This window comes from Meles meles, chromosome 5 (assembly GCF_922984935.1).
Source record: "Meles meles chromosome 5, mMelMel3.1 paternal haplotype, whole genome shotgun sequence".
In the NCBI taxonomy this organism is placed as follows: domain Eukaryota; kingdom Metazoa; phylum Chordata; class Mammalia; order Carnivora; family Mustelidae; genus Meles; species Meles meles.
The window spans coordinates 34040529-34184707 of record NC_060070.1 but is presented as its reverse complement, the minus strand read 5'-3'; positions in this window follow the sequence as shown (position 1 = coordinate 34184707).

Below are 144179 nucleotides of genomic sequence, written 5' to 3'. Positions count from 1 at the left end.
AATGGTGAAAATGGGCATCATCATCTTGTCAACCTTAAGGGGAAAATTTTAGGTCTTTCATTATTGAGTATAATTTTGGCCGTGAGTTGTTCATAAATGCCCTTTGTAATGTTTATTTACCATGAAATTTTCTTCTCAATTTGTTGAATGTATTTATCATGAAAGGGTATTAGATTTCATAAAATCATTTTCCTGCATCAATTGAGATGATCATTTTTTCTGTTATTACACTCCTTCAAAAATATTTTTATTTGAAATTAGTTGACATTCAATGTTACATTAGTTTCAGGTGTACAACTTTACTGATTTGACAAGTTTATGCATTACACTATGTTCACCACAAGTATAGCTAACATATAACTGATTAAATTGCTATTACAATATTGACTGTATTCCTCATACTCTGCTTTTTATTCCATTGACTTAGTTATTCTGTAACTGGAGACCTGTATCTTCCATTACCCTTCACATATTTTGCCCAATGCCATATCCCCCTTCCCTCTGATAGCATCAATTTGTTCTTTCTCTTTATAGTTCTGATTATGCTTTTTGTTTATTTTTTTTTAAGATTCCATTTATGAGTGGGATTATATGGTTTTGTCTTTCTCGGTCTGACCTATAACATAGCATAAGACTCTCTAGACCCATCCATGTTGCCTCAAATTTCACAATCTCATCCTGTTTTCTGGCTATATAATCTTCTGTGTGTGTATACCAATATATACCATATTTTCCTTATTATATTGACTTATGTGTAAGTTTTTGTGTCAGTACCATACTGTTTTGGTTACTATAGCTTTGTGTAGTATATCTTGATACCAGATTGTGATATCTTCAGCTTTATTCTTTCTCAAGATTGTTTTGGCTACTTGGGGTCCTTTGTGATACCATAAAATTTTAGTATTGTTCTAGGTTTATGAAAAATGCTATTGGTATTTTGATAGGGATTGCACTGAATCTGTAGATTGCTGTGGGTAATATGGACATAGTGACAACATTAATTTTTCCAATCAATGAGCATAGAATATCTTTCCACTTATTTGTGTCGTCTTCGATTTCTTTCACTAATGTTTTAGAGTTTTCAGAGTATAGGTCTTAAGTTTATTCCTAGATATTTTATTATTTTAGGGGCACTTTTAAGTGGATTGCTTCCTTAATGTGTCTTTCTGTAACTTTGTTGTTACTAAATAGAAACACTACTGATTTATGGGTATTATTTTTGTGTCCTTCCACTTTATTGAATTGTTTATTACTTCTGGTAGCTTTTTGGTGGACTCTTTAGGATTTTCTGTGTGTAGTATCATGTCATCTGCAAATAGTGAGAGTTTCTTTTTCTTGCCTGATTACGTGGTTAGGACATCTAGTATTATGTTGACTAAAAGTGGTAAGAATGGACATCCTTATCTTCCTGACCTTAGTTTTTCATCACTGAGGATGATTCACTGTGGGTTTTTCAAGTTTGAGGTGAGTCAGCATATATATGGGTCTTAGTTCTTTTTCTCCATTTTTCTACTCTGTGTCTTTTAGATTGGAGCATTTAGGCCACTTACATTTAATGTTATTATAGATAAGTATGTACATATTGCTATTTTAAAGATTTGTTTTCTGATTATTTTTGTAGATCTTTTCTGTTTCTTTCTTTTGCTTTCTTTCTTTGTGATCAAGGAGTGTCTATATTGTTTTGTTTGGATTTCTTTCTCTTTATTTTTGTGTATCCATTATTGGTTTTGGGTTTGTGGTTACCAAGATTTATATATAACATCATAAATAAATAGCAGTTCACACTAATTTGACAGTCCTTTAAGTTCAAACACATTCTAAAAACAACAAACAAACAAAAACAAGAAACAACAAGGAAAAGAAACCACAAATAAAATTAAGAGTTTTTTTCTTTTCCTCCTTCTCTTTTTTTTATACCCACTTCTCTACATTTTTATGTGTATGTTCTCATAGTTTATATCTTTTTATTCATATTTTTCTTGTGTCTAATTATAACCCCTTTTTCCCCACTTGAGATCCCTTTAACATTTCTTATAATTCTGGTTTAGTGGTGATAAAATCCCTCATCTTTTGTTTGTTTGGGAAACTTTATATCTCCTTCAAATCTGAATGACAACCTTGCTTGGTAGAGTATTCTTGGTTACAGTTTTTTTCCTTTCATCACATTGAATATATTATGCTTCTCCCTTTAGAGTTTTAAGAGTGTAGGTCTTAAGTTTATTCCTAGATACTTTATTATTTTAGATGCATTTATAAGTGGATTATTTCCTAAATGTCTCTTCAGCTTTGTTGTTATTATATAGAAACACTACTGTTATTATATAGAAACACCCTAGGTTAGGAAGTTTTCAGATATTATTTCTTCAAATAAGTTTTCTATACCCTCTATCTCTCTTCTTCTTCTGGGACTCCTTTAGTGCAAATGTGTGTTTACCTAATGTTCAAAAGCTCTCTTAATCAATCCTCATTTTTAAAAATTCTTTTTTCTTTGCTGTTCAGCTTGTGTACTTTCTATTACCTAATCTTCCAGATCATGTTCTCCTGCATCCTGTATTCTACTGTTGATTCTGTCTAGTGTGTTTTTTATTTCAGTTATTGTATTCTTCAACTCTGATTGGTTCTAGTGTTTTCTATCTCTTTATTGAAGGTCCCAATAAGTTCTTCCATTCTTTTCTTCAGTGAGTATCTTTACAATCATTACTTTAATTTCTTTATCAGACATATTGCTTATCTTTGTTTCATTTAGTTCTTTTTCTGAGTTTTTCCCTTGTTCCTTCATTTGGAGCATATTCCTTGGTTTTTCCATTTTGCTTGACTTTCTGCGCTTGTTTCTACGGTTAGGCAAAATGGCTACTTCTAGAATTGGAGAAGGGGTCTTGTGTATAGTGTCACCTATGCAGACTGTGTACTTGGTGACTTTTGTGGGCTATATATGCTGTGGCTATATATGCTAGTTACTCTTTTCAACCACAGCTTTTTACAGAAAAAGTAATGAAAAAATAATAATAAAATAGTAAATTAAGAGAAAAAAATTTAAAAAGAAAAAGGAGAAGAAAAAAGTGAAGAAGAAACAACAAAAAGAACAGGAAAAGGATAAAACCAAAGAGAAAAACAAAACCACACAAGACAAATTTTAAAAAGTAAAAAACAAACAAACAAAACAAAATAACCCCCCACATACCCCCATAAAATTGTAGCTTGTTTTCTGTGTCCCAGACCATAGGCAGCTGGTACATGCTTATGGACCCTAAGCTCTCTGAAGTGGCAAACTCACTGAGAGGACTGGACTGCCTCCCACAATATTCAGACCCCATTCTTGTAAAGGCTTTTAAAGTAAGGTGGGAATACAAACTCATTGCTTTCCATTTCCTCTGATCTGGAGAGCTTTCTTGCAGCTCTTGGTGAAGTTGTATGTTCTCTCTTAAATGCTAATTTCTCTTTTAAGCAGTGGCTTTTTTTCTGTGCCCAAAGATAAAAGCTCTGTTTCTGGTCCCTTAGTACTATCCTTCCCCACTGCAGTTGGCAGCCTAGGGATGGGGGTTCCCTTTGTTACAGTGTCTCAGTCTCTTGCCATTTTGCTATACTTTCAATCTTTGGTTGTTTAGTAGCTGTTCAGTCAGCCCTCAGTTCTTCTTTAGAAGGAATTATTATATTAATTGTAATTTGGTGTGTTCTGTGAAGGGGTGAGTTCAGAGTCTTCCTATGTCACCGTGTTAAACCAGAACAGGTTTTTCCCCCTTAACCCTATTAATGTGATTTATTACACTGATTTTAGTATGGTCAACTCTAATACATTATTTTAAATTCTCAGTACTTATTTTAACTGTGGCTCTTGACATTAGTTGCACTCAATCTTTGTTTTATTTCATGTAGATACAAACTAATAATGCCTCACTCACAAGTGGTATGAGGAAACTGTTTGGCAATCATACATGAGCAACTTGGAATTACAACGTAGGTGGCAATATCCAGAGTGCCCTTTGGGACTCTGTGGAATGGGAACCTATGGTTTAATGGTTCTCCTTTTCTTCCTTTGGGGACATGATCCTAAAGTCAGTTTCATAAGGCTTCTTAGAAGGTCTTGCTAGGTTAAGCAACCAGTGGCTTAAATTGTCACTGACTTGATTATATATCCTTGTATTTATTTGTTCTTCTTCTGGTTTTACTTCCCTTATCCCTTGATAATATTTTCTGGGATTGCATTCAAATAAATTACTCATTTATAAGCATTTTCTTTGATTCTGATTTTGGAGAAACCGAAGACAATACAGAGCTGAGGAGTCTGTTCTACCTGTCCAGTGACACTGTATGAGATAGAGGGAACTGCCAGGACATAGTGTGGCTACTAGCACTTGATCTTGCTTATACTAGATGTTACAAGTGCTATATTGTTTGGTTTTTATTTGTAAGGACTCTGCTACTGATTTTTGATTTTGAGTTTTGAGGTATTCCCTAAACTCATTGAAGACTCTTTGTTTTTCCATTAAATCTTTCTTCTTTTCTCCTTTTGACTATGGGACAATATTCTTCACTAATTGCCTTCATTAATTAAAAAGGGATACACCTGCAAAGGGAATATGAAGGGTGGTTATTAAGTATATGTGCATTTTGAGTGATTGGGGATTAGTAATTAAAATAAGAAATCTTGGGGCACCTGGGTGGCTCAGTGGGTTAAGCCGCTGCCTTCGGCTCAGGTCATGATCTCAGGGTCCTGGGATCGAGTCCCGCATCGGGCTCTCTGCTCAGCGGAGAGCCTGCTTCCCTTCCTCTCTCTCTGCCTGCCTCTCTGTGATTTCTCTCTGTCAAATAAATAAAATCTTTAAAAAAAAATAAAAAAATAAAATAAAATAAAATAAGAAATCTTATGTTTTTAAAATCATATGTCAGATACTATGTCAAGTTTAATCTCTGCATCTTCATCATGAAGTGGGTGCTAGTATTTCATTTTTATATGTAAGAAACTTTACTCCAGCTGATACCCAGCTCCTCAAATCTTGCTTCTTAACCACACTACTAGATATTTTAAGATGTTCTTTCTGTGAATGAGTTAAAGTTTTAATTATAATATTCAATAAATGTTTGTATAAATCTTTATGAAAAGCCAATATCCTATGTGCAATTCTATCCCTCTTGAAATGAAAACTGAGGAGTAAGTTTTTGACATAGAAAATATAGTTTCAGAGTATGATGCTATTTTTAATGAAATCTTGAGACATAACAGAGCATAACAGGAAAATGGACTTGATTTTCTTGATGGTACACTCAGAGTTTAAAAATCTCAGATTTGGGGGCGCCTGGGTGGCTCAGTGTGTTAAAGCCTCTGCCTTTTGCTCAGGTCATGATGCCAGGATTCTGGGATCGAGCCCCGCATCGGGCTCTCTGCTTGGCAGGGAGCCTGCTTCCTCCTCTCTCTCTCTCTGCCTGCCTCTCTCCCTACTTGAGATCTCTATCTGTCAAATAAATAAATAAAATCTTAAAAAAAAAAAATCTCAGATTTGTTCTTGTGTCTATACAGACAGAAACTGGAGATTTTAATTTTTTGTCATTTGTCTTCTAGATGTCCTTGGCATATACACCCCTGTGGAATCCAGTTCATCTCCAATCTGTCAGCAAGCATCAGAGGTAGTTTTGACTCCTTATGTCCTGAGCCTGTGCACAAAATACGTGAGTACACCGAGATAATGAAGCCAATTTTACTGTTCTCAAGGGTCTTCTAAAATGATTTTGTAATGGTTCTTGTATTGGAATTAATTTACCCTATACTTTCAGGCTGAGGAGGAAAGGACAATGTTTGGTTAAGATTAGAATATATCTTTCTTGGAATTGTCTTATGTGTACAGGCTCATTTTTTGCCCCAGAAAGGCTTTGATGGGCATGACCCTGAGTTAAATCCAGAGGTTTACCTCAGTGAGAAACAAACAAAATTCACTATGTTTTCAAGTAGTTTAAATATTAACAAATGATAGACCATAAAATATATGAATGTATATATAGGCAACTTTCCCATTGCATACAAGCATCTCTTTCATCCAGCTTTTAAGAAGGTAACATATTAGGAATTCTTTCTTTCTGCTCTTGAGGCAGGGTAGTATCCTCTCAAAAGAAACCCAGAACTTTGAAATGTTTTCTAGTTAAGCTAGTGATTGCATCAACAATTTAGAACTTTTGATGCTTTTAATTTTGGAATTGTTGTATATATCTGTACCATGTGAACTTTGTGCAAATGGTTATTTTTTGCTTTGGGATAGGTTACTTTGGGTATATAAAATGATTATTCCTGCTGAGGAGAAGATTAGATTTTATGTTTTTATAGGGATTCAGACACTGATTTCAGACATAGGTTTGTGAATTTTGAGCCAATTGTTGAGTTTTCATTATGTTGAAATGTGCATTTGCTTAATTTGCTGGAAACTGGAAAGGGGCAAAATAATAACCTAGTTAAATTTATTTAATTTTGGAAAATAGCATAATTTTACTAATTCTATGTAAACTTAAAGAGATTGATTTTGGAAATAAGGGGTTGATAGTTGTGTTTACTAAATAAATCTATTTTACTTTTTAGCTGGATACTGAACCATTCCTGGCCCACAATGTAACTTTCTTTCTCCTTTTGATTTACCCAAAGCAGGCCAATTTCCCATAACAGGCTTCCTTGATGAAGTATAAATTTATGAGCTAGTAGGTTTGAAGAACTTTAGGAAGATTTGAGTTGAAACTACACTGAGGTGAAGAAAAAAGTGTTTCTTTTTATCCTTGCAGAGTCTTCCTGTAGGAATAAAAATGTAATCAAAGGCTTTTAATTAATGAACAATCACTAAGTAGCTAAATAGGGAGGTTTCTTATGAAATCTTGTCCTATTTATGTTGCTTATGTTTTATGGCACATACCCAATTAGGGATTATTTATTACAGGGAAGAGGTAGCCACTCAAACTATCCCAAGTTGAAGTTTTATTGTTAGACTTTTGAGAGACTCAGGGAACCTAGCAGTTATAGCTAGAATTTTAATTTCTAGTCAGTTTTTATTTTAGGAGGAACGTTAAATGTAACAGCTCCTTCTCTTATTTTGCTTCACAATTTCAAAGACATCTATGACATTTATTTCAGTAATGAGAATCAGATACAAATGACACCTCCAATAAGCAACAATCCTTTCTACATAATCTAGCTGTCATTGAAGAAGTATGCCAATGTATTTCAAGAGCTTTTCAAATAAATCAATTAGCAAAGCTTTGTCAATAAAATTGATTTTAAATATTCCCTTTCAGAGTTTCTTGCAACCATGCTTTAAACATTAAAAAATGATGGATTTTTTTCCTTTTAGATCAGTGGATGAACACACTGAATCACTTATTTGAATTTCCATGTATTCTCCCTTTAATAATCTCTGTGTTTATTCCTTAACTATTACCCCTTTCCATCAGATATACCAAAAATGTGAAAACTTTCCTTAATTATCTTTTAGCTTTCATATTTCTGTACAGAAACATTATCCCATTCAGATTCCAGAATCTATGTTTTTGTTTTTTCTCTTTTGTGCTAGAAGATTTCTCCATGTTTGGTGATCCTTGGCTACCTTTCTATATTTAAGAGTAAAGGCCTCATACTTATTTGGAAAGCCTATTTAGAATAGAAATATATTAACTAGTAAGTTTTATTACCATGTGATAAGGTAGTAACATAGTTTTCTAATTGAGAGACCCTAAATCTAATATTTTACATGTTCTCTCTGAGCCTTCCAGTTTTTCTAGAGAGGACTCCTCTAATTTCATGCTTGGAGGGTAAAAACCTAATGGTCCATGTTCTGGAAACTGAGACAGGAAATGACCCACAGTTTTCACCACTCAGTACAGCATTTTGTACTTCATCCCCTGTTACTCAGTAGAACATCTCACCCTGTCATTCCTATACAAACCCCTACAGTATAAACCTCTGATCTTCTGTTGGGGTAAGAGAAGGGATCTGGTGTCTATTTCTTAGGTAAACATCCAAGTAATCCTCTTGTTTTATTCATTCACCATTTCCCCACTATATTAATATCTCACCTTCAGCTATACCTGGTGTTTCCATATCCTGAGAGTTTCTGGGCTTTTGGTAGAATTGCCAGTTTCCTATTGACTTCCTTCAGTTTAGGATGAGGTTTCAGCTTTATTTGGTTTGCTAAGCAGTCACAATTTATCCATCTATTTTCCAATATTTCAGAAATGGTTTTGATTTTGCTTATCTGCTATCTTTTCCTCTCCTATTTTTTCCATCTTTATGGGTTTATGACTTTTAAAATTCTTTCACATCCAGTTTAGTGTGGTTTTTTAAGGATGATGAATAAATAAATGCATGCATCCACTGTGATGCTTAATCAGAAGTTCATAAGATATCTTAAAGCAGTATATGCAGAAGATAGTGATACCTCCATAGTGTGACATTAATACTATTTAGAATATCAATTTATCACAATAATATCTGCAAATTAAAGAGGCCATAATATTTATGGAAGCAAAAAGGCCTGCTTTTTCCCACATTTCATGCTGTTTTTTCAGTAGAAGAACTAATTCACCTGAAACCTTTACAGAGCCTCCTGCCTGGGTTCTCCAGTTCTACTTTGTAGATCTTTCTGTTGTAATACTTACTACATTTTCCTCAATCTGTTTATGTACTTTTTTCTCACTAAGCTCTCACCACTTGAAGGGAAATATCAAATCTTATTCATCTTTGTACTCCCTGGGCTTAGCACAGTGCTTGCTTTGCATGCAGTTGGTTCTTCATACATGTTCACTGAAAAATGTTGAGTGAATGTGTGAATAATATGGCCACATTTTCAAGGAACTCTTAATATGTCATATCTAAAGTAATTACTCTTCAGGCTTTTCCCCTTCTCCCCTTCTGACATCTCTGACTCCCAGTAAGCAAGATATACTTTTACTCATCACTTGAACTAAGTAAATATAGATATATTTCAATATATTTTATTGTCTACTTAATTTTTGCAATTTAACTGAAGCTGTTTAATCATTTGAGGTGTTTACTTATCAAAACAATTTTCTCCAGAATGAGGCAACAGTTTTTTATAGGTTGACCATTTATTGGCATTTTTGCCTGTTAGGATAAAGATAGTATAAGGTAGTAGCCAAGCTTAGACACAATTGTTAATTTAATCTGAGAGTTGTTTACTGCTTTTTTATGACTGAGTAATATTTTATATAGATATAGATATAGATATATATACCACAACTTCTTTATACATTCAACAGTCGATGGACATTTGGGACCTTTCCATAATTTGGCTATTGTTGATAATGCTGCTAAAAACATTAGGGTGCATGTGTCCCTTCAAATCAGTATTTTGTATCCTTTAGGTAAATACCATTAGTGCAATGCTGACAAAGGGCTGGGTTAGATGGTGGTGGGTATTAAGGAGGGCACTTGTTATAATGAGCACTTGGCATTGTATGTAAATGGTGAATCACTAAATTCGACTCCTGATATTAATAGTGCACTTTATGTTAACTAACTAGAATTTAAATAAAAATTTGAGGGGCGCCTGGGTGGCTCAGTGGATTAAGCCGCTGCCTTCGGCTCAGGTCATGATTTCAGGGTCCTGGGATCCAGCCCCGCATCGGGCTCTCTGCTCCGCAGGGAGCCTGCTTCCTCCTCTCTCTCTGCCTGCCTCTCTGCCTACTTGTGATCTCTCTCTCTGGCAAATAAATAAATAAAATCTTTAAAAAAAATTTGAAAGACAAAGAGTTATTTACTGCTCATGTGTTATTTTCAGGACAGTGTAACTAGCACTGTTTAAAAATCAAAATGAAAAAAAATCAAAATGAGAAAGAAAAAATCCTGTCATTAAGATGTTTACCCTATAATAAGTGAAAAAATTAGGATAGTACCCTATAAAAAAGTAAAAAATAATGCTATAGAATTCAGAAAAGGTAGAGCACACAAATATATGGAATTGTGAAGGGTGTTTGGGGAAAGTAACATTTCAAATTATACTTTGATAAATAGTGGAAAGGAGAGAGAATCCAATGGAGGAGATGAGAAAGTAGAGTAAGAGGCAGGGGAAAAAAAAATGTGCTTGGTAATAGAAATTAACTAGTTCATTTAGCTGGAGAGTAGAATAAAGGATATATAAGGATATATGGAAGAAAGAGCTAGAAAACATAGACTGAGCCATTTTGTAGAGAACTTTGAATGTCAGGCTAAGGTATTTTTGTTCAGTGAAAGAGTCAACAGGGAGATGCTGAGGGTCTGAAGCTTGAAATATTTGAATTATAAGAATACCAGTGAGGTATATGCATCAAAAGAGGAGAAATAGGAGGAAAGACCCACTACAAAGCTACTTTTGTAGCCTGAGAAGAAAAACTGATTTTTTGAAAAGAATAAAGACAGAATAAAATATAACTTTTTATATCACTATTAACATCTTTTAAAAGTCCTATTGAATTTTTACTTACCCATTGGTTGTCCTCTCCCACTAGAATGTAATCTCCTTGAGAGCAAAGGTTTTGTCTCTCCTCTTCAGTTCTGATCTATAATGCCAGAAATAATGCAAGCAATATTGTAGTAGCTCAGGAAATGCTTCTGGAAGGAATTAAGGAGATAGAGAAATAAAAAAAGAAAGAGAAGGAAAATCAAGTATGTCAGTCTTTAGGTGTATGAATTAAGTGTAATAAATTCAAATAGGTCAGTAATCCCAATTAATGAAAACAGAGTGAACTCTGCAATTAAAAGACAGAAATGGTCAGGCTGGATTTTTAAAATCCCAGTTGTATGCTATCTAAAGACTCATAATTTAAACATAAAGACACAGCAAAGATGAATTTACTTTAAATTAAATTTAATTTAATTTTGGATGGAAAAATTATCCCAAATAAATGCTAATCAGAAGAAAGTTGTAATGGTGCCATTATTTTATATATAATAGATTTTAAATATGAAGTTAGGTGGAACATATAAATATATATGTTTATATATTTTAAAATTACATATACCTTATAATATTAAAAATATATAAAGCATAGTGATGTCCAGGTGGCTCAGTTGGTCAAGCGTCTGACTCTTGGTTTTGGCTTAGGTTATGGTCTCAGGGTTCTGAGTTTGAGCCCTGTGTCAAAAATCCATGTTATATATATATATGAAGATTGTGTCAGTTATAAATGGATAGAACTATATGGAAGATCAATAAGCCACAATCTAAAGAGATTTTAACACACTTGTCTCAGTAACTGACACAATCTTCATCTGATAGGTCTATATAGAGTTTACATTTAGTTTCTTGTCAAACACTGAACAAATATTTAGGCTGAGTGGAAAAAAGAATGGCATTGCAGGCTGGAAGTAAAGCACAAGCTAGAGAATGATAAGCAAAGATAAAGAAGAAAATGGTTGACATAGAAGGCATGGGGAATGAGTGAGTAGGCATTGATTGAGGATGGGAGCGGGGAGAGACAGGCATACAGGGTCCTGGTTGAAGAGCATCTGACATGAGATTAAAGGTTCAAGTTGGGGAGTAGCATAATGAGATTGTTTAGGAAGGTTATTTAATGAGAATATCGAGGAGTAGAGAGTGGAATATGGAATGAGGATTGAATAGGAGAGCTGGGATCAAGGATAGTAGTTGGGAGTTAAGGCATGAGCCAACGAGGCCCTGAATTAAGGTAGTAGGAGCAGAGATTGAGGGAAGATTCAGCTTTGGTCAGCATTATGGAAATAGAATTATTAGCATAAGTGACGTATTGAAGGGGAAAATATCGGTAGGCTCTCAAATTTCTGGCATGGATTGATGGTAGTGCCATTCACGAAGACAGGATCTGTAACAGAAGGGCTGGTTTCAGGGAATATACCTGTGACACTTTTGATTTAGAGTAAGTTTTTATTTAAAATTAATTTTGTAATTTAAAAATGCCTGTGATAGTAAAACAATAGAAAATATCATACTCTCTTTTTGAGTTGTTTAATCCTCTCGTGTAACCAGGTAATACTACGTCTCTGAATTATAAGTATAAATATCACCAGAGAGACCTTTACCTCCAATTGGCAGAGCTGAGCTTAAGTCCCAACTCTATCATTGCTCTGTAAACTTCTTTATATCTTATGTGCTAGTGCATGTGATCATGTCTTTTTCTTAAATAACAATCTAGATAACTTCCTGGATGTAGATTTCACAATTCATGCCTTAATATCACCATCTCTAAAAACCATTCCAATTAATTTCCCTCAAATATACATGATCTGAACCAGTGAGTGTATGTTAACTCTACTGGGTTCAATGCAATTCCAGCAGCATTACATGACATATTTCAAAATCACTTACTTCATATTTCATGTTCTTTTCCTACTTTAAGAACTAAACTTTAAAAAGCAAAACCAAACCAAAACCAAAACAAAAACACTTGACAGTAATCATAGTGATGATGATGATGATGATGATGATGATGATAAAATTAGAGAGCTTCTTATGGCTCAATTTAAACATTTGAAACGTTATTCTTACAATGACACCCCATTTGTTATTAGCCCTATTTTATATTTGAGGAATTGAGACTCTGAGAAGTTAATGCGACTTTCTAAAGGTTGCATCCAGCAAGCAAAGGGTAAGGCTGGAATATAATTTCAGCTCTGATTCCAATATTTGCATCTGTAATAATTGTACAAAATGCTATGTGAAATCGGACTTGGATTTGATGAGTCAAAAAATGTTATTTATACAGTACCTTTCTGTCTTGAAAGCATGTCTGCTGCCTTGGGTTTCTCAGACAACATGGTATATTTCTTACAAATCAGGCAATATTCTTGCAGCTTATGCAGAGAAAAGAGTTGTATCTGTTGTGGGAGATAAAAATGGTCAGCTCACATGTGTTTGTAATATTTATCCCCTTTCATAAATATAAATTTTCTTTTTCTTTTCATCAGTATAATCACTTAAAAAGATTTAGTAATTATGTTGGTAATTAGAAAATTAGTAATTTTGTTTTAAAGTGGTAAACTGGCACTATAGCATGCCTTGAAAGTTTCTCACTAAGAGATAAATTAAATTGTGTGCTAATTCTCAGAACTGAATCAAATTGACTTTAGTGATGTCTGTTTTAAAGTGTTCAATCAGGGGGCATCTGGGTGGCTCAGTGTTAAGCATCTGCCTTCAGTTTAGGTCATAATCCCAGGGTCCTGGAATGGAGTCCTGCGTAGGGTTCCCTGTTCTACTTTCTTCTCCCTCTCCCACTCTCTCTGCTTGTGCTCCCTCTTTCGCTGTCTCTCTCTCTCCCCCTGTCAAAACAAACAAACAAACAAACAAAAGTGTTCAATCATGCATTGTCCTTAGAAAAAAGGCAACAATGACTATACATTTTTCTAAGGTGCTTGAAGAATTTGATATAATTATCACTAAATGTAAGGTTTTTCTAATGATGATCTTAGTGGATATCATAGCTGTGTTGGGGTCTGTGCCAAATGATGGTCAGCTTCTAAGAGTCCAATAGCACATTTATTTCATTTTGTGAAATTAAAAATCATCTACCAATTGTCCTTAGCCCTTGCCATGTTCTGGGAAAGGCTCCAAAACTTCTGTCAGATCATATGGTATATCTTTGGTATCAGTATTAGTAGCAATAATAATGAGTTTGCACTAGCTATGTACCACGTGCCAGGAATTGTGCTAAGTAGTTTCCATGTTCTCCTTACCTTATCTAGCATTTGGTGCGAGATAGTTATTATCCCTGTTTTAGAAATGAAGACCACAAGACTCAGAGAAGTTAAATAACTTGCCCAAGGTCACACAGATGGTATGTACGAGAATGTGGATTTGATCACATATTCTGCTAAAATGTGTTCAAAGTGTCTGTAAATGGAATTTGCAGTTTTTGAAAACAGTGGAGCAAACAGAATGCCTGTTTGTTTCTGTGGCCTGACACCTGGGTCATCATTCATGACAGCTTGACGCATACTTACTGATTCCGAGTGTCAGTTGAGAATGGCTGATGCAATGGCCCCACAGCTCTCATATTTGTTGGAAAATTCCGTGTTGATCTTTATGAAAAAAAAGTTGCCTGAGCTTCCAAGGTTGGCTTTTTCGGTCACAGTGCATAATCTGAGTGTTGGGGAGTCGGCATGCCTGAGGTGTGAAGATGATGATATACTTCCTGTAGGCACGAAGTCACTCAGAAATAAAGCATAGCCATCAAACTGTCATTTGTTGTTCTTCCTATTCATGCTTTTAAAAAAGAAACTAAGGTCAATTAACTGGGAAGCTTAACCTCTCTTAGCTTGTCTTTCTTTGCATAGGCTTTTGCCTTTTAAATAAATCATTTTTCTCTTCTCTCCCTCCCCACCCCCTATCCATTTTGAACACGTTCTTGGATTTCTCATGCTGGGTCTAAGGAGCAGACTGCTTATATTCAAGAATGATTTGGAGGGGATAAAGTGTGCAAGATTTTGAATTCTTGCCATAAGTCCCTGGCAGACAGCCAGGCAGCCTCAGAGGAATAAGGCTAATGAAGGGAGGGTAAAGAAGATCCGGGAGTGCGGCTGGTAATGCAGTATTCATTTAATTGGGAGCAGGTACCGGTGCAAACTTCTCCATTTTAATTGGAAAAAGGGAAGGGGATTGTTAAGGAAGAAGGAAAAAAGAATGCATAAAGTTTTCAAGCCGAGGAGCCAAAGGCAGCCCTGTCTATGCCAGAGAAAGAACTCAATTTAGGGCAATTTGCTCTGCAAGCTGGGCTGCAGCCTCCCCTGGGAATAGGGATGAGGAAGAAAATGAAACCAAAAGAGAACTTGATAAAATCACCTAGCACAGACAATCTCAGTAGAATAGGTTTTACTGAGTTAAATCTGCCCCAATCAATATGATTCTTTTCATATAAGTTACAAATAAAAAGCCACAAGATTACAATAAAAATCGAGACTCCAGCGATTCTGATGTTGCACCTGGGAGTCTTAAGAACTTGTTATGGAATATATGTTTTTGCAACTATAATGTTTGTTTTTCTTTTCACCCTGGTCACGCGAATTGACTCTTTGCTTTCCCTCCCCATCTGTCCAGTTTTCTATATTATTTTAAAAACCATCAGAGGCAACTCTTTCTGCTTAGTTTCTCTTGCACTGGAGGTTGGAGATCTTTGGTTTCTTTTTGTCTTGAAATGTGTCGAATTGAGCATGGGGCTGATTTCTCATGCTAATGATAAACAAAAAGACTTTTTCCTATTGCACATTTTATGACGTATTTATAACATTAATGTATTAGTAAAACAATAAAAGAGGGAGGGTTTCATACAAGAAGAGAAAACAATGCTTTTTGTTGCACGAGAGACTATTTAAATAAAATGCAAATCCTGTAGTTTCATGTTTCGTAACCATCAGTTCTTAATAATCTTTGACTGTCATATAAATGGGAGTTTTATGCAGCTGATGGTTTTAATGTGATAATTATAATTTTGATTCTTTGTGAATAAGGAGGTGAAGACCAAGAAAAACATTTTGGTCTTTCTGCCAGTGCAGTTGAGTTGACTAATCAACGAACTTGGAGAGAGGAGTCTTTATTTTAGTATGTAAAAGTACAGTTTAAAGATAAATATAAAGAGCTTATTTAGAGCTTAAGTTTCCTAGCAATTCTGTGTTATTAAATCTCTTTAAAATTATTCATAATAATTTTAGTAAAGAGTGGTAGTAAAGAGATGCCGCTGCTGCTTTATTTAGATAGATTCTACCTTACATATATTACACACATTCAGTGTTAGTAAACCTGATGAATAAGGAGTGATCATGAGCATTTTTCTTTATAAACAAAATAATTTTGTTTGTGGATTGGGAAATTTTTGCTGTTAAATGCTAGTGGACTGTGGCCTGCTTATTTGACTTTACCTCAATGAGTAGAGACATAAGATTACAAATGAAGAGATTTTCTGAACAGAATAGAGTAACATCTCAAAATGTGGTACAGCTGTCACTCTAGATATTCCTTTTGTTTTTTTCTCAATGCCATGCTGGATAAACGAATTAATCTATGCACCAAAAATATTTATGGAGGCCTTCTCTATGCTAAGCACTGTGGAAGATGCAAGGATGAAAGCAACACAGACCCTGTCAACAGGAAACTTACTTTCTAAATGAGAAATCCAGACTAAAATAAAGTACAAAGACCATATATAAAATAAGCAACAGAAGAAAAGATGTTTCCAAGCAATATATAGACCATGAAGTCTCAAACATTTTTTTTTTTCAGTTTGCAGTGCATAGTAACTGAATATGGACAATGATGCCATAGGTATGGAGAAGCAGTAGATCCACTGCTCGATTTGTTGAAGGTGTGAAGGGTTTTTGGAACTGACGACACTTGACCTGGTTTCTATTTAGAAGGGAAGGAGAGGAAGTGGGAGGGCATATACCAAGTTCAGGAAATGAAATCCTTTAATCAAAGGTAAGAAAATGGGAAGAAAGAGCGTAGCAAACATATTTGGGGAACACTGATTATAGTAGAGTCTTATAGAAAATTAACGGGAATTAGTTGAGACCACATTTTGGAAGGCTGTGATTAGAATGTTTTCTTTATCTTATAGTGCAGAAAAAAACAAAAAACTAAAACTAAAACAAAACAAAACAACAACATCTTTTTTTTTTTTTAAAGCATGAAGGAGGTCTTTGAGGAAGACTGACCCAATGACAGCATGTGGCGTAGATTAATGGAATAGAAGCTCACATGTGCTCACAATACCATGTTTTCTCACATGACTGAATCTTCCTCTCCTGTGGTGTTCTCCATTCTGGTGTCTCCACCCACAGAACTGCTTCAGAGTTACACCTCCTCCCTAGGCTGTCAGTTGCCCTCCAATCTTCCTCATTTGTGGCTGCCCACAAAGCTGCCAGCCCTGATGGAGTGAAACACCAGAAGGAGTCTTTTTCCCAACTCAGAGGTTTACTTATGCCAAGAGTTACACAAAGACTCTCATGAAGACATTCCAGCAGCCTCTGTCTTGTAAGCCTTCTAAGAATCTCTGTAAATCTCTCATAATACAGTTCTATCACCTTCTGATTGTCCCTCTGGGACCTCTAAAATCAGGTACTTACACTTGGATGGTTCAGGCAGGAAATTGATGCTATCCCCTCCATTATTATTGTCTTCCCCAAGATAGTAGTTCTGAGCCCCATATAAATGTTTCTCTTTTATACGTTTCTCAATTATAAAACAGTATGTCTGCACAAATCAGTGATTAGACACAGAGACTGGTGTGTATTTAATATGAGTAGGTAGATGGGAGAAGGGGTCTCCCATCTCAGTCACTCTCATGGGAGTGGGAGTCCCATATCCCAGCTCAGTCACTGGAGGTGCTCTGTAGTTTACTATTTATGTAACATGGTTTACCCTCTGGAAAAATAGTGCATTATCTACAGGTAAGACATGTGTGGTCTGAATAACCTAGATGGTGACTCCATGTCTATTGAGTAATAGAAATGAGACTTGAAGCCAGGGCTCCCTGATGCTAAGGTGGAAGGTAGCGATTTTGCAAGTAGCCCAACTTCTCTTTATTCCAAAATCTACAGTACACATATACAGTTAATTGAAGGCTGAACATTCTTGTGAATTACTCCGTGCATTTGGTGGATGATGACAATGTATGAGAAAATTGTATTTCTACTTCTGATAAGAATCTCTCTTTATCTAGAGATAGTGACATGCTAACCAAATGGCACATTTCCTTTTTTATTGTTCTTGTTTAGGTGCTAACAGACTGTTAAATAACCTGCATGTAATTATTTAATGTTGCCTTAGATAGTCTTGTGCAGCTTAAAGTAATTTCTAAACTCAAGTTAATTTTTTTTAGTTTATTAATGTTAAATGCTTCAAAAATTGCTCCAAGTTTTTATTTTCAAAACAAAGTAAACTTATGGATAAACTACAAAAAGTAATGTTATGCACACTTATATGCTCTTTGTCTAGATTCTCTAGTTGTCAACCAATTTATTGCATTTGTAATCTCTCGCTCATATATATAGTTACATATTTGCTGAAACATTTGAAAATCGGTTACAGATGTCATAGTTCAATCCTAAATGCTTTAACATATATCTCTTCACAAGAATGTTCTTCTTCATTACCTTAATGCTGTTTTCACACCCAAAATAGAGAGCATTAATGCAAGAATATTACCTGATAACAGCCCATATTAAAAATTTCCCAATTATCCACTTAATATCTCTCATAGGTATTTTTGATAAGCTCATAATTCAAATTTTCAATTTCATTTTCTATATTTTGATAAAACTTATGATTCCATCAGGGATTATTCAGTACACTTAGTTGTATTAATTTCTTTTAATTTACAACAGTTCCCCTCTTACTTTTCATTACTCAGAGACTTTTTTTTTTTAAAGCCCAGTCCCATTTTGTGTAATTTCCTACTATTCCTATATTACTGGCATCAAGCTAAACATTATTGTCAAGAACACTACACAGATGCTCTTGTGTCCTTCTCAGTGTATTAAATCAGGAGACATAAAATACTGACTTTTTCCATTAATGGTGATACTAACTTTAATTACTTGATTAAAGTGGTATCTGAGATTCTTCCATTATGAAAGTATCCTTCTATCTTGCAATTGATAGATAACTCCTTAAAATTATGTAAATATCCTGTACTAAAATTTCACCCGATATTTTTAACATTCATGCTGATCTTGTTGAATCAGTTTCTACATTAGTGCTTGCAAAAGGATGATTTTCTATTTATATCATTCATTTTATGTTTATTAATAGAGACCTCCTTTAAGAAAGAATGTTCTCCTCTTCCCCACCTCTTTTGTTTTACTTCCTTACTTTCTGATTCAGCAGGATATTACAAGTTCACCTTATATTTTCCATGCCCAGGATCTGGAAGCAACCATTTCTCCAAAGATCCTTAGTTCCTCTTAGTAGGGAATTGAATTTAGAAACTAGCATCTGGGTTCATGGTATGCATGTATATAATGTTTCTACACACTTCCAGGATATAGACCTGAAAAAAAAATGGGTGTATATATGTGTATATGTATATGGAAATACATACCTATTTTTTATTCTGATAGCTACATTGCAGGATTCTTCACAGTTTCCTCAGTCCATGTTTGAACATTATTTTTCCTACTCCCAAGAAATCAATATACGTATTTAATGTATCCTACAGTATCCACAAAATATTTTTGGAGTTACTACACTAACACCACTCACTATACCAACAGCAAACTTGCTAATCAACATTCACATTAAAAAAAAATTATTTTGTCTTTAAAACATATCCCACTAAGGGTTTATAGTCATAATATAGGTCTAAAAGTTAGATTTGTGTGTGTGTGCATGCACATGTATTTGTGTTATAAATATGATATATAGTCAAATTTATTTATTTCTATTTGTATTCATTTGCAATGTTTTTATTTTCTTGGCTTAATTTTTTGATTATACAAAACATTTATATGGCCCATGCATTAAATAATATATAGACTGTATTATATATAGTATATTAAATATTTTATATATATTATTTAAGTACTATGCATAGATTTTTTACATATTTATTAAAATATACACATTTAGAACACATTATTAATGTATCATTTATATATTTAATAAATATATTCATATAAACTTATTATTTAATATGAACTATAATATATACTATATATTTTATACAATATATCAAATATTACACATAATGTTGCAAGTTTTATTCTTTTATTATGTTATGTTAGTCACCGTACAGCACATCATTAGTTTTTGATGTTGCATTCCAAGATTCATTGTTTGCAAGTTTTATTATTTTTCTTTTCTCTTTTACCTTGTTTCCACTTTTTATATTTATTATTTTATTTTTTTTACTCTTTAGATAACCATTTTCATTTCTGTTTTATTTTTCGTGTCAATTTTACAAAAATAAACAACAAAATACATTCACAGAGAAACTTACTGAATGTGTATCTTCTTATTCTTAACTTTTCTACCCAACACATGGCAAGATTTCTTTTTTCATTTAACAGTATATCCTAGAAGTCACTCCATATAAGTTTACAAATATCTCAGTCTTTTTGTATAGCTACATGGTACTCTATCATTTGAATATACAGTAGTTTACAAAAATCTATCGCCTACTATTGCAGGGCATCCAACTTGTTTTCAATATTTTGCTATTATTATTATTTTTATTATTAATGGCCCAATAAATATTACATGTGTTTTTTTTATAGTATGCAGAATAGGTCCTCACAGTAAATCCCCAGAAGTAGAATTGCTGAGTCAAAGAAAATATTTGGTTTTGCTAGATATTGCCAAATTCTCCTTAATCAGGGTAGCCTAATGTTATGTTCTCACCAACTATGTATGAGAATATGTTTCTTCACAACCTCACTAGCATGCTGTATTATCAGGCTTTGGATTTCTGTCAATCTGGTAAGTGAGAAATGGTCAATAAGTAGAGTTATCATCTAAATGATCTTGAACATCTTAAGGATCAATGATTCATGTATTTTTTTTCCTACAAAGCATATATTGTCTTGTAGCTCATATTTAAGGGGATTTTTATATTTTTGGAATATACTTCATCTGCAATATATGCTGCAAATAATTTCTTGTATTTTATAATTTTTAAAAACTTTACTAATGGTGTTTTTTCCCCAGGTAAAGGTTATTTTAAAATATTTTATGTAGTTCAACTCATTTCTTATTGTATTTGGAGCTCAGTCAAAATTAGAAAGGCTCTCCCCATTCTAAGGGTACAAGAGAGTTTTATCCATGTTCTGTACTAGTACGTATGGTTTCACTTTTTATATTTAGATAATTGATCTATTATTTATTCTGGTATATTTGTGATATAGATGTGATATTTTCTAATTGTATCTAATTTCTAATTGTATCTATCCATTGTATTATTATCTTTTATTTAAAAGTACGTATTTTCCTCAATGATTTGAAATGCCAGCTTATTATATATTAAATTTACATATGTACTTAGGTCTCTATACGTTCTATGTTGTTTCATTCATATTCTCATAATTCCCTGTCTCAATTATTTATGTCTTAATATTTGGCTGGGCTAGGGGCCCTCTATTTCTCCTAAACAATTTTTTCTCTAGCTTTTTCACCATAATTAGTTTTCTATAGAATTTTGAAATCTATTTATCTGGCTACTAGGTTTTTTTTTTCTTTCTTTTTTTTTTGGCTGTTAATATTTTTATGCAGGTATGTTAAGTTTATAATTAACATGATGAAAATTGACATCTTCATAATGTTGACTCAAACTATCCAAGAATAGGGATATTTTTTCCATTTGTTCAAATCTACTTTTCCGTTTTTCAGAGTATTTTAAGATATTTTTGAATATGGTTTTCAAATATATTATTATATTTGTTCCTAAGAACTTAATTTATTATGGTGGCCACCATAAATAATATTTTCTTTCATACTACCTTTCAAAAATGTGTGTATATGGGGGAATGCCAATTGTGTGTATTATTCGTCTTTCTTTCCACCATACTCAATTCTCTATTTTTGGTCTTAGTTTAATCATTGAATTCTTCTGAAGGTTTATGTGTATACTATTGTGTCGTCTTCAAATAGGCTGTTTTAAATTTTCTCATGTTCCTAATTGTTTATTCTTACTGATTTAATTGATTAATATAAGATTATAATTGGAGATAGTAAACTTCTATTGTCTTGTTCCTGACCATAGAGGGAATGTCTTCAGCGTTTCTTATTAATTCAACTTTAGATACTGGCTTTAGGATGTCTGTCTGTCTATGATCTCTCTCTCTCTCTCTCTCTCTCTGTCATCTATCTATCTATCTATCTATCTGGTACTTATCAATTTGGTAAATTGTATTTTCCTAGAGAATTATCTATTTCATCTAGATTTTCAAGTGTATTTGCATAGAGTCGTATGAAGTAGTAGCTTACAATTTTGTAGTTTATTTCAATGGTTATTTTTTTCTCTGTAGTTTATTATTTTGTATATCTGTGCTTCCTTCAGTGATTAGATTAGCCAGTGATTTCTCTATTTTATTTTTATTAAAAATACAAACACTTCTACTATTTTTATGTTTTCTAACTTTAATATCTGCTTTTATTTTATTATTTTGTTCCCTTTATTTGGTTGCCTTTTTGATAATAGCCATTCTAACAGGTGTAAGGTGGTTTTTGTTTACATTTTCCTGATGAATGGTATTGAACATCTTCATGTGCCTGTTGGCCATCTGTATGTTTTCTTTCAGTAAGTATTTATTCAGATCCTCTGCCCATTTTTTGTTTGTTTTTATTTGTTAGTTTTCCTGCCCATTTTTAAATTGGATTGTTTGCTTTTTGCTATTGAGTTCTCAGAGTTCTTTATATGTTTTGGACATTAACCCCTTATTGAATATGTGACTTGCAAATATTTTCTCCTATTCATTAAGTTGCCTTTTCATTTTGTTGATGGACTGCCTTGCTGTGCAGAAACTTTTTGGTTTCATACAGTCCCACTTGTTTATTATTGCTTTTGTTGCCTTTGTTTTTGGTCAGATCCAAAAAATTATTGCAAAGGCCAATGTCAGGGAGCTTGTCACCTATATTCCTCCAGGCGTTCTATGGTTTCAGGTATTAAATTCAAGTCTTTAATCCAATTGAATTAATTTTTTGTGTATGATGAACAGAGTAGTGCTGTTCCATTCTTTTGGATGTGGCTATTCAGTTTTTCCAGCACCCTTTATTAAAGACACTGTCCTTTCCCCTTTGTATATTCTTGACTTTTTTGTTATAAATTAATTGACCATATATGTATGGGCTTATTTCTGGGTTCTCTATTCTGTCCCAAGGATCTATTTGTCTGTTTTTATGCCAATATCATACTGTTTTGATTACTCTGTTCTATAGTATAGTTTGTAATAGGGGAGCATGATGCCTTCAGCTTTCCTTTCTTAAGATTGCTATGGCTATATGGAGTCTTTTGTGGTTTCATATAAGTTTTAGGATTTTTTTTTCTGTATCTGTGAGAAGTGCCATTGGAATTGTGATAGGGAGTGCATTGAATCTGCAGATTGCTTTGGGTAATATAGACATTTTATAATATTAATTATTCCTTTTCATGAGCACAGAATACCTTTCCATTTATTTGTGTCTTATTCATTTTCTTGCATTAGTGTCTTACAGTTTTCAGAGTATAGGTCTTTTACCTCCTTGGTTAAATATAATCCTGGGTATTATACTTTCTTATGTAATTTTAAATGGGGTTGTGTTCTTAATTTTTTTCCCGATAGTTCATTATTAGTGTATAGAAATGTAACAGATTCCTGTGTATTGCTTTTGTGCCCTGCAACTTTACTGAATCCATTTATTAGTTCTAACAGTGTTTGGTGGAGTCTTTAGAATTTTCTATAGATAGTATGTAATCTGCAAATAGTGAAAGTTTTATATCCTTCTTTCCAGTATGGATGTCTTTTTCTTTTCTTTTATTTAATTGCTCTGGCTAGAACTTTTAATACTATGTGGGTTAGACGTGGCAAGCATGAGAATGCTTTTCTTATTTCTGATCTTAGAAGAAAAGCTTTCATCTTTTCACCATGAGGTGATAATAGTTTTGGGATTATCATACATTGTCTTTATTATGTTGAGGTACATTTCCTCTGTACCCATATTGTTGAAATTTTTTATAATAAATAGATGTTGAATTTTGTCAGTTATATTGCATTAATTGAGGTAGGATTTTAATGATGTGGTGTGTCACATTTATTGGTTTGCAGATCTTGAGCCATCCTTGCATTCTTGGAAAATCTCATTTGTTCATGGTGTATGATCCTTTTAGTATAATTGAATTCAGTTTGCTAATATTTTATTGAGGATTTTTGCATCTATGTTCATCAAGGATATTAGAATATAGGTTTTTTGTTTTTGTTTTTCTTGTGGTGTCTTTATCTGGTTAATACTGGCCTCATAAATGAGTTTGGAAGTGTTCCCTCCTCTTCAATTTTATAGAAAACTTTGAGAATAGGCATTAAATATTTGAATGTTTGGTAGAGTCACCAGTGAAGTTGTTTGGTCTTGGATATTTGTTTTCTGGGAGTGACTGGGTACTGATTCAGTCTCCTTACTGTAATCAGTTTATTTAGATTTTCTGTTTCTTCATTAGTCAGTCTAGGAGTTTATCCATTTCTTCTGGTTTTTCCAGTGTGTTGGTATATAACTGTTTAAGGTAGTCTCATCATTCTTTATATTTCTATGATATCAATTGTAACTTCTTTATTTCTGATTTTATTTGAATTCTCTCTTTAATTCTTAGTGAGTCTAACTACAGAATGTCAATTTTGTTTATCTTTTCAAAGAACCAACTCTTAGATTCATTGGGCTTTTCTCTTGTCTTTTTAGTTTCTATTTAATTTATTTCCACTCTGATCATTACTATTCCCCTCCTTCTAATTCTGGGCTTTATTTGTTATTCTTTTTATAGTTCCTTTAGGATAAAGTTAGATTGTTTATTTGAGATTTTTTTTTTTTTTACTGTATAGCTACGAACTTTCCTCTTAGAACTTCTTTTGCTATATCACATAGATTTTGGTATGTTAGATTTCCATTTGTCTCAAGTTATATTTTTAAATTTCTTCTTTAATTTCTTTATTGACCCATTGGTTGTTCACTAAATAAATGTTAAATTTCTACCATCAGTTATTCTGTGACATTTCTGTAGATATCTCCATGTTCATTAAAGTACCTCCTTTAGTACATTCCTGAAGATGTGCTTCTGGAAAAAGTATTCCTTAAGATTTTACATTCTTAAAACTGTTTTTAAACACATAAATTTTTGGAGGATAATTTCATTTGAGTAGACATCTATAGCTTACACTTCGGTTCCCTAAAGTTCTTGAAAATATGGCTTTGCTGTTGTCTTGCTTTGTATTTTGCTGTAAGAATTTTTTTTTTTTTGAGTTCCAGTATAGTTAACATACAGTGTTATTTTAGTTTTAGGTATACAATAGAGTATTCAACAGTTCTGTACATTACTGAGTGCTCATCATGATAAGTGATTAATTCCCTTCATTCCCATCACCCATCCTCCAACTCACCTCCCCTCTGGTAACCATCAGTTTGTTCTCTATAGTTAAGAGTCTGTTTTTTGGTTTTCCTCTCTCTCTCTCTTTCTTTTATTTTTATTCATTTATTTCTTAAATTCCACCTATAAGTTAAATCACATGGTATTTTTTTTTCTCTGACTTATTTCACTTAGCATTATACTCTTTAAATCCATCCATGTTGTTGCAAATGACAAGATTCCATTCTTTCTTATGCTTTATAATATTCCATTGGCTGTGTGTATACACACACACACACATACACCCCACATCTTCTTCACCTAGTTATTTATTTGGTGGACACTTGGGCTGCTTCCATAATTTGGCTAGTGTAAGTAATGCTGCAATAAGCATAAGGATGCATGTATATTTTCAAATTAGTGTTTTCTTTTTTTTTTTTTTTAAAGATTTTATTTATTTATTTGACAGATAGAGATCACAAGTAGGGAGAGAGGCAGGCAGAGAGAGAGAGAGGAGGAGGAAGCAGGCTCCCTGCCAAGCAGAGAGCCCGATGCGGGGCTCGATCCCAGGACCCTGGGATCATGACCTGAGCCGAAGGCAGAGGCTTTAACCCACTGAGCCACCCAGGCGCCCCTCAAATTAGTGTTTTCTAACATTTGAGTAAATACCCAGCAGTGGAATTACTGTATCATATGGTACTTCTCTTTTTAATTTTAGAGGAACCTCCATAGTGTTTTCCACAGTGGCTGTACCAGGTTACATTCCCACCAACAGTGCACAAGCTTTTTCTCCATGTCCTCACCTACACTTGTTGTTCATTGTGTTTTTGAATTTAGCCATTCCGATGGGTGTGAGGTGATATCTCATTGTGGTTTTGGTTTGTATTTCCTTGATGATGGGTGATGTTGGGCATCTTTTCATGTGTCTGTTGGTCACTGTATATCTTCTTTGGAGAAATGTCTGTTCGGGTCTTCTGTCCATTTTTTAAATTGGATAATTTGTTTTTTCGGTGTTGTATGAATTCTTAATATATTTTTGATAGTACTTTTATTGGATATATCATTTGCAAATATCTTCTCCCATTCTTTTAGGTTGTCTTCTAGTGTTTTTTTTTTTTTTAATTGTTTTCTTTGCTGTGCAGAAGGTTTTTATTTTGGTGTAGTTCCAATAGTTTATTTTTGCTTTTGTTTTCCTTGCCTCAGAGACATATCTAGAAAAGTGTTGCTATGGTTGATATTGGAGAAATTACTGCATGTGGTCTCTTCTCGGATTTTTATGGTTTCAAGTCTCATATTTGGGTCCTTAACCTATTTTGAATTTATTTTTGTGTATGGTATAGGAAAGCAGTTCAGTTTCATTCTTTTTTATATAGCTATCCAGTTTTCCCAACCCCATTTGTTGAAAAGATTGTCCTTTTCCCATTGTATATTATATCCTGCTTTTCAAAAATTAGTTGATAATATAATTTGGGGGTCATCTCTGGGCTCTCTGTTCTGTTCTAATGACCTATGTATCTAAATTTTAATGTTAGTGCCACACTGTTTTGATTACTAAGCTTTGTAGTATATCTTGAATCCAGATTATAATACCTCCAGTTCTGTTCTTTTTCAAAATTGCTTTGGTTATTCAGAATCTTTTGCCATTTAATGCAAATTTTAGGATTGTTTGTTTTATGTTATTTTTACTTTAATGGGGGTTGTATTAAATCTGTAGATTGTTTTGGGTAGTATGGACATTTTAACAGTATTTGTTCTTAAAATCCGTGAGCATGGATTCTCATTCCATTTGTGTCATCTTCAATTTCTTTCATCTGTTTTATAGTTTTCAGAATACATGTCTTTCACCTCTGTGGTTAAGTTAAATATTTTACTGTTTTTGGTGCAATTGTAAATGTGTTTGTTTTTTTAATTTCTCTTTCTACTACTTCACTATTACTGTATAGAAATGCAGTGCATTTCTCTTTGATTTTGTATCCTTTTGCCTTACTGAATTCATTTATTAGTTCTAGTAGTTTTTTGGTAGATTTTTCAAGGTTTCCTGATATAGTATGATGTCATCTGGAAATGGTGAAAGTTTTACATCTTCCTTACCAATCTGGAATTTTTTTTTTTTTTTTTGTCTGATTGCTAAGGCTAGGACTTCCAGTTCTAATTTGAGCAAAAGTGGTGAGACTGAACATCTTTGTTTCATTCCTGATCTTAGTGGGAAGGCTCTCATGTTTTCACCATTGAGTATGATGTTAGCTGTGAGTTTGTCATAGGTGGTCTATATGATATCAAGATATATTTTCCTTACACCTACTTTGTTGAAGGTTTTTTATCATGAATGGATGTTGTACTTTGTCAAATGCTTTTTCTGCATCTACTGGAATGATTATATATATTTTTTATCCTTTCTCTTGATATGATGTAGCATCTTGATTGATTTGTGAATATTGAAGCACACTTGCACCCCACTGTTAAATCCCACTTTATCATGGTGAATGATTTTTTTTTAATGTATTGTTGGATTCAGTTTGCTAATATTTTGTAGAGGATTTTTGCATCTATGTTTGTTGGAAATACTTTTCTGTAGTTCTCTTTTTTGGTAGTGTCTTTGTCTTGCTTTGGTATCATGGCAATGCTGGCCTCATAGAATGAATTTGGAAGCTTTTCTCCTCCTCCTCCTCCTCCTTCTTTTGAAAAGTTTGAGGAGAATAGATATTAGCTCTTTCTTTCAATGCTTGGTAGAACTTATCTTTGAAGCTGTCTGGTCCTGGACTTTTGGTTGTTGGGAGTTTTTTTGATTACTGATTCAATTTCATTACTGGTAATCTGTTCAAATCTATTTCTTCCTGATTCACTTTTATGAGGTTATATATGTCTAGGAACTTACTCATTTCTTCTAGATTCTCGAATTTGTTGGTGTATCATTTTTCATATGTTCTCATAATCCTTTGTATTTTTGTGGTATTCATCGTTATTTCTCTTTTTTCATTTATGATTTTGTTTATTTGAGTTCTCTCTCTCTCTCTGTATTTTTTTTTAAGTCTGGCTAAAGGTTTATCTATTTGTTGATCTTTACAAAGAACTAGCTCCTTTCATTGAAATGTTCTGTTGTGGTTTTGGTTTATATTGTTTATTTCTGCTCTAACATTTATTATATCCTTCCTTCTACCGGTTTTGGGTTTTGTTTCTTCTTTTTCTGTCTCTGTTAGATGTAGGTTGGGATGTTTATTTGAGGTTTTTCTTGCTTCTTGAAGTAGGTCTGTATTGATATAAACTTCCCTCTTAGAACAGCTTTTGCTGCATCCTAAAGATTTTAGACCATTGTGTTTCATTTCTATTTGTCTCCATATATATTTATATACATATATATTTTTATATTCTCTTTGATTTCTTTGTTTATTATTCACTTTTAGCTAGCATGTTATTTAACATTCATATAATTGTGTTCTCTCCAGATTTTTTTCTTGTGGTTGATTTCTAATTTCATAGCATTGTGGTTGGAAAAGGGGCATGGTATGAATTTAATCTTTTAAAATTTGTTGAGACTTGTTTTGTGGCCTAACATGTGATCTATTCTGGAGCATGTTCCATGTGCACTTGGAAAGAATGTGTACTCTGCTGTTTTAGGATGGAATGTTCTGAATATATCTGTTAGATCCATCTGGTCCCATGTGCCATTCAAAGCCATTCTTTCCTTGTTGATTGTCTGTTTGGATGATATATCCATTGATGTAAGTGGGGTGGTAAAGCCCCCTAGTATTATTTTACTATCAGTTACTTCTTTATATTTATTATTTGCTGCTCTTAGTATTTGGATACCCCATTTTGGTTGCATAAATATTTACAATTTTTATATTTTCTTGTTGCTCTGTTCCTCTTACGTGTATATAATGTAGTTTTCTGTGTCTTTTTAGTCTTTGTTTTAAAATCTATTTTCTCTGATATAAATATTGCTAATCTGGCTTTCTTTTGACATGCATTTGCATGATAAATGATTTTCCATCCCTTCACTTTCAATCTGCATATGTCTTTAGGTCTGAAATGAGTTTCTTATGGCAGCATATCGATAGGTCTTGCTTTTTTATCTATTCTGTCATGTTATGTCTTTTGATTGGAGTGTTTAGTTCATTTACATTCAAAGTAGTTATTGATAGGTGTGTCCTTATTTTCATATTTTTACTTGTTTTATGGTTATTTTTGTAATTCTTCTCTGTTCCTTTCTCCTCTTACTCTACTCTCTCCATTTGCTTTCTTACTGATATACTTTGATTCCTTTCTCTCTCTCTTTTTTTTTTATCTATTACTGTTTTTTGATTTGTGGTTACCATTAGTTTGTATGTAACATCTTATGCATATAGTAGTCTATATTAAGTTGATGGTCTCTTAAGTTTGAACCCATTCTTTACTCTTCTCCCCACCATGTGGTAGATATATTATGTCATACTTTATATCCTTTTATTCTGTGAATCTCTTGACTGAATTTTATAGATAATTTTGCTGCTGTTGTACTTCCTACTTTTCTTACTTCTTCTTATGGTTTCTCTTTTGCACTTCCCTTTAACATTTCTTGTAGGGCTATGTTAGTGTGATGAATTCCTATAGCTTTTGTTTGTCTGAGGAGCTCTGTCTCTCCTTCTACTCTGAATAATAGCCTTGCTGGATATAGTATTATTGCCTGCAGGATTTTCTTTTTTGTTTTTGTTTTTGTTTCAGCACTTTGAGCATATCATGCTATTCTATTCCCTCTGGCCTGCGAAGTTTCTGCTGAAAAATCAGCTGATAGTCTTATGGGGTTTTCCTTAAATATAACTGTTTCCTTTGCTGCTTTTAAAATGCTGTCTTTATTACTACTTTTTGCCATTTTAATTGCTGTCTTAGTCTAAGTGTCTAAGTGTCTTAGTATGGACCTCTTCAAGTTTATTTGGTTAGAGGATCTCTTTGCTTGTGGATCTGGATGTCTGTTTATCTCCTCAGATTAGGGAAGTTATCAACTATTATTTCTTCAAATAAATTATCTGCCTCTTTTCTCTCTCTTTTCCTACTGAGATCCCTGTAATGTCGATGTTATTATATTTCATGGAATTGCTAAGTCCCCTAAGTCTATTTTCATTTTTTTATTATTAAATTTTCTCTCTCCTATTCATCTGGACTGCTTTCCATAACTCTGTCCTCCAGGTCACTGATCCATTCCCCAGCTTCCTCTAGTCTGCCATTTATTCCCTCTAGTGTATTTTTAATTTCAGGTATTGGGTTTCTTCAACTCCTAATTGGTTCTTTTTTATGTTTTATATCTCTTTGTTGAGGCTCTCACTTAGATCTTCCACTCTTTTCTCAAATCCAGTGAGTATCTTTAAGACCATTACTTTATATTCTCTATAAGGTATATTACTTATCTCCGTTTTGTTTGTATCTCTTGCTATAATTTTGCCTCTTCTTTCATTTGGGAAATATTCCTTTGTTTCATCATTTTGTCTCAGTCTTTATGTCTGTTTCTATGTGTTAGAAATGTGAGCTATGTCTCTTTCTCTTGAAAGTGATGAACTGATGAAGAAATTGTCAGGTAGTACTCTGAGGGGCACTGTCCCTACTCACCAGAATGTGGTGCCTTAGGGCTATCTCCTGTGTATATTTGTGTGCCCCACTGTTGTGGCTAAGCTATTTTGCCTTCAATCAAGTCATTGGCAGTGGTTCTCTTTTCTTGTCGTAGGCAGGGTTTGGTCCCTGTTTTGTTAGTAGGCCAGTGTATGGCCACCTCGGGCCAGAATTGAATCAGAGCAGGCGTTTGCAAAATGTAGTAGTATTGATCCGCAGGGTACATTTCCTGTTTTGTCCCTTTAAAAGTTTTAGTTGGTGGTGGGACCTGCAGTCAGACCAGATGTCTGCCTTCAACCCCCTGCTGGGGCTACAGTTGGACAGGGGTGTGTGGTTATCTTCCCTTCTCCCTGGGGAAGGAGTCACTTTGGAGTAGTGATTGCCTCTGTCTTGGCTGCTTGCAGACTTTCAGGCTTGAGGCACTGCATTGGTTGGGCTCTATCCACAGATATATTTAAGGGGACTGGTCGGCAGGGAAATGTGGTATTGGGGTGTATATCATTAGCAAAGTTTAGGTAGGTCTGGTATGGGAGGAGACCTAGAATATCTTTAGAAAACTCCTGTCACAGGGCTGGAGACAGTGATTCAGGTGGAGAGTATGGGGGCATTGGGTGTGATGCCAATAAGTTCTGTCCCTGTCCACTGCAGGAAGGGATCTGCAGCTACCAGGGACTGAGGGTGACTGGTTTGGAGGAGCTGGGTTCTTGAAAGAGTGCCTGGGTGGGTCACACTGTGTTAGGAAGGTTTGCTCCTGTCTGCTATGGGAGGAGACCTGGAGCTAAAGCATCCCTACCAGAGAAGGAGGTGGTTAGAATACAGTTGGCAAGTTAGGTGGAGAATGTTGGTGCTATGCTAGTTCTTCAGGTGTCAGTATGTCTAGGCTGGGGGGTAGAGGGAAATGACACCTGTCATCTCCTTTGTTCCTGTAGAAGGTGCTCTGCCAGCATATGTTCTGAAATTAGTTAATAAATCTCCTTCCAATATACCCCAGGCATTTTTCAAACTTCTGCTCCCTTGCTGTATCTCCATGAGAATGTTTATTGTGCTGTCTCTTTTAGGACAGAGACTCAGTTTCCAGGGTTCTCCCAGAGCCCATCTCATTGAATTTTTTAAAGTTCAAGGTATTAAGTCTTGCTGATTATAAGAACTTGCTAAATTAGACCCCTCTGTTTTTAGAGACAATTATTATGGGTACTTACCTTCCCTGTTCATGTTCCCCATGCCTGGGGTACTTGGTGTTAGGATCTGTTTTTTTCCCCTTTTTGCCTGTGGTGTTCCTCCCTCCTGTGGACAGTCGCACAGTTCATTTAGCTCTAGACCATGTCTGTGCCCTTTCCACCCTCTTTGATGTAGTCTCTTCTCTACAGTTAGCTGAGAAGAGTCTGTATTGCCAGTCTTTGAGTAATTCCCTGGGTTATTTATTCTTACATGGGTGTTATCTAGTCGTATCTGTGGGTTGAGGTGAGCTTAGGATCTTCGTATTCCACCCTCTTGCTGGGAAGTCACATTTGCTGTGAGAATTCTTTTTATTCTTTCCTTTGTAGATTACTTAGACTTTTTTCAGGAGATACTGAAGAATTGATTTATATTTAAAATATTTTGGTTTTCTTAGTATATGTGTAGGTAGATCATTTGGTCAACTTTTTAAAATACTATGTAGGCCATTTCAATATACAGATTCATGTCTTCTTTTTTTCTGGAATGTTTTCTTGAATTATAGTTTTAAATATTAGTCTTATTATGTTGATTGTTTTTTTCTCATGGACTCCAAGTTTATGTGTACTGGGTATTTTCTTTCTATTTTCTATCTATCTCACTTTTAGGTCTTTTACCTCTTCATTTCTTTTCTATTTTCTTTGTTACTTTTACTCCTTTCCTAAATGTCCCTTATTAATTTTCAGTCAAATAAATTTTATGTCAGTCATGTTTTAATTTAAAGTTTATTTTTGAGATGACTTTATCTTTTTCTTCTCTTCTTTCCTGAGTTTGCTTATTTCATATTTCACATCTTCATCTTCTTTTTCATATTTCTAAGTCTTAATATTTCTAATTTTATGAAGGTCATTTTTTAATATCTGAAAATACATTTAACGGCATTTTTTCTGATTAAGGCTTTGGGTTATTGCTTTTCTCTGCTTCATAATTGTTTTGGGGAAAAATTTGACCAACTAAAAACAAATTTAATTATCATTTCTTTTTATTTTCTTAGAATAGTTCAGTGGATGTTTCTGCATTAACTATTGATTTTTTTGATTTTTTGCTTCACTTTTTCCAGTAATAGTATATATATTTAATCATGGGTGGTGAACATGTGTAGCTTACCAGATGTTATTATCTGGGTTTCTTTTTCAACATTCCTCTGGCTATTCAGAGTCTTTTCTGGCTCCATATAAATTTTAAGATTATTTGTTCCATTTCTTTGAAAAAGGTTGATGGTATTTTGATAGGGATTGCATTAAATGTGTAGATTCTTCTAGGTAGCATAGATATTTTCAGATATTTGTTCTTCCAATCTAAGAGATGAAACATTGTTCCACTTTTTGGTGTATTCCTCAGTTTCTTTCATGAGTACTTTATAGTTTTCTGAGTACAGATTCTTTGCCTCTTGGTTAGATTTATTCCTAGGTATCTTATGGCTTTGGGTACAATTGTAAATGGAATTGAATTCTTAATTTCTCTTTATTTTGTCTTGTTGTTGGTGTATAGAAATGCAGCTGATTTCTGTGCATTGATTTTATATCCTGCCACTTTATTGAACTCCTGTATGAGTTCCATCAGTTTTGGGGTGGGGTCCTTTGGGTTTTCCACATAAAATATGAAGAGTGAGAGTTGACTTCTTCTTTGCTGATTCAGATGTCTTTTATTTCTTTTTGTTGTCTGATTGATGGTTAGGATTTCTAGAACTATATTGAATAGCAGTGGTGATACTAGACATCCCTGTGTATTTGTGATCTTAGGGGAAAACTTTCATTTTTCCCCACTGAGAATGATATTTGCTATGGGTTTTTCATAGATGGCTTTTATGATATTGAGGCATGTACCCTCTGTTCCTACACTATGAAGAGTTTTAATCAAGAAAGGATGCTGGGGGTGACTGGGTGGTTCAGTCATTAAGCATCTGTCTTTGGCTCAGGTCATGATCTTACAGTCCTGGGATTGAGCCCTGCATTGTGCTCCCTGCTCAGCTGCAGCCTGCTTCTCCCTCTCCTATGCCCTGTGCTTGTGTTTCTCTCTTGCTATGTGTCTCTGTGTCAAATAAATAAATAAATAAATAAATAAAATCTTTTTAAAAAATACAGGATGCTATACTTTGTCAAATGCTTTTTCTGGATCTCGTGAGAGTATCACATGGTTCTTATTCTTTCTTTTATTAGTGTACTGTATCACATTGATTGATTTGTGGATGTTGAACCAATCTGGCAGCCCAGGAATAAATCCCACTTGTTGTGGTGAATAATCCTTTTAATGTACTGTTGGATCCCATTGGCTAGTATTTTGGTGAGAATTTTTGCATTCATGTTCATCAGGGATATTGGTCTGTAACTCTCCTTTTTGATGGAGTCTTTGGTTTTGTGATCAGGGTAATGCTGGCCTCATAAAATGAGTTTGGAAGTTTTCCTTCCATCTCTATTTTTTTGAACAATTTCAGGAGAATAGGTATTAATTCTTCTTTAAATGTTTGGTAGAATTCCCCCTGAATGCCATCTGGCCCTGGGCTCCTGTTTGTTGGGAGATTTTTGATGACTGCTTCAATCTCCTTACTGGTTCTGGGTTTGCTCAAGTTTTCTATTTATTCCTGGTTCAGTCTTGGTAGTTTATATGTTTCTAGGAATGCATCCATTACTTTCAGGTTGTCTAATTTGCTGGTGTATAGTTGCTCATAGTGCTCATTGTTTTTATTTCTTTGGTGTTAGTTGTGATCTATCCTCTTTCATTCATGATTTTATTTATTTGGGTCCTTTCTCTTTTTTAGTAAGTCTGGCCAGGGGTTTATCAATCTTACTAATTCTTTCAAAGACCCAGCTCCTAGTTTCATTGATTTGTTCTACTATTCTTTTGGTTTCTATTTCATTGATTTCTACTCTTTATTACTTCTCTTCTCCTGCTGGGTTTAGGCTTTATTTGATGTTCTTTCTCCAGCTCCTTTAGGTGTAGGCTTAGGTTGTGTACTTGTGACCTGTCTTGTTTCTTGAAAAAGGCTTGTATACATTCCTCTTAAGACTGCTTTTGTTGCATTCCAAAGATTTTGAACACTTGTGTTTTCATTTTCATTCATTTGCATGAAGTTTTTAAATTCTTCAATTTCCTGGTTGACCCATTCATTCTTTAGTAGGATGCTCTTTAGTCTCCATTTATTTGAGTTCTTTCCAACTTTCCTTTTGTGATTGAGCTCTAGTTTCAAAGCATTGTGTTCCGAAAATTTGCAGGGGATGACCCCAATCTTTTGGTACCAGTTGAGACCTGATTTGTGACCCAGGATGTGATCAATTCTGAAAAAAGTTCCATGTGCACTCGAGAAGAATATGTATTCTGTTGCTTTGGGATGGAATATTCTGAATATATCTGTGATGTCCATCTGATCCAGTGTGTTATTTAAAGCCTTTATTTACTTGTTATCTTTCGCTTATATGACCTGTCCTTTTCAGTGATGGGGGGGTGGTAAAGTCCTTTACTATTATTGTATTATTATTGTCAGTGTGTTTCTTTGGTTTTGTTATTAATTGGCTTATATAATTGGCTGCTCCCTTGTTAGGGGCATAAATATTTATAATTGTTCAATCTTCTTTTTGGATAGACCCTGTAAGTATGATATAGTGTCCTTCCTCATCTCTTATTATAGTCTTTGGTTTAATATCTAATTTATCTGATATAAGGATTGCCATTCCAGCTTTCTTTTGATGTCCGTTAGCATGCTAAATTGTTTTCCACCCCCTCACTTTAAATTTGGAGGTGTCTTTGTGTCTACAATGAGTCTCTTGCAGATAGCAAATTGATGGGTCTTATTTTTTTATCCAGTCTGATACTTTGCCTTTTGATTGGAACATTTAGCCCATTTACTTTCAGGGTAACTATTGGAAGATATGAATTTGGTGCTGTTGTATTAAGTGTAAGGTGACTGTTGCTGTATATTGTTCTGTTCCTTTCTGGTCTATGTTACTTTTAGGTTATCTTTTTGCTTAGAGGACCCCTTTCAACATTTCTTGTAGGGCTGGTTTGGTGATCACAAATTGTTTTAGTTTTTGTCCTGGAAGCTTTTCATCTCTCCCCCTATTTTCAATGACAGCCCAGCTGGATATAGTATTCTTGGCTGCATTTTTTTTTTTTTCTCATTTAGTGCCCTGAATATATCATGCCTGTCTTTTCTGGCCTGCCAGGTCTCTGTGGATATGTCTGCTGCCAATCTACTATTTCTACTGTTATAGGTTACAGACCTCTTGTCTGGAGCTGCTTTCAGGATTTTCTCTTGGTCTCTGAGATTTGTAAGTTTCACTATTAGATATCAGGATGTCAGGACCTATTTTTATTGATTTTGGGGGGCATTATTCATGTCTTCTGGATTTTGATGCCTGTTTCCTTCCCCAAATTAGGGACATTATCCACTATAATTTTATCCAACATACTTTCTGCCTCTCTCTTCTTCTTCTGGAATCTCAATTATTCTAATATTGTTTCATCTTATACTATAACTTTATCTCTCAAACTCTCCCCTAAGGAATCAGTAGTTGTTTATCTCTCTTTCTCAGCTTCTTTAGTCTCTGTCATTTGGTCTTCTATATCACTAATTCTCCCTTCTGTCCCATTTATCCTAGCAGTTAGAACGTCCATTTTTTATTGCACCTCATTAATAGCATTTTTTATCTCAATTTGGTTAGATTTTATTTCTCCAGAAAGGTTTCTCTAGTACCTTCTGTGCTTTTTTCAACCTCAGTAGTATCTTTATAGTCACATTCTGAACTCCAGTTCTGACATCTTAATAATGTCCATATTGATTAGGTCCCTGGTAGTCAGTATTGCCTCTTGTTCTTTTTTTTTTTTTTTTTTTGAGGTAAGTTTTTCCATTTTATCATTTTGTCCAGAGAAGAATAGATGAATGAGAGAATGAAATGCTAAAAGGGTAACAGTGACCCCAGGAAAATATACATTAAACAAACCAGAAGAGACCTGAATCCAGGGCAAAAAGAAAATTAAAGAATATGATCAGGCTGGTGAATAGAACAGAGTCACACACTTGATTTTGGGTGTATTTTAACCTGTTAGAAGAAACTGCCTCCCAAATTTTAAAGAAAAAAAAAACTTGTATATATACAAAAATGAGGGTAGGATGGAGGGATGGAATATGTCTGTAAAAATGAAAATTAAAAAGGATTTTTAAAAAGGGATTGATAAGAAGTTGGTTGAAAAAGGAAAGAAGAAAAATTTTTTAAAAAGGAAATAGAAAAGAAAGGAAGAAAGATCATTAAAAAAAAAAAAAAACTTTGAGAAACTAAATCATGGGAAAAGAGCCATCAATTCTATGTTCTGTATTCCCTTAGCATTGGAGTTTTGCAGTTCTCATTGATTGATAAACTTGGTCCTGGCTGGTTGTTCTTGCAGATCTTCTGGGAGAGAAGCCTGTTTCAGTGATTCTCAAATGTCTTTGCCACAGGTGGAATTGCACCACTCTTGTCAGGGCCAGTCTAAGTAATCTGCTCATGTTTGCTCTCTGTAGCTTTTGTTCCCTGAAAGTTATCCATACAGCTTTAGAGGATGAGAATGAAATGGCATGTTCCCAATCTCTGGCCCCAGGAGAGCCGAGAGCTTGAGGCCCCACTCCTCAGTGCACTTCAGAGAAAAGCAATCACTCCTTTCTCCATGGTCTCCCTGGCTGCACTCTGTGTTCAACCGGCCTGTGACTGAGCATTTCTATCTCTGGCACACAGCCCCATTTGGAGTCTCCAAACCCAGCAGATTCCTTTCGTTTGTTCCCATGCCATTCCTCCAAGGGGAGGAAGAGGCGTCTCCCCAGATATGCCACTTGTTGGGTCCCTGCTGGAAGAAAGTGGCCCAACTGTGCTAAGGATCATGGTTTATGACAACCCTAAGCTCAGAGCCCACTTTCAGCTCAAGTCTTTGCAGCCAGCTTTCCTGCTCCAACACCAGAGTGCTTTGCCACACTGAGGCACCCCCCATCTTTCTGTGACTCCAAAGGCCCTGAGACCGCACTGTCCCACTGAGGGTTTCACCCCCACCTCCTGCTTAGCCATCAGAGTGATGTCCCTTAGCAGAGCAGACTTCTAGAAATTCTGATTTTGTGCTCCACTGCTCTATCACTTGCTGGGAGCTGGCTGACCGAAACTCCCTTCCCACTGACCCCCCCTCCCCCAGTCTATCTTCCCAAATATCACCTCAGATTCACTTCTCTGCAGGTCCTACCTTCCAGAAAGTGATTGCTTTTCTGTTCATAGAGTTGCTGCTATTCCTTTCTTCCATCTCCTGTTGAGTTTGAGGTGTTCAGAATGGTTTGGTAACTAGATGAATTCCTGCAACCAGATGAAATTTAGGTCTCCTACTCCTCTGCCATCTTGCCTCCAGTCTCTAGAATTATTTTTTACTAACAAAATATTTCATCACAAATCTTGGAAAAACAAAAATAAAAAGCAATTTAAGTAGTTTTGAAGAGTATATTATCTGTGATATATAAAGATGTTACAAGAGTTACTCTTCTGAAATTATTGGCACAGAACTTGTGAATTCTTTTACAGTTCTGATTCTTTCAGTCACAATTCTTATTAAACATGCAGCTTTGGTAGCTTTGAGTGTAATATACATATTTATTTATCTTTCTTTTCAATTTTACTAACATTCTTCAACATATAAGTATTTTCACTTTTAAATTAGGTATATATTTCTTTTCATATCATCATCAATGTAAATAACTAGACAAGCCTTCACAACTTGGGAGAGCTTGGTTAGGTGTTTCCCTGTGATTTGCTAACAACTTCAAATAGTAGATTACTCTAAATTCAGTAGCTTTCTGGTGGTATGATCATGTGAACACAACTTTTCATTGAAATTGAATATTTAAAATTTGAATCCGAATAAAGGGAATCTCAGTCTTTTAAATCATGGTTTATTACTGTGGATACTGTTGATGCTCCTGCTAGATCTGCTCTAATGCCTTTTACCAGGTCTGTTTGCATTTGCTTCTATGAGGGTCAAAGGGCCTAACCAACCTAGATATGTTTAATTGATTCTTTTATCCTGACCATTTACTAACCATGGGATAGTATGAATTTAAATTGTAGACCCTATGTGAGCAGGCTCAAAACTACCCATTCCAAGGAAGATTATTTTCTACTCTAAAATTCTGGTTCCTTTTATCAGTTTTGCCTTAAACTGTATTATTTGAGCTTAAGTTCACCCTCCTATAATTTAAATTTACTCTACATTTTTTCTAGTACCTATGGATTTTCTCCAATTATTTGTGACCTTATTAATGCATCACAGAGTATATTTGTTGTAATATATCTAGTATGTGGGTATTTTGTAGTAATAGAGTTTTACAGAATATTATTAAAGTATTATTGTGACTTAGAGATTTTTCATTGTAGTTGTTCATTTTCTGGTCTTTTGGAGTATATCTTCAAAAATTTTTATTTTTATTTTTATTTTATTATTAGTAGTAATTAGACATGAATTCTTTTCCTATTCTGAGAGTAGTTATCAGATGCTTTGACACATAACTTACAATTTGGTGTAAGACTGAAATACTGTATCATCACATTTTCAGCTTAAAAATCAGCTATTGCTCCCATTTCCTTGTGGCATTAATGGTATAAAGGAAAAGTTTGAAGCCAACCTTATCATTTGTTTCTTTCTAGTTAGTTTTTCTTGTTTTTGCCTAATGACTTACAAGGTTTTTTAACATTGTTTTTCTTGTAAATTAAAGTTATAATGACAATGTGCTTTGGTTATCGTGCTTCTAAACTCTTATTCTAGGAAACATATTTTTCCATGTCTTATTGGGGCATCATGAGAAATAAAAAAGTGTTCTCTTGTTTATTTAGTTCATTGGAAAATTCTTTCATTTCCAAAGGTGTGTACTTTGGGAGCATAACGACTTTCTCAGTTTTCTCATTGTTTAGTGCCTGGGTCACTGAATCAGGAGAGGCACCAAAGGGAAAAAAATAAAGACTTTCACGTTTTTTTTCCCCCCACTTAGTACTGGTTCATGAGGTGTAGCTTTGGTATTTAGTATTTGGTATTTAGATGTGTCCTTAGTGTTGGCTTTAATCTCAGTTTGGTTTTAGTTTTTATGTTTTCTATATCCACAAGTGTATACTAATTATACTTCATGAGAGGCTGCCTTATGAGCTGCTGGCCAGAAAAATTTTAAGTACTAGTCCATTTTCATTTTAATTATAATTGATTTGTTATTAAGATGAAATTTAAATTATCACTTCTTTATGACTGCTTCATGTATATACACTATAGAATCACTTTAAATATTTTAAGTTTATGTATCCTTATCCCAACTGGCCGCTAGCTTCATTACTGACTTCTTCCAAATTATTCATTTTGTCATTTTTAATTGAAAAATATGACATTCCTTCAGAATCCTAATTAAATTAAAATACTTTTATATTATAAAAATTATCTGGAATGTAGTAAGAATAAGGATTAAAATTCTAATTTTAAAGTTTCAGCAGTTTTTTTGGAGTTATATTCCTATTTTTGATGGCATAATTGATAGATACGTGTCTTTTTGTAATTGGTAACTGAAGTATGCCACACTGAAATTTAATATGATAGCTAGGAAAGACTTAATTTTTTTCCTCCCTTAAAAGTAGATAATAATAATTTATCAACTTAATTATGTATTAGGACATTAATCAAACACCCACCTCCCCTTACACAATAAGATTTCATTTCAAGAAGTACCAACAAAATATTTTTCAATGAAGTAATATTAATTTGGGCTGGATTACATAAACATTTAGGTGAAAATTAACAATTGAAAATTCTATTACCATCTATACTCTTAGAGTTGTCAAATTACCAGGTTTATCTTTAATGTGTTGTTCTAAATAGTACAGTGCTCTCCCTAGTAACCATGTAATTGTGGATGTCTGGCTGTGATTGCCTAATACAATGTATTAAAAGAAAACAACCAGAAAATGAAATGTGTTATTTCTCTCCATTCCTTTGCAAGTCCATTTGGTTTCCTATAATTGGGATCAAATTTTCCATCTGCCTTGGTCTTCCACAAATGATTTCAGAGCACTTAGAGCTAAAGCCATCATAGTTCCCTGCTTTGAGTTTCTGCTACTATAACCCTTGATTAAATGTCAGGTTTTTGTTTTCATTGTTTTACCTTTTTTTTTTGCCTATTTACATTTTTGACAGCCTTCCCTCTCAGTTGAATACTGTTATCACTTTATTTTAATCCTCTCCTAACCTGCCTATATTATCACCCCTGTGTGTCAGAACTCAGATTCCTACCCTTTATCCACTAATTGGCTTTTTACCCTAGCTTTCCTTGCCTCCATTTTGTACATCTTACCCTTCTTTCTCCATACAACCTGTGCTCACACTTATGGCCCTGTCAGATCTTCTTACCTTGAGTCCAGGGAACTTTATTGATATTTTTCCTTCCATGCTCCCAAAAGTTTTGGTTAATATGACATTCATTACATTATTTTTCTAAAATAAATAACATATTTTCTTATTTTCAAACAATTTTTTTGAAGATATTTGTTTTGTAAAGTGAGCATCTTTTAAGTATATGCATTGGTTTCAACAGCTGAGAAAATATATGTAATTCACAAACATTTATTTCATTTTATTCATTTCCTTTTATATTTTCCCGTTTGGTAAGGAAAGAATATATGCTTATTATTTTTTCAATGAGTGCTTTTCTGTTTAAATATGAATGTAGTCAAAATATTGTTGTAGGGCATTAAAATTCATACTTTACTTTTTAGTGAGTTGGAGCATGTGGCAAAATCAAAATTCAGGAAAATGAGCCAAGACAATATTCCTTGTAAAGCTTATATAGATAGAATGAGTAATGAGTTAGTTATTTTATTTATAATGTCTTTTTAATATACTCTATGTAATGGGAGTATGTCTACGAATATATGTCAAGTTATAGAAGAATATGTTAATATTATATACATGACTATTAAATTCAACTACCACTAAAAAAATAAAATAAAATAAAAAAAATAAAAACCTCAAATCAAAAAGTTTGAAATCTATATTCTTATCTATGTAACCTTTAAAGTATATTGTCTTTTTCTTCACCATGATCTTGTTTTTTCCTTACTTGCACAGATTGAAATAGGCCTGGAGTTCTATTACAAACTTACAGTTCAGACAGTCTAATTTTATTAATTATCAATAATTTTCAAATATTTGACTTGGTAGAAAACATGTTACCAAGCAATTTACCAGAAAAAGATTATCATAAGGATTCAAAACTAACAAGGATTTTGAAGGATTATGAACTCTATGTATGTAATAGTAAAATTATGGCTAAGGAGAATAAAAGCCTGGAGTATATTATCAAAGAGGAAGGAGAAAATCTTAGGATGAAGACTAATTATCATACAATAGGTCAGGGAGTCTATAGATAAATCAACATACAAACAGATAAAACCAGGCCCCATCATGTGCATTTCATGTGTTTCTAGTCTATAAGTTGGGTTTTTAGGGTGACTGCATCAATCCAAAGTGGAGAAGTCAAATTAGTACTGATTTATAAGAAGGAGCCAAAAAGGAACTTTCTATGAAACACCGACCGAAATCATTAGAATCACCTAAATGAAAATAAAATTTACTAAGATATTTAAGGAAAAATAAATAAAAAGAAATAGACCAGAGTGCTGTCACTGTTACAAACAGTGCTTCTCTGCTAATAATACTTAAAAGTTCGAGTATGATTAAAACCTATATAGATCAGTAACACCTACATAAATGACATGTAATTTTTCTATAATTTCAATCAATGTAAATTCCCTAAAGTAAGGTATTTTTAAATTATACCGTAAGCATTACCTTGTGAACTTGATCTTCAAATGTATTTATGATGACTTTTAATTCATAATTGGGACATTTTTTCTCTTGTTTTTGCTAAATTTTTGGATTGGAAACTCTGCAAGGGCAGGGAAAATTTTTTGTCTCACACAGATCTGTTCAGAGTTCAGTGTCCTATGCTGTCTTTGAGAACTCTCATCATACATAGAAATAGAATTTTAAATGGTTTATCAATAAATTAAGAGAGGTGAGCCTAGAAATTACTGCTGGGTCCTTGAATCTCTGTTCCCCATTGTGTCCAGTTACTTCTATCCAATATGATAGCCACATGTCACTACTGAGAACTGAAATACGATTTGTCCAAAGTGAGATGTGCTAAAAATTAAAATATACACTGAATTTTGAAAACATACTATAAAAAGAATGAAAAGTACCTCATGAATCAATTTATTTATGAATTACTTATATTAATAATATCTTGAAATAATGTTTGAGATATAGTGGATTAAAATATATGATTAAAATTAATATCACCTGTTTTCTTTTTCATGTGTTTTTATGTGGCTGCTAGAGAATTTAAAATTAAGTATGTGGCTTGCATTATGTATCTATTAGAAAATATGGTTCCAAATGGTGCCAGATTTTCAAAATATCATTTAAGTTCAATATATTCTGATTATCTCCCACTGATCAAGTATTAATTTAAGCTTTTTTTGATTATTTTCATCTATATTTTGGCATAGGTTCTGATTCACGTGTCTCTAAATTTTCTCTCTAATAAATATTTCCTTAGATTTTAAAAAAGAACGCAGAAAAAGATCTAAATGAAAGCTATTTAGCATTATGGTCACGAAAGTATTAGTACTCTGAAGTTCATTTTAGTCATTCTTTTTAAGCCATTTACACCATCAGTTCTTTCCGGATCTGTGAACAGAGAAATAACATTCTTATAATCTGCTTCCCTTATTCTTACTTCTGAAGGTGAATGGCAAATGCAGTGGTCAAAGGGATTTGGCTAAAGGGAAGATAGGAGGAGATCATCCAGAGGGGCATTTAGTAGATTTGCAGCTGTGGATCATGAGGCCAGCATGCTTGGGTAATATAAGGAAAATTCTTAAAATGGTCGTTTGGAATAGAGGTAACTTCTCAAAGTCCACAGAAGAGGAATCAAAGTTCCATTGCCTCTCTCCTCTGAAATATTCCTCTGCTCAAGTTTCTTATTGAAAAGATACATTTGGCGTTCATGTTTTTGTTATGAACCATCCTTCTCTTCATTGCTTTCTAGATAATTTGTTCTTCCCCTTTGATTTCCTTTTTTGATCCCAGGATTAGTGAGAACTGGACTTTTAAATTCTAAGTCTGTAAGATATTTTTTGGTCTCTAGCATATATCTGGGTTTTGCTTTTAAACTTGATCAGATGTTTTTGTTGTTTAATGAGAAAATTTAAACTGGCATTTGGTGAAATGACTGATATACTTTATACTTATTATTTATTCTCAACTTTTTCCCTATTTGTGATGCAGTTTTAAGTTAGATATTTATTCTGCTTTGATCCCTTGCTGATTCCTAAGAATTTTCATAATTTATTATTTCTGCTATCACAATAAAACCTGTATTTCTCTTCACTACTGTTTGAAAAATAAGATTCCAAATAATTCCCTTCCCCACCAAAATGTATTACTTCCTTCTTTGGTGTGCATTTCAAATGATGATTTTATCATGGATATTAACAAAAAAGTAGAGTCTGTGTCATTCTCTCCTAAATTTAGTTATTTTTTTCTAGCAGTGAGAGAAGTTTTACAAATTTGTTTGGTCAAAAGAGGGTTAAGAAACTGTAGCTGTTCTATTATATCCACAACTCTTTTGGTCTTTTTAATCTTCCAGTTTCTTTTACAAACAGGTATTTTTCTTCTATGTGATATGCAAATCTCCCAGCTCCTAAGAGCAACTGGATAGGGATATGTGTTTCATCTTAAAACAAAGACTAAGAAAAAAATAATAATATGATGAAGTTATTCAAAGGATTTCAGAAACAGGTGTTCTAAGTCTACACTAATTGGATTTCAGTTAATTATTCCTTTTACTTTAGGGAATATAAGTAAGAAAAAAAAAAAAAAACCTACCTGAAAAACTTCTCTGACATGCTAATTGCTCTAATAGTATCTATCCAACCTAGCCCCCCCATCAAAAAAAATCCGCCTTCATGTGACCAGAGTCTTAATTACCTTTTCATCTGTAGATTTTAAAGATAAAGTTTTAAGTCTTTCCATACACTACATGTTTTATTGTGTTATAGCATACTCTATTATTTCATCTTTATGTAATTTTAATTTTCTTTTGCCAATGCAAAGAAAATATTTTTATATTTTAAAGATTAGATTTTGTACTAACCTCTGGAAGACCAAAACAAATCTCTCTTAGGCTTTAGGTCAAGGAGTCTGCTGCTATTTGATTTTAGACAAATTGCTCATTCTCTCCTAATCTCATTTTCTTTCTTTGCAAACAGAAGAGTAATTGTTATACATTATGTTGTCATTAGCATTCCTCAATGTGTGGGTTGAACAGGCTACTAAAGGAATGAGAGTTTTGTTTTTGGAACAGGGGATGAGTTCAGAATGTAAACTTCATGAAGACTTGAATTTTCCTATTGTTTTTGTTTATCATTCTTTTCCCCACAGCATAGGACTATACCTTGTGTATAGTTAAGATGTAATAAATATTTTCTGGATGAATCAATGAATAAATGAAAGAAAGAAAGAAAGAATGAATAGATGAGAGACATACAGATGGAAGTCAGCATTGGGTGAATAGATCAAGATACGAGGTTATCAGAGAGTATGGAATTCTGACTTGTCTTTTATGTATAAAGCAAAATTAGAATTATGGCCTCATAGTAAAGAAACTCTATTACCTTGATTTGTTAAGGTGGAGAGTTCAGTGGTTGAATTCAATAACAACTCCTACTTGATATCTAAGAGTGATATATTAGTTTTAAATCCCTGCAAATAAGTATGTTCATGGAACATACTAAGTAGTTTAATAAATATTTACTGAATGAATGAATGGATATTTATCATATGACTTCTCATTTCTCAATAAAAATGGGACCCATATTTTAGGCACCTTTTTCAGCTGGTACAGTACAGTGCAGTCCTTTTTCATAGTCAGTTTTCACACATCCTGTAAAGGTGCATTTTTATCACTTCACTCACTGTGATATTTTAACTATCTCTGCATTGACTTAAATCACCAGTTTAATTCTGGGATTAGATTCTGATCGAGACATTCTTTTTCCAAAGGTCTAAACTCTTGAGAGCTGCCACTATAGCAGGTTTTTGTAAGATATCAGGGGCAAGTTAAGCACAGCAACTCAAACATATTATATGGTTAGGAAATGTATGAAAAATACTTTATATTTCTTTGATTTCCTCTTTTGTGTCTTTAATAAAATATTTTTTATGAATTAATGTTTTCATATGATGAAAATAATTCAAATGGTGCAGAAGAATCCAAAATAAATAGTAAAGTCAACTTCCTGAAGCCTCCCACTCTCAGAGGCAATCATTCTTAGTTTCCATTTTAAATTATTTTGGTAATTAAATTATTTTAAATTTATAATTATATTTATATAATATATATAATTAATAATTAATAATTATAATTAAGTTATTTTGATAATATTTATTTTTAAATATTATCAATTTCTTGGTTTATCATATTTTGTTAATATTTTTTGAGTTCTGGTGGGAAATGAATTTAGAACATTAGTTCCCTCCTCTCCTCCTGCTTTAATAATTAATGTTTTATAGTTACTATTTTATAATACAGGTATATTATTATTTTCACACTGCCAGAGTTTGATCGCTAACTATAACTAAATCTTCCAAACATGTGTATAAGTTGAATATAAATATGACCTTTAATATAAAAGACATTTGTAATTCTATGCTCATATAATTTATTCAATGTTAGATCAAATGTTGGGCCTGGATGCATTGAAAAGAAAATCTCTGAAAAAAGTCAAGAGCATTAGACCTTTAAGTTATTTTAAATTTTCTTCAGTACTTCTTAGTTATAGCTAACTGCAACTTTTTCATATACCTTTTGTCACCAGCTTTTTTAGCGTTCTCCTTTTTGTTTTCCTGGAAAATACCCTGGAAAAATGTTTCATTAGAGGTTGCCTAGGAGATATATTTTCTTCTTTATGCTAATAAAGCAATATTTTATTTTGCTCTGATGATTGATTGATAGATTGGCTCAGGCATAAAATTTTCTGTCATGAATTTGAAGACATTAGTCTATTGTCTTCTAATGCAAATTGTGTTTGTAAAAAATCTGATATCATTTTGAATGTTTATTAAGTAATCTTTTTTCTTCTTTGAAAGATTTTAGGTAATTTTTTTAATCTTCAGAATATTGAAATTTAACCTGAATCTACCTAAGTGTGTACCCCGCTGACCTGACACCTTGACACACATTTAATACTTTAATTCTGAAGACGTGTTTCTCTCTTAGCTTAGTAAACTTTTCTTTATTTTTATTTCTTTGACTTTTCCTTCCCTCCATTATCTCTGTCCTCTACTTAGGGATGATTCCTTTTTTTGGGGGGGGGTCCTGTTAAATGACAATACTCCTTTACATTTTGCTTCTGTTATGGAAGATTTCCTTCTTTTGTCTTTCAAACTTCCTGCTTATTTCCTGGTGTAGCTGATGATATTATTTGGTTCATTCATTAAATTCCTTTTTGATAATCATACTTTTTTAATTTTCTGAAACCCTTTCTTTCTAATTGGTTCTTTGCCTTCATAGTCTGTTTTTTTATGTAAAGAATGGAAAATCACTTTAACTCACTTTAATAATATGTATCATACTTGGAATAAATTGCTTCTATTTTTGAATTATTTTTTTCAGTGTGAGTGATACTGCATCTTTGTCTTGGTCTTTCACTTTCATGCTTTTAGATTTTCCCTGTCTTTGCTATAAAGTAACCAAGGACAAGTTATGTAACCAATCTAAACCTCAGTTTCTTTATTTAAAGGAGGGGGAGGGGCATAACAAGGGTGATGTGAGTGATGTGATCATTTAGCCTAGAATCAGCACACAGTCAATTATATGTTTTTAAAGATATGTTTTATTTTGTCAGTGATGTGATTATAATACCTTATTCTCCAGATTATAATTTATTGATGCAGCTAGTATAATTCCACCCTGAACTTGACCTTTAGTGTTTCATATTCCTATTGAATATTCAGAGGTCAGCAAACTTTTTCTGCAAATGAATGGATAGTAAATATTTCTGGCATTGTGGGCCATGTGGTCTCTGTAGTAACTATTCATCTTTGCTGTTACAGCACAAAACTATAGACAATGCATAATGAGATGGATGTGGCTCTGTTCCAATAAAACTTTACTTACCAAGAGCAGGCAATGGGCCATATTTGACCAGCAGACCATTGTTGGTCAATCCTTAGAATATATCATGTCATACTCAGCATGTTCTGTGGAATTACCATTGGGCTTGGAGTTGGGGGCATAGTTTTTTAATGTTGTTTACACATGTAATCTGAAGTAAGTAATTTTAACATCTCTAGGCTTCTTTTCTCTGAATACATAACATAAAGGAAATAAATTATTTTTTAAACTTTTTAAAGCTCTAAAATTCTATTCTGAAAGCTAATAGATCATTTCAATATAGAAATTTTAATGTTCTATGTAAAATGATGATATATAATATAATGCATTGCAATTGACATTTTTGAGGGAGAGGACGAGTTTTAATATTTGGTTTCAGCATATCTATTTAAAGTAAGTTTTAATATTGCATTTGTTGATATTTTCATTTCAGAAATAATAATATACTGCTACATATGGAACTATACAATAAATAATGAAACATGTTTTAATGGGTGTTCTATTGTTTGAAAAATGAATTGGGAACATTTTTCTTCAGGTTCCTTTAATTAACTGAATAAGGTTTAAAACAAGATGCCACTAGAACCTGTAAAATATTTATTACTAAATATTAAAAAAATATAAATTTCAAAGGAAACTACAGTCCGAGTTACAATGGTAATTGCTAATGTCTTATTCCGTACATAAATGCAGCTTATTTTTGGACAATTATTTAAATTTGAAACTTAGCTTTTCTTTACATATTAATAATCAAAGGTAAGGGGCGCCTGGGTGGCTCAGTGGTTTAAGTCTCTGCCTTCGGCTCAGGTCATGATCTCAGGGTCCTGGGATCGAGCCCCGCATAGGGCTCTCTGCTCAGTGGGGAACCTGTTTCTCCCTCTCTCTCTGCCTGCCTCTCTGCCTACTTGTGACCTCTCTCTCTGTCAAATAAATAAATAAAATATTTAAAAAAAAATAATCAAAGGTAATGTACTTGCCTACCTACCATTTTTTTCTGGAGCATTTTAGAACAGAAGAAAACAAACATCTTTATTTTGAAATTTGAAGGCAATGCTTGATTTTTTTTTTTCTTGAAGCAGCACAATTATTTTGTTCCAAATATTTTTTGAAGATTGTATTTATTTATTTATTTATTTGAGGTGGGGGGGGCAGGCAGAGGAAGAAGGAAAGACTCTCAAGCAGACTCTGCACTCAGCCCAAAGCTTGCTGTGGAGCTCAGTCTCACAACCCTGAGATCTTGACCTGAGCTGAAATCAAGAGTTTGACACTTAAGCAACTGAGCCACCTAGGTGCTCCTGTTCCAAATACTTTTTACGTGCTTAAATCTGTAACAGTTTATTTGTCATAGTCATCTATACATGAAATAATCACTTATTTGTTTATTCCTTCCTTCATTCATTCATTCAGTCAGTCAGGTAGACAAGACATAGTTGTTAGTCCTAATCAGAGAAGTGTTCAGATTCTGCCACCAGTCTCTGGGAGGAGTAAAAGTAAGGGTAAGTAAACAGGCAACATCAACATATTATACAGAATGGCTATAATGCAGAGCTTGGTGAAGGATGCTTTATAAGCAATTATGATGAAAGAATCATGGTGAAGTGACATGAGCCTGAGACACAAAGAATGAATAGGAAGGTACTAGTTGAGCATGAGTGAGATAGGCTTGATGGGCACATGAAAACCAAATGAAATGGGCAAATATGACACACATATGAAGATCTGCCTCATTGGACAGATGGATGTTTTCAGACTGAAGTCCGGAGATTTGGAAATGAATTCTAACCATGAGGTGGTTAGGTGGAAAGAATATATACTTTAGGGAAGGCAGGTCTAATTTGAAACCTATTTTCCCTTTGGCTCTGCAACTTGAGTGTATTATTTAACCTCCTTGATTCTCAATTTCTTCACTTACAAAATAGAACAAATAATATTTACCTTAAAAGAATATTGTAAAGATTAAATGAGGTAGCCACATAGAGAAAATGCCTACCATGGACTTCATGTTCCATAAAACTCAGTTACTTAGTCTTCATTTACTGGGAACAGAGGAAATTGAAATGGTGTATGGGGCGGGGGGGTGGGGGGGGGACTTGGACTACAGAGTGCCCAGAGACTAGTGATATAAGGAATTTTATAATTAGCTTTCCTTTTTATCTCTTTCCCTCTCTCCCGTCTTCATCTTGTTTCTCCTTTTTTCCTTACTTATTGCTTTAGTTATTATATCTTCTGTATGAGAAGCAGTTAGTTTCTTGTTCCCAAGCTTTCCCTAGAATTAACTGGAAAATACTTGCAGCCTGTGATTCTGCAGCTCTCAATGTAGAATGGACATGCCATAATTCTTAGGTTTGATTAGAAAAGGAAATACAAAACAAGATGATCTCTAAGCAGGACATGGGCTACAACACTTGATTATCCAAATGTAATACATTTCAAATAGGTTTTGAGCCCATTTGTGAGGTGCAGTATCCACAAAGGACAGAAACATGACTTTGGGCAAAGAGCTCCATTGCATTGCTGCTATGTTCTTGTCATGGGACAGGCCCTGGCAAAGTTGAAGAAAATGGCAGTTTGGATTCCTCTGGGAGATAGTGGAAGTGTCTCTTGAATAGTATTTAAATAGTAGCAAGTAGTATTTACTACCATTTTGTGCTCTGTTGATTATTAAGCTATTGTTTTACAGCATCTGACCCATCCTTCTATCTTCAGCTTCATATATATTCTTTTAAATTAAATACTTCTGTAAATAATTAGGTTAAGGGATATCATAATGACTTGTAAAGTACAACTGTAACATTGTTTACATCTTAAAACTTTGGAAGATTTATATTTGGATAATTCTAAATATCCAAACTCAGTGCAAACTAAATGTTCACATTTGGGACCTTTAGCTTTGCTCAATATGCAGCTTTGTATATATGTATAATTTTTTTAAACTAGAACTTCAAAACCCCGTTATATTTCCAAGTCAAATATCTCCAATATGAAATTATAAATTGTGCTGCATTCATTGTTTAACTTTTCAGTTTTAAATTTATGATGGTGTTATAATTAATCTGTAATTGATGCATAGACAAATTCATTATTTATTTTTACAAAGTGAGAAACATCAATTTTATTAATCATATTCTTTTGTCATTTTTATTTGCAGATTTCTTAAGCTTGCTTATAATTTCCATTTTTAAAATTTCTTCAATATATTGTTCACTTCGAGTCTCCTAAATATTTTAACTACTAGTTTTTTATGCTCTGATGCTTTACAAATATACTTTGGCTTAAGACAAAAGCTACTAGATATGAATTGAAGGGTTCATTATTCCTGGTCTTCTCAGTTGGTACAATTTGGAAAATAGTTACAAGTGAAAGAAAATTCTTGTATTCTGTGAAATTCAAAAACACTTTATTTTGTTGAAAAAGCAAGTTAAAATAGCTTTAGTGGTACATAACAATATACTTAATTTCCTGGGAGTATTTCTAGGATTTTTTTTAACCCATTCTTCAAAACAGTCATATTTATTTCCATAAAAGAAAGTGATCACATAGGGACAAGAACTCTTGCTCAAAAAATTTGTATATTTCATACATTCTACTTGTGAAATATAGTAGGCAAAATATTTATGAGCACCATAAGATAGGAAGCTAAAACTGCAATCATTTCTAAACGAAAATTATGTGACAGTTCATCAGTATTTAATGCTAACATTGGGTGATGTAGGCATGAAGAATTTAGCAGCTATTTATCATAACCCTGTGTGTGGTTAGTTCTCTGATATACTTTTTCTTTTTCTTTTTTAAAGTAGAACGTTGTTTAAATGGCACATTTAAACTTAAACTGCGCTTCAGTTTGAGATAGTAAATAAGTAGGGATGACAAAAGAGGATTTGTTTTTGTTGTTTGGTGTGTATGTGCTGTTGTTGTTGATCACATTCCTGTTCAAAGTAGCCTGCCACACCTCTCACGGGTTTAGTTTTTAATCCACACTCCCACAAGCCATGGCTGGGCTCCTGCACCAGATGCAGGTGTCCCCTTGTGCTGTCAGCCAGGAATGATTAATGAGGATTTGCCCCTACTGAAAGCAGTCTTTGGAGCATTGTTCAGGGCATCTGTGGAACTGTCGGGGGAGACAAGGACACAAGTGAACAACCAATTATTTGGCCATCACTGAGGCAGCATGAAAAAGACATCAAATTGGACAGAAAAGCAATGCCTTTGTTTGGGGATCAAATATTATTTTTTAAGTATTAAGAGTAATATAGAAATTTTACCTCATTTTAGAGAATATTGGTGAAATCCAGACTTTTAACCAAAAGTAGTTTTCCTTTTTCCTTTAAAGCTAATTGAATTCTTTGTAAGTAGTAGAATAGAAATAAAACATCACCAAATTGATTCCTAAGTGGTCGCCTATTGTATAAAGATATATCGTTTTGCTCGGCTAACACTGAAAACAAGGACTGAGTATGCAGTGGGTAGGAGGGTCCACCACACAGAATTACTAATTGCTGGTCATAGTTGACAGGGACTGGGGTTTTACAAGTGATCAGAGGGACAGAAACATTGCACTGGAATGCTGAAGCAGAAAATGAAAAACAAAAACAAAAACAAAAAACTAAACCATCCAATCCTGTGAAACATTTCCAAGTCAAATTTCCACATATGTGTTTCCTTCTTTTCCCAGTATAAGATCTACGTAATTTAGGTCTTAGTAAGAAAAGATGTTCAGATTGCTACATTCTTATACTAGGTTTGTGGCTTAAATAAAAAATGTAAACGCTAAAAAGTATTATATATTTTGAATACAATTTAAATGCGGATTAAGAAGTCCTTTCAGTAAACTACTTTCTTTTATGCTCTGGTCTTTCAGACCTGTTGTCTTTAGGGTATTAAGAATTAAAAGCTAAGCCCTGAAACCTCTAAAATCTTCAAGGAACAGATAATGATGTTTTAATACAGAAAAAGTAACGGTCAGTAACAACTTGAACAAACTTTTCCCATATAACAACAAAAACCTACTTAACATTTTTTTTTCAGGTTAACACTTTTGTATTTTTTTTTTGGAAAAGGACTTAAAATACTGAGTAATTAGAAATCCCAGCAATATTAAAAGTGGTCAACTAAGTAGTTATAAAACAAGTGTCTGAAAAGACACTGCTTTTATAAGTGATTTCTGAGAGAATAACTTGCTTTATAGTTCTTAAGCAATTTTTTCCCATACCTGCAGTGGCTTAGCTGTTCGCTGATTTATAGTTGCTTGCTAGATTATATAATCTAAGATTATATAATTTTTTTTGTGCTTCTCAAGCCAATCAGAATTTTCCTTATTTTATTGTTCAAATATATGATAAAGAATACATAATATTTCTCATAGTCAAAAATTAGCCCACTTAGATAGCTTCATAAAATGGGTAAATGGGCAATGCCAAAGTCATGAGAATCATTTAAGGTTATTATGACTAGCAGCTTTGATTTGAACTGGCTGAATAGATAAATCTAAACCTAAGTGGACACTAATACTGCCTCCTTTCAATACTATGAAAATAGCTGTTTCAAACTGTCTCCCATTTACTACTCAATTAAAATTGGCTTTGTTAGAAAGATAGTGTAACTCAATTAATTTTTCATTAATAATCCTATTTTTAAGTTTGTTAACCGATTCCCTAGACTTGTCAATATGGGTCGAGTCTGTGAGCAAATAATACAGTTTCTGTAAGTAGAGTGTAATTTTTCACAGGCAAAGTCTTCTCCAAATTTTGAAACTTTTGAAATCATTTTCTTAGAACTAACGCTTTGTTGGTATATAGACAGTCTTAGAGATTTAATCTTATCTCTTTCCTCTTTTTTTTTTTTTCTTTAGTAACTCAAGTCAACAATCTTTGGTACTATCGTGTCTATCATTTAGTCATTAAAATCATTTTGAATGACTTTGAGCCTAGGTAGATTCCCAGGGAAGACTACTGATTGCACTTTATTGTTTGTGAGCCACTGATGGTGATATTTTAGTACAGTGTTCCAAACATTCGGTCATTAAGAATTACATGTTGAAGGGCACCTGGATGGCTCAGTTGGTTAAGCATCTGCATTCGGCTCAGTTCATGATCTCCGGGTCCTGGGATGGAGCCCTGCATCAGACTCCCTTTCTTATTGGGGATTCTGCTTTTCCCTATGCCTCTGCCCCTCCACTGCCCCACTTGTGATTTCTCTCTCTTTCTCAAATAAATAAATGAAATAAAATCTTTAAAAAAATAAGAATTACATTTTGATCTAGACTGTTTATAATAAGTATATCATGGGCAAAGCAAATGCTAACACTATATACTACTTCTTGCTTCTCTTTACTGATAATATTTAATCTTGAATTGCTGTGCCATATTTTTTCTCCATATCATATTCAGTTTCTCTAGCCACTCTCAATTTTCTAAGAGTTTGCAAATTGTTCACTGTTTCCTCCAGTTCTCTTTTGGGTATTGATGTTAAGCTATCATGACTCAAGCTTTCCTGAGGTACTCGGTCATAAAACCTTAGCTCAGAAGACTCAAGAACTTCTTACTCTGTGTATTCTGAGCAGATTTCTAATTTTAACTCTTAGTAGAGATTTGGAATTCTGAGTTTGCCATATTCTTTAGGCCAGAAGAATCATTCAAAGAAACAGTGTTGTCAATATTTATCTTCTTAGATGAGGAACATTTATGGTTGCCAGATAAGATTCATGATGATCAGGTAAATTTGAATTTCAGATAAGCAATGAATCATTTTTACTATAAATATACCCAAGATATTGCATGGGGTATACTTATCCTAAAAATTTATTCATTGTTTATCTGAAATTCAAATTTAACTAAATGTTCTTTATTTTTATTAGCAAAAGCAGGCTATTCTAAGTAAAGCCAAATGTTTAAAAAGTGTGTGTTTATAACCTGTGTACCAATCTGGAGATATGAACTTTCAGGTTCTGCCCTAACATTTCATATAACAGCCATTTTTTTTTTCCATTTCCACATTGGTAGTAAGCTTCCAATTGCCTTATTGAAATGTTGTGAAGATAATTTTAACTTAAACAAATTTACCTTAGACATCCAGAATTTTTTGACAGCAAGTCAGATATAAGTAAAAGGTAGTATAGTGATACCCTAAAGACCAATTAAAGGTCTTTTGAGCTTGGTGAATTCAACCAGCTTGAATTGAAAGAAACACAGATCTGCCATCTAGAAGAGTGTGCAATGATTTCCATCATTTATAATGAATTGCGTGAGAAAGGAAATAAGTTTACCCTTGACAGAAAATTTAACTTCCTTACAGGCAACAAAAGTTGAAAGGAAGTTCTGAAGTTCAAAAAGGTTGGGCAGAGAAAGGGACCTAATTCAAATTTTGTATGCAAAACTCTAATCAGGTAAGAAACTTCAGCATTTACAACTGACGTCAGAGGAGTTGTCAGAGTCCAGGTGCCTAGCTTGGCCTTAATTGCCTTTTTTTTTTTTTTAGAGCATTACTTTAAAAGTGTTGATGATGTAGTTGCTTAACTGTTGAGCTCTCATCATTTGCAACTTTTTAAATGACAAAAAGTAAGCAAATTTTAGTCTCAAATTCTTCTCTCAGAAGTTTTCAATAGCAATATGTTTATTTGGACTTTTGCCTAATAGTCTCATGGTTATTGTACTAAGGTTTAAGCTATAATATAAAGTTGAGAGTATGTAGGTGCTGAAATGAGAACTATTTTAAGACTTTAGACATAAACAAGGAACTGATCTATCAAACATAGTTCAATAGATATCATTGAATTTGTTTTCTAACTAAAACATAAAACTATATGGGACAAAGAAAAATTTGTTACATTGTATATAACAGAGAATCTAACCTCTATTGCTCTCTAAGAAATAGAAATATTGCACTAAGATTTTTAGTCTCCATGTTTTATTTTGCTTTAATTGTTACATGTGATAGATACAGGAAGAATACTTTAGAAGAACTTTGAACACATTTTCACTTAAGATCATTTGATATACCTTTAATGAAATGTTAGCACAAGTACAAAATAAGATGATTTTAAAATCATGTTTTTGTTGATTTCCTATTGTGTTATATGAGAGGTATTATAATAGGTGCTATATGGGCTATGGGTTATTAAGATATGTTAAGCTATGAGCTATTTTAAAAGTATTTATTCTATGTATATGTAAGTACAAAGATAAGTACAAAGATAAGCACCAGGGAGCCCAAACACACCAACACTGACAGGCTTCATGAAGAAAATTATACCCATCAGATGAAAAATCTCTTATCTTCCTGACGGTTCCATCTACGTATTTACCTGCATTCTCATTCCTGTTTCCTCTGTCATTCCTTAGCAAATGTGATCTCTCTGTCTTGGGTCAATTTCCAGACCTGGATCTTGGATTAATTTTTCTGACTGCTCAGAGTTCTTGCTGTAGTAGTTATCCCTACCATTTCCTGTATCTTCTACACATTTTCAAAGCCAAGGAGAGTGTAATTAATGTAATCAACTGCTCACCACAAGTACTCACATATACTTACATCTCTGCTATCTTAAAAGGGAACAGGTTTGAGGAGCCTGGGTGGTTCAGTTGATAAGCATCTGACTCTTGATTTCTTGACTGGTGGTATTTAAAGAAAGAAAATGGAAACTAAGAAGAAATTATGAATGAAATGGTATAAATAATTATTAAAACTATGAAGTAGCATGAAATCTTAACCCATGACAATAATATAAGTAACCTATAATAACTAAAAGATAAGAGAATAAACAATTTTCTCAAAAATTGTGGAAGATTATGAATGAGATCAAAGACAAAAACATTTTAAAGTTTATATCCTTAGTTCTAATGCTTAAATGCTGAAGATACATGACACAGTCTTTTTTGACTGATTTGTTGAAAAGATGATCAGATATCAAAAGAGGGGCACCTGGGTGCCTCAGCTGCTTAAGCATCTGCCTTTGACTCAGGTCATGATCTTGGGGTTCTGGGATTGAGCCCCATGTTGGGCTCTTTGCTCAGTGGGGAGTCTGCTGGTTCTCCCTCTCCCTGTGCCCCTCTATGCCTAAAATAAATAAATACATATTTTTAAAAAATAAGAACTTCCTGCTCAGACCACACCTGCAAATATGCCCTGTTTCTTCCTATTAAAGGCCACACATTTTGAAAAAGTTGTCTATTTTTCACTGTACTTTTCAGTTCATTATTTATTTCTTCAAGACCAATGGGAAACTGCTTTCACGCTGGTCTTCCTCAGGGCTTCCTTGGAGATAATTGCAAATAGATATTTTCAACTTTATATTTGTTGACCTGTGAATGGATTTAACTTTTTAAATTACATTCTCCTTGGCTTTGAAAATGTGTACCTACTCCCTTTCTCAGGCTTCTTTCTTTTTTTACAACATTTAATTTATTTATTTTTTCAGCGTAACAGTATTCATTGTTTTTGCACAACACCCAGTGCTCCATGCAATACGTGCCCTCCCTATTACCCACCACCTGGTTCTCCCAACCTCCCACCCCCGCCCCTTCAAAACCCTCAGGTTGTTTTTCAGATTCCATAGTCTCTTATGGTTCGACAGGCTTCTTTCTCTTTAACCTTTAAGTGTTGATACTCCTTAGGATTCTGACTTGGAGACTCTCTCACTCGACATTCATCCTGGGAATCCTCATTTACTCCTAAGTATTGAAGAACATCTTTAGGCTGAAGACTTTTATTTGTTTCTCTAGTTCAGACCTCTCTGCTGATCTCCATCTCTACAAATAAAATGTTTTTCTAAGCATCTTCATTTAATTATCTTTCAGATATCTCAAACTCACCATGTGTGCTACTTAATTTCTTTCCTGAATTACTTAAACATCCTCTTAAACTGACACCTAGCCCACAGCCTTGGCACCCTCCAGTCCGCTCTCCACACATCAGCCATAGTAATCAAACATAAATCTGGTCCTATCACTTCTTTAATCTGCTCCACATGTAATACATCACTGACTTCTGAATCCTAAGGATGAAGTCCGAACTCTGTCTTTTCTCAGTCTCTCTAATACTTTTTGCCTATTCTGTGTAGACTTTATCCTTTGCCTCATCTCTCTCATACTCTGTACTGTACCTATACTGAATATTTCCCTTTTCTGTTCTTCAGGGGCATTCTATGATTTTTTTTTTCACTTGGTTATCATACTTGGAATTATCTCTACCTAGAACATTCCTCCTTCCTTTTTGTCTCAATCATTCTCTAAATCTCATTTAAGTTGAGATATTCCTGTCTCTTGAAAAATCTTTTGTGACTCCTACCATTAAGACTGGATTGGATATCCTAGCTTTGTGTTCTCACAGCTGCTCATATTATCTCAGGACAGCATTTGGAGACTTTATTATGACAACTTTCTCACTTGTCTGTGAGACAAGTAAATTTCCAGTATAACTCAGGGGACACAACTGAAGCATTAGGAAATTTTTCCAGAGACCAAAAATAATGTCAAATTCAGTGTAGTTAAGATTACATAATATATCTCTGTATTATATAATACATAACATAATATATATTATTATATATAATAGTTACATAGATACATAATATATATTATATATAGTATAATATATTATATTATTACATAATATGTTACTGTATTATATCATTTATTCATAAAAAATATTCATTTAGAATAGTATAGAATGGTTAAGAGGGCAGAGTCTGGGGCTACACGCCATGGGCTGAATTTAAATCCCAGCCCTACCTGTGTGATTCATCATCGGGTTGCCTAAACTCAGTTTTGTCTGTCTCTTATTCATAAACTAGGAATAATAATAATAGTACCTACCTTATAAGAATGTTGAATTATATTAAATGTAAAACAGTTAAGACTGTACCTGACTCACAATGAGTACTCTGCAAGTATTTGTTATTGAGCACTGCTAGGTGAAATGTATATAGTGGTCAAAATCATGTAGCATCTGTCATCATTTAATTTATAGCTAGTTCCATGAGACACACACTTAATAATGGCACATTTAAGCAAAAAAATATTAGTCATATCCTCTCTGGGAGTCTCTAACACATTTCTTATCCTCATCCCAACCCTAGCATGTGATATCTGGGATCTTTCAAAACTACAGTAGAATTTTATAGTTTCATTGGGAATTATTTTGATACACACAATTGTTTTACCTCTAGCATTCTTGGATGTCCTTAGGTTTCACAAATTTTTCTCACATCACTTCATAGCCTCTTTTTAGGAAGACCCACTTCAGGGAAATACTTTCTACTTGATCTTTTCCCTGGAAGCAATAGTTAATCTGTCAAGTTTGTCTTCCCCCAGAGCCACCACCAATCTATACTGCACCTTTTTGCAAATTATAATAAAATTCTCTCTCTCTCTCTGGCTGGCTGGAAGAGTTAGAACAAAGTTGCTCTTCTGAGTAAGGAGCGGCTTCCTAGCCATACAAAATTAAGGAGCATATCAAGACAAAGTTGTCCAAGGAGAACACAGGACAATTTCAGAGAGCAAGACAGAGAAGAATGAGTTGGATTTAATTACTACTGTACCTTCCTAATAGGATGATATTGTCCAGGGCACAAAATTCCCATCATAGGCAGGAGACCTACTTCACACTGTGGGCCTATTGGCTTCCTCCACTCTATGTGACCTAAACTTCTTCTTGCTTGCCCAGGGTCAACTTCATAAGCAAGCTTTTCATGCTCTGCATATTTCCTCAGGTTCCTCCAACACCTTTCTATGTCTCATGTTTTCAGAACTCTGCCCTTTGCTTTCTAAGGTGACAGCCTTGGTCCGTTCTACCCTGCAGAATAGTAGAGTTAGATATTTAAAAAAAGGAGTCTCAAGGTCATTTTATATTAGCCTGAGAAAGTAAGTAACTGTTAGACATTTAAGGCATTTTGAAAGCTTTTTATTGGCTCATATTATTGATATCATCCAGGATGAAGTTGACAGTTCCAGAGTCTCTGCTGAAATATCTAGATATCTCTGGTGAGTCTTCCTTGAATCTCCCATGCTGAGTGAAGGCAGATGGACTTGGCATATCAATACTGATAATTAAACACCCGAAAATAATGGGGAATAGAATGACTAAACATATATTTTATATGTTGAATATGTCAGATTTGGAAAATAATAGTAAATAGTACTTTAAAAATCTATTCATTTATCATTTATAAAGTACTTTTTAATGCTATATCTTCCTCAGTGTTCAAAGTAATCCTGAGGGAGAGGCAAATCAGGCATTATTATTGTATGACGCAAAGATGCTTTTTAAGCATCTACATTGGTCTATTAAATAGAAAATATGAGATAGTCTGTCACCAAACACTGAATCTCTAAGGGAGGAGAAAATTAATTCTAATAGAATTTTAATAATTTATTTGTTTTTATTCACCGAAATTACTTTCCTAAAATCTGAATAAATGTGCAAAAGACAAGAATAATTTACCTTTGGGCATCCCAAAGAAATAAATTTAAAGCAAAAATAATCAAGATATGATAGTATTTCACTTTAGAGCAATGATATTGGCTCTTTCTTGTCTAGTTATGAATCTGAGCTAATAAGGGATAGGAATTCAGAACTAACAGTTCAAAAAAATTTTTTAAAAGATGCTTTGTCATTTTGTTAGTAGTAGCAACTAATGATTTGAAGGCCTCTATTTTGCTAAGCAAACAAACAAATTCTAACCCTGTTCTTTCGGTTTTCAATGTACTTTACAATAGACTAGACATAACCTTACTGTAAGAAGTAACTGCAGTACTGCAGGATTTTCACTGTATTCTCTTCTGGGGAAGATATCTCAGTGATGGTTCAATTCATGCTGAAAGTTGGTGGGCATTCTCAACCTGGTAGGTATTTATGCAAATTTTAAAACAACATTATACCAGAATAGTTCAGCAACTCTTAAGTTTTAGTTATACATAAAAATAGAAGCTAAATTACTTTTATTTTGAGTCCTTTTTTTAACAGATTTAATTTGTGTATTTGAGAGAGAGAAAGCAAGCACAAGCAGGGGGGAGAAACAGCGGAGAAGCAGGTTCTCCACTGAGCAGGGAGCCTGACCTGAGCCTTAAGCCCATGACTCTGGGATCATGACCTAAGCCTAAATCAGACACTTAACCAACTGAACCACCCAAGCACCCAAAGCTAAGTAATCTAAGGACATTCCTATAAAGCAGTAACCTCATTTCATATAATTTACAGACATCTCAAGAAGAAACAGGAGGAAATATATATACACACACATATATATGTGTTTATTTATTTATAAATGTAAAAAATATATACATTTGTGGTGGAGGAAGAATCTCAAAGAGCCTGCACATCCAGTGCAGAGCATGTAGGTCTCGATGCCACAATCTTGAGATCATGACCTGAGCCAAAATTAAGAGTCAGATGTTTAACCAAGTGAGTCACACAGGCACCCCTATAATTTTATATGAGATAATTTGTTTAAATTTTTTTCTTCTGCTTTTCTTCCTTGATTTTTGGAAGGTGAGAATAGTAGTGAAGTAATTAATGGATGCTCTTGAATATATTCAGAAAATATATCTTTGATCAGGATTATTGTGAAAACTTAATTTTTTCTAACATGATAATTACAAACCACATTGTATTTTTGAGTGCAAAGTAGTTACATACAGAAAGTGAATGTATTAACATTGCTCAAGTTATTCAATGTTCCAGGACCCTGGATATTATGAACATGTTGAGTGTTCTCTCAGTTTTGTGTTTCACTATAAAATGTAAGAAAACATTTTCTCAAATGTCGGTACTTGAGAATTCCTAGAATACAAGGTAACAGCCATACAATTCTGAGAAATCTTTGGAATTTTTTTTGTTTGTTTATGATCTCTCTTATTCCTCATTGTGCTGTTGCCATAGCATAAATTCCTTGATCTTGAAACAAATATATTTTAGAAAAAAAAGTATAGATATGGAAAAATTCAGTAAGACTGTCTTATTAAGTCTTTTGAGGTATATTTATAGCAGACTTTTCCCTTAGAGCTTTACCCTTGTGTAAGACATTTATTTAAAGGTTCTTCGGAACTCCCTTGAAATTTTACCCAAGAAATATTGTTGGTAATCCTGAAGAATCAGAGCTCTAAACTTTAAGACAGGTCAGGCTGTCTCAGAGTCACAGGCTTAGAAGAACATGATTGCCTGGAGGGACACCAGGCATTTTCTTCCTCCTCACTGCTTCTTAACCTCACGTCGTCCTCCAGGAGGAGTTCTGAGACTGTCGATAGTCATCATAGCTCATGGGTCCAAGCCTTCCTACTGAAAGAATTCTCATTATTTCAAGGGCTTTTTAATCAGTAAACAGTAGAAGACAATTACTGTATAGATTGTTTTAATCAGTTTATTTGATGCCCAGAGCATGTAAATTTGCAACCAGGTTGTTTCTGCTAGCTATAGAATCATAAATTAATGGCAGTGTTCTGGACAGAAGAGATGATGCCTTGTGCATGCTAACCTCTTAGTACAAGTCTAATGGATTAGGAAGAAGATTGACATCCATGGAGCCTTTTACTAAAATAAGCCTCTCACACCTGGACATTTTTTTGGTCATCATCAATCATAACTTATTCCCTTACCCCCATTTTTAATAGCATATTTCTAGTTTTCCATTTACTGACCTGACTGGGGATATTGAGGTATAGAACTACCTAAAATCTGTGTATTTGTAGGTTGAATAAAATTCATGTATTCTCTATGCTGTCTTGATAACTTACAAAACGTTCTCTATCAAATTAAAAACAATTTCTGAGGGACAGAGGACCTTAATTTAAAAAGATGTTTCCCTATTTTCTGGTAGACACATTCAATGACTTTTAAATAATGTCTCCAACTTGTTGATCTTGTGGGCCACCTCACTTTTATAGTCATCCCCACTTTTTACTTGCTCCTTCAGTCGTGAAGCAAAAAATCCCCACACATTTTCTCCTTCAGAAATGCTGTTCTTCTACGAATGCAAATTAGTTTGAGATAAAACAAACAAAAAAAGAAATAGGAGGAAACAAAGAAAGTGAATCTTTAGAGCCTTTGACTGGTTGCTTGAGCATTGTTCAACAAGTAGACATAGTCACTTTATTCCCACCATGATTTCTAGAAGTTGTGACAAGAGCCATCCACATTCTTTTGTGTGTGACTAGTGGCACATTTGTGAGATGACCAGCAGGGGTTACGGCCATGACTATAAACAGTTTTCTTTTTGTGAAGTTAAGGGGCACATATGGGGATTGAACAAGCTTAACATTCTTTTGGGGTCCTTCATCTTGCCTGGCCATAGATTTGAAAAATTGCCATTGTGAGTCAATATTTTTTTCTTTAGCATTTCTCTCTTTTATATAACACATTGCCATTTGTAGAAGACACCAGACATGAATTAAATTTGGTTTGAGGGTAAAATTAGACCACAAAGTCTTTGCTGATATTTTGTAATTTTAATTTCATTCCCCCTTACCTCCCACACCATTCCAAACTTCTTCCTAATCATTAATATATGGTGCCCCTAATGATGTGATTGATGTCAGCCAATAAGAATAGTTTGTATGGGATCATAATTTGTTTACAATAGAAAATAAGATAATTAACTCAATTCTTCAGCGTCAATACTGAAATGAAAGCCATACTGAAATTCTAAACAGTACGTGGTAAACATCTCTGAAGATCCTATTTCTATTGGATCTGCTTTTTCTTTCTGACTCTTAGTTTCAATGAAAATGAAGAGATTCTACTTAGTGCAATAGTTTTAATCATTTAGAGCAATAAATAATTGTACCAAAGGAATGCAAAAACAAATTTTTCATAATATTAATTGGGGTTAAGTCCAAATTTGAACAAGACAGGTATCTTTATTTATTATTAGTAGTATTATTTTTAACTACTTACTCATAAGCTAATGCCTGGGCTGGATCAACTTTCATTGTATTGATACTAGTGTTTGCAAAGCCTTGTATAGATCTTCTTTTAAATTGAGAATGAAGGAAGGATGCACTGTGTTAATATTTAAGATGACTGAATTTAGCCGACATTACTTTATTTTGGAAGCAAACTTGTAAAACTCATTGTAAAGCACAACACCTATCTTCTTGTGCTGATTGGTTTGCAAATGGTCTATGCAGTCAGTGTCAGAAGACCTGCTCACCTACCCACCCACTCCTTTTAAAATTTTTTGATAATCTCTGAATCTTTGGACTAATTGAGTTCTTACTGTATGATATACATTGTCCCCAAAACTTTAAACGCATTATGTCATTCATTTCCATAGACACCATGAAGTAGATGTTTTCCCCATTTTTCAGAAGAAAATACCAAATTTAGAATGGTTAATATTAAGGTTAACTTACCGAAGACCATGTAGTTGGTGAGTAAAAGACTCAGTGTCTGGGACTTTAAAACATCTTTGCTTGTCTGCTGTGTTGTTGCTTATCTTTGTTTCTTCAGATATTTAAAATCTTATTTTAGTTTTTCTTCCCCTTATAATAATATTATGGACTTAGGATTGTGGTAGAGCACTGGATAGAGAATTTTGATTATTTATTTATTTATGTGTAAAATGAAGGAGCTGAATCGGATTATTCTCACATATCTACTAGTCTCTAAAGTGATAACTGTCAAGAAATAAAGAATTTCAGCCAAGCAAGAGTTTCTCTGCAAGAGGCGTGGTAACATTTATGGAGTCTGGAAAAGAGAGTTAGATAACAGGGCAAGGAAAACATTTTAGCAGGCAAACAATAGGAGGACTGAAAAAAGGTGACAGTTCTGCATAAAATTCAAGGAATTAGAAAGCTTTCTACTTAAAACATCAGTAAACATTTAGTGGAATGTATTTTCTCGTTATTTTCATTATAACAAAAAATGAAATCCAGAGTCTTTTAATAGGCATTCAGGATGCACTGCCTCCTTGACACAGAGTTAATAGCTTGTGCTGAGAGACTAGCTGCCATGATCATGTGTGGTTCGTCGAATCAGGAGTATGTTTGGTTTCGTCACTTTCTAAATTAAATCTCTCTATTCTGGATACCAGAAAGTAGGTTATCATTGATAATCCATTATTATGACATTCAAGTGATATTCCAGGGAGGGACAGTTTTATAAACAAATTTTAAAAGATAAATAAGGACAAACACCATAGTAGAAAATATTATCATTAGGTAACAAAGAAGATGGCTTTGTACCTTGGATATGTGTAGTAGGACCATTATCATTGTAGGAATGTGCTGAGAGAAGCTTTTGGCATGCTAAAATATAATAACTTTAATAATAATCCATGCATAAAGGACCATGAGAGAAGATATGGCAGAAACCTATTGAATGCTGGATCTTCTCCATACTTACCATTTGTACACAAAAAAATTAAATTAAATATTAAATTATAATGTTTAAAAAACAAAATCTGTAATATTAAGATGAACTTTGAATCATATAAATGTGAATTTTTTTATTTAAAATGTGTTTCATTTTATTTATATTCAAAACAGATGCATGATTGTAAATAGAGGGTGGTTGTAATATTCTAAGCACATATTTTAGGGACTTCCTCCCTTTTCCAAATCTCACTCAAGTGGAACATACACTCATTTCTGTAACAAAAATTCTTTCTACTCTATTGGCAAAATGAATAGCATCAACTCAAAATATTTAAAAATTTAGTCACATCCACATCCTGCAGCCTATAAGGAGCTTTCACGCTTTTGGGCTCGCTTTAGATCTTTAATACCCTTTCCTTTTGTGTCAAGGAGCTCACGAGGCGTAAAGAAGCACTGATAAACCCACTTAGATCCCTTCCTGGGCCGTCACCTCTCGCTGCCAAGCGGCTTTAGGTGGTAACTGATCTGTGACAGGCTGCCAGTCAAACAGAGCATTTCTGAAAGCTGACACAAAAGACTGAACGCTGGAGAATGGATAGGAAAAATAAGAAAAGGACCCAAACTGTATCAGTGCCCCCCACTCCATCTCAGTCTGTTCCTCTTCGTTACCGCCCCCACCCTCTGGCCCACCCCTATCCTCCCTAACCTTTTTTGGTTGGTTTTTCTCTCTTTTCTTTTCTCATTCTCTTCCCTCCCAACTGCCCGCCTCCTCCCTCCCAGTTCCCTTTCCCAGAGCACAGCCTTTCCCCCCTGCTCTCTCTGGCTCCGCTCACTCTCAGTCAGGTTCATGCCAGGGCCAGCTAGAGAGGAGAGATAGAGATCAGCAGCCCTTCCAAGCAGGGACTGCCCCAGTGCACTGCTGATAATAGAGGCAGAAGTGAGAGTGACAGTCAGATGGAAACTGACACAGGCCTTCTGTCAATGCCGCAGCTGCCCGTGGGACTGAGGAGGGAAGGGGGGGTGGGAGTTGAGCTGAAATGTCAGTGCTGATAACTGCACCAGCTCGCTATTTTTCCGTGTAGGTGTCGTGCTATTCCACATGTGAAGCAAGGTTTTTTCAAACTCCGTAGCACTTACTGTTTCTTCTCTGCTGGTGTGAGTGTGTGAGCAGGAGCAGCTTACTCAGTGACATCCTCACTTAATTTCTTCTGGTGCTGTGGAGCCCAGGTGCTGTGATTATGTTTGACAGTTTTTGTTCTCACAGCCTTTTGAGTGTTTTAAAGATTGATAAATCTTGTCATATGAGAACCCTGAGTGATGCTGAATATTGCACATTCTTATAGCTGTAGATAATTTCTGTATTTCTCTACATTAAAATAAGGCTAGAAAATATTAACTGAGGACCATGGGCAGTGACTCATTTTTCTGACCAGGAGTTGTAGGAACTGAAAATGTCCCAAACAGTTGGCTTTTAATCTTGACTTTGGGTGCTCTCTAGAGAGAGCTTAGGGGGAGCTCTTCTTGGATAATTAGTCTCTTAATTCAAGGAGTCATTGTGATACCATTTGTAATCAAAAGATCCACATTTCTATTTCTGAAGGTAAAAAATTTTCATGTAAATCTGCCAGAATTACTCACAACTGCATGTATAATAACAGTGACTGATGATGACTATGGTCTTACTTATACAACAGTGATAAAATCCATTAAGCCACCTGAGTCCTACTGAATCTCTACCTGACATTTCCAACAGTTTAGCATTCTAAAAGGCTGCAGAGGCTTGAAGTTTGGAGGCTTTCTATGCCCCAGAAATCATAATCACCTGAGATTTTAGCTGAGTCCATTATAAATCAACTCTGCTTTTCCTTTTGAGAAAGCTATTGGCCAGGATCTTCTCTCTTGTTTGTAAGTACAAATCAAAGATCCATACTAAAGGAAGTGGGTGCAGAAGAACTTTAGTTTCTCTCTCCCTGTGTATATAAATGAAAGTATGTGATAATGAACATGTTAGGTGATAGAAAGATTATGAACCTGATGATCACATATCTCTAAAATGTTGCATTACAAAAGAATTCTCTCTCTCTTTCACTCTCTCACACACACGGGAAGAGTGAGGGTAAAAGTAAGGGAGAGAGAAATATCTCATGGGAGAATATTGATTATTTTTTTAAATTTTTTTAAAGATTTTATTTATTTATTTGACAGACAGAGATCACAAGTAGGCAGAGAGGCAGGCAGAGAGAGAGAGAGAGGAGGAAGCAGGCTCCCCGCTGCGCAGAGAGCCCAATGTGGGGCTCGATCCCAAGACCCTGAGATCATGACCTGAGCCGAAGCAGAGGCTTAACCCACTGAGCCACCCAGGCGCCCCAGAATATTGATTATTTTTAATGTCTTGATTTATCTTCTCAATTTGGGTTTTATGTCTTTTTCGTTTTAAGTAGATCTTTTAGGTATATGTTTTGTTCAAGTTATAAAACACAAAGAATAGGTGGAAACAAATTGGAGTTTTGTGAATTTAGAAAAAAAGATAAATTTATGGTTAGGAGAAATGCATACATTTGTAATTTTGGCTTATTAGTATTTTATTTGAGATCATCTGTCAGAAATCATGAATCAAGTCTCTGTATTTACATGGTGCTATACAACCATTATGCAAGTAGAGGCAAGGAAAGCAAGCCTGTCTGCTAAGCTTTCCTTAAGCCATATAGGATTAATGACATTTTATAAACATTGGATAGGCATTGGCCAAGTGTATAAATCAAATAAACAAACACATGAAAATACCATATTATGCCAATGAGTCAATGAAGAAAGTAGAAGGAACATTTAGAATTATCATGAAAGTATCATATTTAAAGAAAGACAGAAGGGATGTGTGGGTACCTCAGTCGGTTAAGCATCTGCCTTTGGCTCAGGTCATGATCCCAGGCTCTTGAGATCAAGACTCACATCAGGCTCAACATGGAGCCTACTTCTCACTCTGCTCCCCCCGACTCCGACTCATGTGCACGCTCTCTCTTTCTCTCTCTCTGACAAACAAAATCTTGAGGAAAAAAAGAGAGAGGGAAAGGGAAGGATTTATGGATAGATTGAGATTTCAGGAGTTGCCTAAAATAGGGACAAATGAGGAATTATGAGACAGTTCTCCCTATTTCCAATAAAAGTGAGTATTTCTCACGGATCTTTTTTCAATCCTTGGCCTTTGGCCTTTATGCTTACTTTTTTGAAATAAAGATGGCTCCTCTGATAGAGGAACCTACAGCAATTTTGTCATCAGAAACCAGTCTTTAGTGATGCATATCATATGCTAATACTAAATATGCTAATATTAAATTCATAACCTTCTTCAATCTTCCTAATGCCTCTTGAGCTAAGTGTTATTTTCCTTACTTCATAGGAGAGAGAGATGTGATATACTTGGCTCAGTAATATGTAGGTAAGAAGGCAGAACAGTCTTTCAGCTCAGGCCATCATGTCACATGCTCTGTTCTAGCCATGATGCATCCATACTCTCCCGACTTCCATGAGACCCCTGTGAGGTTTTAAGAATAGTAGCTATGATTATCTCAATGACCTACAAAGCACTCTAAGTTTTAACTGAAATAAGCACTCTTTGTCTCTGAGCTTTTTGTTCTCAGTAAGATTCTCCATGTTCTTTTGAACAGTGAGTTCTCAAACTTAAACATCTGGAGTTAGCTAAGAGAATCAGTTAGAAACTTAGTTGAACAGAGATTCCTGGGCCCCATCCAGAGTTCTTGATTCAGTAGGTCTGGATAGGCTTAAGAATTTGCATTTTTTACATGTTTTAGGTTATGCTGATACTGCTAATTTGGGGATATAAGTTGTAAAAAAAAATTGAGATGTTACATGTGTTTCTAAATTTTTGGGCTGAGTCGTTGGAAGAGTGAAGTTGATATTGACTGTGATGGAAAAGACACAGTGGAACACATTTAGTTTCAGTAATAATGAATTTGAGTTATCTATTTGATCTCCAGCTAGAAGAACCAGGCAGACAGTTGGATTTATGTAGCCAAGCTGGAGGTATGAACTTGGGAGTTGTTTCAGTACAGATGATATTTGTGGTTGAAATTGGATGAGATCACTAATTGAGAATAGAGAAAAAAGAAGAAAACCAAGGATTGAACTCTGTGTCACACCAACATTAAGAGTTTGGGAGAAAGAGCAGAATGAGTAAAGAATTTTGTGAGGAAAGAAACACTAAATTAGGAGAAAACCAGCACAGTTCAATGTTCAAATTAGCAGGCGATCTAATTTCTACTCTAAAAGGATTAGTCTGGCCTCTGTATTGAGAATAGACTTTAGTGGGCCATGGTGGAAGCAAGGAAACTAATTAAGTGAATATTCTAATAATATTAGATGGGAGATACTTATGTTTTGGTTCAGAATGGTAGCAGTTGAAATAGTTATAAAGGTTACATATGACATATATTTTGAAGGATGGAACTACCAAGATTTGCAGAAGGATTGGCTATGGGATGTCAGTGATAGAAGTGGAAAGTTTTTTTGGCTTGAACACCTGAAAAATGCGATGAAGGAAACATGAAATAAGAGCAAGTTTTGTTGAAACAGTGATGATTTAGTTTTATTATAATTATAGTTGTAATTTATATTAAATGGCCAAGTAAAGATATCCATGTTGTTGCAGGATTTCTTTCTTTTTTATGACTAAATAATATTTCTGTGTGTGAGTGTGTGTGTGTGTGTGTGTGTGTGTGTGTGTGTGTGAATGTACTACATTTTTTTTATGTGCTTATCTGTTAATGAACACTTGGGTTGTTTCTACATCTTGGATATTATAAATACTGATGCTATGAACATGGGGATGGGGATGCAAAATCTCTTTGACTTCTTGTTTTCCTTTCTTTTGGATATATTCCCAGAAGTGAAATTGATGGATCATAAGGTGGTTCTATTTTTAATTTTATAAGGAACCTCCATCCTGTTTTCCATAGTGGTTTCAATCTATAATCCAACCAACAGTACACAAGGATTTTCTTTTCTCCACATCCTTGCCAGCATTTGTTATCTCTCATCTTTTTGGTGTGAACTCTTGTAACACACATGAGGATATGTCATTGTTGTTTTGATTTGCATATCCCTTATGATTAGTGATGTTAAGCACCTTTCATACAACTGTTGGTCATTTATATGTCTTCTTTGGGAAAATGTCTATCCAGGTCCTGTGCCATTTTTAATTGGATTATTATTGTCATTACTTTTGCTATTGAGTGGTATGAATTTTTCATATATTTTGGATATTAATTCCTTATCAGATATATAGTTTGCAAGTAATCTTTTTCCTTTCCTCAGGCTTTCTGTTAATTTTGTTGATTATTTCTTTTGCTGCACAGAAGGCTTTTAGTTCAATGTAGTCTTACTTGTTTATTTTTTTTATTTTGTTGCTTGTGTTTTAGGCGTCTGGAGGAGGAGGGGCATGGGGATGGGGTGTCTGGGTGATGGACACTGGGGGGGTATGTGTTTTGGTGAGCTCTGGTTGTTCTGTAAGACTGATGAATCACAGAGCTATACCCCTGAAACAAATAATACATTATATTTTAATTTTTAAAATTTCATAATTATGAAAAAATTACACTAGGTGTGATATCCAAAAAATAATTGCTAATTATTTTCTACAATGAGTATTCTTGGTTCCCCTGTAAAATATTAGTTGACCACATTTTTTGTTTGTTTTTAAAGAATGTTGTTTTAAAGAATGGAGAAATAACATATTTTGTGCTGAGGGGGGAAAAAAACCAAAAGAGAAAAAAAAATGATGGTGCAGGAGAAAGAGGAACATTTCTGGAATAATGTCCTTGTGAAGGTGAAAGGGATAGGATCTAATGCATAGATGAAGGTATTAGCATTAAGTAGGGTCAAAAACAGTTTAGCCATAAAAGATTGAAAGTTAGAGTATATGGGGGCGCCTGGGTGGCTCAGAGGGTTAAAGCCTCTGCCTTCGGCTCAGGTCATGATCCCAGAGTCCTGGGATCGAGCCCCGCATCGGGCTCTCTCCTTGGCAGGGAGCCTGCTTCCTCCTCTCTCTCTCTCTCTGCCTGCCTCTCTGCCTACTTGTGATCTCTCTCTGTTGAATAAATAAATAAAATCTTAAAAAAAAAAAAGAAAGAGTATATGCATTTGGATGCAAATGAGTGGGTTGACTTGGTAGTGAGAGACTATGGAAGGTTTCTAATTGTTTTTATTATCTCAGAGAAATAGGCCATCTTCTGAGGATAAGGATAGGGGATGTATTGGAAATAGACAATATGAAAAAAACAAAAAAAAATCCCATGTAAAAACTTGTCCTTTTAGGTAAAATTGTCAACTGAGATAATAATATTTAGGCTGAACCAAGGAGGAAATAAACCACTCTCTCTCCCCATTGCAATACCCATAACACACAGCTCTATTCTTCTGATGATCCCCTGTAAGCAGTGAGGTCAGGGACTGGAGTAGACTGAAGACACCTTGTTCAGATCACAGCCGCTACAATGAATCTTACAGATATATATTCTTCTTAGATGATGACTTGTGTCCCTACCCTGTTCTTCTAGCTTTCACTGGATAGGATAGGTAGATAGGAATATAAGGATCTCATGTTCCATGGTCCAGAAGTTCCTATTTATAATGGATTAATTATAAGCCATATCCAACTCAAGGGTATAAGTGCACATTATTGGAACATTCTGAGCCAAGTATAAGACATTTGGGAATGATCAGTTGGTTGCTAATCCCATAGTTTGAGTTTTTGATTTACAAACATGCAAATAAACAGGCTTCTTTTTCTTTTATAGTGCTTGGTAAACAGTGTGGTTAATTGAGTCAAACCACATGAGTGATCTTAGAAGAACTGGTACAGACCATGTGTAAATTAATCCAGCTAGGCTAAAAGCTACTCTGCAGTAGATAAAATATTTATGAATAACCTGAGAGGAATCAAGGAATTAAGTGTAGTAAGAATCATGGTTCATAGAGAGGTGGGAACCATGATATTCTTAAACCTAGAATGACTAAATCAATTGAGGGAAGTCGGCAACTGCCAGTGTGTCTTGTCTCTGAAAGATCAGGGCATCAGTTAACTGTGACATGTAAGGGGACTTTTAAGATTAGATTATGAATGAAACACTGTGGATGCATCTCTAGCCAATATTTTCTAACATATAAATCTTACTGTAATTTTAGAATTAATGGATTAATTAAATCTCATAATGCCAGGGTTCAGTTTAATAGCATGAATATAAATCTAGGGTATAGAAAACTAGAAAGAATCAGTACAACTCTGGGCTTGTTTTGTTGAATTGATTGGTCAAGGTTCTCCTGTCACAGATATGAAACAATGATTTACACATAATAGATGTTCAATAAACGTGAATGATTGATGGTTGATGACTTAAATCATACACAGTTGCTATTTATAAACTCGTGCTTTCCAAGATACACAGATCTTTTGCTTGTTAGATTTGTGTAGAAATGCTTTCTTGTCTTTTTTTTTTTAAGAAATAATCTAAAGGTAATTACAAATATTGCTACAAGATGGGGAATGGGATTCTTACATTTCATGAGAGCATCAGTGTACAATGTAATTTTATGTCGGATGCTATAATTAGGTGATATTTTGCTATGATGTTTGTGATTTCACATTTGTATCAGGAGAAAAACACCATATAATCTTGAGCAATTAAATTCCATCTTTTTGACTCAGATTTTGGAAGAAAACCATATCCCATTACACTGCTATCACATGTAAAAAAAAAAAAATCACAGGTAATGAGTCCTTCCCACAGCTTAGTTCTCAGTGTTTGAGTCATTTCTATTTCTCCATGAAGAAAAGTAGGTTTGAATGCCTCCTCCAGTTAGAAACAAAACTGTTGGTGAAGATTATGATTCCAAGGAAATATGAAATAGTAATAAAGGATTACAGACCATTAAAAATTCCATGAAGATTTACAATGATGAATTAGAGGAAGGTGGAAATGCAGAAAATATTGTCTATGTATTTCTAACAGAAATGGATTGTTTAATGAATGAAATATTTATTATTTTGAGAGTTTTTAGTCAGTCCTCAATGAGTAGCTTGGAACCATCTTATATGTATCTTAAAACAGTTTTGTATTGTTTTTAAAGCATTTTGAAGTCAAATGCTTAAAGCATTTTGAAGATACTAGAAATTTTAGAGATTGTGAATCTTGCATAAAATAATTATGTGAAGTGTTCTACTCATTTTAGAAATATAGACTCTAAACTTAGCAATTAGTAAAAATTTGGATAATTTCTAGACTTGTAATTTCTTGTTCTATCAGAAACTGATTTCTAACATACATTATCTCCAGGAAATTATATTATTTTCTCAAGTCTTTACCTTCTTGTGATAAATTCTGAAATGTAAATGATATATTTGTTGTGAAATTTTAATTTAAAAATTCAGTTGATTTACTCTAATAGTTTTATTTCAAAACCTCAAATTAACTTTCATAAGTCAAACTATTTATTAATGTTTAATTTTTGTAAAGATTTTATTTATTTATCTGTCAGAGAGAGAGGGAGAGACAGAGGGCAAAAGCTGGAGGAGGAGCAGCAGGCAGAGGAAGAAGCAGGCTCCCTGCTAAGCAGGAAGCCCCATGCAGGAATTGATCCCAGGACCCCATGATCATGACTCAAGCTGAAGGCAGACACTTAACTGACTGAGCCACCCAGGCGTCCCTTAATGTTTAACTTCAAGCCACTTTTTAAACAATAAAATATTCTTAAGAATGGTGAAGTTTAGACTGTGTCTAGGGTAATAGACTCAACTCTTGTTTGGAAAAAGGCACAATAAAATAAAACAAAACAAATTCACAAACAGATCCAGACCTGTATATAGGAAAAAAAGAAATGGAGATTGATTGTGATCTTCAGAGGTATACCAGAAGTTTTACATAATTTTGGCTCTGACCAAATAAATAATTAAACTGAGATTTGCATTCAGACCTATCAAATCAAATCCAGAAAATTGTACTGATTCTTTCATGTTTCTATTCCTAAGAGTGTATGAAATATATGCTCTTAAATTGATCCTTTGCGTGTCAATATTTGTCTACAGACATTCCACATCTCATACCAAGGAACACAAGAATAAATGGAAGTCACAGGATGCCGTCATTATGCCACAGATTGGACCATCATTTTGTGTCATTTGATGAAAGTGTGGAAGAGCAACTATGGGATTCCTTCAGGGTTGCATTGGATATTTCATCTCTCTTTTCAGTGATTTGTCTTGACATTGTGGTATGTCACTCCACTTCAGTGAAATTCCTAGTTTCTGGTCAAGCAGAAAGTCCAAAGTCCAGAATTTCTCTAACTCTTAGTCTCTATGCTCCTGATGACAATGTAGTCCAATAAACTTATAGAAGCCACATTCAATGTGATTCTAAATATTGTTTAGAATCATTTCTTTTCAGTTACCCTTTAGATTAAATTCAAAAGTTTCAAGGAATGGTACTTCAAATTTTTCAAAATGTGATTAACTATGTATTGAGGCAGCACATCTTGATACCCAAATTTGATCAACTCTGGCCTTTGACTGTTATAGTCTCCAAAATGATATCCCTGTTTTCAGCTTTATTTCTCTTCCCTCTCCCACCTAACCACTGGTATTCTCTCTCTTTACATTTCTTTAATGGTTTTTCATTGTTCATAGAGAAGGCTAAGCACATTCATTTGACATTTAAATCTTTTCATGATGTGAACTGTGTCAGCCTCACTGGTTTTATTTCTTAGGTTTCTGTTTTTTAAATTATTCTTTAGCATTCTAGACTTGCTTGTTTTTTCCCTGTTCACGTGATGTTTTGTCTCTTACTTTGTCAAGGTGACTTTTGGCAGAAAAATCTTTACTTTTCTCTTTACCTGATTACTTCTGCCCACTTTTTAAAACTCTGTGCTGACACACTCCAGAGATTCTTTACGGTTAATTATTTTGCCTCTAATGTGGATTCCTATCTTTGGTGCTTTTATAATACCTGTTGGAATTCAAGGCCTTCCATAACTCGTAGCTTCCTTTCAAAGAAGCCAATCTGTTAAAGAACAGTAGTCTAACGGGAAACAAAGGAACAATGTATTAATTACTGTACATGTGCCTGATAATCCCTACTACAGGGGAAATTGGATTGGAGTATATGGCTTAGGTCAAGCCAGGTGCCTTGATTCTACTACCCTGTATAACCTCTTTCACCTTTATTGAATGTGTGAGCCAGTCAGGACTACCTTCTTCTTTTTCAGTTCCATTTATTTATCCACACAGTTAGGGATAATTGGAATGTAAGATTTAAAGGAAGTGGAATTAGGATCAGAAGACCTGGGTTAAACATCTTGACCCAAGACTCATTCTCTAGTCAAATTTTACTCCATAAGCTAAGCCTCTAACTGACTTGGAATACCAGCGCACATTTTGCCCATTCATGCACCAAAAGTGTTTGAGCACCAGCTGTGCCTCAGTATGTTTTGTTCTGAACACTGGAGATGTAACAGTGGAAAACTTAGAGACAAGTGGCCTCCCTTCCAACTCCAGCTAAGTCTGAGGGTATAGAAGGAATTTGTGACTCATGAGATGTTTCATAATCTGCATTTATCATCTATATCTCATGTAACTTCTGAATTTCTTTAGATGCTGACTTCTTTTTTCAGTTCCTCAGAATTATATAATTATCTCACCATTACTTATGAGTGCAGTTGTAAATACACAGGCGCCTGCATGCTTAGTGATATAATACATGGTATCAGTTCTTGTTTTATGTAAGTAATGAAGTAATGTGTAATCAATGTAAAAATCAGATAACATAATTGAGAAAAAGGATAAAAATTGAAATGGAAAAAAATCCACAATCCATGTTAATGATTTATGATGAAACCACAAAATGGGAGTAAATCTGCTCAAGATGATCAAGTTTGTTTTAGATCTACAGTTGGAACCAAATGTTTCCAGAGAAATTTCAGGTTGACAATGGTTATTATAAGGATAATGTTGATGATATCAAAATAGCATTTATTATATATCTTCTACATATTGGGCAGTATAGTATCATACATTATATAAATTCTATAAGCTCTTAAGGTAGATATTATTATCCCCATTTTATAGATGTATAAATAGGTCCAGAGGAATTTTATATATATATATATATATGTGATATATGTATTATATATATGTGATATATGTATTATATATATTATATGTATATATATATACATACATATATTTATTAAGCACTTAGCTTTATTTCCAAATATAACTTTTGAGAAGATATAGTTTGTATGTTTATATACCAGTACACACAATTTGTCTAAATTCAGAATGGCTTCCAAAGGTTACTGGATGCTTGAAAAGAAATTCAGAGATAATTTTAGAGTAATAACCCAAGAGGAATTTAGAAGAAATGATGATTTTTTAAATGATCAGAACAATTCCTTATCTCCAAGAATCTCAGGTTAGGAAAAATAATAGCTAGAGTGATTTGACATTTGAATTAGAAGGGATAGATTGTTCTGTTGTACATAGGTCTTTTATATTTTAAAAGTTGTAATGTTTTTATTTAGAGAATGAATTGGACTTCTGGACATATATGGTACATATTATATTTAAAATTACTGGAGTTTCTTCATATTTTAAAGAGATCTTTAGTTTGAAAGAACAAAGCTTTTCCTCAAATACCAGGCAAATTGCTCAGTGACTCATGCTGGTCTAACACCTCTGAATGGAAATGCTCACAGAAGTGCTGAAATATCCTTGTAATTTTGCAGCCTCTCTGAATTGTTATCCTAGAACCCCAATCATTTTCATATTGAAGCATCTCAAAATCTCATGATTTTATGAGTAATGTAAAACAATTTCAGTATTTTATAACTTACATTTTCATATAATTCTTTTTTATAAAGATTTTATTTATTTATTTGACACAGAGAGATCACAAGTAGAGAGGCAGGCAGAAAGAGAGAGGAAAGCAGGCTCCCCACTGAGCAGAGAGCCCAATGCGGGGCTTGATTCCAAGACCCTGAGTCCATGACCTGAGCCGAAGGCAGAGGCTTAACCCACTGAGCAACCCAAGCGCCCCCATTTTCATATAATTCTTAAAGAAAACCCATGCCCAGTCTGTTTTCTAGCATGATTAAATGTGATTAAAATTTTATGTAAGTCACATCAAATTAGTTTTAAAAAATAAATAAAGGCATTGTAATTTGCAATAGACCTTCCAGAAGTAGAAAAACATTTGTGGAAAGGCTGTCTTGATATTTGTGGGTTAAAACAGACCAAACAAGAAATTAACTGATGATTTTACAAATCCTCCTTATGAAGTAGTGTAACTGAGTGCCAGGTATAACAATGTGACAAAAGAGAGACATAGATCTTCCAGTGTTGGTCTGAAGAGATTAATTGGGAAAAAGCTAGTATAGCTACAATTTCCACAGCTCCTCTCTTTGCTACAGAATTATTCAGAAAAACAATGTGGGCTCATTTATATCCAGTGACCTTACTGTATGTCCCAGAGATATCATAGTTATCTTGTGCTATTAAGCTTTCTTTAGAAAATGTAAGATTAATATTAGTTTAATTGAAAGATTGAACAGAAACACTGACATCCATTCAACCAAATCATTAAATTCAACACTCCATATGGACACAAAGAACATCTAATTTATCCAATTAAAATAATTTCTGTGCCCTTCAAAGGTGTATTGCCATAACAAGCGATGAACCACTTTTTAATAATGCTACACTCTGTCCTCTTATGATGACTGTAACAGAAAAGAGGTATTTCATTTGATGGACTAGGTAACCTGGAACCTAAGCCTAAGCATCAAATAATAATAATAATAAAAAAGAAAATAATAGGGTCTCCTTTAATAAAGCTTCTGCTGGAAAATTTTGGCAAATAAATGTATTTATTTTGTTGTTGGTTCCACATGAATTATTTTATTGGCAGGTTTATTTATTAATTATCCAGAGCAATGGTTTTGAGAAGCTCAAGCAAGCCTACTGAATAATAGATAATGTAGTCTTCCCAATAATTCCATCAGGGATATTCAAGTTATTCCTGACAATAACAAAAACTGTTCTGAAGCAGAAGCAACTTAGGAAAAATATCTGAAACTCGAATTCAAGTGCATACTAATGTACAATAATTTTGATAGTTTTCTAAATGGACTGTAGGAAAAAAAATGCCTCAACATTACAATAAACATGGTATGGGTTACTAGAGACCTCTAATATAAAGTACTATAACAGAGAGAAAATGGAGAAACCATGAGTTTATACCTGGTTTTTTGGAAATGAATGAGACAGAGAATACAGTTAGAAACAATTTAAGCTTAAGAAAATTGAACATATTTTTGTGAGCAAATAGATAATCTAAATATGTTTCTGTTTTTTGATATGGATGAGTTAAATCCTAGAACACTGATAGGATTGACAAGTAATATTATTGTAACAGAAATGATGGCAGATTGGAGTTCCAATTTTTTTTTACTTTATTTATTTATTTTTTTCAGATTGAGAAAGGACAACTCTATAAACTATAGACCAGTGACCTACATTTTTGACCTTAAGGCATTCTATACTATATTATCTAAAATAATTTATGAGTATACAGAAAATAAAGTGGTAACCACTATGAACTAGCTTGGGTCAATCCTACTAAAATGTTACAGCTGTAATTTTTTTTTGTTATATTTGAAACTAGACTGGTCACTGAAAGAAATATGATATAAACGGTGTAACTAAATGACCACCCACCAAAGCTTTTGAGGGTGTCTAATGCTAAGCTATTGCATAGTATGGAGACTGTTTATGTGATAGCATAGGCAGGCAAGTTAGTAACTTACTGATTGAGTGATTATATCCTAAATATGCTTCTAAATGGATTGATGTCTGAAGGAAAGATGATCCTTGATGGTGTGCTATGGGCTCGATCCTTGGTTATTCCATGGTCAATATCTTCATTAATGATTTGGATGAACAATGAATGACATGTGAACTACTTCAGAGGTTAGAAAGTAAGCTAAACAAAAAATTGGTCATTGCTTAGCATAGTTGTCCATGAAAGGGAGGTATATCCAAAAATAACTTCTGAAGGCCAAAGGAGCTGTAAGACCAAAGAAAAAAGCTAACTACAGCTTGACAAGAAATGACTTATTAAGAAGGCTTAGTGACAGAAACAGGGCTTGGCCCCCACAAGAGAAGTATATCTCTACAACCTCACTTCCTTAAGACCTACCTTTACAGTGCTAAAGTCTGGGGAGTTGCCTGGAGATCACCCAGGAGGAAATGTTTGAGAATCATAGTCATTTCATCAGAACAGATCAGACGTTATGTCCCCAAGGATGTGGTGTGGTTAAACAGAGAGATTGTGTATGTGTGGGAGGGGAAGAGGCTGTGCTTAAAAGATTTCGGGTGGCAGAGTGGTTATCTTGGCAATTTGTATAATATGGTATCAGTCTGGTTTACACAATAGTAAAAAGCACTAAGCACTTGTTAAATGAATAGGTTTTTTCTTCAAAAAGTCTTAGGTTGAACAATGAGTTGAATCTGTAATAAAAATATTTGATTAGGATTAAAATGACAACTTACAAGTGAAGGGTCATATAAAAAAGAGTATAAATGTACCAAAGGTTTAGTGAATAAAAAGGTAACAAGCTCTAATGAGTTACTAATGAGATTTGATTCGCCATGAACCAGCCTGTCTTTACCACAGAAGCTAATCAGAATTATGGTCATGCCAATGTCTAATAAAGTATGCAGATAGGATCATAACTGGAATCCTGTTCATTTCTAGGTGCCATTCTTCATATGAGATATGGACAAACTAGAGCACATTTAGGGTGGAAAACGGTTGTGGAAACAGCCATCTAGTTAGGAGATTTGTGTCAAATGTCTTCCTCTGATATTAAAAAATTCATAGCATTTGATACTAATTTATAAAATATAAAGAAAAATATTTTCTGTCCACTGAAATCCCATATCCAATCTACTATTTCCTGAAACTGTTTTCCACATAGTCATAGTGGATTTTGTTCCGGTAAATTCAATATTATAGAAAATTCTTACTTTTGATTTCTGTGTTGTGTTTGACACTGTTAAACACACTCTACTTTTTTTTTTAAGATTTTATGTATTTATTTATTTATTTATTAAGATTTTATGTATTTAAGATTTTATGTATTATATGTATTTATGTATTAAGACAGAAAGAGAGAACATGAGCAGGAGGAGGGGGAAGAAGAAGAGGAAGGGGAAGAAGCCGACTCCCTGCTTAGTATGGAGCCCAACTTGGTGCTGGGGTCCAATGTAGGACTCGATCTCAGACCCTGAGATCATGACCAAGCTGAAGGCAGATGCTTAATTGACTGAGCCACCCAGGTGCCCCAAAGACACTTTACTTTTTGAAACTCTCTTTCCTCGGCTTTTAGGACAGCACCACCTCCCTTCAATATTTGGCCATGACTACTACTTCTTCTCTCTCTCTTTTTTTAAAATTTCATTTCATTTTTCAGTGTTCCAGGATTCATTGTTTATGCACCACACCCAGTGCTCCATGCAATATGTGCCCTCTTTAATACCCACCACCAGGCTCACCCAGCTCCCCACTACACCTCCAAACCCTGTTTGTTTCTCAGAGTCCACAGTCTCTCATGGTTCATCTCCCCCTCCAATTTCCCCCAAACTCACTTCTCTCCTTCTCCCAAAGTCCTCTGTGCTATTCCTTATGCTCTATAAGTAAGTGAAATCATATGATAATTGACTCTGTCTGCTTGACTTATTTCACTTAACATAACCTTCTCCAGTCCCATCCATGTTGATACAAAAGTTGGGTATTCATCCTTTCTGATGGAGGCATAATACTCCATTGTATATATGGATCATATCTTCTTTATCCATTCATCCTTTGAAGGGCATCTTGGTTCTTTCCACTTTGGCAACTGTGGCCATTATTGCTATGAATGTTGGGGTATAGATGGCCCTTCTTTTCACTACATCTGTATCTTAGGATAAATGCCCAGTAGTGCAATTGCAGGGTCATAGGGTAGCTCTATTTTTAATTTCTTTTTTTTTTCCATTTTATTTATTTTTTCAGCGTAACAGTATTTTTAATTTCTTAAGGAATGTCCGCACTGTTTTCCAAAGTGGCTGCACCAACTTGCATTCCCACCAATAGTGTAAGAGTGTTCCCCTTTCTCCACATCCTCTCCAACACTTGTTTACTGTCTTGTTGATTTTGACCATTCTAACTGGTTTAAGGTGATATCTCAGTGTGGTTTTGATTTGAATCTCCCTGATGGCTAATGATGATGAACATTTTTTCATGTCTGTTATCCATTTGGAGAAGTGTCTATTCATGTCTTCTGGCCATGACTTCTTATCTGTTTTTAAAGGCTGCATTCCACCCTCTTTCCTTAAAACTGGCATTCCTCACTCTTTGATCCTATTTCCCTGCCTGTGTCACTGTGCATTCTCTACTTAGAATCATCTTCCAATGTCATCCATATGCTGAGGACTTCCTTGTCTGTGTATCAGTACGAGACCTCTCCTGAATTCCAGTCCCACTTCCCCAGTGATCTATTGGACATCTCCACTTGGGCCGAAATATATTTTGGTGAAAGATGTGAGGGAAGAAACCATTTCGTTTCTCAAATGGCAAACTAGTCATTTCTACCTAGTTATTCAGTTAGATTTATACAAATGAAGGCACACATGTCTTGTTTAAGGCAACATCCATAGCAATAGCTCACTGCCTAACCAAGTAGACTTTAAATCAGTACTGGTAAATGAATGGCTGAATGAATCAGTGAAAGAATCATCAAATTTAGACACTTTTCCACCATAAATAAGTTTTCCATAGCAATTACCCTTGTCAAAGCCACCTGGGATCCAGCAGTAGAATTCCAGGTGCTCTCTCTTACAACCATCTTGCTTTTAGAAAACTTTCATAAAGAACACATATTTTATAAAGCAGCCAAATCTAGACTACTAAAACAAATCTGATCATGCCATTCTCTTGTTTAATGTATTTCAAAAGACTTCCACAGTTGCTGAGCTTGTTCTAGAGGATCTCTATGACCTATCTCCTGCTTTCTTTTTTATAATGTTTCCTCATCACTTTTTAAAAAATATTTTATTCATTTACTTGACACAGAGAGAGAGATCACAAGTAGGCAGAGAGACAGGCAGAGAGAGAGGGAAACAGGCTCCCTGCTGAGCAGAGAGCCCAACACAGGGCTCCAACCCAGGACCCTGAGATTATGACCTAAACCGAAGGAAGAGGCTTACCCCACTGAGGCACCCAGGCGCCCCTCTCCATCACTTTTTCTACTACCAATACCCGGGATATGTTACTTTTTAACTGTGTTATACTCTACCATGTAATTGCTATCTCCCCTGGGGTTAATTGTCTTCAAGTGTTGGCAAGAAGTTACTTCTTCCAGATAACTTCCCTGATTTTTTTTTTTTTTTTTGGCCAAGTTATCTTTCCTTTAGTTTCCAAAGATGCTAGGTAATGACTTTTTTTTTAATTTTTTTTAAAGATTTTTTTTTTTTAATTTATTTGACAGAGAGAGATCACAAGTAGACAGAGAGGCAGGCAGAGAGAGAGAGAGAGGGAAGCAGGCTCCCTGCTGAGCAGAGAACCCGATGCGGGACTCGATCCCAGGACCCTGAGATCATGACCTGAGCTGAAGGCAGCGGCTTAACCCACTGAGCCACCCAGGTGCCCCCAGGTAATGACTTTTTATAACATTTATTCTTACAGATTTTCATGCTATCTTGTTTAATTATACATCTCCTTCACTAGATTGTACTCTGTGCAGCGCAGGGCCAGGATGATCTTGTCTACCGTTAGGGTCCCAGCTGCTAGTATAGTGCCTGACACTTCATAGGTATGCACTTGTTGGATGCTTGAACAGAGCTATGATCGCATGTTCACAGATTGCCCTTCCTGTTTCTATTAGATTGTGCTATTCATCAAGAGTTGATACAATTTAATGCATGACAAAGAAAATCAAACACCACTAAAATCATTCTGTTTTGGAGTACAGTAATATGTTTGCAGACCAGAAGTTTAATTAAAAATGAATGACTTATGTAAAGAAATATAACAATTGGATTCACAGAACTGCAGTCTATAGTCTATTAACTCTAGTATTTGTAATGTAGTGTGGCAAATAATATGTCTAAAAAGAGTTAGGAACAATATTTAAATAGATTTAGTATTGTTTCAAGATTAGGTGGGGAATCAATTAAATAGGAAGTTGAAAGAAAAAGACAAGTATACCTTATATAAAGCATTCAGAATTTAGAATATAGAACTCACGTTTTAGTTTATATGTTTTAACTTAATTGTCTTATTCACTCCCACATGAGCCCTGTGAGGTTTATGACATGTTGACATATGACAAAAAATGATACCCTGAAATGATAACCTGTGCAAAGTAAAGGAGTTACTAAGTGTCAAGGTTGGGCCTCAAACCTAAATCTTTTAACTCCTCACCCCATGTTTTATGCACTAGGCTAAATAGAGTATCTTGTAACTCACTTTACATAATTTTCTGGTCCATTTGCTCACTTGCTTCAGTAAATGTGCTCTTCCATTAGTTCACGTACCACTACATTTTGCCTTCTTTGTATCTCCATTTTAGCCCAGAGCAAACAATTCATTTCAAAAAACGTGGTTTCCATAAATGTTAGGAAAGTGAAGGAAGAATGAGCCTATAAGGACCAAACCATCTTCCTCCAGAAATGATAGACAAATAAGTTGTATAGAGGAATCAGTCTTTCTGTTTTTATTAAGGGAAGATTGAGAAGTTATTTAAAAATAAGACAACATATGTGTGGTACTTACAAGTTCTAAATGTGTACATGTATTAACTTATGTAATCTTTATAATAACCCTATAAAGCAGGTACTATTGCTACCCCCATTTTACAGATGAAGAAACAGGCACAGAAAGGTTCAGAACTTGCTTGAGGTAGTACATGGTAAATGCATAGATAGGTTTTGAATCTAGACCATTAGTTCTCAGAGATCACTTTTAACCACTTTGGCAATCTGTTTCTCAATAGACATTTTTCTCCTGGTTGCCTTAGATCTCTTAAATTCATTTATTCAAAAAAACATTTATCAAACACCCAACATTGGCCATGCACTGGAGAGAAAAATCAGATATGGTTCTTGCTGTTATGAAACTTTATTAACTTATTTCTACTGATACTGAATATTCTGTGGAATGTAGGCTTTTTTTTTTCTTCTTCCTCAATTCGATGTCTAATGGTGGTCCACCTATATAACATGATGAAAAATTCATGTTTGAGAAGTTGTGGTGTAACAGGCAAACATTTCTTTTAACTGAAAAAAAAAGACTGAATAGATTAGGTGTGCATATTCTTTGTAAGTATGGGTGTGAGCAACTCAGATTGCAGGCAATACGAGTGTAAAGGGAGAAGATTGGACAAATATGGAAAGTGTGTAAGTATATTTGTGTGCTCATGTGTGTGTGTGCGTGTGTTGTATTATTACAGAGGCTAGCGGGTAGAAAGAGAAGTTCAATTGCTTATTATAGAATTACCAGAGTTGTAAAGATGAGAAAAGGAGAAGCTAACAATTGGGAAGGAGATAATTGCTGATCCATAATGCAGAAAAGGGAAACAGTTTTTAATAGCTCTGGATAAAGGGCCACATAAGAGTATTTGAAAGTTATAACAATGCTGTGTAGATAATTTTATGCAGAGTAATAGCAGTTAGAAATGAAAAAAAAAATGTCTAGGGAATGTTTATCATTCAACTGTTCTTTAAATAGCTAAAGCATTACTCATTGGTGATTTTTGTTTTCTTTATTCTCTGTTTTTCTGTGTCTAAGCCACTCTAACCACTTCCTTTCTCCATTATCTCCTCAACCCCCTTAGTGTATTGTAGTTAACTTCTTTAGAGGAAGTGAGACCTACCAGAACAGGCCAATAGGAAATACTGCAGGATCTTTGTCCAAATCGTTTCCCCACCTGATGTTTTGTGGGTCCAACACCTCTACCCCAAGCAACTGCATCTAGCATAGACATCACATAAATTCCTAGGCAGTTCAATATTGGAAATATGTCAGAAAATTGGAGTCAGTTCAGAAAAGAGTAAGAACTGAAAAGAAGCTAGAGAAGGGGGATGATTTATGAGGAATGATAGATAAATACTGTGCATCTTCCTAGACATATAATACAAAATTCCACAGTAAGAATATGGTAAATAAAAAACCTAGTAATTTCAATGAAATTCTTTCTTACATTCCAGCTAAGATATTAAAGTTATTTAAATTTTGATGGTTGATTAGAATTATAAATTAATGATGATTGCTCATCACCACTGGAAACTGGTAATAAATAATAGTCATTATTTCAAATTCCTGGTAATTTTGTAAAATGAGTACTTTCTAGATGCTGTGACCCAGATTGTTTGATTTCTATGAAGAAATGTTTATAGTCAATATTGATTAGCTGAGCTCAGACATTAATGAAAAATAGCCAAAATAAAAAATGATTGTGAGATAATTTTGTTCAATGTCTAGCACATATTAAGCTCTTACTAATGCTTTTCTAAACAGGCAATAAATACCAAGAAAGCATATTGACAAAAATGCTGTGTGTCTATAATCTGAAGGAAGCAGTAGCAAGATGAAAGCTGAAAATTTTTAATTTTTAACATTCACCCATTTCACGGAGGACTCAACGTACGGAAGCAGAGCTCCAAAGGAATTGGGAAATAGTCATTGTTCTTTAAATGTAAATATTGATGAAGAAATTATTAAAAGAAATGGATAGATATGTGACTCTAATGATAGCTATATTGATAATGGAATAATATGCTACTGAATTCTGTAATTCATTGTTAAAACTGGGAATTTCCCATCATAGTTGGCGATTTCAAATATGAAATATTACCAGTTCCTTGTAGAAGATAATATAAAATACCTTACCTTAAAAATCTCTTTATAATCAAAACTCTTCAAAGAGTAGGGATAGAGGGCACATACCTCAATATTATCAAAGCCATCTATGGAAAACCCACCGCAAATATCATTCTCAATAGAGAAAAACTGAAAGTTTTTCCGCTAAGGTCAGGAACACAGCAGGGAGGTCCATTATTACCACTGCTATTCAACATAGTACTAGAAGTCCTAGCCCCAGCAATCAGACAACAAAAGGAAATTAAAAGCATCCAAATCGGCAAAGAAGTCAAACTATCACTCTTCGCAGATGATATGATACTATATGTGGAAAACCCAAAAAACTCCACTCCAAAACTGCTAGAACTTGTATAGGAATTCAGTAAAGTGTGAGGATATAAAATCAATGCACAGAAATCAGTTACATTTCTCTACACCAACAACAAGACAGAAGAAAGAGAAATTAAGGAGTCAATCCCACTTACAATTGCACCCAAAACTATAAGATACCTAGGAATAAACTTAACCAAAGAGGCTAAGAATCTAAATGTAGAAAACTATAAAGTACTCATGAAAGAAATTGAGGAAGACACAAAGAAATGGAAAAATGTTCCATGCTCCTGGATTGGAAGAATAAATATTGTGAAAATGTCTATGCTACCTAAAGCAATCTACACATTTAATGCACTCCCTATCAAAATCCCATCCATTTTTTTCAAAGAAATGGAACAAATAATCCTAAAATTTATATGGAACCAGAAAAGACCTCGAATAGCCAAAGGAGTATTGAAAAAGAAAGCCAAAGTTGGTGGCATCACAATTCCGGACTTCAAGCTCTATTACAAAGCTGTTATCATCAAGACAACATGGTACTGGCACAAAAACAGACACATGGATCAATGGAACAGAATAGAGAGCCCAGAAATAGACCCTCAACTCCATGGTCAACTAATCTTCGACAAAGCAGGAAAGAATGTCCAATGGAAAAAAGACAGCCTCTTCAATAAATGGTGCTGGGAAAATTGGACGGCCACATGCAGAAAAATGAAATTGGATCACTTCCTTACACCACACACGAAAATAGACTCACAATGGATGAAGGACCTCAATGTGAGAAAGGAATCCATCAAAATCCTTGAGGAGAACACAGGCAGCAACCTCTTCGACCTCAGCCACAACAACGTCTTCCTAGGAACATCGCCAAAGGCAAGGGAAGCAAGGGCAAAAATGAACTATTGGGATTCCATCAAGATCAAAATCTTTTGCACAGGAAAGGAAACAGTTAACAAATCCAAAAGACAACTGACAGAATGGGAGAGGATATTTGCAAACGACATATCAGATAAAGGGCTGGTGTCCAAAATCTATAAGGAACTTAGCAAACTCAACACCCAAAGAACAAAAAATCGAATCAAGAAATGGGCAGAGGACATGAACAGACATGTCTGCAAAGAAGACATCCAGATGGCCAACAGACACATGAAAAAGTGCTCCACATCACTCAGCATCAGGGAAATACAAATCAAAACCACAATGAGATATCACCTCACGCCAGTCAGAATGGCTAAAATTAACAAGTCAGGAAATGACAGATGCTGGCGAGGATGTGGAGAAAGGGGAACCTCTTCCACTGTTGGTGGGAATGCAAGCTGGTGCAACCACTCTGGAAAACAGCATGGAGGTTCCTCAAAATGTTGAAAATAGAACTATCCTATGACCCAGCAATTGCACTACTGGGTATTTACCCTAAAGATACAAACGTAGTGATCCGAAGGGGCACGTGCACCCGAATGTTTATAGCAGCAATGTCTACAATAGCCAAACTATGGAAAGAACCTAGATGTCCAACAAGAGATGAATGGATAAAGAGGATGTGATATATATACACAATGGAATATTATGCAACGATCAAAAGAAATGAAATCTTGCCATTTATGATGACATGGATGGAACTAGAGGGTATCATGCTTAGTGAAATAAGTCAGTTGGAGAAAGACAACTATCATATGATCTCCCTGTTATGAGGAAGTGGAGATGCAACATGGGGGGTTAAGGGGGTAGGAGAAGAATAAATGAAACAAGATGGGATTGGGAGGGAGACAAACCATAAGTGACTCTTAATCTTACAAAAGAAACTGAGGGTTGCTGAGGGGGAGTGGGAGTTGGGATAGGGGGAGTGGGGTTATAGATATTGGGGAGGGTATGTCCTATGGTGAGTGCTGTGAAGTGTGTAAACCTGGCGATTCACAGACCTGTACCCCTGGGGATAAAAATACATTATATGTTTATAAAAAAAAAATTAAAGACAGCTTATTCAGAAAAAAAGTAAAAAAAAAAATCTCTTTATAATATTTGTTGCAACCTAGATTTTGATCAGAAATCTATTCCATACTTTTTGAATTCCAGTTTGGCTTCAGAGCCCAAAAAGGTATGATTAATGAAGCTTTTGTAGATGCAGGTTGTATTAATTAATTGACTTATTAGTTATAAATGAATAAATATATTTATTAGTTCATTGCACATTTGTTGAGGTTCCGTTACATGCCAGGCTCAGGTAAGAGAGAATCGGTTTCTCTAAACTGTCATATGCTCAGCCTTTCATAGGAAACCAAATTTTTAGCAATGACTATTTCATTTTTACTTTTAATTATTCCATTCTTCTGAACTTTATTTTAATTTAAGTTGTGAGAAAATGATGTTCTAAGCCTCATTTTTGTCTAAGTCGTAATAGTCATTAATTAATTCCCAGTTTCTTTTGCATCTTTTATCATTTACTAGTTACTTGTATATCCTGAGGCCTTTTTCTAGTATTGTATCTTTGTCCATTGAATGACTTGTTGATCCTACAACCAGTTTTACTTATCATAGTTTTTTATATATTTTAATATCTGAAAGGGCAACTGCTCTCTTTTACTTATTTTCCTCTCAAATTTGTTAGGTTTCAAACTTCTGGATTTGCCACAATTTAAATTCATCTGTCAGGTAATAAAATTATTTTTTAATCTTTTTTTAATCTAAAATTGTTTCAAACTCTAAGTGTCTTTAGAAAGAATTGCTATATTGATTTTGTTAAATCTTCCACAATTCAACACTTGGTGTGTGTCTTTATTCATTCTGAAGTTTTCATTTGTAAAGAAACTACAGATTTCCTTAGTGTTTTTCTTAGATAACCTATGTGTTTTGGTTATTGAAAAGAAAAATTTCCCAATTTCATCTTTTAACCAGTTAAGGATGAAGTAAAGGAAAGCTCTGGGTTTTTGTTTATATTAATATTCTACTCAGTGACTGAATTATCTTATTAACTGTACATTTTTTTCCTACTTTCTCATGTGTTTTCATATTTGGTACAAACAATAGTTTTGTTCTCCTCTTTAACAGCTATACGTCTTATTTATCTCTCATATATAATTATAAAGCAACGTTAAGTAATATCAGATCAGTGCCAATAATCATGATGAGGGTTGTGATGGAGTTCAGTACAAATGTTGCTAGTGTTTCATGTTTTACTTTTAGAGAGGATTAAGATTAATCCATCTTGATCCTTCTAGTTTAGGCATTGTTGGCAGTACAGTATCTATGACAATTCCTCAGCTTTGGTATTGTAAAGTGCAAGCAGACAGTGACAATATATAAATGAATGTGCATGGTTGTGTTTCAATAAAACTTTATAAAAGTAGGCTCCAAGTTAGATTTGACCCTTAGGCCACAGTGTGCTAATTTTTGCTATAAATACTTAATTCTAGTCTTTTCTTAATCTCAGGCAACAAACTGAGGGTTGCTGGGAGTGGGGTAGGGATAGGGTGGCTGGGTTATGGACACTGGGGAGGGTATGTGCTATGGTAAGTGCTGTGAATTCTGTAAAACTGATGATTCACAGACCTGTAGTCTGTGAAGTCCCTGAAGCAAATAATACATTATATGTTAATAAAAAAATAAAACCTCATATTTTCATTCTATTTTTCCATTTTTTACTACATTTACTTTAATTTTACGTTTTTGTATAATTACATAATTTGTATCTGCTAATCTTTAGTAGTGCAAGTAGGAATAAAATCATCTATTGACTACCCACTCTCTGATTAAAAATTTGATTAAGTAATTCACAAATAATTACTTGTGTTCAATAAACATGAACATATGCTTAGTCTCACTAGAAGTGAAAGAAATAAGCACTTTAAAAGAAGATATATATTTATATATATATTCCTATCAAGCTGCCAAAAATGAAAAATAATTACCCAGTTACATGTGTAAATGTCTGTGTATGTGGCATTGGGAGGGAAGTTGGGAGGAACTATCTGTTGAAAGACTAAATGGAGAATAAGCAGATTATTTTTGGATGATAAATGATTATACATGTCAAGGCCTTTAAAATACATACAATTTGAACATAAAATTGTTGTGGATTAATTTGTTTGTACAAATATTAGGAAATAACCAGAAGAACACAAGTATATTTAAAGAAATGTTCATGATGACATCATTTGTAATAATAAAATAATAATCACAACTGGGAATAAATTTAATTTCAAGTGATTTGGAATTAAGTGTGGGGAGACTTCTGTTTCTTATAATGATGGGTTGGTAATGCAGACCAACTACTCCAAAAAGACAATTTTTAAAAAATGGAAGAAATGCAAAACATCTTCTTAAATGGATCATGTGATTAATAAGATAGTGAGGAAACACCAGACCAAGAGCAGAAAGAACATTTGAGTTGAAAGAGGTATGTCCCAGTTGATCTTTGGCTATATAGTAAGTAGCTAAATTCTAAAGCTCCAATTTTGATAGAGAATGCAGCAGAGATTAAAGTTCAGCCCCTCTGAAAGGGAAATACACGTGTTCTAGCCTGGATCCCTGAAAGGTTGCTCTCTGGAATAGGGAACGTGAAAGATACTCTGGGTGGTTATCTACATGGTCCCCCAAACTTCAAGCCTTGGTCTTAGGTGGCTACACCCTTACATGGTCAGCAGAAGGAAGTGAAGTTTCTCTCTGAAGGAATATATCATTTCCTGGATCTGAAATTATTCCCAACATATTTTTTCAGATAAACATTTAATGAACAACCAAAGGTAATAAAGTTTACTGTGGGTCTAGACAACATCAGCTGCAATCAGCAGAAACAACACACAACAGAAACAGATGCTAGCCCTCTGGATATCAGAAATATAAAACAATTTGTATTTTCCATGTTAGTGATGGTAAAGGCTAAGCTTAAAAATTTCAGTAAAATCTGAAAATTATAAAGTATTATATGATAATTATGCAAAGGGCCTAACTTGAAATCACAACTAAAATCTAAGATAATATTGAGAACTCAAAAGAGGGTTTACAAGCAATATTTATGTTTGATATATTCTGAACTGCAATATAGGTCACTAGAAATTATCCTGAATGAAATATAGAGAGATAAAAATGTGGAAAATTCAGAAAATAGTAAAAGACCTAGAGGACTTAATGAGACTGAACATGTTTCACTTAAGTCCCAGAAGAAAAAGAGAAAGAAAATTATGCAAAGACATTTTTAAAGCAACAATGGCTGAAAATTTCTAAAAACCACTGAAACACATTGATCCATTGATTTAAGTACCTCAAGAAGCCAAAAGCAAGATAGATAAATTTTAAAAAGTCTATGCTTCAACATATAGTAGTGAAACTGCGGAAAAATTAACAATATGTGATGGTTTAAACTCATTATAGGCTTCTGTTCAGCATATGAAGTTCATAATGTAGATACGCAGTTATTATTCTAGAAAATTTTCATATTAAGTGGAAAATAACCATAATACAAGAACAATGATATATTTTAACAATGATATAATTTTAATGTATCTTGAATGTAGAAAATAGTTCAAAATAGTAATTTCTAGATGGTGAAAATTTGGAGGCTATAAGCTTATTAATAATTTTTACACTGATACATATTTTATTATTTTTCAAGAATAATTATATTCTCTCAGTGTGATTTAAAAATAAAGGTCAAAACACAATATCCAATGTTGGTGAAAAAATAATAAAATAGATACTTGCATACTTGCTGGTGGGATTATACCTTGAAACAAAATCAGTATTGGGAAATTAGATTGTATGCATTACAAACTGAAAGTGGTGATGCCCATTGGTCTGATGATTTAACATCTAGTTATTCATCTTAAGGAAATAGAGATTTGCAGGAAGATTTTTTGTAATGCACATAGATGCTTGATAAACAGATCCTTTGTCTAGAATACTACTTTGTTGGGCCTTCTTCAGGTCTCAGTGGAAATATCTCTTCCTCAGCATGATTTTGCTTCAATATCCAGTAGTGGTTTATACTCCCACCTAGTCCCTCTCATATATGCTGTATCACAGTTATAATTAAGTAGGTCTTTCATCATTATCTGCACAATTGCTGTCTCATCCTCTACATGTACTGTAAGATTTTGGAGACAGGGACTACATTGTCATTCTTATCTCAGCCCCATACTCCAAAGCACCTTTTCTTGCTCATTACAGGTAAATTTTTAATAAATTAATAAGAATGCTTCTTTCAGATTTTATTTCAATAGAAAAATATAAACCTAATAAAAGTTCAACACTTTTTAATTTTCAAATATGTTATGCTATATCTGTCTATGAATACCACAGTTATTAAAAATTAGTATTTTCTAAAATGTTTAGTGTCTTCTAAAGATTTTTATTATATATTATTATGGAAAAGAACATCTATGAAAGTGTATTTACCTAATAAACTCATCTTAAAAATCTCATGATTAGGGGTACCTGGGTAGCTCAGTTGATTGAGCATCAGACTCTTGGTTTCGGTTTAGGTCATGATCTCAGGGTCATGGAATTCAGCCTCACATGGGGCTCTGTGTTCAGGATGGAGTCTGAGATACTTTCTCCATCTCCCTCTGTCCCTTCTTCCACTTGCTTGCTTACTTCTGTACTCTTTCTCTCTAAAATGAATAAGAAAAAATCTTTTTTAAAAATCTCACAGATTGGGGCACCTGGGTGGCTCAGTGAGTTAAAGCCTCTGCCTTTGGCTCAGGTCATGATCTCAGGGTCCTGGGATCGAGCCCCGCATCGGGCTCTCTGCTCCGCAGGGAGCCTGCTCCCTCCTCTCTCTCTGCCTGCCTCTCTGCCTAGTTGTGATTTCCCTCTGTCAAATAAATAAAAAAATATTAAAAAAAAATCTCACAGATTAGAAGAAAATCTACATACTAAATGTATTATCTTTCCTTTTTACCTATATGAAAGTATGTGTATTTGTCTGTATCATAAATAGGGAGGTAGAGATGTCAGAGAAGACCTTGCTGAAAAGTGACACTGAATAAAGATCTGAAGTTCTTGAGAGAGTGAATTACACTGATGGCTGGGTAAAGAATCTTAGGCAGGGCCATAGCAAATGTGAATTCAAGTGTGTGGCTGGCATGGATGAGAAAGAGTAAAGAGACCAGTGTGGGTGGACTAGATAGTGGGGAGTTGGAGAGAGATAATTTAAAAAAATCCATTAGCAGAGACTTTACTTTTTTTGAATAGTTCTCCTTTCTAGCTTTGTTTGGATTTTCTATTTCTTTTTTTGATTGTATACGTTAAGGATTTTTGCTGTGTTTTAAAGCATACCTTAGAGGCGCCTGGGTGGCTCTGGCGGTTAAAGCCTTGCCTTCTGATCAGGTCATGATCCCAGGGTCCTGGGATCTAGGGCGCATCATCCTCTGCTCAGCAGGGAACCTGCTTCCCCCTCTCTCTGCCTGCTGCTCTGCCTACTTGTGATCTCTGTCTGTCAAATAACTAAATAAAAATCTTTAAAAAAATACCTTAAACTTTTAAAAAATATATTTGTTGGTTTTAAAAATTTCTCTTGTATATTATTCCTTTTTTCTTGTTTTCCATCATTTTTAAAAATTACCTGGCTAAATTTTCAAGTGGACTTCATTTACTTGTGTTCCTTCTCTTTTAATGAAATGAATTATAGTTTATAAATCTTGCTTTGACTGGAGTTTTGATTGAATCACCAAGATTTTACATTTAGTGTTCTTTTTCCTTTTATACTAATTTTGGTTATAATTGTTTCTAAGCATGAGCCTTTCTTCTTATATAACAGCAATATGTTCATGGTAGAGCAATGGAGGAACTCTAGGAAGAAGAAAGAAGAAAATAACTGATGATAATCCCACCTATTACCCAATCATTGAAGTACACATATGGTTGTTTTCCTTTAAATTTAGGATAATAATTTATTTATAGTTTTGTAACCTGAATTTTTCTGCATTGTACTTAATGATTTTTAGATCTTATAACAATTTTTCACAAGAAATACATCTTTGTAGTAGAAATACAAAGGACATAAAAGGACAAGAATGTTAAGTCCCCTCTTCCTGTATCCCCAAAGTTCTCTACTTGATGTAACAAGAGATTTGTTACCAGTTTGCTGTATTTTTTGCAGAGATATTCTATTACAAAAACTAACATTTTGTTTTCTTTATGATCAGAATATCTTCTCAGTGTCTTGTGTCACTGGTGGCAACATTTGGGAGCCATTGTTTTTTCATTGTCTTTCTAATTTGCTTAGTTTTGAAGTTAGTGGAGATTCTGGATTCTGGCAATGGCTATTGATTTTTATTTCTAGTACTCATTTTCAATTTTATTTTTGTTTATTTTTCATAGAATTTTAGTGATAAATCTTGAGAGCTTGAGTAGGACTTTCATTCAAAACTTCATTTACTAGGAGAGTCACTTTTTTCTCTTCTTTTTATTTGTTGGGTTCTGTTTTTGTTTTTGTTTCTTATTAAATTACATTTTATTTTTTAACTTATGTTTAGTATGAGACACCATACATTCTTTTTGGAAAGAGATGAGATATAAATTGATAGATAATTGAAGGGTAAATAATATTTTACTGTGTGCTATAAAAAGATGATCACTATATGGCTGTTATCAAGAAATTACAAAAGCAAGTCAGTATTGGTGAATGCTGTATCAAATGATAAAATATTTTTTATTTACTTGGAAATATGTTTATGACATTTTTCTGAGTGAGAAAAAGAACAAGTCACATGGTACTGTGCATAATAACATGACTTTTAATGCAGAGTTAGGCTGCAGAATTTTATCTGTATATGCCTATATCTATATATGCCTGACCTAGGTATGCCTGTATCTACATATGCCCATATCTATCTATGCGCAGAAAGAAGTCACAATAGAAGTTTGCTAGTGAAGATTTGTAGGTGGTATATCTTGTGTGAATTTTATAATCTTTCATTTATATTTCTATTGGTTGCTTGAATTTTTCATCCATTTTTTAATCAAAAGTTTTATTTTCTTAAAAGAGACTTTACATTTTTTTCTTGATATAATTGTCATGTCTAGAATGCCAAACTTTAAAACTCAAGCAACTTAACATGCAATTAAAATATTTTTCGAACTTCACTTAGATTTACCTTTAACTTCAAAACTGACATAGAGCAACACATCAAAGTTTTGAATATTTTCAATAGGCTATAATTTTTGTTACAGATATTGCATAAAAGTTTGAAACCAATTTTATATGTTGCATTTAACTGCAAATAGATCATTTTATCCTAATTTCTCGTCAGTTGGTATTCTAAACAGGAGAAATGTAGAAATCATGCTTTCCCTTTTAGTGACATTATATCATTAAATACTAAAGTCTTTGCACTAAAATAATAAAGCTTTGCTATTTGTTCATAATACATATATGTTTGCTCTGCTGTGCCAAGGACAGGAAAGTCACAGAGCTTCCATGTTGAAGCTGGTTATTAAATATTCAGGCTCAATTTAACAGAACCTTTATTACACTGTGAGAAGTCTTCTGTAATGAAGAGCTACTTGTAACATCAAAGCACAAGAGATATTATCTCTTTCCCTCACAGCCCATGACCTAAAAGCTTTTCTTTTTATCTTTATATGAAAGAAAAACATACTTTTCAAAAAAGACTCAGCATTTGTGGACATTGTGTGCATCATGTAAAGTAGACTCTGGATATAGTCGATGATTTTTGGCTTTGTCCAAATGTTTTGTTTTTTCAACATTACACTTTACATTATTTTTTAGAGAACAAGAGAAAGGAATTTAATTTTAAACTAATTGTAACACACAGTTCTTAACTAGCAATATATATATTTTCTCCCTTTTCTAAATAATCTATAGATCTGAAAAAGTGACACTAGTACTTGTTGGGCCTTTCATTTATAGTCTCAGAAAATAAGAGAAACATTATTTATTAGGCTTCTGGGAAAGTTTTAGGAATCCAAATTTTGGAATAATTTTTGTACTTCTAAAAATGAATATTACAACCAAATTGAATATTCATAATAGAGCTACAAATGAGGGGAAGTTTCACTATGCCTGTCTCTCTTTCATTTTCTATCAAATACAGGTATTGGGGCAAAATTGAAAATAGAAAATACGCAAAGGGAACATAAGAAAAAGGGACTTTTCTAAAGAAATTAACTAAAAGTTTCCCTTTCATCTGATTTAATTGTATCCTGCAATATCATCATGTGGAGACTTTGTTTAATCATGTCCATTCTATTTGTATGCAGACATATAATGGCAAGACGTTTATAAATGCTTTTAACAATAATTTCACATTGTTGCATGAAAAAAATGCTGGTGTTCAATCTTGCATTTGTGTAAATACCTCTGATTTTTACATGAAAAAATCCTAAATTCCAATATTTATTTGGTTGATTTAGAATCATTAGAAATAGAGGAAAAGTTGAGAGAAGAGATAGCTTTGGTGATTAGTGAAGCAGAAGCAAAACAAATTTTGTTCTTTGGAATCATAGTCTTTTGCTTGTTAAATAAGATATTGAATTAGAGAGGTGAGTGATATGCTCTGGTGTGTTTCAAAGCTTTTGAGGTTGTTCTTGCATGAGGTCATCATCATATCAGGGTTATTAGGGGAGATGCTGGTGCCAGAGAGGGTGGGCTACTGTTACATGCTTCATTCAGAAAAGCATTGGTATTACTAGACTATGTATGCTATGCAGGGTCTCTCCTCTTTAGGAATCCCAGCCAAATAGAGGAATAAAGTTTCTTTTTCTCTCTCCTAACTATCCAGTGTTCAATTCATCTTTTTTCTTATTTTTATCAATTTAAAAATATTATTTGATTAACCACTATGTGTTAGACACTATGCTGTGTATACCAGAAAATGAAACTAAGATTCCCACCATTAAATAGCTTACACTCTTTAGCTTGGGTTACAGATAGTGAAACATAAGGTCCTTAGGCTTATTGCACTTGGAAATACAAAGCACTTTTCTTACTATGAGTTTTCCTGATGATTTTTGCTTAAAAATTACATTGTCCACCAGTGATGTGCCATTTCCCAGGACATTAAACCCAGTGACCTACCAGAGGTGGGCTAGGACTTGCTGTGCCTGCTGTAGGTGTTGTGCTACACCTGTGGAGGGTCTCAGACCCCTCTGCGTCCCAGTTTGTTCATCTTCAAAATGAAGGAAACTGAAGCATCACTAAGTTTTAAAACATCACTTAGTTTTAACCCTTGGAGTCTCTCAACTCCATATTCACCCAATAAAACAAAATTCTGCGTTAAGGTAAATAAGCTAACAAAGGCTCTATTCATTTTGATAGTCTTAAAGTGTCTAAAAAAAATTGATTAGGCCTGATACTTAATAAACCCCTCTGAGGTTCTAAAACACAACACACACACACACACACACACACACACACACACACACTCTCTCTCTCTCTCTCTCTCTCTCTCACACATTTCAATGCTGCAAACCCTTTGATCTCTCTGTTGTGTGTTCACAAGCTTTACTCCAGTCTTAAAGCAGCTTGCTATGAGCAGGGAGAGGTGATTAGGATAGAATGTGTGAAAAGTTAGAAGATGGAGTGTTATCACTGTTGCTATTCTGAGGAAAACACAACCAAATGTATGTTTTGAGGGACTAGAAGACCCCTGTCCAGCAGCAAAGCTTTGGTATGTAGGATGTGTGTATGTGAATGTTTGCTGCAATGAGACTGCCTCTACTCCCTAAGTGATGAGTGTAGTATCAGAGCGGAAGATTACTCTTGTCTATTTGTGACTGAGTGATTTTATTGAGAACAGCTTCCCTGGTACACTACTGCCACCAAATATATGTTAAAGGGATTAGAAAAGATATCCTACATGTTATGTGCCTCTGGATTAACTTTGCAAAGAAAATGAATGAAATATAAAAAAGTATCTGTAAAGGAATCATAAACCAGTTATAAAACTAAGGAATTTAATTTCTAACTGTTGCGCAGACTATCTAAGTGTGTCTGTGTGTATTCATATATGGCATACATGCATATTTATAGTACATAGTCATTATATACATATTTATTATATATATACTGCATATTTATTATATATATACATATACCAACATATAACACACAGTGTATATATAATATTAGGTATTTTAGAGCTATAGTCATTTATATTTATATATTACATATATATGTAATATATATTACAGCATATATATACAGTATACATACAAGTATGTGTTATATGTTCTACTATTTTTAGAACTATAGCTTTGCCACTATACTAATACTAATATAGTATCATTATGTATTTATAGTATATGTATATATATGAATAATGTAAATATAAGTAAAAACATTTTAGAGCATCAGAAAGATTGGTAATCCAGTGGTTTATAATTCCTAATACATATATATATATATATATATATATATATATATATTAAGATGGAACCTGATTCCATTTATTTACAATGACAGTAATACCAGGCAGGCCATTTAATGGAGTTAGAGGGCAAAGAAATCCTTATATTCTAAAAGCTTTCTGTTTGCTTGGTTGTGTCATATTTTCAAATCCATAAATTATTTGAGCATTGCAAAGGTTGGCAAAATTTGGTTTTGTTGACAAAGCTCATTCTAATTGCCAGAAAGTCTGGCTGTGATATGGTATTTACTTTGCTGTTAGATGGAACCAACGCTAAACAACATTGGTATACTGGTATATATTTTGTAGTACACAGTATTTTAATGAGTCTTTACTGAGACCTATTATAACAGAGACCAGAAACCAATTCAGCCATTTTTTTTTTTGCTGCAGTCTTTTTAAAAGACATTGTACAAACTTTTTTTTTTAAAGATTTTTTATTTATTTATTTGACAGAGAGAGATCACAAGTAGGCAGAGAGGCAGGCAGAGAGGGAGGAGGAAGTAGGCTCCCTGCTGAGCAGAGAACCTGATGCGGGGCTCGATCCCAGGACCCTGAGATCATGACCTGAGCCGAAGGCAGAGGCTTTAACCCACTGAGCCATCCAGGCGCCCCAAGACATTGTACAAACTTTTTATGCCAAATGTTTAATGGTGAAAAAGAAGAGTTCTAATTGATAGGTAAAAACATCAGAAAGAAATTGTTTCATTTAAAAAAAGTTAGATTCTCGAAAGTCCTCACGGCACCTTATCGTTAGAATGGGGAATTTTGTTTCAAGAGAGACCCTCTTAAAAGCAGCTAGGACAAGGAAGCTTCTTATATACAGAGGAAAGCCCATTAGAATAACGTCAGACCTTTCCACAGAGACCTGGAAAGCCAGGAAGGGCTGGCAAAATATATTCAGAGTACTAAATGAGAAGAACATGCAACCAAGAATACTCTATCCAGCAAGACTGACATTTAAAATGGATGGAGAGATAAAGAGTTTCCAAGACCGGCAAGGCTTAAAAGACTATGCAACCACCAAGCCGACACTGCAGGAAATATTAAGGGGGGTCCTATAAAAGAAAAAAAAATCCTAAGAATATCACTGAACAGAAATATAGGAACAATCTACAGACAGAAAGACTTCAAAGGCAACACGATGTCAATAAAAACCTATCTCTCAATAATCACTCTCAATGTGAATGGCCTAAATGCGCCCATAAAATGACACAGGGTTGCAGATTGGATAAAACGACAGGACCCATCCATATGTTGTCTACAAGAGACCCATTTTGAACCTAAGGATACACCCAGACTGAAAGTGAAGGGATGGAGAAGCATCTTTCATGCCAATGGGCTTCAAAAGAAGGCCGGAGTAGCGATTCTCATATCAGATAAATTAGATTTTAAACTAAAGACTGTAGTCAGAGATACAGAAGGACACTACATAATTCTTAAAGGGACTATCCGCCAAGACGATCTAACAATTGTGAATATCTATGCCCCCAATATGGGAGCACCCAATTACATAAGAAAACTATTAATCAAGATAAAGAGTCATATTGATACGAATACAATAATAGTAGGAGATCTTAATACACCTCTCTCAGAAATAGACAGATCATCGAAGCAGAAAATTAATAAAGAAATAAGAGCATTGAATGAAACATTGGACCAGATGGACCTTATCGACGTATACAGAACATTCCACCCTAAAACAACAGAATATTCATTCTTCTCAAGTGCACATGGAACCTTCTCCAGAATAGACCACATACTGGGTCACAAAGCAGGACTCAACCGATACCAAAAGACTGACATTATTCCCTGCATATTCTCCGATCACAATGCTTTGAAACTGGAGCTCAATCACAAGGAAAAGTTCAGAAGGAACTCAAACACCTGGAAGCTAAAGACCACCTTGCTTAAGAATGCTTGGATCAACCAGGAGATCAAAGATGAACTTAAATAATTCATGGAAACCAATGAGAATGAAGACACCTGTGTCCAAAACCTATGGGATACAGCAAAGGCGGTTCTAAGGGGGAAATACATAGCCATCCAAGCCTCCCTCAAAAACATTGAAAAATCCAGACTACACCAGCTGTCTCTACACCTTAAAGAACTGGAGAATCAACAACAAATCAAACCAACTCCACATGCAAGAAGAGAAATAATCAAGATTAGAGCAGAGATCAATGAGGTAGAAACGAGAGATACAGTAGAACGTATCAATGAAACTAGAAGCTGGTTTTTTGAAAGAATCAATAAGATCGATAAACCATTGGCCACACTAATCCAAAAGAAAAGAGAGAAAGCCCAAATTAATAAAATTATGAATGAAAAGGGAGAGATCACAACTAACACCAAGGAAATAGAAACAATCATCAGAAATTATTACCAACAGTTATATGCCAATAAGCTAAGCAACCTAGATGAAATGGATGCATTCCTGGAAAGCTACAAACTCCCAAAATTGAACCAGGAAGAAATTGACAACCTGAATAGACCGATATCTAGTAATGAGATTGAAGCAGTGATCAAAAACCTCCCAAAAAACAAGAGCCCAGGACCTGACGGATTCCCTGGGGAATTCTACCAAACTTTCAAAGAAGAAATAACACCAATTCTCCTGAAGCTATTCCAAAAAATTGAAGCAGAAGGAAAACTTCCAGACTCTTTTTATGAAGCCAGCATTACCCTGATCCCCAAACCAGGCAAAGACCCTACCAAAAAGGAGAATTTCAGACCAATATCACTGATGAATATGGATGCAAAGATTCTCAACAAGATCCTAGCAAACAGGATCCAGCAGCACATTAAAAAGATTATCCACCATGACCAGATGGGATTCATCCCTGGGTTGCAAGGTTGGTTCAACATTCGCAAATCAATCAGTGTGATAGAACACATCAATAAGAGAAGAGAGAAGAACCACATGGTCCTCTCAATTGATGCAGAAAAAGCATTTGACAAAATCCAGCATCCGTTCCTGATGAAAACGCTTCAAAGTATAGGGATAGAGGGAACATTCCTGAACTTCATAAAATCTATCTATGAAAGACCCACAGCAAATATCATCTTCAATGGGAAAAAGCTTGCAGCCTTCCCGTTGAGATCAGGAACACGACAAGGATGCCCACTATCACCATTCTTGTTCAACATAGTATTAGAAGTTCTAGCAACGGCAATCAGACAACAAAGAGAAATAAAAGGTATCCAAATTGGCAATGAAGAAGTCAAACTCTCTCTCTTCGCAGATGACATGATTCTTTATATGGAAAACCCCGAAGACTCCACCCCCAAACTACTAGAACTCATACAGCAATTCAGTAACGTGGCAGGATACAAAGTCAATGTACAGAAATCAGTGGCTTTCTTATACACCAACAATGAAAATACAGAAAGGGAAATTAGAGAATCGATTCCATTTACTATAGCACCAAGAACCATAAGATACCTGGGCATAAACCTAACCAAAGAAGTAAAGGACCTGCACTCGAGGAACTACAGAACACTCATGAAAGAAATTGAAGAAGACACAAAAAGATGGAAGACTGTTCCATGCTCTTGGATTGGAAGAATAAACATTGTTAAAATGTCTATACTGCCTAGAGCAATCTATACTTTTAATGCCATTCCGATTAAAATTCCACCAATATTTTTCAAAGAGCTGGAGCAAATAATCCAAAAATTTGTATGGAGCCAGAAGAGACCCCGAATTGCTAAGGAAATGTTGAAAACCAAAAACAAAACTGGCGGCATCACGTTACCCGATTTCAAGCTTTACTACAAAGCTGTGATCACCAAGACAGCGTGGTACTGGCATAAAAACAGACACATAGACCAGTGGAACAGAGTGGAGAGCCCATATATGGACCCTCAACTCTATGGTCAAATAATCTTCGACAAAACAGGAAAAAATATTCAATGGAAAAAAGACAGTCTCTTCAATAAATGGTGCTGGGAAAACTGGACAGCGATATGTAGAAGAATGAAACTCGACCATTCTCTTACACCGTACACAAAGATAAACTCGAAATGGATAAAAGACCTCAACGTGAGACAGGAATCTATCAGAATCCTAGAGGAGAACATAGGCAGTAACCTCTTCGATATCAGCCACAGCAACTTCTTTCAAGATATGTCTCCAAAGGCCAAGGAAACAAAAGCAAAAATGAACTTTTGGGACTTCATCAAGATCAAAAGCTTCTGCACAGCAAAGGAAACAGTCAACAAAGCAAAGAGGCAACCCACGGAATGGGAGAAGATATTTGCAAATGACAGTACAGACAAAAGGTTGATATCCAGGATCTATAAAGAACTTCTCAAACTCAACACACACAAAACAGATAATCATTTCAAAAAATGGGCAGAAGATATGAACAGACACTTCTCCAATGAAGACATACAAATGGCTATCAGACACATGAAAAAATGTTCATCATCACTAGCCATCAGGGAGATTCAAATTAAAACAACACTGAGATACCACCTAACACCAGTTAGAATGGCCAAAATTAGCAAGACAGGAAACAACGTGTGTTGGAGAGGATGTGGAGAAAGGGGAACCCTCTTACACTGTTGGTGGGAATGCAAGTTAGTGCAGCCACTTTGGAGAACAGTGTGGAGATTCCTGAAGAAATTAAAAATAGAGCTTCCCTATGACCCTGCAATTGCACTGCTGGGTATTTACCCCAAAGATACAGATGTAGTGAAAAGAAGGGCCATTTGTACCCCAATGTTTATTGCAGCAATGGCTACGGTCGCCAAACTGTGGAAAGAACCAAGATGCCCTTCAACGGATGAATGGATAAGGAAGATGTGGTCCATATACACAATGGAGTATTATGCCTCCATCAGAAAGGACGAATACCCAACTTTTGTAGCAACATGGACGGGACTGGAAGAAATTATGCTGAGCGAAATAAGTCAAGCAGAGAGAGTCAAGTATCATATGGTCTCACTTATTTGTGGAGCATAACAAATAACATGGAGGACATGGGGAGATGGAGAGGAGAGGGAGTTGAGGGAAACTGGAAGGGGAGATGAACCATGAGAGACTATGGACTCTGAAAAACAACCAGAGGGTTATGAAGGGGCGGCAGGGGGGTGGGGGGGGTGGGAGGACGAGGAACCAGGTGGTGGGTAATAGGGAGGGCACATACTGCATGGAGCACTGGGTGTGATGCCAAAACAATGAACACTGTTATGCTGTAAATAAACAAATAAAAAAAAAGTTTTCTTATTGCACTTTCCTTTTTTTTCTATATAAAGTTTTTGTACAAGCCTTTTTATTCTTGTGGATCCTACTTTTTTTAAAATATTTTATTTATTTGACAGAAAGAAATCACTACTAGGCAGAGAGGCAGGAGAGAGAGAGGAGGAAGCAGTCTCCCTGCAGAGCTGAGAGCCCGATGCGGGGCTCGATCCCAGAGCCCTGAGATCATGACCTGAGCCGAAGGCAGAGGCTTTAACCCACTGAGCCACCCAGGCGCCCCCTTACATTTTTTTTATTTATGGCTACCAAAAATAAAACTCCATTAGTTGTCTAAGATTGTTAACTTCTTAGTAGAGAAATTTCTTTCTTATTAATTGCATAATAAAACTGATTATTGGAAAGAATTTTTGTAGATTTTAACAAAGTTCATAATTTAATTATGTGATCTTATTTCAACCTAATTTTCATAACTATAAACAAATGCAGCAATATCTTACATTATTTAATAAGCACTTTTTATTTTACTGGTTTGTATATATTGCTGAACCTTCAACCATATAGCTTAATACCTTAACGTCTAATAAAGCAAGCTTAGTCTGTGAAGGACATGTGTGTCCTAGAAGAAAGATTAAAGCACTAAATCATTTTGTGTGCCTACAATGGACGAATGATGGTACATTTCTTGCCTGTAGATTTTAATCAATACATTAGTCAGATTTCAAAATTATGAGGAAAAAAATTAAATTTTATTTTTTCAATGTTCCAAGATTCATTGTTTATGCACCACACCCAGTGCTCCATGCAATATGTGCCCTCCATAGGTATTATGCCCTCCATAGGTATTATGGATACCTACCACCATAGGTATTATGGATACCTACCACCAGGTTCTCCCAAACCCCAATCCCCTCCCCTCCAAAACCCTCAGTTTGTTTCTCAGAGTCCATAGTCTTTCATGGTTTGTCTCCCCCTCCGATTTCCCCCAACTCACTTCTCTCCTTTACCCAGTGTCCTCCGTGTTATTCCTTATGCTCCACAAGTAAGTGAAAAACCTATGATAATTGACTCTCTCTACTTGACTTATGAGAAAATTTTGACAAAATATTACCCTAGAGTAAATTTTAATTTATGCTGAAAATTTTTAAATGCATTCTATTTTGCATCAAAGTGCAAGTGTGAGTAAATTATGTATGAAGGCTTCTCCTTGGTTAAAAGAAGAATTTGTTTGTTTGCATCTCACTAATATCCCAATGTTTAGGTAGTTATATTTACTCCTGTTTGCTACAGGTAAACTGGATAGAACAGACAGACAGCTCATTATAGAGACGTTTGCTCTATTCCCAAAGTTGGATGACAGAATAAGTCATAGTGAGTATTGTAATTTTAGTGCTACCATGCATCTTCAAGCTGTCTGGAGGTAAAATACTTACTAAGCATTGCGTTTGGGCTGTCAGAATGCTTTATGGGATGGTAATTAAAGAAAGGCAGTGCTGTAGAGTTAAGCCAATATCTGATGAGTTCTAGAAATGTCTTCTAAAAAGCTCTTCCTTTGAATCTTGAGTTTTGTAAGAAGTATATTTTGTATTTATTGACTAATCTTTTGTTAAAATCATACTCTATATTCACTGAAAATGCATTTATTTTCTTGTGATAAGTCAATGTCCAGTTCACCTAGCAGAGAACTCGTCAGTATGCTGCCCTTTGAAATTTTGGCTTCCCCTCTCTCAATTTGTATGATCAGTTCCTATTTTTAAAACACAACATGGGGTTCCCAGGTGACTCAATCAGTTAAGCGTTAAAGGAATACACATTTGTTTTTGTTGTTGTTTGTGTGTTTTTGTAGTGTGTAGTAATAAGAAAGAATAAAAAGATTAATTATTTCAGATGACTTTTTATTATTTATTTATTTATTTATTTGACAGACAGAGATCACAAGTAGGCAGAGAGGCAGGCAGAGAGAGAGGAAGAAGCATGCTCCCCGCTGAGCAGAGAGTCCGATGTGGGGCTCAATCCCAGGAGTCTGGGATCATGACCTGAGCTGAAGGCAGAGGCCTTAACCCACTGAGCCACCCAGGCGCCCCACATTTACTTTTCTAAAAAAAAAAATAAGTAAAAGAAACTTGTTAGGAAATAAAGAGTATATATGCTAAGTTATTTCTAATTTTTTAATTCTTCATGTCATTGTTAAGTTGTTGTGTGTGTATGTATATGCATAGGGATGCACAATTAAATAAAGCTGATAGAATTGTGAGGTAACATACTACTCTCCAAAATATAGCTTTTCTTTTTAAAAAATTATTTTTATTAACATATAATGTATTATTTGCCCCAGGGGTACAGGTCTGTGAATCATCAGGTTTACACATTTCACATCACTCACCATAGCCCATACCCTCCTCAATGTCCATAAGACAACCACCCTATCCCTACCGCCCCACCCACCAGAAACCTCAGTTTGTTTTGTGAGATTAAGAGTCTCTGATGGTTTGTCTCACTCCCGATCCCATCTTGTTTCATTTTTTCCTTCTCTACTCCCCATATTTCGCCAACCCTGCCTCTCGAATTCCTCCCATCAGAGAGATCTTATGATAATTGTCTTTCTCTGAATTTCGTTCAGCATAATACTCTCTAGTTCCATCCATGTTGTTGGAAAGGCCAAGATCATTTCTTTGATGGCTGCATGTATTCTAGTGAGTGTGTGTATCACTTCTTCATCAATTCATCTGTTGATGGACATCTAGGTGCTTTCGATAGCTTGGCTATTGTGGACATTGCTGCTATAAACATTCAGGTGCACATGCCCTTTTGGATCACTACATTTGTGTCTTTAGGGTAAATACCCAGGAGTGCAATTGCTGGGTTGTAGGTTAGCTCTATTTTCAACTTCTTGAGGAACATCCATGCTATTTTCCAAAGTGGCTGCACCAGCTTGCATTCCCACCAACAGTGTAGGAAGGTTCCCCTTTCTCTGCATCCTCACCACATCTGTTATTTCCTGACTTGTTAATTATGGCCATTTTGACTGCTGTGAGGTGGCATCTCACTGTGGTTTTGATTTGTATTTCCCTGATGCCGAGTGATGTTGAGCACTTTTTCATGTATATTTTGACCATTTTGATGTCTTCTTTGCATAAATGTCTGTTCATGACTTCTGCCCATTTCTTGATTGGATTATTTGTTCTTTAGGTATTGGGTTTGATAAGTTCTTTATATATTTTGGATACTAGCCCTTTATCTGATATGTCATTTGCGAATATCTTCTCCCATTCTGTCAGTTGTCTTTTGGTTTTGTTGACTTGTTTCCTTTGCTGTGAAAAAGCTTTTTATCTTGATGAAATCCCAATAGTTCATTTTTACCTTCCTTCCCTTGCCTTTCGCAATGTTTGTAGGAAGAAGTCACTGCAGCTGAGGTCAAAGAGGTTGCTGCCTCTGTTCTCCTCAAGGATTTTGATGGATTCCTGTATCATATTGAGGTTTTTCATCCATTTTAGTCTATTTTTATGTGTGGTGTAAGGAAATGGTCCAGTTTCATTCTTCTGCATGTGGCTGTCTAATTTTCCCAACACCATTTGTTGAAGAGATTTCTTTTTTCCATTGGCAATTCTTTCCTACTTTGTCAAGGATGAGTCTACCATAGAGTTGAGGGTTCATTTCTTGGCTCTCTAATCTGTTCCATTGATCTATGTGTCTGTTTTTGTGTCAGTACCCTACTGTCTTGATGATGACAGCTTTGTAATAGAGCTTGAAGCCTGGAATTGTGATGCCACCAACTTTGGCTTTCTTTTTCAACATTCCTCTGGCTATTTGGGGTCTTTTCTGGTTCCATATAAATTTTAGGATTATTTGCTCCATTTCTTTGAAGAAAATTGATGGTATTTTCATAGGTATTGCATTAAATGTGTAGATTGCTTTAGGTAGCATAGACATTTTCACAATATTTCTTCTTCCAATCCATGAGCATGGAAAGTTTTTCTATTTATGTCTTCCTCAATTTCTTTCATGAGTACTTTATAGTTTTCTGCATATAGATTCTTTGCCTCTTTGGTTAGTTTTATTCCTAAGTATCTTTCTGTTTTGGGTGCAATTATAAATGGAATTGACTCCTTAATTTCTCTTTCTTCTGTCTTACTGTCGGTGTATAGAAAAACAACTGATTTCTGAGCATTGATTTTATATCCTGACACTTTACTGAATTTCTGTATGAGTTCTAGCAGTTTTGGAATGGAGTCTTTTGGGTTTTCCACATAAAGTATCATATCATCTGCAAAGAGTGAGAGTTTGACTTCTTCTCTGCTGATTTGGATGCCTTTTATTTCTTTTTGTTGTCTGATTGCCAAGGCTATGACTTTTAGTACTGTGTTGAATAGTAGTGGTAATAGTGAACGTGCTTGCTGTGTTCCTAACCTTAAGGAAAATCTCTCAGTTTTTTCCCCATTGAGAATGATACTGTCATTCCAGTGGGGAATGACAAAACCAGGGGTTTGTCAATCTTAATTCTTTCAAAGAACCAGCTCCTAGTTTCGTTGATTTGTTCTATTGTTCTTTTGGTTTCTATTTCATTGATTTCTCCTCTGATCTTTATGATTTCTCTTCTCCTGCTGGGGTTACACTTTCTATGCTGTTCTTTCTCCAGCTCCTTTAGGTGGAGGGTTAGGTTGTGTACTTGAGACCTTTCTTGTTTCTTGAGAAAGACTTGTATTGCTATATACTTTCCTCTCGGGACCACATTTGCTATATTCCAAAGATTTTGAACTATTGTGTTTTCATTCTCATTTGTTTCCATGAATTTTTTTTAGTTCTTCTTAATTTCCTGGTTGACCCATTCATTCTTTAGTAGGATGCTCTTTAGCCTCCATGTATTTGAGTTCTTTCCAACTTTCCTCTTGTGATTGAGTTCTAGCTTCAGAGCATTGTGGTCTGAAAATATGCAGGGAATGATCCTAGTCTCTTGGTACCAGTTGAGACCTGATCTGTGACCCAGAATTTGATCTATTATGGAGAATGTTCCATGTTCACTAGAGAAGAATATGTATTCTCTTGCTTTGGGATGAAATGTTCTGAATATATCTGTGACATCCATCTGGTCCAGTGTGTCATTTAAAGCCTTATTTACTTGTTAATCTTTTGCTTAGATGATCTGTCCATATCAGTTAGGGGGGTGTTAATGTCCCCTCTATTATTGTATTATTGTGGATGTGTTTCTTTGATTTTGTTATTAATTGGTTTATATAGTTGGCTGCTCCTGTGTTAGGGGCATAGATATTTAAAACTGTTAGATCTTGTTGAACAGACCCTTTAAGTATGATATAGTGTCCTTCCTCATCTCTTATTATAGTCTTTGGCTTAAAATCTAATTTATCTGATATAAGGATTGCCACCTCAGCTTTCTTTTGATGTCCATTAGCATGGCAAATTGTTTTTCACCCCTTCAGTTTAAATCCAGAGGTGTCTTTGGGTCTAAACTGAGTTTCTTATAGATAGCATATTGATGGGTTTGGTTTTTTATCCATTCTGATACCCTGTGTTTTTTAATGTGGGCATTTAGCCCATTTACATTCAGGGTCATATTGAAAGATATGAATTCAGTGCCATTGTATTGCCTGTAAGGTGACTTTTACTGTATATTGTCTCTGTTCCTTTCCAGTCTATTACTTTTAGGCTCTCTCTTTGCTTAGAGGACCCCTTTCAATATTTCCTATAGGACTGGTTTGGTGTTTGCAAATTCTTTTGATTTTTGTTTGTCTTGGAAGCTTTTTATCTCCCCTTCTCTTTTCAATGACAGCCTACCTGGATAGAGTATTCTTGGCTGCATATTTTTTGTTTAGTGCTCTGAATATATCATGCCTGTTCTTTCTGGCCTACCAGGTATCTGTGGATAAGTCTGCTGTCAATCTAATATTTCTACCATTGTATGTTACAGACTTCTTGCCATGCTGCTTTCAGAATTTTCTCTTTGTCACTGAGACTCATAAGTTTTACTATTAGATGACAGGGTGTGGACCTATTTTTATTGATTTGGGGGGGTTCTCTGTGCCTCCTGGATTTTGATGCTTCTTCCCTTTGCCATATTAGGGAAATTCTCTATTATAGTTTGCTCCAATATGCTTTCTGCCCCTCTCTCTCTTTCTTCTTCTTCTGGGATCCCAGTCATTCTAATATTGTTTCATGTTATGGTATCACTTATCTCTCAAATTCTCCCCTCATGGTCTAGTAGTTGTTTGTCTCTCTTTTGCTTAGCTTCTTTATTCTCCATCATTTGTTCTTCTATATCACTGATTCCCTCTTCTGCCTCATTTATCCTAGCAGTAAGCATCTCCATTTTTGATTGTACGTCATTAATAGCTTTTTATTTCAACTTGGTTAGATTTTACTTCTTTTATTTCTCTAGAAAGGGATTTTACTTCTCCATAAAGAGATTCTCTAATATCTTCCATGCATTTTTTGAGCCCAGCTAGCTCCTTGATAATCATCATTCTGAACTCTAATCCTGACATATTACTGATGTCTGTATTGGTTAGGTCCCAGCCATTGGCACTACCTCTTTTTTCTTTTTCTGTGGCTGTTTTTCTGCCTTTTCATTTTATCCAGATAACAATATATTAATGAGAGAGTAAAATACTAAAAGGGTGGCAAAGACCCTGGAAAAACATGTGCTAACCATATCAGAAAAGACCTGAAACTGGGAGGGAGAAGAAAGGGGGAAAATTACAAAAAAAATAAAGATATATATTTATTAGACTGGTGAATAGAACAGAGCCACCCACTTGATTTTGGGTATGTTCTGGTCTCTTGGAAGAAACTACCTCCCAAAATTTTAAAGAAAGAAAAACATGTATATACAAAAATAAGGCTAAACACAATGAAGGGATGGAAATTGACTGTAAAGGTGAAAATTAAGAAAGATTCTAAAAAAGGAATTGGTAAGATAAATTGGTTGGAAAAGGGAAAAAAAAAGAATGTGATCAGGCTGGAGCTAGATTTAGGGTATATTTTGATTTATTAGAAGAAATTACATCCTCAAATTTTAAAGAAAAAATAGCTATATGTATTCAAAAAATAAAGTTAATACAATGAGGGGTAAAATATGACTATAACAATGAAATTTTAAAAAGATTTTTATTAAAAAGGCATTGATAAGATAAAATAGTTAAAAAACATTAAAAGAGGAAAGAGGAAAAGTTTAAAAAGAATAGAATAAGAAAAAAATAGGAGCACCTGGGTGGCTCAGTGGGTTAAGACCCTGTCTTCAGCCCAGGTCATGATCTCAGGGTCCTGGGATCGAGCCCCACATCAGGCTCTCTGCTCCATGGGGAGCCTGCTCTCCTCTCTCTGCCTGTGATCTGCTTACTTGTGATCTCTCACTCTCTGTCAAATAAATAAATAAAATTAAAAAAAAAGAATAAGAAAAAATAAAATTAAGAAAATTTAACTTTGCAAGACTAAAGGATCATGGGGAAAAAAGCATGAATTCTGTGTTGCTCTCTTCTAGCTCTGGAGTTCCACAGTTCTTGTTGATTGGTGAACTTGGTCTTGACTGGATGTTCTTGCTGATGTTCTGGGGGTGGGGCCTGTTGCAGTGATTCTCAAATGTCTTTGCCCCAGGCAGAATTGCATTGCCCTTGCCAGGGGCCAGGGGTCAGGGTAAGTAATGTGCTCAGGTTCACTCTCAGGAGCTTTTATTCCCTGAAACTCTCCGGATTGCTCTGGAGGATGGTAATGAAAATGGCAGCCTCCCAATCTCCAGCCTGTAGGAGCCAAGGGATCAGGGGCTGCAGAGAAAAGCAGTGTGCCTACAGAGAAAAGCAGTCAATCCCTCCCATCTTGCCGGTGTCCATTAGCGTTCGGCCTCACCCGGACTGTGACTGAGCATTTCTATCTCTGGTGCACAGCCCCATTTGGAGTCTCCAAACCCAGCAGATCCCTGCTGTGTACTCCTGCGCCACTCATCCTGGAGGAAGAAGATGGCGGTTTCTCCAGATCTGCCACTTGTGGGGTCCTTGCTCAAAGAGCAGTGGCCTGACTGTGTTGCAGTTCAAGGTTTAAGGTATCCCCGAGCTGAAAGCTCCATCTTAGGCTCTGTCTCTGTAGTCTGCTCCCAGCTTCAATACCTGGCATCTCTGCAAAACTCAGATACCCCCGGTCTTTCTGTGACCTCACTGGTCCTGAGACCACACTGTCCCCATGAAGGCTCCACCCCCGCTTAGCCCTGAAGCGAAGTCCCTCAGTGGAGCAGACTTCTAAAAGTTCTGTTTTTGTGCTCCACTGCTCCACTGCTTGCCAGGAGCTGGCCCCTCCCCCCGTGGTTTATCTTCCAGTCACTGTGGATTCACTTCTCTGCACATCCTACCTTCCTGAAAGCCATTGATTTTCTGTTCCCAGAATTGCTGCTCTTCTTCTCTTCTATCTCCTGTTGAGTTTTTAGGTGTTCAGAATGGTTTGATAACTATCTAGCTGAACTCTCGGGACCTAATGCTATTTCAGTTTCCTACTCCTCCACCATGTTGCTTCCTCCTTCTAAAAATGTAGATTTTCTATAGAACATCTAGCAGAAGGATAATAGATAATGATGCAATAGTTAATATTACTGTTTAAAAAAATTGAAAGGTAATCCTCACTCAGAACCAGTTTGACATTTTCCTCTATGATATCCTATTTAGGGCTCTGAATCTCATCTATGCATTTCTGTGAATTTGGATCCAACAGAAAGATGTAGCTTTCACATAATTTTATAAGTTATAAGAAGCATAATTGTTGCAATGGGACGTTTAATCCTGGGTCACTTTAATCATTTCTGAAGACAGCAAGTGCTCTTCAGGGACATGCAAGATGAGGACAGCACCTGTTGGTTGCTGCATCTGTGTCACCAATATTTACCTTGTGCAGATCAGTGTGTTCAGGAGTCAGTTATGAAGATGAATATGAAATGTTGCAACTTAGCAAATGTGCTAAAATATAAGTATAAAAAATATTTTGAAAGCTAACCAGTTTAGACTAACAAAATATATATTCTCTCAATTTAGTCTTGAGAAAACAGCTGAATGGGATGTAAAAATAAAGATATAACTATTAACATTGAAGTATAATTGTCTGAAAAAAGTACTCCTTTTATTTTGAGCTAGACAAAATGAGGTGATTTTCAGATTCAATTGATTATAATGTTAATTTACATCAAATCTTAGAATGAAGTAAACTCTTCTATTCTTATTTGCTGTTGTCTCAAGATACAGGATTCCTACATCTCTGAATTACAATGACATAAAGTAGAGTTTTGAGAATATAAAGCAAAGGTCAAAATTTGTGACAAGCAAATACAGCTTGCTGACATTCTATTGAATAGAAATATTTAAAAAAATAAAAATTTTATTAAAACTTCTAACTCCCAAATTTCATTGAAAATCTGGGACATTTTGATATTTATTTTTTATTTATTATTTTTTTATTTGTCATTTATTTTATTTTTTTTCCATTTTATTTATTTTTTCAGCGTAACAGTATTCATTCTTTTTGCACAACACCCAGTGCTCCATGCAAAACGTGCCCTCCCCATTACCCACCACCTGTTCCCCCAACCTCCCACTCCTGACCCTTCAAAACCCTCAGGTTGTTTTTCAGAGTCCATAGTCTCTTATGGTTCGCCTCCCCTTCCAATTTTTTTTTTTTTAATAAACATATAATGTATTTTTATCCCCAGGGGTACAGGTCTGTGAATCGCCAGGTTTACACACTTCACAGCACTCATGATATCACTTACCCTCCCCAATGTCCATAGCCCCCTCCCCCTCTCCCAATCCCACCTCCCCCCAGCAACCCCCAGTTTGTTTTGTGAGATTAAGAGTCATTTATGGTTTGTCTCCCTCCCAATCCCATCTTGTTTCATTTTTAAATGTAAATGTGCAAACACTTGGTTTAAAAAAAATCAAATGGTAAGAGGGTCAAAAGGAAATGTCTTCAATCTCTCATTTTTCCATTTTCTTAAGTACTCTTCCATACATATTCATGCTTATATAAACATATGAGAGAAATAAACAGTGAGATCACAATAAATATTTTTCTATGCTCAAGTACTTTTAGTTCCTCATTTTTGTAATAACTTGTTTTAATAATTTTTGTTACTTTATTGCGTTATGCTTACTTTTATTCCACTTTCATTGTCACTGCTTTGGTATTTTTAAATTAAATTCTTACATTTAATAGAACTTCCTTTTTTCCTCTCCTACTTAAATTTTTTATTTCATAAGTTTGAAATACTATCCTTTAATAGTTGATAGGAACTATGGTGATTGCTGTGGTAGAGAAAGGAGAGCTTCAGTGTGCAAGCAGGGAAGTCTGGGAGGGCGCCAGACACCTCTGTGAACACCATGCTACATTTTTCTTGGATGATATATCAATCCTTTAAGTGGCCATCCAAATGTGTCTGAATCTATTTTTCTGAAAACAGATCTAACAGCTGTTCCTGAAGAAATAATGATCCTCTTCTTGACAAAAGTCTGGAAATGTTTAGCTAAATTAATGCATTTTGAACCCTTTTGATCATTGAAAGAATCAAAGTGGAGTGCAAAATTTAGAAGTCAGGTCTTCGGACTCTATTCTGTTATCTTTCTCATTTCTTTTTACCAGTATTCAGATTTAGGGATTTGGGGCTGAGCAAGGAAACAGATATGACCATGAGGTGGCAGCAGCACACAAGGAGTTTTATCTGGGCAGTGCTTTGGCAGGTTTGCCCGTGGGGAAAGTCCCTCACAGCAGGAGACCTTCTGGAGGTAACAGATGAGCGCTACTCCCCAGAAGGGGATGAGGGCAAAGGACAGTCCTGGGAAAGAGGGTTAGAGAGGTGTTAGGAGTCTAGATGATTTTACTTGGCAGCATAATGGCGAGTCTCTGGGTCATAGAGCTCTGAAGGGCAGCAGAAGCTTGGAGTCTTTTATAGCCACAGAGTTTATCTTACCTATGGCTTTCAGATATTGGGGTCAGTTGTGTGCGTTATGCAAGGTGGGAAGGGTGTAAATGGCTAAGATTCTGCTTATTTGGAATATATTTATAACAACTGGATGTTAAAAATTTGAGGGTTTTTTTGTGCCAGTGGGCTTCAGAGCTAGTAGGTCCCAGCTGGCTGTGAAGTAAACAACATAGGGCCAATGTACAGAAGCCATCTTTGGCTCTCTGATGTAACAGCTAGGCCGTACTAGTTTTGTTTGTGTATGTGTGTTTTGTCATTATAACATACTCCAAATACACACAAAAATATACACACCAATATAATGCATAATATGTACACAACATCTCTATTTTGTTGACTTTGTCATTTTGTCATAATGTCCCTAGGTTTTTTAAAGGAATAAATCACTAGAGTTGAATTCCTCTGTGTACCTCTCCTAAAACTATTCCCCTCTTCCCCTTCTTCAGAAGAGTCTTCTTTGTACGCTTAGATTCATATACTTTATATGTATCATTTAAAATAGTTCATAAAGTTCTTTTGAGATGACTTAAACTTTATATAAATGATAACAAAATGTGCATAGCCTACTGCCTTCTTATAATTTTTGAGATTGATCCAAATGGATCCAATTGATATTTGTAGGTGAAATAGTATTTCATTGCATGAATATAACATGATTTTAAAAACAATTTCATACTTATGGACATTTTAGTTGTTTTGTTTTCCACTGTTTGCAAATGATGACATAGATAACATTTTGGAATATATCTTCTTATGTAAATGTTGATACTCAGCTATTCCATTTTGATAAGCTGTTAATAAATTGGCAAATAATTCCCAAACACCGTATGTGCACAGGTCTGGGATTTTCTTGAAATTAGATGTAAATCCTATTCTTAATAAATTTATAGTAGTTTAATCTTATATATGTTTATAAATAAGAATGACTCTACAATTGTAAATGGGATTGACTCCTTAATTTCTCTTTCTTCTGTCTTGTTGTTGGTGTACAGAAATGCAACTGATTTCTGTGCATTGATTTTATATCCTGACACGTTACTGAATTCCTGTACAAGTTCTAGCAGTTTTGGAGTGGAGTCTTTTGGGTTTTCCACATATAGTATCATATCATCTGCGAAGAGTGATAGTTTGACTTCTTTGCCGGTATGGATGACTTTAATTTCTTTTTGTTGTCTGATTGCTGAGGCTAGGACTTCTAGTACTATGTTGAATAGCAGTGGTGATAATGGACATCCCTTCTGTGTTCCTGACCTTAGAGGAAAAGCTTTCAGTTTTTCTCCATTGAGAATGATATTTGTGGTGGGTTTTTCATAGATGGCTTTGATAATATTGAGGTATGTGCCCTCTATCCCTACACTTTGAAGAGTTTTGATCAGGAAGGGATGCTGTACTTTGTCAAATGCTTTTTCAGCATCTATTGAGAGTATCATATGGTTCTTGTTCTTTCTTTTATTAATGTGTTCTATCACATTGATTGATTTGTGGATGTTAAACCAACCTTGCAGCCCTATAATAAATCCCACTTGGTCGTGGTGAATAATCCTTTTAATGTACTGTTGAATCCTATTGGCTAGTATTTTGGCGAGAATTTTTGCATCTGTGTTCATCAAGGATATTGGTCTGTAGTTCTCTTTTTGATGGGATCCTTGTCTGGTTTTGGGATCAAGGTGATGCTGGCCTCATAAAATGAGTTTGGAAGTTTTCCTTCCATTTCTATTTTTTGGAACAGTTTCAGGAGAATAGGAATTAGTTCTTTTTTAAATGTTTGGTAGAATTCCCCTGGGAAGCCGTCTGGCCCTGGGCTTTTGTTTGTTTGGAGATTTTTGATGACTGTTTCAATCTCCTTACTGGTTATGGGTCTGTTTAGGTTTTCTATTTCTTCCTGGTTCAGTTGTGGTAGTTTATATGTCTCTAGGAATGCACCCATTTCCTCCAGATTGTCAAACTATAAGATACCTAGGAATAAACCTAACCAAAGAGGCTAAGAATCTATACACAGAAAATTATAAAGTACTCATGAAAGAAATTGAGGAAGACACAAAGAAATGGAAAAATGTTCCATGCTCCTGGATTGGAAGAATAAATTTTGTGAAAATGTCCATGCTACCTAAAGCAATCTACACATTTAATGCAATCCCTATCAAAATACTATCCATTTTTTTCAAAGAAATGGAACAAATAATCCTAAATTTATATGGAACCAGAAAAGACCTCGAATAGCCAAAGGAATATTGAAAAAGAAAGCCAAAGTTGGTGGCATCACAATTCCGGACTTCAAGCTCTATTACAAAGCTGTCATCATCAAGACAGCATGGTACTGGCACAAAAACAGACACATAGATTGGTGGAACAGAATAGAGAGCCCAGAAATAGACCCTCAACTCTATGGTCAACTAATCTTCAACAAAGCAGGAAAGAATGTCCAATGGAAAAAAGACAGCCTCTTCAATAAATGGTGCTGGGAAAATTGGACAGCCACATGCAGAAAAATGAAATTGGACCACTTCCTTACACCACACACAAAAATAGACTCCAAATGGATGAAGGACCTCAATGTGAGAAAGGAATCCATCAAAATCCTTGAGGAGAATGCAGGCAGCAACCTCTTCGACCTCAGCCATAGCAACATCTTCCTAGGAACAACGGCAAAGGCAAGGGAAGCAAGGGCAAAAATGAACTATTGGGATTTCATCAAGATCAAAAGCTTTTGCACAGCAAAGGAAACAGTTAACAAAACCAAAAGACAACTGACAGAATGGGAGACGATATTTGCAAACGACATATCAGATAAAGGGCTAGTATCCAAAATCTATAAGGAACTTATCAAACTCAACACCCAAAGAACAAACAATCCAATCAAGAAATGGGCAGAGGACATGAACAGACATTTCTGCAAAGAAGACATCCAGATGGCCAACAGACACATGAAAAAGTGCTCCACGTCACTCGGCATCAGGGAAATGCAAATCAAAACCACAATGAGATATCACCTTACACCAGTCAGAATGGCTAAAATTAACAAGTCAGGAAATAAGAGATGCTGGCGAGGATGTGGAGAAAGGGGAACCCTCCTCCGCTGTTGGTGGGAATGCAAGCTGGTGCAACCAGTCTGGAAAACAGCATGGAGCTTCCTCAAAATGTTGAAAATAGAACTACCCTATGACCCAGCAATTGCACTACTGGGTATTTACCCTAAAGATACAAACATAGTGATCCGAAGGGGCACGTGTACCCGAATGTTTATAGCAGCAATGTTTACAATAGCCAAACTATGGAGAGAACCTAGATGTCCATCAACAGATGAATGGATAAAGAAGAAGTGGTATATATACACAATGGAATACTATGCAGCCATCAAAAGAAATGAAATCTTGCCATTTGTGACGACGTGGATGGAACTAGAGCGTATCATGCTTAGTGAAATAAGTCAATCGGAGAAAGACAACTATCATATGATCTCCCTGATATGAGGACATGGAGAAGCAACATGGGGGGTTAGGGGGATAGGAGAAGAATAAATGAAACAAGATGGGATTGGGAGGGAGACAAACCCTAAATGACTCTTAATTTCACAAAACAAACTGGGGGTTGCTGGGGGGAGGTGGGATTGGGAGAGGGGGAGGGGGCTATGGACATTGGGGAGGGGAGGCGAACCATAAGAGACTATGGACTCTGAAAAACAACCTGAGGGTTTTGAAGGGTCAGGGGTGGGAGGTTGGGGGAACAGGTGGTGGGTAATAGGGAGGGCACGTTTTGCATGGAGCACTGGGTGTTGTACAAAAACAATGAATACTGTTATGCTGAAAAAAATAAATAAAATGGAAAAAAAAGAATGACTCTAATATATGATAGCTTAATGTTTTCTATCATTTTACTAAACTGAAATTTATTTCTGTGATAGAGTTGCTGTCAATGTTATTGTTTTATTATTTACCCCAATATTTTGTTTTGGAAATCCTCCAAGGTGCACAGGCAGGTATGAATGACTGAGTTACAGTTTTGTCTTTAGGAGAACATTGTGTTAAAGGCCTGTCTGAATTTCTAGCACTGTCACTTGCTCAGTTAATGATTTATTAAATACATAAGAGCAATTAGAAAACTGAGATTTAAAAACAGTGTTATTATCTACAGCTCAAGTAATTTAAATCACTCTCCTAGGAGATGTATTTTGGAAAAAGTCATAGTGGCAGGCACATGACATAGTAAGGATAATGCTTAGTGTAAGCTGATAACTTCTAATGGGAAATTATATACAGAGCTTTTGAATTGTATTTCAAATCATTCATCTTTCCAGCATTTATTGTATGCAACAAATGCATAGAGAGTGTTTAGCTAAAACAGGTAGTTTGAAAATATTTTAACATTTTTATCTAAACAAATGTCAGAATTTTTTTTGAAAATGAAAAATGCTAAGTATAATAAAAGTGTATATTTATGCTCTCGGCAGCCAAATGTGCTTTTTAATGGAATTTAAATAAATGGAATTTTTATGACAAAAAAAGCAACAGTAAAAGCAGTGATTATGTTTTTCATAGTTCATTTGCTGTCTTTGCCCTGCAGACCTTGTGTGGAGGAAAATGAGATCCCGAGTGAAGTCTACAATGTCATTGACTCTGAAGAAGGACTCAGAGACCCATTGGTGTTTAATGACCCTTACTGGCCTATGCAATGGGAACTGGTATGATCTTCAGAAATAGATGGTTCTTTGGCAATGTTAAGAAATATTATTTTCCTCATATTTTAATGCAGTAGACAGACACTTTTATGCGCTGCCTGCTTTTATCTATTGGTTTTGCAGAGAGAGACTTAGCAAACTTTTGATGAAATGTTACTGCCAGCTTATTAATGAGTACTAATCCTTTTAATTTGATTACATCCTTAGAGTTTGATTTAGTCTGCAAAAGATACCAGTAAAAGAAAAAAAAAGACATTTAAATTTGGTGTGTGAAAACAGACTCATTACATAGAAATGTTGTTGCCATTCAGGCTTGAAGTTCTTATTCTTACATAACAGGAATATATCCTATATTACATCAATAATGAGAGAACTCTCTGTTTTTATGGTTTAAGTAGATGTTGGAATAGTGCATAACAAACTTTTATTTTTTTCATGATGCTTAGAGTGTTGGATGTTTTAGGACCATATTGTCCTATCATATATACACAATTGTTATAATAGAAAGGACTGAAAAAAGCACACATATTTTTTGAAAGTAAATAAGTAAAAAAAAAAGTCAAAGTATATACCACTGAAAATTTTAATAAGAAATATTTAGAATGTGAAGATGACTTGCTGAAAATATCAGAGAGGAATTGAAGACCTTCTTATGCCCTTACTTATCTCCTCATAGGTCTGTAAATTATATGGTATTGTAAAGGGTCTCATGCTATAAGATGAGAAAAAGGTTAAGAGCATTTCCTCATGTTTATGAACATAATGAGGTGAAAGTGGGCAACTAATATGATACCTCTTTTTTGTGTAGATCATTGGTAATTACCAAGCCAAGTATCTGAAAAGAGGAGAAAACCCATGTTGGAAAAAGTCCAGGTTACTTCTCTGTAGTTTCAATTCATCTTTAAAAAGTGAAACATAATTTAGAAAACTTTAATATACATCCATATAGATAGAGATATGATATATATATATCATACATATTTGTATATGACTACATTTGACATTTCAAACAAACAAAAATACTCAAGCAGAAAAAAATTGAGTTTTACTTCATTGCTTGGAGGTGAGATAATCAATAACAAGTGAGTGGACTAGAACTACTAGGGTCATGAAAGTTAAAGAGAAAAAGAATGAAATTTTTGACAAAGGAGTGAGGAAAAGTATCTAGGTAAAAAGGAGGGCATGAAATGAGGAGAAATGTCTTTAAACTTTCTTTTGTTGGTTGGTTTTTTTGACCTGAAGAAGCAGCAAAAATTAAGATAAATACTGAAGATTACAAATATTAATGCTTCATAACTAGTTACCTAGCAAGATACACTTTTATTGTATCCATTATTAAATGCTAAGCTCCTCTATATTGAAGTCAAGAATTGCAGAAGAACACAATAGGGAAAGGAAATAGAGGCCAAGTGATGTTGGAAAGACAAGAAGAATTGAGTAACAGTCAATAAAATGACAAGGATTAGCAATAGAGAAAAATCTTAGATGACTTTTAAGCAATAAGTCCTCTTAAAAGCAGAGGATAGAGATTGTGAAAGACAGAAGGTGGAAGTAGAAGGAAAATGCTATACTGTTTTCTAGGGTATAAGTTGATAGACTTTTTCTGCAGATAACCAGATAATAAATATTTCAGGCTTTCTGGGGCATATAAACCTCTGTGGCATAATTTTGTTGTTGTTGTTCCAGTCCTTTAAAAATGTAAAAACCTTAGCTTTGCACCATACAAAACCAGGGTATCAGCTGGATTTCACTTGCAGGCCATAATTTACTGATGCTGCATAGAATAAGGGAAAAGGGGGAGTAAGAAAATAATAATAATCATTCAGATCTAGCTGTCCCTTAGCATTCAAATTTGGTGTTATACTATGCACACATTACACTAGCACAACTCAGCAATGAAAGATCAGCCAGGTCATATTACCACCAATAGTTTTCTGAAATATTACTGTATTCCTTATAGCACTATTCTAGAGGTATGTCTGCCCATATGAAAGAGATTCCTTGTAATACCTCATAGTATTAAGGCCAGCCATAATACAAAATTGTAAAGAAAGATTTAAAGTTTCCAACTGGATGTTCTGTCTAAAACATATTCCTAACAGTAGACCTATGCTATGTTATAGAATCCATTCTCTGTTGAGAATACCAAATTTATTTATTGAAAGATTGATGGGCACAGCTGGGTCACGCTGCCCTAACAGAGAAAGGTGAGATCTTACATTGGTTACCATCAATTACGTGCTCTCCCTTAGTTACCACTGTTATTCTCCTTTCTCAGGGCACAACCTAGTGTCCTGAAACAGGAGTCTATTCTTACCTGTATTTTTGTGCCCATCTATTTACTCCTCAACCAAAAACATATGGTAGTCAACATGGTAAAGTGTTCCATCATGATTTCTTGGATAAGTGGCCTAGAGGAAGAGAGTGAAAGCTAAAAAGATTATATTTTTTTATTATATTAGTTAAACAAAAATAACATTAATCCATTTTAACTGGTGCTCAAAGCTCAATATACATTGATTAGAAAGTTTGTAGCAATATAACTTTCAAAATGGTAACATTGGGAAAGATATGTGTTGTGGTGAGCACTGTGTGTTGTATAAGACTGATGAACCACAGACCTGTTCCCCTGAAACATATACTACATTTTATGTTAATAATAATAAAAAAAGAAAGAATTAAATTTCCTAACCAAAAAAAAAAAAAGAAAATCTTATCTACTTGAATTTTTTTTCTCCTTTAATTTTTGATTCAGAAGTTAATTTTGTGCATCTGCACACACTTATTTTACTTATCAAACAATGGGGCAAATAATGTAAAAGTGAGTCGACAGCATGAACTTTCATCAGTGACAAAGGTATCAGGATACTTAGATACTTGGGGATCAGTGTCTGAACCAGGGATCCTATCTTGATCTCTATGCCACTGTAGACTGCCACAGCATAGACCAGAGGGCCGGAGTAAGCATGATGCCAAGAGAGATTTAGCCTATGAATTTAAAAAGAAAAGGAAATGTTTGATCATTTTAACATGGTTTTAGATGAAAAAAAGAAAACAAATTTTTAAAATAATGCTATGAGTGGGTATATTAGGAAGACTATAGGCAAATGGAGATTCTATCCTAGGTCTAGACTATGCTGTCTAGACTGTGACTATCATGAACGTTTTAATCTTCTGAAATTTGTTTTCTTATTTGTAAGATGGGCCTGATAGTACATATTCCACAGGATTGTTTTTAGAATTAAATGAGATCATGGACACAAAATATGTACCATGGTATTTAGCATGTGGTGGGCATTCAGTGAACAAAATGGCAGCTAGCCAGATTCCTTTCCTACCCATAATGGGTTAAACATCCATTACATAGTTAGTAAACTATGATGAATGCTCATTTCTCAACAATGTTAGATGACATGACTAGAGCAGTACTAGCACAGGTTATTAATAATCCTTGCACTATAATAGTATTAATATTTACCTTAGTGGTCTCTAAAGAACAGCCTACCCCACAAAGAGTACATAGCAGATCCACTGGGATGCAAGGAAAAAAATATGAGAACTTCCATTTATTTTTTTTGTAATCTTCTCTTTTTAGTTTTTCTGACTATATTATAATCCATAAGTATGTTAACATATTAATATATGTTTTCATTTTTAAATGATTAAATATACATATAATATGGGTATATTTGCAAATTTTTTAAATGGTTAGACTCATGAATACAGTATCTGAAAACACCTCAAGAAATACTCCTGAAGTGAGTGTCATAATGTTTTTACTGAATGTCTGTTATATGAATAGGACTAGGCATTAAATCTGAAGATGTCAGCTATAGATTTTTACTTTAAAAAAATCTTAAAGTCTAAAAGAGGTGATAGCATACACTAATACATATTGTTAGAAAGAAAGCCATTCTGCTAAGAAGACAAAGTTAATGAAGTTACTTCTATCGGAAGTAGCTTGTGTGAGATAATATTGTGTGATAATCTTGTATGAGATAATATTTGAACTGGGACTAAATGTGGGAATGCTATAAACAGAAGCATGAAGATGGAAAAAAACGTTGTTTTTGTCCAGAGGAAGTGTCTTGGATACTTGAAGTCCAGACTTTATTCCATGCCAATAGAATTTTTTAAAAGGCTTTTGATTAACAGATAACTTTCTTCAATATAATAGTAATCATGAGCATTGGGTGACCACAGCTTATGAATAGGTGAAATGAATGGCAGCAATGTTACAAGGGACTCGAGGAAGGAACCAAGAGTTATAGTTATAAAGTATCCGCACTGTCCCTGAAATAGTATAGCATTATTTGAAAGTAGACTTTGGCCCCCATGTGGCTCAATTGGTTAAATGTCTGATATTGGCTTGGGTCATGATCTCCGGGTCCTGGGGTTGAGCCCCACATCGGTCTCCCTGCTCAGCAGGTAGTCTTCTTCCCCCTTCTTCCTTGTCCCTCCCCCTGCTCACACTCTCTTTCAAACAAAAATCTTAAAAAGGAAAAAAAAAGTTTTTTGAGCTGAATATTTGAGTTTGAATGCCAGTGATTTATTATTTTATCTATTCATTTATGAAACACTTGCTTGTCAAATACTGTGGTCAGGCCTGATACTGTATACAAAATACAAATATGAATTACATGCTATTCTTATTTTCAAAAAGTTCATATTCAGTGAAAGAGCTGTATAAATGTACTCATTGCATATTATATAACAAAGAAGTGAATAAAAGAAAAACCAGGGGTGCCTGGGTGACTCAGTACGTTAAGCGTCTGCCTTTGGCTCAGATCATAATCTCAGGGTTCTGGGATCGAGCCCCACATTGGTCTCTCTGCTCAGCAGGAAGCCTGCTTCTCCCTATCCCTCTGTATGCCACTCCCACTGCTTGTGCCCTCTATCTCTTTCTGTAAAATAAATAAATGGAAATCACAAAAAGAAAAAAGAAAGAAAAACCAATAGTGATGACACTCAGAAAAGAATATTTGGAACAGCTTCACTGAGTCAAGAGATAAATAAGCCCTACTCCAAAGGACCATGTATGCTAAAATAAGGCATTTGTCCTTTGTCTTGTAGCTCATGGAACTAAAAGGCTTATGAGAAGGAAGTGGCCCAATAACCTTTGTCTTGTAGAAAGTTGACTGAGGTAGCAGGTTGAGTTCAGATTAAAGGGGATCAAGACTGGAGGCAGAAGACAACAGTTAGGAAGGGGACTCTAGTTCAAGAAAATGAACAAACTTGTACCTAGGAGGTAAAGTGGAAGGTATAAGGACAAAATTGCAAAATCAAGCCATATTTAGGAGGAAGATCTTGATGAAAATCTTAAGTAAATCTGGATATAAGGATTGAGAAGGACCTGTCCAGAATGATTTCAGATTGGTTTGGTGACATGGAGGGTGATTGTATTAAGTGTACTAGAACTGCCATAACAAAATACCACAGATTAGGTGGCTTAAACAACAGAAATTTATTTCCTCACAGTTCTGAAGGCTGGAAGTCCCAAGATCAAGGTTCCAGCAAGTTTAGTTTCTCCTGACGCCTTTCATTTTTGGCTTGCAGACAGCTGCTTCTCACTAGGTCCTCAAATGGCCTTTCCTCTGTGCATGTGCATCCCTGTACCAGTCCTATTGGGCTGGGTTTTATAAAGATCTAAGAAAGTATATAAAATATTGTTCATTTAGGTCCCCACACTTATGAGCTCATTTAGCTTTAGCTACATCTTGAAAAGCCCTATCTTCAATATAATCATAATTTGGGCAAGGGCTTTAACTTGTGAATTTTAGAGGAACACAAATTAGTCAACAACAGGGTAAATTTGGTGGTATGGTTAAAGTATCCAATTATGTATTTGACGGAATGACCAAGATCTGTCTGTGGAATACTTACACTGAGATGGGGGAAAAAAGGGATAAAATATTTTATAATTATAATGGGATCATTACCCATGTTTTAATAATGAGTAAATTGAGACTTGTGGATTGATGATAATATGTAGGCACTTAAAAATATGTAAGAAAATGAGTTATGTTATGGGCACAATGTTATAATTACAAATTTGTGTATTTAACAAATGTGCATTTATGTTACAAATATGTAACTATAACATGTTGCCCACAATTTAACTCATTATCATCCATATTTAATTGCCTATGTGTTATATTCAAGCCTGTGAGTCTCAATATGAAATAAATATGTAATTATAACACTTGACATTATATGTATGCAACTGTATATGTATTTAGAGGTGCATTACTAAATGTATATATGGTTATTGATTGAAATTGTCCAGGAAAATGTGATATATTTGGTGGAAAGGAAGGGGAAATGATAATATTTCAAGATGAAAGAAAGTGCATTAATCTGAAGAAATTGTGTAGGTTAAGATGTGAGACAGGAGAGAGATATGGACATGTGTTTGCAGAATTTCAGTAATGAAAGCTGAACAGGGGACTGGCATGGTGCATGGAGAGGAGAGAATAGGTCAGATTTATTTACTTAAGAAATACTTACTAACTGCCTAGTAGAGGCTAGACAATGTGCTTGACCTTGGAGAATCAATAGTGAACAAGAAGATGTCTCTGTTTTCTTAGAGCTGACAATCCTAGCAAGAAATAATATAACCAAGCAAATTTTTTTTAAAAAATATTTTATTTATTTATTTGACAGAGAGAGAGGTCACAAGTAGGCAGAGAGGCAGGCAGAGAGAGAGAGGGAGAAACAGGCTCCTCACTGAGCAGAGAGCCCGATGTGGGGCTCGATCCCAGGACCCTGAGATCATGACCTGAGCTGAAGGCAGAGGCTTAAACCACTGAGCCACCCAGGCGCCCCAACCAAGCAAATTATTAATGGTATAATATAACTGTAATAACCATGTAGTTGATAGCAAATAATGGGAGCTCTAAACCTAGTGTTGGATGTATGGGAAATTTTTTTCCAAAGAAAATGGCATTTAAATTGCAAACAAAGGTGAATATGACTTAACTTGACAAAGAAGTTGCCAGGATAGGAGGAGTGGCTGTTTTAGGCAGGAAGACACTAGCACAAAGCGCCAGAGGAATGAGGAAACAAAACAGCTGTCAATATGACCAAAGTATAGGCTGTAAAAGGAAGAAGAGTTTGAAAAGTCAAAGAAGAAGGAATGTCTTGGTAGAGATGAGGAAAACCAAAAGTGTGTGCTTATAAGATAATCTAACATAAAGGAAAATATGTTTGACAGTGGAAAGTGCTTCTCAGAAAACAATAAAAGATTACTGCACATCCTATAAATGAGCAACAAAGATGCTGTTATTCTTTTTTTTTTTAATATTTTTTATTTATTTGACGGAGAGAAATCACAACTAGGCAGAGAGGCAGGCAGAGAGAGAGGAGGAAGCAGGCTCCCTGCAGAGCAGAGAGCCTGATGCGGGGCTCGATCCCAGGACTCTGGGATCATGACCGGAGCCGAAGGCAGAGGCTTTAACCCACTGAGCCACCCAGGCGCCCCAGATGCTGTTATTCTTAATGAGAATAATTCCAGAAGACTGTTGGAAATAGAAGCCACACTGCAATGGATTTTGATGAATGAGCAGATGTTGAAGAGGTGGAGACACTGAACAGCGACCTTTTGTAGAAGTCTATCTAATCCATTTATTATTGACTTATTAGAATATTAGTATGGCTTTTGGAATTCAAGACACCTGAAAATTTGAGAATTGGTGATTAGTATAAACACTGGGAACAAGAATACAACGGAATTATATCTTTAAGGTGCTAAAAGAAAATTACAGCACAGAATTTTATTACAAGGGGGTGGGAGGGATCCCTTAGTAATGAAGGTGAAAGAATTTATTTCAAGCAACAACTGAAAGCCTTCATCATGGGCAGATTCTACTATAGGAAATACTGAAGGATACCCTTGGGCAAAAAGAAAATAATCCCAGATGAAAATTTATAAAAGTTATCTGAAGCACAGGATGAGATTATTTTTCTCTCAAGTGGATTTGCCTTTGCTTTTTTTCATACAGAGAAATTAGAAACATGGAATCACTTAATCACTTAACCCAAGCCCCAGTTTTAGTATATGTGCTGCCAAAGCAAGCACAACCCAAGCCCCAATATCAAGATGATTTATGGTTGGAAATCCAAAAAAAAAAAGAAAGAAAGAAAGAAAAGAAAAGAGAAATAAAGGAAAGGAAAGGGGAAAGGGAAAGAAAAGAAAAAGAAAAGAAAAAAGAAAGGAAAAAGAAAAGAGAAAGTTGAGTATCAGTCACTGAGAGAGCTACTTGTAGTTCACCTTGACTCTTAACATGAGCTGCCCATCTACTAGACTTGGAGCCTAATTTTTGGGAACTGCAGCACTCCCTTAGGAAAAGGTGGCTTTAATTACCGAACTTACCTGTCTAGGTTTCAGCTTTTCCTATATCTTGGCCTTCAATCCCTTGTTGGATTTCTGTTACATTAAAATACTTGAATTTCTAGTTTTTCTTATATTTATTTACTTTTCCTGTGTCTTTAGTAGGAGTATTAGAAGGAATTATTTAATCTATTATTACTATAAATAGATGTTTGAAGTTTATTCTATATAAATAAACCGAATATAAATTGCTTTAACACCTTCACATAAAAGAAGTGATATCATCATATCATCACACTAAAGTTGGGAATGCTGTACTTCTGACAGAATTGCTCAATATATAGCCTCCACAGGGAGCCATTTGTTTTTAAAGGTGAAGCAAAATTCTGTCTTACCTTAGGGTCAGAGTTTCTTTCTATTGGATTTTCAACTTCTAAATAATTTATTGTTAAGATAACAGAAAAAGAACGCATATTGAAGAGAGGATACACATGAATAGTCATGAAACATCAACATTTTTATCAGCTCCATAAGGTAAACAACTGCTATAATGGAAATATTTGTATTGATTTTTTTCTAATTAAAAAGTAAATATTTCGATAACCAAAATAGAAAGAGTAAAATAATTTCCTGTAATCTTAACATTAATATATAATCACAATATACATTTTGTTGCATACCATTTTAGATATTGTTTTATGCCTGCCTTATATACTATATCCATAGTGTATCTACTTAAACATGCTTAAAATTTCCAAATAAAAATGTAACCATTCTATAAAGACTCTTCAATACTTATTTTATTTTTCTTAATATAGCTTAGCTGTTTGTTTTTTTTTTAAATCTCAGTTAATTTGGATCTAACATGTCTCTTTTAACAACTGCTTGGTGTTCCTTATTTGAAGTTATTTTTGATGTCCTTCACGTAGTTTTTATTTTACGATTTTATAAGCATTGCTCTGATGTGGATGGATTGTCCTGGTATAGTGAGTTGACTTTGTGGAGTATAGTGTCACATAGAGAATACTCCAGTAGGTGAGATCCATCAATAGATGACTCAGGGATCCAGGGATGCAGACTTTACTCTGAAATTTTGGAAGACTCTATGACCCATGTAAAGCCAGTGGTAGAAAACTGGGGCTCACTGTTCTATAGCCTCTAGCTGAGTTCCCAAAGTCATTTGATTTGTTTTTTTGCCAGCGCCTTCTCTTCTCTAATTCCTGTTGGTGGGGATTATCCAAAATAGTTCAAAGTGTAGTTGCTGATAGGGAGGAAAAAGGGAAATAATGATGGTTAGTGTGTTAGAGAAATTCATGGTTCCAACTAGTCCTTTTTTTCCCCTTCTTTTTGAATATATTGAGATGGTCTAAAGTTATCTGAGATGTTGCAAACCACTCTCTCCCTTTCTACTCACCCAAACGACTTTGTTGAAAAACACCATGGTAAAAGGCAAACTTCACTTAGTACACCCTGTCCACCAGATGTAGTAAAAATAATAATAATAATAATAATAATAATAATAATAATAATAATAAATAAGAATAATAAGAATAATAAGCAGCAGCAGCCAGGCCTTCTGGGAGGTGGACTAATTCTAAGGGCTCTTTGCTTTATGTCTTTCTGTGAAGAACTTGGGGATTTCCTGAGTCCTGTTGGACTTAACCACTCAGTTTATAGGCTAAGCTCTTCTCCTTTGCTAATGTTGAATAACAGCTAATTAACACCAATCAGTCTTTCCTTTAATCTAGGTCATTCTCCTTCACAACTTCTATGTTTCTCGACCATTGATGACCTCTGCATTTCAGCAATGCTACTTTTTTTTTTAAATGCTTTTCTATTTTTTTCTTCATGTCTCTGAGATTTTATATGGAATGTGTAAACTGAAGTCATTATTAAAATGGGACATTATTCCTTCAAGTTTAATGGTGAGAAAGAAGGCAAAGATGTCTAATGTCCCTGTTAGGAATGGACTGGCTTTATAGAATTTTATCAGTGGAGGCCTCTGACTTCTGTTATGCCAAAGGAATGTGAGACTAGTGGGCTGGTACAAGGAGTGAGATATTAGGAGCCAGGATGTACACACACACACACAAAAGTCTACATATAGTCTATATATCGCATACAATTTTTTCTATAACATATTTAGTAGTTGAATTACCCTAAGGATAGAATTATGATGTTATAAGGTCTTTTTTCTTTTTCATAGTAAAGATTTATTGATAGATTCAAAAGAAGTTCATCTTTGTCATCCAATAAGAAGCAAGTAATGTTACAATTAATTTAAGAGCTGACTTTCTGAACTGGTTACCTTATAGTTCCTCACCTATGTGTAGATACAGTTTGAGTTGCTACTGGCTGGCAGCCACTCCTGAAGGAGACAAGAAGGGAGTTATGTGGGCAGCCAAATGAATTTGTCCTGTGTGTCCTATCCAGCCAAGTGCTGTGTGGTGCCAAACTCTAGTCCTCAGTTTGATGTCATCTTATGAGTTTCTCCATGCAGGTATTTTTATTTCTTCCTGTGATCTTATGCAACTTCTTCACAGATCTTTAATTATGTGGATATTTGTATATACATAACAGTTCTTTTCTATGCCCAAACATATCTTGGAATAATTTATTTAAAAAAAACTATCTGGGATCATTAATTAAGTTATTTCTGAGGTCAATAGTTTTTCTAGCTTAGTAGAGGCTGTGCTACACTATTTAGATCACCTTTCCTGGGTTGTTACACCCATAACCCAGCCACTGGCAGTGTTGGCCACAAATTTATCATAGTTCCCACCCCACTCCCCTAGCCTCCCATGTGCACCCTGAGAATCACCCTTGACTGATGGGACCATTCTAGTCAGAAAAGTTGTGACACTTTCTCTCCCACCCTTGCCCTTTCATGGATGACAGGTAGAGTATGTCTGGCTGATATAGGCATTACAAGAGTCTAGCTTTCTTGCCTCAAGAGGGGACAATACTGTGGTGAGATTTATATTCTTCTCTTGTAATCTCCATGGATCAGGCCTTGACTAGACTTTCCTGAGACTGCATTCTTGACCAAGTCTTCCTCATGCTGCATCACTTCGACTCTTTTAGGTATTCTTGAAGAGATCTTTCTCAACAAAGCATCTGAAACCCTGGATTGGGCTCTGTTTCTAGGGAAACTGAATTAAGATGTACTAAAAGTGGTCTTGGGAACAGACTCCAGGAATGGGATCCTGAAATTAAAAACTTGGGGCCAATTTGCAATAAATACCTTATTGCTGGTGGTTGGGGGAGTTTGCATGGTTTTGGCATGCAACCACAGTGTAATTGCTAATGCTGTCACTGACGCCAACAGAAATAAGATACAGGCAGAAGCAGATACACTGGCTTGTGCAATATTTCTGGCCTCTGAGAGGTATAAGAGAAGTATAAATTATAAAGACTGTGGAATTGAGAAGCTATTTATGAATGTCATTGGTGCCTTTGAAGAGATAAAATAACAAGTCCAGGGCAATCAGTCATCAATTTAAAGCCAAGTGTAATAGTCAGAGGGCCTCTTAAGCAGCTTTTAAAGAGACCTTCAGATCTTGTAGCTGGAGAACAGACAGAACTTAAGATCAGGCATAAGACTTAATTATAAAAGTCACAGGCCTCAAAAGAAAGCTTAATTCTTAGCCTAGAAAGTCTTGTATGCTAAAGCCAGAGCCTGAAAGGTAAAGAAACTGACACAGATGTTTGGTATAGTGTTATATGGCTATATATACTTATAGACCTTGTACTTCTGGATTATCCTGAATCTTAGACTTATACAAGTGGTCCAGTCCCCTTCATTGAAAGATAAAGCCTGTCCTGACTCTTGGTTGAAGACTGTGCAGAATCCTCAAATGAGGCAGATGACTTACAAAATAATTCTAACCCCTTCTTAATCTTCCCCCTTCTCCCCTCTTGGTCACATAGCAAACAACTAATATCATATACTGGCATAATCCAACTGGTAAAGTACTGAGCCTGCCAAGGGAGGGATAGATTATGTGCCAACAGAGTTGCAAGAATAACCAACTACTATAATGGTAACTAGAAAAGTATTCCTGAGAGTGGGTTCTGAAAGTGTTGGATCAGAATGGGGGGTGGAATGTAAAGCTGAATAAGGGAAACTGTTAATATGGGGGCACCCTTCTGTGATACAGAAGTTAACACTCTGGAAATGGTTCTAATATACTTCCTGGAAACTTCTTGGAAGCTTGAATATTTACATATTGGAAGCTTACATTTAATGTGGTACAGATGCCAGTTTGCTGTAGCCAGTTGGTGGAGATGACAAAAGAATCAGAAAACTGGGCTTTCTAAAAGAATTTACTATATACATCCTGAGAACCCATCTGCTGATTTGTTTCTTGGAAAGGCCTAGCTTACAGTCCATTTATGAAGCAGGTACCAGCATTATTCTAGAAGTTTATAGTACCAGCATTATTCTAGAAGTTTATATTTCAAGGCTGAAGTGGGTTGTAGGAAAAATATTATGGCAAAATATGGCTCTGAAGATGATTGATTGATAGATATAAATAGATAGCATTATTCTATAATTTGACTGTATATTCAATCTATTAAAAATATATTCTAGGGCGCCTGGGTGGCTCAGTGGGTTAAAGCCTCTGCCTTCAGCTCAGGTCATGATCTCAGGGTCCTGGGATCAAGCCCCGCATCAGGCTCTCTGCTCAGCAGGGACCCTGCTTCCCTTCCTCTCTCTTTGGCTGCCTCGCTGCCTACCTGTGATCTCTGTCTGTCAAATAAATAAATTAATTAATTAAAAAAAACTTTAAAAATATATTCTATATACTCAAAATATATAATAGTGCTATCTAGCTACATATTATCTATCTAAAATCAGACAAGTTTATCTAAAATCAGATAAAATAGGGCACCTGGGTGAATTCAGTTGGTTAAGCTGCTGCCTTCCATTCACGTCATGATCCCACCATCCTGGGATTGAGTCCCACATCGGGCCCACTACTCAGTGGGGATCCTGCTTCTCCCTCTCCCTCTGCCTCTCCCCCTGCTCATGTGAGCACTCCCTCTCTCATTCATTCTCAAATAAATAAATAAAATCTTTAAAAAATAAAAATAAATAAAATCGGATAAGATCAAGAATGAATATGCAGAAGGCTAAGATGAGCCACCCCAATGGAAAGTTATGATCCTTTGCCAAATTTCCAGACTTACATAGTTATTAGACCCAGAGTTCATCAACTTAAAGGGAAGTCAGGTTCCCTTCCATAATGAAGGCCTTTTTAACATCATGGGAATTATACACAATAATATTATTCCAGTCCTTTCCCAAGGGGACATACACCCATTTATTTGGATAACTATCTACAGAGGAAAGGAGATTATCCAGAACTTTTGAGGTCTTTTGAATACACTATCCAAATTGATGCTGATACCCAAGGAACCAAAGCACTATCACAGCCTCCCTGCCAGTAAAAGGGCATATGGGAGCATTTAATAATGGGTTGGTTCCTGTCTTAGGTCTCACAATGTATCCATGGGTTTCACAGGTGCACTTAGGAGTCAGCTTTTGGTTTGAGAATATATAATCATAGTGAAAAAACAACATTTGGCAGAACTCTCTTATGGCTCTTTGACGAGTTCAATAAGAGCAACTACAGTGAAGTTGGGAGCCCCTGAAACTGTCCCACTAACCCCTTCTCAACCAAGATAGTAAGTCAAAAACAATTTTCTATCCACAGGGGAAGGGGAAAAGATTCATGCTATTCTCAAAACCTTAAAGGTTGTAAGGATAGTGGTACCATTATTTCTTCATTTAATTCATCAGTCTAACCTATGCAAAAACAGGATGTATTTGTGAAAGATGACAGTAGATTAACCACAAACTTAGCCAAATGTCAATCCCAATTATAGCAGGTCTGTCAAATATGATATCTGCAGTTGAACAGATTAACATAGCTTTGGTTATGTGGTATGTGGCTGTTGAGATTTGGAATACATTCTTTTCCATATGTATAAAAATAGAATTACAGTCCACTTATGAAACAGGTACCAGCATTGTTCTAGAAGTTCGTAATAACTATAATTTGAAGGCAGAGATGGGTTGTAGGAAAAATATTGTAACAGAATTTGGCTCTGAAGATGATAGGTAGATGGATAGATAGATATAAGTAGAGAGCATTATTCTATAACTGAATATATATTCAATCTATTAAAATATATTTTATATTTTTAATCAATTAATATTCACATGGGGAAGACAACAACATACACTTGTAGTCTCTCCTTGGAACTATGTTAAGTCTCTTCTTGTCTCATAATATATTTCAGTGGGGTATGGACCATCTGGATATTCTGCAGAATATCATATTGGTTCACAATATTATTGAACAAAAAGTGGAGATAAATATGTGCTCCTTGGTAAAATATGAACGTTCCAGAGGGTGGAAGAAAAACCTCACAAATGCTTAGGACCTTTATTAATGGTATGATTTGGGGATGTAGGGGTTCAGTGGCCTAGGGTATGCAAACATATCTCCTTCATAGGAACACAGGGTGGGAGAGATAGACTCCACAAATATTTAAAAACTCACTCAATGATGCAGTTTTTGTTTTGTTTTTCCCCATTTTATTTATTTTTTTCAGCATAACAGTATTCATTGTTTTTGCACAACACCCAGTGCTCCATGCAAAACGTGCCCTCCCTATTACCCACCACCTGTTCCCCCAACCTCCCACCCCTGACCCTTCAAAACCCTCAGGTTGTTTTTCAGAGTCCATAGTCTCTTATGGTTCGCCTCCCCTCCCCAATGTCCATAGCCCCCTCCCCCTCTCCCAATCCCAATTTGCGACGACGTGGATGGAACTAGAGCGTATCATGCTTAGTGAAATAAGTCAATCAGAGAAAGACAACTATCATATGATCTCCCTGATATGAGGACATGGAGAAGCAACATGGGGGGTTAGGGGGATAGGAGAAGAATAAATGAAACAAGATGGGATTGGGAGGGAGACAAACCATAAATGACTCTTAATCTTGTTTTGGTTTTTTGTTTTGTTTTTTAACAGGGAAGTATCTAGTGGTCCAGGTAATTCCAGAACAGTCCCTCCAAAGTAAGGGACGAGCTATATTTCTTCAGGTTTTGGTGGCAGAATGTTCTGTAGCCGGGAATACTGCTCTGATCCATTTATCATATGACTCTAAAAGCTTCTAAATTTAAGGGTGCCTGGGTGACTCAGTTGATTAAGTGTCCGACTTGATCTGAGCTCAGGTCTTGATTTTAGGGTTGTGAGTTCAAGTCCTGTGTTGGGCTCCACATGGGGTGTGGGGCCTACTTAAAAAGTAATAATAATAATAAATTATTATATTATATAATTATATATAATTAATATATGTTAATATTAATATATATTAATATATGATTAATTTATTACTATTATAATAATATAATAAAAGCTTCTAGATTTGAATGAGGCCTAGAGCAAGAAATGATTTTGTGGATGGTCCATCTGTGGTTTGGGTAGCCTGTTACTAAGCCATATGGCCAGGTGGACCTCACATATACCTCATAAATACCTGATACATACTTCATAAATACCCAGAGGTATTTATGGTGGAAAACCATGCTATATGTAAATTCTTTTAAGCCACAATGGAAGAGTTGAAACATAGACCATTAAAGTTTTAGAGCAGTGATATGCTATATGTAGCAGAGAACCGTTCTATAAACAGACCTAAGCATGTTAGTGGGCCCAGGTAGAGCTGAAGCATTTGACTATGGGATATCAAATGATCATGCAATCAGAATGTCTCATCATGGGCTGTATAATTTCAGACTATCAAGTCATAAGATTTGATAGGGTGAGCTCAACATCAATCCATTATAAGGCATAAGTGATACATCCAGCGTATGTAAGCTGAGGCAGATCTAGAGGGCTCATGAAAGATGCATAAACAAGGTAGCTAGAACTTCCTTTACCTATCACTGTTGCACCAGCAACCTCTTTTCAGCTCATACCAATGGTTTTATGATGGACACTGTGATGAACTTCTCGGCTTCCTCTTTGAGGGAGGGGTCAATGTTCTATCTGCCAGGGGTACTGTGAAGATACTCTCCACAGTTTCGGGGAATGCCTCAGCCACAGAGAGTTGCCTCACCCATGGTCACACCGCTTACTGATCAATGCAGGTATAAAGTGCTGGTTATTTTGACCCATTTTAGACTAACTCTGAAGGAACATTTAACTATCTATTAGAGATGTTTATCCAGAGCTCTCCGTGGGGTTGATAAGACTGCATTAGAGCTTGACTCCTTAATCTTGCTTCTTTTCCCTTCCACTGCTGTTGATCCCAGGGGGACTTCTTAATAAACATCCTGCATTCTAAACTCCATAACTGAGCCTGCTCTTAAGGTAACACAACCCACAACAGGCCTCATTGGGTTTTCTATGACTAGGTGGCAGAGGGGGATAGAAAACTGAGCGTGGAGCTTGGTTCACATATGAGTTGGCATTTTTAATGCAACCTTTTTAAAATTAATAGTTGATGCATTACACTTCCTCCTAAGTTTAACTTTCAAAGATGATGATGAAGGAAGAAAAGTCTACCAGTTTGGAGAGCTTTGGGCAGAGTTCCTGTTTATTGTGTAAAGAAAAATATAGTTTAAGATAAAAATAGTAATGGATTTATAAATAGTGATAAATAATTTATCTGGTTAGTCAAGAGATCTGGCAGGAGCAATACTGTGAGATAAGGTTAAATATTTCTGGGAAGAAACATACATAGATGCATCTGTGGGAATAGAAAGGATACATGAAGCTCTTTGCACTGTACACTAGAGTAGACCCTTTATAAAAAAGCACTAAACAACCAAACAGACAAGATGGCTTGGCCAGCTGTTTTCAGTCAGCCTCTCTCCTTGACCATCACAATGATGGTCATGTGATAGGCATGCAAATGGACGGTCACTGCGCAGAAATGGAATCATGTGCACATGAATATGTGCACTATATTACCAGGACCTATCTAACTAATCGCTATTCGTGAATGCCAGACCTATCAGCAACAGAGATTAATGCTCAGTGTTCTCTATGATACCATTCCAGAAGGAGACCAGTCAGCCACTTAGTGCCTATTTGATTTAATTGAACTCTTTTTATCTTGAAAAAGGCAGAATTTATCCTGAGCAGAATTGACAGTCATAGATTCAACTTTCCTCCCTATCGGACTTTTCCAACCTTGTATTCTAAGAGCTCAAGGAGTATTTGATTCACAGGTATGAATTCACTGGGTAATAACATCTCAGACCAAGAGATACGGGGTGTGTGTGTGTGTGTGTGTGTGTGTGTGTGTGTGTAAAGAAGGTAGGGAAATAGGCATATGACCATGGGAACCATTGGTCTCATCACCTGCTGTACCCTCCAGAAACTTGTCCTGTTAGAATAGTTGGATGACCTTAAAGATGCAGGTGAGCTACCAATTTGGAAATGACACTTTATAAGGATGGGGCACAATTTTTCAGAATGTGGTATACTCTTAAACCAACATCCCTTATGTACTACTACATCAGAAACAGACCGAATTCATGTTGCCATGGACTGAATTGTGCCCCTCCCTGCCACACAAAAAATTCAAGTATTAAAGTCCTAACCACGAATGTGACTATTTTGGAGATAGAGCCTTTAAATAAATAATTAAGGTGAAAGGAGGTCATAAGGGTGGGGACCTAATCCAATAGGACTGTTGTACTTTTAAGAAGAGGAAGAGATTCCAGGAACGCATGCCCACAGAGAAAAGACTATGTGAGGATGGAGAGAAAATGCCATCTGTAAGCCTAAGAAAGAGGTCTCAGGAGAACCCAAACCAGCTGGCACTTTGATCTTGGACTTCCAGACTCCAGAACAATGAGGAAATACATTTCTGCTGGCTAAGCCACCCAGGGTGTCATATTTTGTTCTGGCAGCCCCAGCAAATTGCAAATGGCTTTGGGAACTAAGGAGTGAAAGGAATGGTCCTACTTAGAATTCCTCTGGACCTGCTTGGAGAATTTGTGCTTCCTGGCCCTGAAAGCTCTGTGAGTATAGTGGTCCTGGGTTTCTAGAGGGATCCTTTCTACCTGTATACATAGTGAATGCAAAGGTACAACTGCTATCTGGTTGTTTGGGCAGCTAGTGCCGATAGAGGAGCAAACACACACAAAAATCTCCTTTGGGAGTCAGACTACTGACAGCAGAACAGGACATGTTTGGGGACATTCAAGTGATTCTCTGGGGTGAGTGAAGAGTGTCTCAGTCTGTGAATGGGCAAGTACAGCAACTATGGCCTTCCTTAGAAGAGCATTGTAAAAGGGGCTTGCTGCTTGGGATAAGGCTGTGTGTTATTCTACTGGGTAAGCTACCGAGGCCAGCAGAAATGCTAAGAGATACAGAGAGGAATATAGAATGGGTGATAAAGAAAGGAGATGAGTGTCAATTTTTCCCATAAGACCAACTGCAGCAGCTAATAAATCTTAAGAATTGTGACCACAGAATCCTTGAGAATCTGTGACTGGGTGGAGTAAATTTGTTGTAGGAAACAAATGCATTCGAGTGTATATGGCAGATGCTCAGTTCAAATTCCCTTTACTCTCCTCCTTTATTGCCCTTCATCTGCTGGAAGTATTGGCTACTCGCAGCTCACAGCTGCCCTCTTCTCTGGAAATTTGCCCTCAGCTGAGGTTGTTACTTCACCCAGGAGGTTATGTGTCTCCTACTATTGAGTAGCTGGCACAGAGAATGACCAAAAAACAAGGGGTACAATAGACTGGCCTCTTGCCTCAAGAATGGGTATCTTGGTGGTACAATTCATGCTTTAGAGTCTCATCCCACCCATGCTGGACATCAGGTGTAGCCATTACAGATCATATCTTTGTTTAATTTCATCCTACTACCCCCCCTCCACCCGGTTTTCCAGCTTCTATGTAGGCTCTGCCTGCAAAGTCCACACCCTTAGTAACCTTGTGCATTCAGTTTGCTCTCTTAGGCTCTGTTTCCAGGGGACTGGGCCTAAGCAATTAGTAATAAAATAAATTCAAGAAGGCATGCCAGTAATCTCAGGTTGGTAGAGCAGTTTCTCTGAGCCCATCACTCTGCTATCACTGCCTGGGTGTACAATGATATAAGGCCTAACCTCTGCTTTCACTGAACTCACCATATAGTTTGGAAGTAAAAGCATAGATATGTGCATAACTTACACTTGCAGTTCAGTACTAGATGGGACAAAATTGATAAAAAGATAAAACTGGAGCTCAGAAAAAAGGAATGTCATTCTGAGAGAACTATGTACTTGAAAATAACTATCAAAAATTCTTGTTATTTAAAAGAATTTTCACTAACGTAACTGGAGAATTTGTGTAAGGTTGACAAATATGTTAAAGTGGATAAAGTCAGTGAGGTGTTAATTTACTGCATTGATAAGGGATAAAATAAAGCATATAAATTTCCAGAATATTAGCATCTGAATCAGTGCTCTCATGCTGTAATGTATTCATTCAGAAATAAGCTAAAGCTCAAAGCATAGCGCCCTGATGCTGCTGTACTCTGAGGACAGAGCCCTGTGCCTTCTTTTCCCCTGGAACTGCCAGATAGCAGCCATAGGGGGCAATACAAGCTCAGCAGTACCGTTCTCAGCTCTCTGCCTGCGCCATCTGAAACTGTCCTTTCAAGGGACTGCTGTTTTATTACTCTTGCTGGAAACTGGCTGAAATCTTTACAGTTTCACAGTGTCTTAAAGTGCATAATTACTTTTGTTTTGGGGCAAGCCATCTATAGAAATGGAGGTGTTGAGTATAAAAGAACAAAAAATATGTATCTATATATAAAGATACGAAGAGTAAATGGGGCTAGTGTTTGAGTTTAAAGGTGACACAGAAGTAGGACAGAAGTTTCTGGTTAGTCCAGTGGGAATCTAATATGTTCCACGAATTTTTGTTTGACAAATTCTGTTTTCTGAAAAGCTGTTTGTGGAAAAGCAAATTGATTATTATTTAAGTTTTGTTATATTTCTTAGAGAGTTTGGTGTCTGAATACTGAGAATGAAGAGACAATTGTTGGACAAATATAATAGTTGTCACAAATCATTTTAAGGGTCATATGCATTTCATGTATTTCTGTGCTCTTTATATTTCTAGCATACCAACATATGAATATGGATACATATTGATGAGTATGATTTTCCTGCCCATCATTATAAAAATATCTTTCCTAGTTGAACTGTTAATGAAATGATGAGAAAATCTGAGGTGAACATTAGCAGTCTATTTTCATTTTGTTTCATCAAAAATAATCTATTTTACAATTACTATTTACTTGCAATAACCTGCAGCAAAAAATGATTTAATGTTCAATATGTGCATTAAAATGCACTTGCTTTTTTAATATGTAAAAGCTGATGGAAATTTCATTTAAGCACAATTCCTGTATCACAGATTTTAAGCAAAATGAAAAGAAGTTAGGGTACCATTTAAACATGGCTATAAAAATAATTTCTTTCAGTGGCTGGAGGGAAGGAAGGATTGGTCAAAGTAATTTTTATCTTCGATGGGATTCCCCACTAGCCTGCTTTCTTACTTGGCTTAATGCATGCCACAATAATCATGCTATTTCTTCCTAGCATTTTTCTAGCTCACAGTAATAAGAATAATTGCATGGTGTTTATATTCTAAACTGCCTTTTCTCACTAAGCTCTGAAGTCCTTTCTGAGTATTAATTCTCACAAGATTTCTGTGTGGCACAGGGATGTGTGTTATTATCTTGTTTTTCCCTTTCAACAACAAGGATAGTAAGACACATATGCAGTAAATGATACATAAGACAGAATCAGGATGCTAGAAAATACCCTTCCAGTTCAAAAGCCAGGCCATGCTTTCTAGGAATTGCTAACACACTTAATGATTCAATTGTGACAATTAGAAGCTATCTTTTAAGCCTCGGTTTTCACTGGTAGAACATTAACATTGATAGGAACAAAAAATTTATAACTTGGAGTAAGTTAATTCTATTGCATCCTAGGTAATACAGGGATTATAAAAAGCACATTGTAAATAACTGCAATAACAGCAAGGTTATTGACAGTGATTCAAAGTATAAATGTTTAATCACATATGTAAAATTCACAATTAAAAACAAAAACATTTTAGGGGTGCCTGGGTGGCTCAGTGGGTTAAAGCCTCTGCCTTTGGCTCAGGTCATGATCCCAGGGTCCTGGGATCGAGCCCCGCATCAGGCTCTTTGCTCAGCAGGGAGCCTGCTTCCTCCTCTCTCTCTCTCTCTGCCTGCTTCTCTGCCTGCTTGTGATCTCTGTCTGTCAAATAAATAAAATAAAATCTTAAAAACATTAAAAAAATTTTAAATAATAGCTAGCCTAGAGGCTATGGGGGGAAAAGAGCTGGGTATATAATTTGAGGATAGTATCAAAGCTGTTCAAACTTAATGGATAGAGTTCAAAATGTTCAGATAAACCTGGAGCACAACATTACTCAATATATGTTATTTAGCACATATGTGAATAATATCTGTTGAGAATTCCTACCCAGATTATTTTAATCTTTTTTAAGTTATGATAATAGTATGGAAATTTCATATATTTAAGTTTTCTAACTTTTAGAGTAATTTAAAAGAGATCTATTCTTCTATTTATAAATGAAGTTATTTGAAGTTTGAAATTTGCCTCAAAATAAATCTGGAGGGTAAGATGAGTATATGAAACCAAAATTGGCCATCGAATGATTACTGTTGAAGATATAGGATGGCTACATGGGGGTTAAGAATATTCTCCACTTTTTATGTTTAGTAGTTTTTATAATAAAAATATTTTAAATGTAAAAAATCATACCCATATGTATTAGATAAGAGATTGTAAAGAAAATCCATCTTTGATGTAAGAAAATGCATCTCACCTTTCTGGAACTTAACTATATGGGAACCTCACCTATCAAAAACATAGGTCAAGAAATAAAGCATGTCTCACAAAAAGGGGAGCCTTCAGAAATCAGTGTGAGTATTATTTGAAGCATTCAAATAAAAGATGATGCTTAACTAGGTTAAGAAAATTAATAGTTTGGGGCACCTGGGTGGCTCAGTGGGTTAAAGCCTCTGCCTTCGGCTCAGGTCATGATCCCAGAGTCCTGGGATCGAGTTCCGCATCGGGCTCTCTGCTCTGTGGGGAGCCTGCTTCCTCCCCTCTCTCTGCCTGCCTCTCTGCCTACTTGTGATCTCTGTCTGTCAAATAAATAAATAAAATCTTTAAAAAAAAAAGAAAATTAATAGTTTGAGCACTGACAGACTCAGGGTCAAAATATTTGTGCGAGAATTCTCCAGTTTGGTAATATATTTCAGTTCTGTTAGATTCCATCTCCTTGTATATAAAATGGATATGATATTATCTGCCTTAAAGGATTTAAATGAAGTTTGCATGTAATTAAATTTTTGCTTGGTGTTGGGTAAGTGTTATATAATTTGTGGCTAGTAATTTTAAGCTTGATTATTTCATTTTTGAGACCACATGAACTACATAATTTTCAATGAAGAATGACACCCTTTCAGAACACTGGTAGGAAGACATTGTCAGAAAAAATCCATAAGGGGAAATAAGCTACTTTATAACTGCAGAATTTAGAGTCCCTTTTAGTAGAGGGACCAAAGCCCTACATTCCTTGCTAAAGCCTGTGTCATAGCTTTGTACTACAACATAGGACAATATGTAATATGGTGATCATAGAGAATTATTAAGGGAAGTTAACACAGAAACCTAAAATCTCAGAGTCTTAACACAACAAAATTTATTCCCCACTCATAAGTCAGGAGTTTCTCCTGGATAGCTCTTTATCCAAACACCGTTCTCTTGACCCCATCACATGGTGGGGTCTTCTTGAAATTCTATCATGGATTCACCTCATTTGTTCAGTCAATAGGTAAAGGAAAAGAGGTCCTGTAGAGGGTTGTGTGAAATATTTTAGGGGTCTTGCCTGGAGGTGAAATTAATATTTTCAACCTATAGTCCATTGTTCATGTTCCCAGCTACAAGGTGTCTGGCAGAGGTAGTCTTCCTGTATATCCACAATGTGGGGATGAAAGACCATTGTCTCTGCTACAAAGACAATGAAGGAAGTGTTTCATCAATTCTAGATTTTATACAAAAAAAATAGAGTGAATTGTGTATCTGTATGTAACCTCTTTGACTAGAAGCTCTCTGAGACTGGGTATATGACTTGGTCAATTATCTGACTTATAGCTAGTACTCAGTCAATAGTGTCTGTTAAATAGTAGTTTCATTCTGTAAATTAGTCCAGAAAGCCTGGTTTTGTAAAGATTCCGTATAACTTTATATTTATTGCATTGCAGTTTGTAAATAAAACTGTTAACTATTGAAGAGAAAGTAAGTTGTAACAGAAGCAATCCAGTGTAGTCTTGAATACCTTTACACATTAGTTGCATAACAGAATCAATGCAGCGTACTGTATTTGAAATATTAGAAACTTTTTGGATATTTTACTGGGTCACATAAATTATGGGCTTATTCCTTGGGCTTAACTTTTCTTAATAGAAATAAATATGAATTATATACAAGTTCTTAAAAAGGCATCTAAGAGTATTTGTTAGTCTATTGCTTGCCTCTAAAAATTATGTGAAAGAGATGTCATTTTTCCAAGTATTCTTTTCCCTTCTAAACCTGGAATTTTAGGATTCAAAGAGAAGAAGCACCACTCTCCTAATTTTCTACTGATAATCAAGAGACAAATGAAGAGAATCTGATTCATTTACAAAAAAAGTAAATATTTTAAAATTCAGTGATGCATGATGTGTAGCAAACCAGAATATTGCAGGAAGTAGGTATGCTAGCTTGAAGACCAGGTAGCAGAAGCACCCAAGACACAATGACAGAGACTCAGCAGCAGTTCATTTTTTGAAGGTTATACTTTGGACGATACCGTTAAGGACAGAGTACTGTTAGTGCCAAAGGCATTTATAGGTCTCAGGCTTGGGGATGGATCAGACCACTGAAAAAGAGTTATAGAC